Source organism: Rattus rattus, chromosome 10 (assembly GCF_011064425.1).
Source record: "Rattus rattus isolate New Zealand chromosome 10, Rrattus_CSIRO_v1, whole genome shotgun sequence".
NCBI lineage: Eukaryota > Metazoa > Chordata > Mammalia > Rodentia > Muridae > Rattus > Rattus rattus.
In genome coordinates, this window is record NC_046163.1 from 49295543 (window position 1) to 49439721 (window position 144179).

The 144179-nt window shown below is 42.8% G+C and overlaps 3 protein-coding genes and 1 long non-coding RNA gene across 6 annotated transcripts; 2 read left to right on the plus strand and 2 right to left on the minus strand.

The window, feature by feature from the left end:
* Positions 1 to 34846: 34846 nt before the first annotated feature.
* On the minus strand, positions 34847 to 67732 carry Uap1 (UDP-N-acetylglucosamine pyrophosphorylase 1). Of its 3 annotated transcripts, none has more exons than XM_032914797.1 (11): positions 67547 to 67732; positions 60147 to 60469; positions 54509 to 54713; positions 52027 to 52202; positions 49783 to 49955; positions 44435 to 44628; positions 43838 to 43978; positions 43048 to 43236; positions 41557 to 41607; positions 36401 to 36467; positions 34847 to 35473 (listed from the first exon to the last, which is right to left on the minus strand). In XM_032914797.1, the coding sequence occupies exons 2-11, from the start codon at positions 60424 to 60426 to the stop codon at positions 35381 to 35383; spliced, it is 1569 nt and encodes a 522-aa protein (XP_032770688.1). In that variant the 5' UTR covers positions 60427 to 60469; positions 67547 to 67732; the 3' UTR covers positions 34847 to 35380. The 3 variants fall into 3 exon arrangements, with proteins under 3 accessions (XP_032770688.1, XP_032770691.1, XP_032770689.1); XM_032914798.1 differs by having other exon boundaries at positions 34915 to 35473; positions 41557 to 41604; positions 67547 to 67710; XM_032914800.1 differs by lacking the exon at positions 41557 to 41607 and having other exon boundaries at positions 67547 to 67710.
* A 162-nt stretch (positions 67733 to 67894) lies between these two features.
* Positions 67895 to 69136, plus strand: LOC116911049. The gene is made up of 2 exons (XR_004389308.1): positions 67895 to 68053; positions 68172 to 69136. It is a non-coding gene; the product is annotated as an uncharacterized LOC116911049 (long non-coding RNA).
* Positions 69137 to 87177: 18041 nt separating this feature from the next.
* On the minus strand, positions 87178 to 106630 carry Uhmk1 (U2AF homology motif kinase 1). The gene is made up of 8 exons (XM_032914619.1): positions 106202 to 106630; positions 103788 to 104080; positions 102960 to 103151; positions 100658 to 100752; positions 99178 to 99254; positions 98934 to 99032; positions 96978 to 97066; positions 87178 to 93661 (listed from the first exon to the last, which is right to left on the minus strand). Exons 1-8 carry the CDS (start codon positions 106467 to 106469, stop codon positions 93515 to 93517), a joined length of 1260 nt encoding a protein of 419 aa, XP_032770510.1. The 5' UTR covers positions 106470 to 106630; the 3' UTR covers positions 87178 to 93514.
* Positions 106631 to 122377: 15747 nt separating this feature from the next.
* LOC116910906 (SH2 domain-containing protein 1B2-like) lies at positions 122378 to 143781 on the plus strand. The gene is made up of 4 exons (XM_032914668.1): positions 122378 to 122537; positions 139016 to 139079; positions 141699 to 141858; positions 143744 to 143781. The coding sequence occupies exons 1-4, from the start codon at positions 122404 to 122406 to the stop codon at positions 143779 to 143781; spliced, it is 396 nt and encodes a 131-aa protein (XP_032770559.1). The 5' UTR covers positions 122378 to 122403.
* The last annotated feature ends 398 nt before the right edge of the window (positions 143782 to 144179 follow it).

Sequence of the window (144179 nt, forward strand, 5' to 3'; positions counted from 1 at the left end):
GTTTAAGTAATAGTTGTCATGTGACAAGAAGATTTTTATCTTATCAAATATCCCCTGGGGTGCTTGAATACCTGCGATGAACCTTTATTGGTAATTTTTAAAATTTCTGCTTGACATAGCTTTATTAAGTAAAGCAATAATATTCAATTTTAAAATATAATTGTTACAATGATGCCATCAGAGACACCTAGTCCTTTTGAAACAACTCACAGCTATTAATATAATAATATTATATTATATTATTATAGTATAATGCTTTCCTTCAGATAAGAAAGAGCTAAACATAGAATCATAATGTTAGTTCTTACAGGCTTGGAGGAGAAATGTTTTCTTAATTACACTTTTTTTTAAAGAGCAGTTCTAGGTTCCAAAGAAACTGAACAAAAACTAGGGACGTTTCCCATCTGCTGCCTGCCCTCACAGGAGTTTAACCTCCGGTGCCATCAGAGCTGTTCCCCACAGAGGTAGATGTCACTTCTGTTTCTTGTCTACTCCAGACTCAAACAATTATGAATAAAACTGCTGTGCAGATTCCTGTGCAGTTTTTTTTAATTTTGTAGAGAAGAGATTTACTCTGTAAACATTATTATTATTATGTGATTTCTTTCAAAACTCTGCTTAACCGTGTGAGGTTTTGTGTTGCTACAGTCAACTCATTTAAGCAAATATTAGAGTGTGTGCATGCTACAAGCTATGTGAAAGTATATGTAGCTCTACAGGCATTGTGTGTGTGTATGTCTATGTGTGTGTCTGTGTCTGTGTGTGTCTGTGTTTGTGTGTGTCTGTGTGTGTCTGTGTGTGTGTGTTCTGTGTGTGTGTGTCTGTGTGTGTGTCTGTGTGTGTGTCTGTGTGTATGTCTGTGTGTATGTGTGTGTCTGTATGTGTGTCTGTGTGTGTGAGTGTCTGTGTGTATGTGTGTGTGTGTGTCTGTGTGTATGTGTGTGTATGTCTGTGTGTGTGTCTATGTGTCTGTGTGTGTGTGTGTGTGTGTCTGTGTGTGTGTGTGTGTGTGTGTGTGTGTGTTGTGTGTGTGTGTGTGTGTCTGTGTGTATGTCTGTGTGTGTCTGTGTGTGTGTCTATGTGTGTCTGTGTGTGTGTCTGTGTGTGTGTGTGTGTGTGTGTGTGTGTGTGTGTGTGTGTGTGTGTGTGTGTGTGTGTGTGTGTGTGTGTGTGTGTGTGTGTGTGTGTGTGTGTGTGTGTGTGTGTGTGTGTGTGTGTCTGTCTGTGTGTGTGTCTGTGTGTGTGTGTGTGTGTGTGTCTGTGTGTGTGTGTCTGTGTGTGTCTGTGTGTGTGTGTGTATGTGTGTGTGTGTGTGTGTGTGTCTGTGTGTGTGTCTGTGTGTATGTCTGTGTGTGTGTGTATGTGTCTGTGTGTGTCTGTGTGTGTGTCTGTGTGTGTGTCTGTGTGTGTGTCTGTGTGTGTGCATGTGTGTGTGCATGTGTGTGTGTGTGCGTGTGTGTGTGTGCGTGTGTGTATGTCTGTGTGTTTGTCTGTGTGTGTATGTCTGTGTGTGTGTCTGTGTGTGTGTGTGTGTGTGTGGTGTGTGTCTGTGTGTGTGTGTGCATGTGTGTGTGTATGTCTGTGTGTGTGTCTGTGTGTATGTCTGTGTGTATGTCTGTGTGTGTGTCTATGTGTCTGTGTGTGTCTGTGTGTGTGTGAAGTGTGTGTGTGTCTGTGTGTGTGTCTGTGTGTCTGTGTGTGTGTCTGTGTGTGTGTGTGTGTGTGCATGTGTGTGTGTGTGTGTGTGTGTGTCTGTGTCTGTGTGTGTGTGTCTGTGTGTGTGTGTGTGACCGTAACCTAACTTGCAGCTCCTTAGTGGTCTGTGCAGTTGGACACCTTCTCACCTGCTCACCTGCCGTCTGATCTCTTAAGTGTACTTCAACTATTTCATCGTTTTTTTAAGCCTCTGTCTGTTTGCTTCTCAGTTGGATGTTTCCTTTCTTTGTGTTTCTTAGACCACGTCTTTTGCAAATATTTCCCCCAATCTGTGGCTGATATCCCCATTTATCTTGACATTGTCTTTAACAAGAAGGAAGGTATTATCGACTATCTCCTTCGTGTAGTTTCAAATGTACCGTTGGGGCTGGGATAGCCTTTGAGTTAACTTTTGTGAGGGACGGCAGTGATCGTCTAGATTCATTGTGCTTCCTAAGAGAAAAGACTTCCTTGTCTTTGCCATACGTCTCTTACTCCTTTGTCCAAGACTCTCTGAATATATTTGTGTTGGCCTATTTAGGGCTCTCCATGCTATTACACACAACTGTTTATCTGTCCTTTGACAGAGCTGTACGGCCTAGATTACTGTAGCTTCACAGAGAACCCTAAAGTCATGCGGTACCAGCCCTCCAATTGGAATTCTTTATCAGTACAGTCAGCTATGCTGGCTATTTTGACTCTCCATATAAACATTTTTTAATGAAGCAGGATATCACTATATGTTGACCCTGAACAGAATCCTTCTGCCTCAGCCTTCCTAGTGCCAGGATACAGGTATGCACCACCACACACACTCAGAACTCCGCATAAGCTTCGCCACCAGTTTGTTGATATCCACAAAATAACTTACTAGGGCTTGGGTTGGGAATTGGATTTTTTTAACTTGGAAAGGCAATTGTTTCTGGGTACATCACGATTCAACCAGGCTAGCAAGCAGCAATGTGTGTTTCTCTTTAATTTCCTCTCACGCTACTTTTACATTATCATCAACCTCTTCATTTTAAAGCTATCGAATCCACACATTCTAAGATCAGAAAAGTGTCAGCTCCAGGTACGGCAGTGCACACTGGCCAAGTCTAGCACTTGAGAAGGTGAGGCAGAAGTATCATTCTGGGTTCATGCCAACCTGAGCTATACAGTTAAGTTCCAGGCTAGCCTGGGCTACAGAGTCAAAGCCTGACTCAACAATGAACAAGCAAGCACAGCCGCAGCTGGTCACCAGTAAGAGTCGACACTTCTTGAGAGACCGTAACTCCCACCCCCTCTCCGTTAGACTGGTTGTTGCCCTGTAAGGATCTTTGTAACACTGACCTACCTTCTCAGCTTTATTAGCCTCTGTGAAGCTACAGGATGGCAAAGCTTTTAGAAGCAGCTCCCATGAGGACTGCCAGGGTGGGAGTTCCTTTTACAGACCAAAATCTTAATTCATTTTCCCCCCAGTAAGCAATGTGAGGGGTGTGTATTGGAGTGATAGTTCTTTAAATCTGGCAAAATCACACACACAATCACATTCACAATCATACACAAACACACAATCATACACACACAATCATACATACACATAACCACACACACACAACACATACATAGTCACACACAATCATATACACACATAAACATACACAATCGCACACATACACAATCACACACATAATTACACATACATATGCACACACAATCTTACACATACACACAAAATCACACACACACAAAATCATATATACAATCACACACACTCATACATATACAATCACACATATACACAATCACACACACAAAATCACCCGAACACAGTCACACACAATCATATACACAAACACATACATTCACACACACAGAATCACCCACACAGTCACAGACAATCAGACACACAAAAGCACACAATCACACACACAATCACACATATACACAATTACACACACAGAATCACCCACACATAGTCACATACAATCATACACACAAACACAATCACACAATCATATACACAAACACAATCACACAAACACACACAATCACACACAATCACACAATCATACACACAAACACACACAATCACACAATCATACACACAATCACACAATCATACACACAAACACACACAATCACACAATCATACACACAGGCAATCACACACACAATCACACATGTATACACTTACACACACAGAATCACCCACACACAGTCACATACAATCATACACACAAACACAATCACACAATCATATACACAAACACACACAATCACAATCACACACACACAATCACTCAATCATACACACACACACACACACACACACATCCCACCTTGCCATGAGCTGGGAGAGTTTGTTTTTAGTCTTTGATGTAGATGTGGAGGATGAGCATGACTTGTTGCTGATGGAGAGGACACAAACAACAGAGATAATAAGAAGCACAGCACTTGCCCTTGGTCCTCCCCAGCCAAGGCGCTGGCCCCGTGGGTGTGGTTTGTTTGCCTGTGCTGACACCTGACCCCTCCCCCCAGCTTAGGAACTACTTTGTGTTGATTTTGAGATTTTCTTCTGCCACTGCTGGGTGTGTCTGTGTCTCCTAAGTCCTAAAGACACAGATAATGTTTGACTTCCAGATCCTTCTTTACCTGTTGCCATAGTCATCGTGCATTAGTGGACAGATGCCTACAGTGTCCCAACCCTAGCACTGCTAGACATGTATCGAGGGCACAGCAGCTGTTTAAATAAACAGGACTTTAAACTACGAACACGTATCATTATACATGGTTGGAAAGAAATCAATGTGATTTATTTCTTTTATACTTCTATAATAACTAACAGAGAATGTGAAATGTTTAATAAGTGCATAATGAATGATTGATAAAAATAAAAAATTACCAGTGCAAGACGGGGCCGGCAGGGCAACCATGTGAAGAATAGAGGGATAGGAGAACTTGCTATTCTGTTCTCAATTACTCTGTAGAGCCAAGGTTGCTATAAAATATAAAACCTATTAATTTTTAAAGGAAACTGTGAATAATAAAACACAAACTTTTCAGTCTTCTTGTAAAACATCTGGCTCTCCTATCACGTGCGGGACCCATTTCTGAATTCCCATTGCTGAGCTATTTAACCAAACTTCTGCAAACCCGAAAGCACAAACATGTATTACCTAACCCTGGATAACAATTTTCCAAATCAGCTTCTGTCCAAATACGTGAGCTATGCCCCAGAACCTAAAGCAAAGACTGTCAAAAGACATGGAGGACCAAGCAGTGGTGATGGCCCCATTCGTTGGTGTGTGCTGAACAAGCATAAGGACCAAGGTTGGAGGCCCAGAGTCCATGTTTTATAACAGAAACTGGCATGGTTGTACATGCTTACAATTCTCGGTCCTGGGGAGGAAGAGACAGGCAGACTTCTAGGGCTCACTGGATGACCAGGCTAGACTACTTGAGGAGAGAGAGATTTACCCACACATGAGTATGGACATACACATGCAAAGAAAGAAAGAAGTGATAAAATTATTCTAATCACTAAAATGTAGGACTTAGCGGATAGATATGGAATAAATATTTTTGCTGAAGAATTACTAAATCAATAGAGAAAACCAGAATTAGGGTAGATGGTGCCAGAATGCTATACAATTTATGATAGATAGAAACATGCTTTTATACATCAATTAACATTTTCATAAAATACACCCATGGCTTTTAAAGAATAACACTATTTGGGAAGAAAAGTTAATGAGAAACTTTTTGCCTTAGGGGAGATAATTCAGAGATTATCTGTTTCTTGTTTTATAAATTCCTAATGTACTAAATTTAAAAAGAAAAATTTTTTTAAAAAGCAGTAGATTACTCCATCTCCCATCTCAATTTATCCAAGTTTCCTATGCCGTTAAGAAGACCCTAAACACAGAGGTTGGAGAGGTGGCTCAGTGGTTAATAACACGGGCTGTTCTTACAGAGGATCTGAGTTCAGTTCCCAGAACATCCATCAGGCAGCTCATCACTGCCTGTAACTCCAGCTCCAGGGGATTCAACGACCATCTCTGACCTCAGTGTTTACATACAGACATGTACACACACACACACACACACACACACACACATACCACACATACACACACACACACACACACACACACATACACACACACACACACACACACACACACATACACACACACACACACACACACACACACACACACACACACACACACACACATTGTGATTAGGTCTTTACAAAAGACCCTAAACAAATCTTCAGCAAATTTTACTGGACAGCTTCCTATGAAAGAAACCAAAGGGCATCCCCACCTACCATCTATGTGTAAGCAATGCTTTCCAGCTTTTCATTCATTACCTTATCTGACCCACCCACCCCCACCAAAGGGAGAGAACAAAAGTGGATGAGTAAGACAAGTGAGGGTGTACCTCAGTGAAGATAAGGCTTCCCAAGTAATACACGTGAAAACAATGGTGTTGAGACCAAAATCTCATAATATGAGAGACGGTCACCTGGCAAGCTCTTCTCATTGCATGCCTCCCTCCTGTCTCTCACGGTAGAGCACCAAGCAGCATTAGCCTCGGAGAGGCAAGTCTAAAGGGCTCACCAAAGGTTTAAGGCAGGCCTGAAACCCAGTGACAAGAATGTACCATCCACAAAGCTTAGTTTCTAGAAGAACAATGGGAGCTCAGCCTTGTGGCAACAGTCTAACCTTATCTTTGCAATCTCTTTATTTGTGCATTCATCTTCCAGACCAGGACACTACTCAAAGCTGACCTTCCCCTGTGTTTACATGATGAAGTCAGAGTCCGGCTAGCAAGTACACAATACGTCAAATGACAGGATTCGCCGTCTCTTAAGAATTACAGAAAGTTGGAAACATTCGATGGTTCTGTGTAAGGCACTAAGAACAGAATACAAAATTTAGAATGACCATCAATACAACAGAATTGTTTATAGCCAAAATTATTTATAAAGCATACAGCCTTGGTTATAATATAGTCAGATGTATGCAAATACAAGGAATGAAAGAAACAGCTTAGAGTCCATCGGTTTCACCATCAGGTCATTGGCGTTCCAGTGGCTATCACTGGACAGTTATCTAGATGTCTTTGTTGAGTTGTTACTTTGGGGAAAGAAAAAAAAACAGAATTGAATTGAAATGCCTTAGACTCACGCCAGCACGAATCCTTATCTCTGCTTTGCGTTGGAATCACCTGAGTAACAAACTGTCCACTCTTGCTTTCCACCTTTGGGTGTTTTGATTTAACTGATCTAGAGGTCCTCAGGGCCTACCTGAGGTTCAGAATTCCTGCTGAGCAAGTCTATTAAAACATCGTCTTCTCAGCTGTAAGAACACACTGTGAGGATTTTAATACAGTTGCTGAATTAAGAGCAGCTCTAGGATGCCTGGGAAGATTGGGCACATTCATGGCCTTGTGGGGAAAGAGTCAACCAATTCATATGCTACACAGCTGTCAGCAGGCCAAGCACATAAAGAATCTAGTGTGCTCGCATTGCAGACAAGTCCGCATTGACGTGAGCCAGCACACCTAGCATGTCGTGGTAGTCTATTTTTAGCTGGGCCTTAGCTTGATGTTTGAGGTGATATAGAATACCAGAAGGTGCATCTTCCAAAGGAACTTGAGCTGGATGTCTGAATTGAAGGTAAATGTATGTGACGTGACATTGATAGGCCGGAGGCATTCTGTCTTTATTAGAACATCTGTTAAAAAAAATGCTATCATGTGGAAAGGTTAGAACTAAATCTCCTGTGGGGAATACAGATCCAAATGGCTTCTACTCCCGGAAGTGACTGTGTAAGACAGGAAGAAAGTGATATAGGAAGGCTACGGAGGAGAGACAATGAAGGACTTTCTCTGGATGGCGCTTCTACTTGGCCCTTGGACAGGAAGACTGTTGACCCTAAGATTCTAAAAACACCTTCTCAACTTCTCTGATTTGTGACATTTATACAAGCAATTCTATCTTAAGCAGAAACAGAGGAGGAAGCTTCCACATGCTAGCCTTCAACTCCTACTTCGGGAAACACAGCAACTTTTCTGATTACAGGCTCAGAACAGGCCGTGTGAAGTAGAAGACGAAGGGAGATGCACTTGCCAGTGAGAAAATGTTCCTGAGCTCAGGACCTGTCCTCAGCTGGCTACGAAGCTCCTGCTGACTAAACCTTTCTCACCCAGAGACAGTGCAGATCCAGAGATGCTTAAAGTAATCTATGGACCTTCATCCTACTCCACTTGGGGTGAGGAAACATAGACAAACCAGACCTAAAAGCGAATTTTCAGAGAGTAAATCCAAGAGTATTTCCCCATGAGGCAGGATTGTTTCTATTAGAAGATGGGCATGAAGGCCCGGGGAGATACCTCAATTTGTAAAGTACTTATCACGTAAGCAGAAGAACCCGAGTTCAGTCTCCTGAAACACACATTCAAGTGCCGGGTGAAGGCACATACTCGGAATCCAACAGTGCAGAGGCCGAGACAGGAGGATCCCCAGGGCCCAGGGGCCAGTTAGCCTAGCCTACTCAGTGAGACTGGGCCAACAAGGGATCCTATCTCAAAAACAACAACATTCCTGAGGATTGACACCCGAGGCTGACCTCTGGTCTCCACATAACACAAACACACATGCACACGTGCACATGTAGACACACACGTGCGCGTATGGACACACAGAAAGATAGGAATGAAGATAGAGCCCCTCGCCATTTCAAAGCTTTGCCTATAGTCCCACAGGTCTGCAGCAACTGTCAAAGGATGACTTCCAGTGCATTCAGTCGCATTTCAACCGTAAGAGCTGGCCTAATGAAGCCCTTCATAGAATGTGTTCATGTCTGAGTCTAACAGTAGCACCCAAGAGTATTCTTATTTCCATGTAGTGAACACAGAGGCTGAAGTGCAGAACACACTAAACGGTAGAGACAGAACCTAGCCTGGGTCTACCAACTCTAAAAGTCCCCGGCTCTCTGCCTCACCAAGCGAAAAGGATATCCAGTACCTGGAATTTAACCTACATTGGATACCCAGGTAAGTGTTTCTCTGAATGCGGGTCCAAACTGTTCCCTTAGCCTGGCACGGGTACCTCCTGGTCACCCAGTGACTCCAAATGTAAGCGAGTCCACATGTGGAGTGGGAGATAGGAGAGCTGCCCACAGTGAGTCGGAGTCCAGGACTCCAGATGTAACAACGTTTTAGCACAATTTATTTCACTTCTCTGTCTTAAAGTCCTTTCCTCTAAGACAGGAATGATGCCTTTACAGAACCATGGGCAATCAATCAAATACCAGGTAAATATCTGGAGGCTGGTCAGAGCGAGGACGGAAATGTTAAAAAAAAATTTTTTTTGTTTCGTTTTGCATACACACGTGCACACACATGTGCACACACGCACACCAATATAGACACACACACACAGAGACACACACACAGAGACACAGACACACACACAGAGACACAGACACACACACATGCACAGACACACACACACACACACACGCACACATACACACACACACACACGCACACACACACACACACACACACACACACACACACACACACACGGACCACTAGCTGATGAACCACCTCTACCATCATTTTATTGCTGATAAACGTCCTTGAGATGACTTGCCCCCATTGTCTCTTCTACATCTTAAAAATAAGCCTGAGGGCAGAGGCGTGGAGGGCAGCAGGCACTCGGGCCCCGCTATCGATTCTGAAATCTGTGCCATGGAAGGGTCAGAAGTGACGGCGGCGGTTGCAAAGACCCTTTTCCAGACTCCGAGGCAAGAAGGATGAGAGAAGCTGAATAGTTAAAATGGTGCTAGAGGCGCCGCTGCCTTGAGTACTCACGACTCTCCTCAAATGGCTGACCTGAGTACATCTGCCACTCTCAGAAAACTTGTCCCTCAGATGGGTAGGCCAGAACTCTGGGTCCCAACTGCAAGCAGCCCGGCCCTCTGATAACAAAAAGAAAAGCCCCCAGCGCCAGGAAGAAGAGTCTGGGAAGTGATTGATCGGTGTCACCCACTACAAACCCTCCAGGCGGCTGGACTTCCTGCCCAGCCACCCAAGACCAAAGGTGAAGCCACCCCTCATCCCAAGCCCTCCTCCACAGTCGCCCTTCCCACAATTAAATCACAAAAGGTGCTAGGCCGTGTTCTCACCCAAAGTCAGGTCCCTCAAACACCACCAACTCGAAGCCTGAAAACACGGCTCCTGGCTTGCCTCTCTCCAGCAGCCCGACTCTGCGATCGGCCTGTCTTGCCTGCCAACATTTCCAACTCTGTTAAAACTGTTTATTGTACCTTGCAGCTGCTATGGAGTCCTGGACTTCGCTTCGGCCTTCTTTGGATATTGGCGCCTATTCTTCCCTCCCTGACACGAATCCAGACCCAAAACATGGGATCTGCCTTAGTCCTGAGCCTTGTAGAGCCCAGCTCCCTGCCCTTCCGCCCCGATTCAAATTGTCCTCCGGCCGCTTTTTAAAACTTTTCCTGACACACCAAGAGAAGTACACTTAGAACTTTCGTTTTTTTAGAAAAGAAAATGAAGGTCGGGGGAGGGGGAAGGAGCCACATCACTTACTTCCAGTCCAGGGACGCCCAGTTTTGAAAGGAAGAAAACGGTTATAATCCAGTACGTTCCCCCAACGCAAAAGAAGAATTTCTCCTGAACCACGTCTTTTTCCACTTTGCCGGTGAAGGAGCCCCGGGGTAGGCATACATCCACAGGCTGATGCAAGATGCCTTTGAGAGAAACCTCACATTCTGAGGATTCCTGGGCCCGAGCCAAGGATCCCAGCATCCAATATATTGCACATTTGCTTTCAATTAGGAAGGGGGCTGGGGAGGGAAGAAGGCGAGTCACCAATCAGAGCTGTTTTCTGTTTTAAAGACTATTTCTTTTGACCCAAGGGACCACGAGCAAAGCTATAATTTACAGCGAAACCCATTCATAGAAGAAAAATATGTATAACCATAGGACAGACTTAAAGATGCAGTTCCCTTCTGTCTCCTTGCCGCCCCCCCCGGGGGGGGGTGGCTTCTCCATGCCTTTCCCCTGCACCCAAGACCGTGGAATACTCCCCTCACCTCATTCTTCTTACTTGAGCTGAAGCTATAAGCACAACTTCAGGTTTGGAGTCGCTTGCGTTTCTCATTTCCTGGACAGTTGAGTCACGCACATGGAGCTGATCTTTCGTATTTTGGCCATGAGAGCTGAGCCCTCCTCCAAAAAGTGTGTTTTAATCTCTTCCCCTCACTGCCTTCTCTACGAAAGAAAGAAAGAAAGGAAGGAAGAAAGAAAGAAAGAAAGAAAGAAAGAAAGAAAGAAAGAAAGAAAGAAAGAAAGGAAGGAAGGAAGGAAGGAAGGAAGGAAGGAAAAGAAAGAAAGGAACCTAGATGCTTCTATCATCCAGAATTTCTACTTTAAAAAAAAAAAATTCAACCCTCAACTGGCTACTGCCGAGAGTCTGTTTCTACCCTAGATTCCTGCTGCTAAATAAAAACATAAGGACTCTCTAAATATTTTGTAAAAGGAAAGAGAAATTCTCTTCTAATCCCCCTGCCTCCCCCCACCCTCCTTTCTGTGGCCAGAGCGAAAGAGACATCATGTGAAAGTAATATGTGGCCAACGGGGGAGGAACCCCTGCCGGGCTCTCCAAATGATAAGTAATAACCCTGTCCATCCACCCAGGTTCTGCTCTTAACTCTTCAGAGCCCGGATCAGTCTGGACGAAGCCTGGGCCCTGGAAACCCAGATTCCCTATGTGGATGGTGACCACAGGGTGAGAGGAGCGGGAGAGGGAGGCAGATGGCACAGGTTCCTTAGGAAGACGGCCTCCTTTTGAGAGCTAGCCTCCTCATAACGGCACCTCTGCCTGTGGGCTTCTGAGCCATCGCCAACTCTTCCCAGTCCGCATTTGAGTAGACAGCATCCCAGAAGACCAGCAGGAGAGGTGGAGCTCCTGGGAACGAGTCCTACATACCTCAGTGAGTGTGGCACTTGGCACACTTTCCTCAGGAGGCTGGTGACACATGGAAAGCCCTGGTTGGGCTGGCCATGACATTAAGATCTCTATTGTCATCGGTGAGTCACCAAGGGTCCTAAGCCCACCACAGGTCAGAGAATTAGAAAGCAGCTATGAAAGTCGTGCTCCACTGAGGAGAGGACATCGGGGATGAGGCGGCTGTGCCGCGGCCAGCCGCACAGACAAGGGTGGACAGCAAACCCAAGCAGGGAGAAGGAAACTAGAATGAAGGTTAATTTACAAAGACAATGGTAGAACAGACAACGACTCTCCTGAGAGGATCCTTCAAACAACGGAGGGCCTACAGCGTCACGCGTGAGGATGACCATAGTCAAGATGTTTCGCTCAGCTTGATAAATACCCATAAACCATTGGCCAGACGCTTCACTGCGTGCTTGCCCATGACATCCACGGACATCTGGACAAAGACACATGCTTAGCCACCCCGTGTGGATGGACCGTGCGTGGTGAGGTCACAAGTTAAAGCCAAGAAGCAAGGGAGTAGCTTTGCAAAGACTGAGCCTAACAAAAGACAAGGTACCTGTGGATGCGTGTCCCCCAACATCCATCCACCTGACGCTGCTCCCCGGGCTGGGGTGTTTGCTTAGAGATGTATATAATTATTCCTGAGCCAACATCATGGCCTTCGAACCCCAAATTCCCTGGATCTGCCTGAGGATGGATGGACTGCCCCATGAGGAGTTCATTTGTGTACAGACCAAGAGGACTTCTGGGGAAGTGTGGGCAGACTAGGAAGAACCAAGAGGCTTTGTAAAGTGCAAGTCCAGTACCAGAAGAACTGGCCCTGGCCACACAAGCATGAAGATCGAATTTACAGTCTATCCCCACACTGAGAGAGGGAGACAGACAGACAGACAGACAGACAGACAAAGAGAGAGACAGAGAGAGAGAGAGAGAGAGAGAGAGAGAGAGAGAGAGAGAGCACTGAACCTGCCTGTACATATTACAGGAAGGCCTGTGTAGAAAGAAAGATCCCCAGGGCTTAGTGGCAAGCCAGTCTAGCTGAATCAGCAAGTTCCCGGTTCAGTGAAAGACCCTATCTCGGGGGGAGGGGGGGAAGAATCGTTATTGAGAACAAAACTAGACATCAACCTGTGGTCTCCATACCAGCATTCACACATTATTCCATGCATAGGCGTGAACACCCTCGCACACCACACACACACACACACACACACACACACACACACACACACACACACACACATGCACACCATCAGGAAACGTAAGCTCAGCCAAGCTTTGCTGAAGGTAAGAAGTAGCTCAGAGAAATAAACAACATGACTGCCGTTCTAATACCATGCCTCCCCAAATTCCCTGTTGTTCAGGCTAATTTGAGCCACAGTGCAGGTCCAGTCGTGAATTCTAAAAATTGGATGCTATCAAAACAAAAGCAAGGAAAAGTTAAAAGTAAGATTTCACTGAAATACTTAAGTGCCATTTACGGCACATGGGGGGAATTGTTTTTAAGTTTTTTTTATGCATATGAATGTTTTGCCTGCTGTTTGCCTGTGAACCACATGTGTTCCTGGTACCCCCAGGCATCAGAAGACAGTGGTTGAGCCCCTGGGACTATGCTGGGGATTGAACCTGAGTCCTCTGGAAGAACAAGTTCTCTGAACACAGAACCAGCTCTCCGGTCACAAAAGGAATGGTCTTTGGGCCTCACTTTCCCAAGAGCTCTCAGGTGGAGCAGTGAGAGCCGGACCTCTCTGGCATTTGGATAGTCCTTGCTGGATGCGGAAGAAAAAGAGATAGCGACTGTTATGTAAAGCTTCGAGCACCAACTCAACAGAACGTGAAAGAAGCTGGCGAATTGTTAGACAGTTTTGAGCAAGACTGGAATTCCTAATGCTGTGGGAACAGATGTGGAGAAATAATGTTTTATTACTCTTTTGTGTGCAGATTTTACCCCCCTGGTTTGTTTGGCCCGGGCAACATGAGTCACTGAAATCAGAATTATTTATATTCCATAGAAGGTAATATATCTTAGTTATGAGTACTTTTTTTACACTGAAAAATGAATTAACTGAGAAGCAATACGGAATTCCACTCGTAGGGTCTTACTAAAAATAGAATCTATGTGGGAAGGTGAGGATGCAGTGTTCCAGGTGGGGGGCGTAAGTCGGTGTAGAGCACTTGTCTAAGTGTAGGCAAGACCCTGGGCTCAATCCCTCACCAACTCCCCCAAAAAAAGAGCACCAATTAAGGAAACAGGCAAATGACAAATGACTTTTCAAGAACTTGTCGATTTAGCCTGAACTTGAGATCCCAGTAAACACAAGTGCTGAGACTGAAGTAACTATGGCAACTGGCATTTCACCTGGCAATATGGTCGGACACTGTGAGGCTGCAAAAAGAGCGAAGGATGCTTGAGATATCCTTAAAAGGATGTGAGTTTTCACGGAAATTCTGCCAGTGACCGAGTCCACGTTTGCTCGCTGCCTTCCTTTCCTTTCTTTTCTGTACGTCCATTTCTTCCCCTCTCCTGCAGCAAACCAACGGGGTTGTTTTCCATGCATATTTAAAGGTGCAAACCCTCAAATGGTGCCTTAGTTGTAAAATGTGTGCCTCTCCACATTAACGTGGCCGGCGGAGTAGTCAAAGCCGGATTCCGGAACCTAGGTGTGAAGAATCTGTGAGGAAAGTCAGGGATGCTTCATGTGTTCATTTTCTATATCTGAAGTCAGAGGTGAGGGCTATGTGCTAGGGATCCTGCTCCAAGGGTCCACATTCACAAGTAAATCAGTTAGCAGAAAATACTAGAGTAAGCAGACCTCCAAACGGTTACTATACCAATAATTAGTAAAGACCGACAATGCCTAGCTTGTGAAAACATTACACCCTGCCAACGTGAAAACAGAGAACACTGCATACAGCAGAGCCAGGTGAGAAAGACCTAAGGAAACATAGGTTTTCCTAAAGCCAGGATGGTCTAACCATCCAAGCATCGACAGAGACTGCTTTCAGTTTCCTTGGGAACAGTTTGCTCATGATTAGCAAATCTTTACAGACTTAAAGATTATCTATAGACCTGCATGCAGCAAAGCACGGGTACTGTCTGCCTAAGTTAAAGTCCTTCAAAGACTGAGCTAGCTTTCGGGCCTGAGTCTTAACTCTGTGCACTAACAAACAGATGTTCTTCTCCTTACTGGGAAATGATTTGAGTTCAGACAACTTGGAGGGAAGCGTCACCTTGTGCAAGCCCTTAACTGCTCATAAAATGGGGAACACTCTGAGGAGACAAGTTACTGGGCTGTGAGGATCTGATAAGATAATAAATTAGGTATTGTGTATTATGTATAGAATTATATGTAATATAATACAGATATAGTAGTGTATAGTATATAATATTTTATATACCATTATATAATATATAATACATATTTTATATAGCATTGTATATAAAATATATATTACATATATAATATGTATATATTACATATATAATACATATAACAAAATCTATTAGGTGCTCACAATGTGCCAAGCAACCCTTTAAAAACCTTACTTTTATCCCTTCTTATGATGCACACAGGATTTTGTTGGGGAGTACTCAGACAATAGGAGCAACTAAGGTACCAGATACTGATTTGCCCAACTCTGTGCCTTATGGAGCTAGTGTGTGTGTGTGTGTGTGTGTGTGTGTGTGTGTGTGTGAGTGTGTGTGTGTGTGTGTGTGTGTGTGTGAGTGTGCATGTATGTGTGTGTGTGCATGCAACATGAGCACATATGCTGTGCTAACAGTAAAGTGTGCCTACACGGTGAGTAGAAAAGATTGGCAAACCCTTGGAAAATCTTTTTTTAGCTTTTCAGAGAGACGTGTTATCCGTGTGGTAACTCATTTCCTTTCCCATCCTTCCACCCCTGGAACCCATCACTGACTGTCTCTTTTCCCAAGCACTTCTTCCAGAGAATGGGATGAGAAGTAGGAAAGATTTTCAAATTGGCCTGTCTGCTGACTGGTCTGTGGAGTTGAGTGCAGAACAAGTCAGGGTTAATGGTGAGAGTGAGATCCCTTTTTGCCTTTGTTTAGAACAATGCCACAAAGAGTATGTGACAGTTTAAAGAGTGCCTTCGCAGACATGACTTCATCCGATCCTCAGACAGCCCCAATATATACTCAATGCAGATATTAATATTCTCGTGTTACAAATAAGGGAAGGGGAGTCTGGGAAGGGTGGTTCGTGGGAAGCAGTGGTTCGTGGGAAGCAGTGGCTCATGGGAAACAGTGGTTCGTGGGAAGCAGTGGCTCAGGGGAAGCAGTGGCTCAGGGGAAGCAGTGGCTCAGGGGAAGCAGTGGCTGGGAAGCAGTGGCTCAGGGGAAGCAGTGGCTCGTGGGAAGCAGTGGCTCAGGGGAAGCAGTGGCTCAGGGGAAGCAGTGGCTCATGGGAAACAGTGGCTCATGGGATGCAGGAGTTAGTTTGAAGGTTTTGGCCAGAGAACGGCAGCATCTGAGCTTATGTCCAGCCCTTATGACGTTCAATACTCCCTCTGCCCGTTGGGTGTCAACAGCAAACCTTCCCAGAGCCTCTAGGCCAGACGATCACCTGGTTCTAGTAGACACACCAGTTGTTTTCCCTGCCTTCTGCTCTTTCTTTCCTCTCCTACCTCACCTCCAGACTCGAAGGGTGAAAAAACAAAACCAGGAAACTCAGAACCTCAACTTGGCTGTAGATTCCTGAACAAAATGATGGCTACAAAAGTGTTGAAACCATGTGCTTTATAGCATTATCCTAAAGAATATGACCTTCCTTCTGGTTATAAGGCTGGAGCACGGCACTGTCCTTGGCTAAGAGACCAGCCTATTTTAAACATCTTCAGGGAACATTTTTCAACAGCGTGGTTGTTTATCAACACTCTCTGTCTGCTTTAGAGATATCCTGATTCGCTTCCCTTCCGACATTCGTACCTTATCCTGCCCTCAGCGACATCTACCTCCCAGCACCTCACACATTCGTCTGTCACAGCAAAATAGAGTCTGAGGAACAGCAGCGTCTTCCTGACTCCGTCACAGTTTGGAGCCCTCCTTGCTCACACAACCATAACCCTCTTTATGAGTATAAAGACCCTTAGCTGCCTCTCCTCCGGGATGGGGTTTTTCCAGTGTGTTGGGGAGGAACGGTGGTCTCCACTGTTTTACTTGGATTCAATGTTGTAAGATCCAATTATTTTTACTTTTTGGAGGCTTACCTTTAGAGATTTTCATGACTCTCCTCATCTACGTCCAAAGGGCACTGGGATGCATGCAGGGATAATATCTGTGATTATCATTTGGGTGACAGAGCTTCTAAATAAGTATTAAAAGTCATCTCAAGCCATCTAAATAAGTATTAAGCATCTCAATTCAAGGACTTCATACCACCCTCCTCTTTCACAGGGCAGTCCATCCATCCCGTGGCCCACAGTTACGCCAGAACAGCACCTCCTGGCTTCTAATATAAAAGTACTTCACAGCAGGAAAGAATTTATAGCATCGACGCTAATTTTCTGTGTGCAGGTCCAGTGTGGAACGCTCAGCAGCACTCAAATTCCCAGTCAGTTCCTGGCCCCAGGCTTCCAGGAAGGCTCAGACGTTACCCTTCCAAATGGAATCTATATTCTCCAAGGCCCTTCATGTCCAAGACAGAACCTAGTAGCAGAGAATGCTTTCTTTTAAACCACTGAAGAAATTTGCTGCTAACAAAAGAAAAATAAAAAAAGAAAAACCAGCAAAATATCCCTGGACCAGTAAGAAATTGTGGGAGTGGCTTGAGGAGGGGTTTGATCTTGGGCATTTTATTGCCAACTTGACTACATCTGGAATCAACTTAAACCATCACAGCTGAGCACACCGGCTAAGGATTTTTCCTGATTGCATTATTAGAGGTCAGACGACCCATCCTAAATCTGGGCCACACCTTCTGGTGGCCGACTACACAGGGACAGGGAAAAAGGAAGCTTTTGCTGTTTGCCTCCTGACAACTTCCCCAATCCTGATGGTGAGGTATTCCTTCACGGTTATTAGAACCGACTTCTTTGAGGTCCCAACAATGACCAGCTGAGAATCCAGTCTTGTGGACTGAAGAAGGAATGGATTCTTGGCCTGGACCACAGCCTGTGAGCCACTCTCACTAATCCTCATTTAATCCAGAGTCAGTATATCCGTTCTCTTTCTCTAGAGAAGCCTGACTAATATAGGAGGAACAGAGTCTGGGGAACGTTATCTCACGGGGTGTCAGCAGCATGGGTGAGCTCTGAAAGCTCGTATTGTTGCTAAGTCAATGGGAGGCCTTCATCTCTTCAATGGATTGAAGATTAAAGGTAAAGTTAATTTTTTTCGTGAGAAATCTTGGATGTGCTTGAGAGGTCTAAGGGAGAGGAAGGGTAGGATGTGTCCTGAGTCTTCAGCTCCCCTGTGCTCACTGAAGCTGGAGCCCCTGGGTCCTTACCTGGAGGCTCAGTTCCCTTCCTCCCCCATTTCCTTTTAAGAATCAATCTGAAAAGAACACCGATGTCAAAATCTGGTCTTGACTCAAACTCCAGGTTTCATCGTCTTTACTAAGACCAAGCCTGACAGGTTGATGCCTGAATGTCCTCTCAGTGCACACTGATGCTGTCCTCACTCTCATGCAGGTTGGACCTCATGAATGTAGGCTTTCATTAGGGAATCTCTACTTCCAGGGCCATACCTGAAAAGACCGTGAATAGAAATCTAACTAAGCTGCTCTTGGGGTGCTGTTTTATAAAATTTAAAGCTGAAGCAGAGAAAAGTCCTACCCAGTGCTCATTTTCAAAGAGGAGATATCAACCCTAAAGCCACAGGCAGAAATACTCTCTGTATCAGACAGACTATGGGATCAGGCAGAGGAAGTAAATCCCCAGGAGAAGGAATGAAGGAACCCACATGAAAATGACCCTGGCCAAGATCATGGTGGTTTTCCAGTTTCCAATCTACACTCTTCCCAAGATAGAGCCACAATTCCTGCCCCGGGATCCACACCACCCTCTGAATCCTTAGAACATCAGTATACTTCTCTTTGCTACTTAGACGGTGACGTGTGAGCTTACGGAATGTGCAATCAGACTACTTCCAACTCTATCCTGGTGTGTTTCCTAACATTCCAATAAGAATAGAAGGGAGACATCACTACCCCACTGAAGGAAGATAGCTGGACGACTCCTGTTGCCGTTCCTGGTAAGGCTTTGGCTACCTGGTGCCTAGACTCCCAAGTGTTTTTCTTGTGACCTCACTCTACTTCTGGATTAGTCAAAAGGTCTAAAGGGATGAGTCCGAAGTTAAGGGTGATTGTTACTCACTCAGGGGATGAAAGTTCATCTCCAGAACCCACGTTGGGTGGGTCAGAACCACCTATAATACCTGCTCCAGGTGCTCCAAAGCCCTCTTCTGGCCTTCTTGGGCACTGCACACATATGGCATACATACAGAGAGAGAGAGAGAGAGAGAGAGAGAGAGAGAGAGAGAGAGAGAGAGAGAGAATAAAAATAACAAATACTTTAAATAAATTTAGTCAGAAGGGATGAGCTGGAGAGATGGCTCCATGTTTAAAAGTACTGCCTGCTCCTACAGAAGACCCAGGTGTGATTCCCAGTACTTCACACAGTGGCTCACACACATCTGTAACCCCAGTTTCTAGATTGTCCAATGCCCTCTGGTGACCTCTGTGGCCAACAGGCAAAGCAAATGCTACATACACATACATACAGGCAAAACACCCGTACACATTACACACCCCCATAAAAAAAATAATATTCAGAACAACAGTCACACCCTCCCCACCCTGAGTATTTCAACAGAAATTGAAGAGTGTTGTTATTGTTGTTGCACAGGTCTTGGAAGGCTAACTAGGAGAAATGAAAACCTCACATAGTAGTTACCTCCCTAAACCTCAGAGAACAAAAGTAGACAGGTCAGACTGAAGGCCTGGGAGGAGGGGACACCGAGAAATTAGAGCTTGACATTTGAGGCAGTTCACACTCGTTTCTTCTGGACCGAGAGATGCTACACTAGGATTCTGCTAATAGGAAAGGAGCTGGAGCAAACTGCCACCATGGTGTGGAATGCCACTGCTGGGGGAAGGTGTCACGTCTGGAGCAGTGACGCTAATATCAAGGGACAGAAAAATGACCTCTTTCTTGTCTTTTTCTGCCTTTTGGCTCTGCCTCTTGTTTCCTATGGTCAGAGCCCAAAAGGAAGCCCATAAAGGGAGAACTGAGTTTGGTTTGCAAACTTCCAGCTCTTTCATCAGAGAGCAGGGTACAGAAGGACAGATTTAAAGTTGAGACAATAGGCAAATTTTGGCAACTTGAGCACACCTTCTCCACCCCTTCCCCAGATTTCCACCATATAAGACCTTCCTTACAGGCTGTTTCTCTATGCTCACCAAGCCATCTGATGACTGTCTCTAATACAATGTTTCCAATACCAGGTCCCCTCACAGAGTATTCACAAGCCATAGCCCATCCAGGGAGCTCTATCTTGCTCCAACTAATCGGATTGAAGTGGCTGATTGTGTATGTCAACCTGACACAAGCTGGAGTCATCACAGAAAGGAGCCTCCCTTGAGGAAATGCCTCCATAAAATCCAGCTGTAAGGCATTTTCTCAATTAGTGATCAAGGGTGGAGGGCCCAGCCCATTGTGGGTGGTGCCATCCCTGGGCTGGTGGTCTTGGGTTCTATAAGAAAACAGGCTGAGTAAGGCATGGGAAGCAATCCAGTAACTAACATCCCTCCATGGCCTCTGCATCAGCTCCTGCCTCCAGGTTCCTGTCCTGTGTGAGTTCCAGTCCTGACTTTCTTTTGGTGATGAACAGCTATGTAGAAGTGTAAGCCGAATAAACCCTTTCCTCCCCAACTTGTTTTTTGGTTGAGGTGGTTTTGTTGCGGCAATAGAAACCCTAACGAAACCACGGATTATACCAAAGGCCAGGTGATGTTTCCCAAGCATTAAGTGCCCCAACCCAAAAAATACTAGAAGATATTTTCCAAAGCAATTACATGGCTCAAGTGGCTCCAGCTAAAAATGACCTAAAAAGAGAAAAAGGAGGACCCTTCTTACAGGTCAGAGGGTAGTAACTTCCCAGGATGCATTTCTTTCCCCATAACCCCCGACAGAGGCACATTTGCTCTGTCTGGTTCTCCCGTCTTCTATCACAGGCATGTTTCACATTCTCTTCCTCCCTCCACTTCATGTTGATTGTGCAAATGGGCCCGCCCTCGACCAGCCTCTAAGCTTTGTTTCCCCTAATGTTTTAATTGGCGTGATTGCATGATACTTATGGGATATGGTATAATGCTCCAGCATATGTATACACTGGGTTATCAAAGAGCAGCATTTGCCATCGCTACCACCTCAAACGCCTACCATTCCTTTGTGCTGAGAACACTAGCGTCCTCTTTTATTATTTTTTAAAGAATCATTCATTTATTTTAGTTATGAGTACACTGTCGCTGTCCTCAGGCACACCAGAAGAGGGCATCGGAGCCCATTCCAGATGGTTGTGAGCCACCATGTGGTTGCTGGGATTTGAACTCAGGACCTCTGGAAGAGCAGTCAGTGCTCTTAACCGCTGAGCCATCTCTCCAGCTGCTACTGCTATTTCTGAAATATACAGCTTGATGTGAGCTGTGGTTGGCCTGCCCACTGTCTGACCAGACCTTGTTCCTCCTATCTTACGGTTACTTCTTGTTAAGAACCTCTTCCCACTGTTCCCTCCCACCTCCTCCAATGACTGTTCTTCCACTCTGTACTCTTAATGCTACGTGGTTTTTTTTTTTTAAGATTACTTGTTGTTGTGTGTGTATGAATGATGTGTACACTCATGTCATGACTTTGTAGCGTCGGGTCTCTCCTCCAACCTTTACATAGTTTCCAGAAATAGAACTCAGTTGGTCAGGCTTGTATCATAAGCACCTTTACCCACTGGGCCATCTTACCAGCCTCGTGTAACTCTTTTTTTTAAGACAGCACAAGTTAATGGAAGCATCCAATCTTGGTCTTTCTATGTCCGGATTGTCTCGCTCAACATGGTGCTCTCCAGATTCACCCATATTGATGTAAATGGCCGGCTCCTGTTCTGTTTATGGCTGCGTAGTATTCCGATGTGTGTACATAGTCAAGCATTAGGTTTATGCTCCACCTGTCTATCCCACTATTTTGGCAGCTCATAGTAGATGTCCAATCATAAGCATAGCCTTGAGCACACATGGGAGAGAGCAGGTGCCCTCACTGAGCCTTTGGTCCAGGATTTTAATGAAAGGCGAGAGGACTTCCTGTTGGATGAGTCACAAAGCCTTCATGGGGAAATATAATTTTTCCTGGTCTTGAATAACAAATGTAGGTCTGGAGAGGTGGCTCAGTGGTTAAGAGCACGGGCTGCTCTTCCAGGAGACTTGGGTCCAATCTCTAGCACTCACATGGCCAATTGCAGCTGTCTGTAACTCCAGTTCTAGGAGATCTGACATCTCACGCAGGCAAAGCACTAATGCAAGGGAAGTGAAATAGATAAAATTGAAAAAAATGAATGTAGTTTGAAATTCAAGTCAGAAGGAGCCAAGCAAAGCCCTCAAGGCTGGGAGGGCAAACCAAGACATGAACAAATGTCCCAAAGACAGGGAAGAGGAACACAGGAGGAACTTTTGGGTTGGAACAAAGAACAACAGTGTTTTATTCATGCTCTGGTTTTGGCATATAGAAAGGCACAGAAAAGACATGAATGAAAGCCAGGAACAGTGAACAAAGATGAGTATTTTATTCAGTTTTACATAGAAAGGCAAAGAATAGAAAGCCAGCAGTGCGAGTCTCTGTTAAGAAGAAGGAAGCATAACACTAGCTCTTGGATGACATGGTGCAGTGGTCGCCATCACGATTCCTAGTGAGTTTGGATCTTCGTTCAGCTCTGTGCTGTCACCTGAGGGTGAGCACAGCGTTCTGTCTCTTTGTGCCTCATATCCGTGATGCACACACCCTGGATGATTGCTCTGAGAGATAACCGGACTCATCAATATTTGGAAGTAGCTGCAACAGCGTCAGTATCATACTGATCACTAAATAAATGTTAATAAGGAAGAATGTTAGAAATGGAAGATACATGTTATGCGCATGTGCATTCATACGTATTTAAATTAATGAATATTAATTATCTATAAAAAGGCACAGAATAGGCATAATCAGGAAATTCAGAAAATTTAAACACTGGGTACTTTAGGTTTCTATTACATAATCAGAAAGATGTCTTCATGGAGCTACAGAAAAACATAAATAAGAGCTTGAAGAGGTTTTCAGGCTCATTGAGTCCAACTCCTCCTCCTCTGTCCTCCCTCCTCCCTCCCTCACTGTCTCGTCCATACGGTAGAAGAGGAAACTGAAGCTTGAGCCAGCATGGCCCATCCCTGTGACCCCAGCACTTGGAACCCTGGGGCAAGAGGGTTGAGACCAGACTGGCTACAATCTCAATCTCAAAGCCCAATCTCAAAAGGAAAAAGAGGGAAAAGAAGGAGGAGAATGAGAAGGAGGAGGAAGAGGAAGAAGTAAGGGAGGACAAGACGGAGAAAGAGGATGAGAAGAAAAGAAGGAGGAGGAGAAGAAAAGAAAAAGAAGAGGAAGAAGAATGCCTTTCATGTGAAGTACACACACACACACACACACACACACACACACACACACACACACACTCAGCCTCTCAGAATGGCCATTCAGAATCCAGATATCTTGATTTCCAATCTAGAATACCGCATCTATCTCAGAGAACGTGCCATAAGGGGGACCTGGTCAGTTGACCCAACTCTGAAACGGCTTACCAAGGGAAAATAAGGGGAGATGGGGGAGACCGCTGACGCCATGCGAACAGGCTGCCGAAACACAGCTACGCCTCACAGGCGCCCGTCTCTCAACCCCGCTTCGCCAGCCATTTTATTTCTGTTCTGGAATCAGTTTAAAAGACTGTTGCTAGAAGAAACCCACAGAGTATTTGATTCTGAAACATGATATTATATAATCAGAATGGTCTCCAAAATGTATATTCAAGGATAATGAAAAAAACTGAGCTTCAAAAAACATTTTTTAGAAGTAGAAAAAAAGCAACCACAGCAAAAAAAAAAAAAAATCTGTGGAATGATAAAAATACAACACAGATATGGGCTACACTTTTAATTTTCCACTTTGGGACTTTATCAAATGATATAATTTTGGTGTGTCCTAAAATGGTCCCTATCGTATACAGGAAGCCAGATGAGGTTTCCACAGGGGCTGGCTGTACTTGCTCTCAGATATGTTAAACAAAAATTGGTTACCCAGTAGGTCAGATTGTGTTTCTGAATAAACAGCTTGCCGGTTAAATATAGGACTTGAAGAGCATCACAGATGACCGCTAGTTTGCTATTGTTTGGTTCTTCACAAAGGAGCCATTATTTTGGGGGAGGAATGGTGAAAGGACTAAAGGAAGCCTGGGTTTTGGAATAATATAAAAGGACTTGATTTGCACTTTTCAGGGAGGGAGCAGAAAGAATTGAATGGAAATAAAATTGGTGGTCTGGGCTTGGAGACCTGAGCAGAGCCATTATTGATGAAAGAAACAAAGACTTTATAGGAACGTGAGACTGTCATCAAAACGTCAAGTTAACATCTGATAAAAACAGTAGGAGAGAAAGTACCTCAGACAGGCGCTTTCTCTCCTCACTGACTGGAAATTGAGAGTTGCTTTATGTTTAGTTTGCTGGTCCTATGGTGGACTTCCGCTCTGTATGCTGAACAACTTCCCCTTTGGGAATCTGTTGCACATAAGGAAGAACAGACTATGCTGGGAGGGTCTCTCTCTCTCTCTCTCTCTCTTTTCTTTTTCTTTCTTGGAAGCAGCAGAAACTGCAATCTCTGGGATATATCTCCCATAGTCTTACAAGGATGTTGGGAAGCCCTGGCTCCCACTTAACCATTCATTATCCCCCTCTTGCTATACTCTGCAAAATCAAGTGTTCTGCACCAAACCTCAAACAATCACATTGCTTAGATAAGCATAGGCTATATGACTTGGGTCTAAACTGTGAAATTCGATGCCTGAGTTTACCCACCAATAAATACAAAAGGCCTGTGTGATTCTGCCCTGTGTATGTCTAAGGGGATCGCCAAGGGAAAACAGTGTTTGTATCGTTTAAGTTGTTTAAGCAATCGCTATAAAAATAAAATAAAATAAAATCACTGGATCGGCCACAAGATGTGCTCTGTTGTAACTAAGACACAGGCTTGCAAGCCTTGGAACATGTCTAAAATAACTTTTCTGTGCTCTGTGTATTGTAGATAGCATTTTGGATTAAAAGATGTGAAGTCTTTAAGACAAAAATTTAACCGTGTTCAGGACGGCCAACATCCATGAGTTTGTGCCTTCATCACCTGAGACCACAAGTGAGAAGCATCTGCAGCCTGGCAAAGGTAAAGACTTGTAAAACTCTGCTCCGTAAAACCAGAGCACTGAAGAACTCATTACAATCAACCTTTTTTCAGACACTTGCAACAACTGAAGGGACGTTAAGGAGAAGCCTCTAAAATGAGGTTAAAAAAAAAAAACAAAAAACAAAAACAAGCATTGTGGGTTCTAACCTGCCCCGGTTTTGCCCTCCAATGCTCCGCTCAGCAGTAGCCTTATAAACCAGACGGAGAAACACATCATCATAATCTCGGCTTGCAGGAAGACAAGGCAGGAGGATCAGAAGGTCAAGGTGATCCTTGGCTACGTGGCAAGTTTGAGGTTAGCCTGGGCTACATGAGACCCTGTATCAGAATAGATGTTGGAAGGCGGTGGATTTTGCTGAAGAAGTGGCTTGGTTGGAAAAGTGCTTGCCATTTAAGAAGGAGGAGCTGAATTCAGATCCCCAGCATCTGTATGAAAGCTGGGAATGGTAGTGTGCACCTATAATCTAGAGAATCCTGGCCCTTGCTGGCCGGACAGTCCAGCCATTTGACTATTGACTAGTCTCTGCTCTCAGCACACATCTGCATGCACACACACACACACACACACACACACACACACACACACACACACACAGAGAGAGAGAGAGAGAGAGAGAGAGAGAGAGGAGAGGGGGATAGTCTGAGAATACTGTTCAGAGTACAGCATTTGCTTAGCATGCATAATGCCTCGAGTTCCCAAACCACTAAAATAAAAGATTCATACTAGCAGCCTCAGAACTATATCTGTGAAAAATAGCTACCCATTCACCTCTAGAGAGAGCAGACGGTTTGGAAGTTTTTCAAAAGTTTTGCAAAAAGTTTTGCGATCCTTCTCTGCCTTTCCTCCCCATCTGGCAGCTGTTTGGAAACTCTATATTCTAGAGTTGTCTTTATTTGACCTGACTCAGATTTCACCCAGTAGGAAACTGTATCTTTAGGATGTTCAGTGGTAGTGGTATAACGTTGCAGGGACCTATGGCAGCCATACACACCGAAACAAGCAAGAAGCTGGTCAAAAATGCTTTAAAGGAAAAATGAGGTTTCTACATGAACTTTGAAAATGTCCCCAGTACTTTCTTAGGGATTGGAAAGACTCACAACTAAGCCCATAAGTCTGCCTAGAAATGCCTGGAAATGGTATTATCTTCATGACTAGGGCTAACAAGAAGATACCAGGCAAACAAGAATTGAAGAGAAAAGGAAGTGTTATAAGAAGCTAGCCAGTGCTTTGAGATTGTACCCTGGCACACAGGTAGAATCAGTCAGCAGAAAGCAGAGAAACATTTGGTTTAAAATAGCTAAAGAAAGTTCTTTTATAGCTGGCTACTAAGTTAACCTAACAGAAACATTAGTGTTCACCCATGCAAAGAATAAAGACTATTAAATCAGTAACAACAAGGAAAAGAGGAAAATATGATTTTCAGAGTTACTATGTGGTGCTATTTTATTCATCCAGTAGTTTTTTAAATGACATACACAAAACCAAGAAAAGGAGCCTATGTAAGAAAAAAAAAGGGGTTGGGGATTTGGCTCAGTGGTAGAGCGCTTGCCTAGGAAGCGCAAGGTCCTGGGTTCGATCCCCAGCCCCGGAAAGAAAAAAAAGAAAAAGAAAAAAAGGAAAAAAAAAGTATTTGATAGAAATATTTCCTGGGGAAGCCCTAATGTCAGGCTTACTCGTAAAAGACTTTAAAGCAGATATCATAAATATTTTCTAAGAAATAAAAAGAAAACTCGATGCGAATAGTTAAAGGCAAGTCTGAGAACAATGTCTTGGAAATATAAATAAGAAACTGCTATTTTCAAAAAACTAAACAAAACTCCTAGAGATGAAGGGCACTAAGAATAACCAAAATTAAAATCCCACAGATGAGAAAACTTGGTTAATAAAGTGTTTGTACAAAGCGTTAAGACTTGATATCGATTCCCAGAACCCATCTGAAGAGGTGCAAGGCATATATCTAACAGTAAAACACTGTTACTGAAGAAACCGCTCATGCTGGTTGCAGGACAAAGAGAAATCCAAGTGGGATTGACCAGGAAGCGTTTCCCCTGCTGGCTTGCTTTCAGAGTGCCAGAGGGGCTGTGCAGACAGCAGAGGGAAAAAAGACATCAATGGTCTTTCTCAGCATGGGACCTGCTGTACTGGCCTGCTTAGGTGGGATGTGTACACAGATGCAGCGGCAGCAGGACGGTTACAGAGTAACCAATCACTTTCTGATTGCAAGGCCTGATCCACAAGAAAGAAGAATCCATCCGCAGTACTGTAACCTGGTCCGAAACTCATGGCTGCAGAGACATTGGGACCTAGGTGTGGGGAGACTGCTACTGGGAAATGGTCATGATATCAAATGACCTTCTGAATACTCATTTTTATACCCACAGACCTGGGCTACTCTCCATCTTGGTCAGAGAGGGGTTTGACTTTTGTTGTCGTCGTTCATTTGTGGTAGCTGACAGCCGTAAAAGCAGAGATTTAAAACTAGTCCAGGTGCTAAGAAAGAAGGACTGTGAGTGCTCAGCTCTCAATGAGACATCTGTATCATGCGTGTGCCCAAGGCTCAGAGAACACTGCAGAAGAGAAGGTGGAATGGATGGGAGAACGGAAGAGTGGACAGGCGCGCTTTGACGTGGCTTTCGAACACGACATAGCAGTTGTACACATGAACTCCATTAGTGGTGGTTATCTGCACAAGATCAAGGCAGTCAAAACTCCACCATGGTTGGGGAAAACAAGGCCCTGCCCCTAGCCGAGAAGCTAATGGCTACTGCTGACTGCTGGTGAGGGAGAGAGTAGTTTTTCTTCCACTGGTAAGTTGTTCCAGTAGATGCCTCCTATCTATGTGTATATATACATGTTTCATATATATATACACATACACATATATATATACATATATCATATATATATATGTATATATGAAAAGGTCATAAAGTTGGGAATGGAACGTATTGAGGGAGGCCCACAGAGAGTCAGAGGGAGAAAATATCAGTGGCATGGTGCTTCCCAGTTCAGGGTGGGTCTTTTATGGTTAAACTTCTCTGGAAATGCCCTCCCTTGGTCAAGGTGTGTCTCCTAGGTAACTCTAAAATCCAGTCACGTTGACAATGAAGATGACCCATCACAAAATCTCTTTACATATTAAGTCTTTTAAGCCCACGAGCTGCCACAGAGAGACACCCCTGCCGACCAGACAACAATTCTCTGGGAAGGGTTAGGGCCAGGATGCCACCTATCCTAGCTTGTGCAGATGAGGCTCGGGGCTGCAAAGAGGAGAATGGTTGAGAAAATGTATAACACACACAAAAGTTAAACTCTCCTCTTTAACCCAAGCTGTCAATGCCACCAACTCTGCCCGCTCTGCCACAGGAGAACCAGGGCTCCTTCTAAGAAGGATGTCAGCCAATCCTGTCAGAACTCAGGAGAATCAAGCAGAGAGCTGAGCAGAAGAGAACACTAATCGGAAACACAGGGTTTGGTAGGGACAGGGTTTGGTAGGGAGGGTACATTGTTGCCCAAGGATATTGCCAGCCAGAATCCTCAAAATCCCATGGTGAAGTTCACCAGGACACACGCCCCGCTGCGCATACCTTCCCTTCTCCTCTTTGGAGCTATGTCACAAGTATAAATAATTATAGAAATTATATATATTTAATTATTATATATATATCTATAATTATTTATAATTATAGAAATTATATATATATAATCAACTAATACAAACAAATAGAAAAACAGATTTGGAGAAAAGTAATAACAAACTCAATAGAAGTGTAGAATAACTCAAACTTCCATTGTGAAGTATGCTATTGAATAAAGCTGGGGCTGTCACTACATACATGATTCAAAAATGATCTTGTATATAAGACTCATAATTAAGGAATGCTACTAGAAATTAAATCAATATTATTAGCAAGATTAAAAGCTCTCAAGGGGAGTGAAAGGGGCTTGGGACTAAAAATGAAATTCTTCAAAAGGAAGAAATAAATAAGAAAATGTTGAGAATGAGAGGGTAAGTTCTGCCGACTCAGCATCCTGCAGGCACTCCACAGAAAGGAAGGGGGACGGGCTGGAGAGATGGCTCAGCAGTTAAGAGCACTGACCGCTCTTCCAGAGGTCCTGAGTTCAATTCCCAGCAACCATATGGTGTCTCACAATCATCTGTAATGGGATCCAGTGCCCTCTTCTGGTGTGTCTGAAGACAGCTACAGTGTACTCATAGACATGAAAAAAAAAAAGAATGGAAGGAAAGAAGGAAGGAAGGAAGGAAGGAAGGAAGGAAGGAAGGAAGGAAGGAAGGAAGGAAGGAAGGTTAAATTAGCATAATCATAGTAAAGACCTGATTGTGGGACACCGCTATGTAATCATAATCATTTAAATGTTATTATTGTCTTAATAGAATTTCATGCTGTACCCACTTTAAGGAGATTCTAAGATAATAGAGGGGGCGTGACAAATAAGTAAAGGTGTAAGAAAAAGCTAATTCCTTATTTTTAAAAGGGGATTTTTAAAAGATCTAGCATCCAGTACATCCTTAAGGGGGTCGCTTCTTTTTGAACCTCAGTTACTTCTGTGCAAAATGAAGCACTGGAACCAAGTAATCTAGTCCTCTCCAAGTGGAAGAACAACAGAAAGACATACCCGTGGGGGTGGGGGGCAAGGGATAGGGGTAGGAAGTGAGCTCTGTGAGGATTTATGGTGACATCCATCCTACAAAGCCAGAGCTCCTGAACCAAGGCTGACACATTAATTCATCCCAGCGTGCGTTTGTACTGCCCTCTGCTGCTCAGATGTAAACCTTCCACAAAAGCCACAAAGAACCTAGGCCAGCCAAGACCCTAGACAAGCCTGCACTCTCTCCTCAGGGAGACAGCTGACTCACAGGAAATAGTCTATAACTCAGTCAGAAGATGTGAGGAAGCAACCCTGCCAAAAATATTCTGCTTCGGGGCTTCGAATATTACCTCATATTTTATGTTTGCTCACGACGGAGTTTCGTGTCTTTCAGCCTCGCTCCAAACTCACTATGAATTGAGATTCTCCTGCCTCCGTTTTTCAGGAGCTGTAATTACAGGTGTGTACCACCAGACCGGGTCTGATACCCTCATATTATCAGCCCAAGTTTTCTTTACACTAGTCCTTCTGACAGCTTGGCATATTAAAGCTAGGTTAAGTCATGGGGGTGAAAAGACCAGAGCTACTATATTGTAGAGGATTTCAGAAGGTACACAGATGTGTCCAATCTTTTGGACATTGTGACACAATGTTGTCCCCTACCAAGTTCGTACTTAAGAACTAAACAATAAAGCAACAACCCCTCCCCCAATAGCTTTTGACTAATCAATGCTGATTGTAATAGTACCCTGAGCCTTTAATTGATTCTCCATTTGAATATGCTCATCTTTGAGAATGAAACCTCAAGTGTCTTCTCTTCAAGGGTAGTCTGTTTTCCCTGCAACCCGAGACACAAATTGCAGGCTGATTGTTTTTTCTTCCCATCCCCTATATCTAAGTTATCAAGATTTCTATTCCATTTTCCGATTGCTCAATGAATGCAATTGGGTGGGATCTCGTGCTCTCAGGCCCTCTTCTACTATGCCGTTCTGACACGTGCCAAATTCAGGTGGCCAAATGCTCTACTCTTCAGTATGTCTTTTATGAGCAGATAAACATGTGCTAGGAATGTAGGAACCTTTCCCTTGAAACAATTAGATTTTCCTAAATATAGCCCAGTTCTCTCAAATGTTAATTATTCCCAGAAGTGCTCTGCTGTCACACATACATATGTACATACTCACACACACACACACACGTACATATACACATGTATATACACATACATACACATGTACACTTACACACATATGTCCACACATACATACATGCACAATCACACACACACACACACACACACACACACACACACACACACACCTACCTTCCCAATAACAAGAAAATGTCACCCAGACCCAGGAACAATTGATTGGCTCTCAGCTACATTGCATAACCTTGTCAAGTTGCCCATTATTTCACAGTAGCCCAAGTATGGCCCGGCCCACAGCTGGCCACGTCATCATCTGGCCCTCTCTCTTCTTGTGCTGTGATCCTTCCCAACTAAGATACTGAAGGCCAAAGCTTGCCCACTCCCCCCTTCCTTCAAATATTGGGGGTGATGTTCACAAAAAAAAAAAAAAAAAAAAAAAATTGATGTCCCTTCTTAGCTTTTCCATTTCCTCTTCAGCACAGAGAGCTTCAACCTTGTTAAAACACAACAGTTTCCATCTGCTCCTCTCTCAAATGCTTTAATTTGTGCTCAACATTTCCAGAATGCTGTCTGGATTGGATCGTGTGGCAAGATTTGAGAGCCAGGAGACTTGGATTTTAATCCCTACTCTTCCATATCCTAGTACTGAAATTTTAAGTTATTTAAACCCCATCTTTGACCAACGAATTCTCATACATTTTGAAACAAAACTGCGCACGGCATAAAATGTCTTTCTTCTTAATTGAGGCATAACTTCAAAGAATGACAAACCTTAGCTGTTCGGTTTTTAGGATTTTTTTCTTCTTTAAATGGCTCCATGAACCACTGCCCAAGTAGAGTGTTTCTAACCCTGGCAATCTTCCCTCACTCAGTTGACATCCCTTCTTTAGGACTTCGGTATTCTATTTTTCTACTGTAAATTTATTTTTGCCAATTCTTGATCACTACATATTTGGAATAATGTCATTGTGACAAAGTGAAAATTTCTCCTTGGTTCTCTTCTCAAATGAAAAAACTCAGCCAAAATTTTTAAACATAAATTTAGCCTAGCAGTAATTTAGCCTAGCACATCCCGGAGACTGGAGCAGGCTGACACAGCCATTAGCCTCCTGCTCGCTTCTGTGCTGTGAGCTTTTTAAAGTTCATAGGACTATTTTAGTGGGTGGCATACATTATGTTGTTAGAACTTAGTGATTCATTGAGCATCTATATTCCCACAGTGGTGAGATGTTAATTTTGTGCCAACTTCATTAGGCTAAGAAAAGCCTAGAGAACTGGTAAAACATTCTTTCCCGGTGGGTCTCTAAAGATGCTTGGGGAGAAAGGGGGAGGAAAGGGAGAGGGGGATGGAAGATATCAGCATATGAAACTCAGTCAGTATGCTGTAATGATCACCCTCTTCCATGTGGGAACTATGAGGGCCTGTGGAGACAAAAAGGCAGAGGAAGCATCCATCTGCTGTTTGAGCCTGGACAGTCATCTTCTTTGTTTCACGACCCCGGCATCCTCTGACTCGCTGGGATGTGTGCCATTAGTTCTCTACCTTGACTCTAGATTGGAATTACACCACTGGCTTTTTCAGACGTCACAGAACTTAGCTTCATCAACCCCATGAGCCAATCTGTTAGGAGAAATCTCTATGTAACTCTCCTACCTACCTGTCAGCCTCCTAGGAGCAGTTTTCCTGGAGAACCCCAACACAACAGAGTTCCCGAGAACTCTTGCTGCCAAACACCAGTTGATAGTGATCGCTGTTTGCTCTTTTTAGCACTAAATTGTCTTTCTGCATTATGATTTTTTCAATGAAATGAAAACTATTTTGGAAGGACTGCCATTTTTATACCGCAATAACACTGGATATGTGGCAGACATTTAGACCTCACTGGCTGCCGTAAGCATCACGTCTTAATGTGCACTTCCTAAAAATTGGGTTGCAGAGAGGCGATCAAGAATCCTCGAAAGGAAGTGTGCAGCAAAGGCCGACTGTCTCATTAGAACTTCAATGGTGTGAAAGGGTTGAAATGTTGCAGGTTCAGAACCTAATTACATTTTATCTTGGGCTATCTTTAGCTCCCTAGATGGCCATTTCTAGCCCTCCTGTTTCAGGCCTAACATCTGACTCACAAAACACACACACACACACACACACACACACACACACACACACACACACACACACACAAAGCAAAAACCCCAACCTTTTGGAATGTATTAACAAAACCCTAATCTGCCAACCAAGAGGCTAAGAGTTTAGACAGCATAAGGCTTATAATTGAGATGTCTCTGATTTATTTTAATCTTTCAGTATATTTGAAAAGTACCTTGATTTACAACATTTTTGTTTTACAATAGACTTGAAAAATGCTTCCACATTGGAATATGGAATGGGGCAACCTAAATCTGCATTCCTGAGCTATGATCATTCATATTTGACTCTATAATAAATTATCTCTTAGGACCTTTGAGGTAAAAACTGTGGTTTTGTGTCAACAGAGACTGAATTGCAGAACCACCTGTCTCAGGCAGTAGAAAAACAGACTGGAAAGCCAATGGAATGGCTGCAGGTCAGTTCCTTAGACTATGCCTGCTGTCTCTCACCTCCCCTCCACATCAGACTCTGCAGCCACGAGTCACCAAGAGGAAATGCTAAAATAATCTAGAGCTAGAAATAAAATCTCCATCACTAAAAGCCTCCAAGCCTGGGGATGGAGGTCAGGATTGACAAGTCGTTTGCTCACGGTCCAGTGAAAGCTGTGGAGCACACCTGTGGGCTTGCATGTGCACCGTTGCTACCGATCAAATACTCATAGTGTGATCTGAGTGGATGCTAACTATTTATTCTCTCATAAACTCTGCTGTTGCCAAATGATTTCGATTCCAATATTCAAAACATTTTATCCAGTTCTGCATCCGGACTTAAGAAGAACTGCCTGCAGTAAACTTTTCCTCAGTCACAGCTACCAGGCTCTTTCCTTACTTGAGATTCCCTGTGCTGTTCCTCTCTGATAAACACGCCACCCCTCCAGGTTCTATGCCTCCCTCCTTTTCCCTGGGATATCTGGGAACTGAAGACCCCAAAAGATAGATAACTAATAAATGTTCAGGGAATAAAATAAGAATGGATCCCACACTCAGGCGCTAAAAACTCAATCCATTTGGAGCTCATCCCAAAGAGAACTCGAGTTCCATAAACCTCTTGAATAGATAATAGCGAAACTGGGCTGTTGAAATAGAAAATGTGCAAGTTATAGGCCTTAATCCAAAACCAAACAAAGACCAAAGAGCAACGCTCTGTAAGAAGTGACATTTAAAGGGTCACACTTGGCCCATCTTACAGGAGCTTATTAATGGAAAGCAAAATGCAAATGTGCTAGTCTCTAATGTAGTTTCTATACTCTTGCATTTATCTAGATTTTGGGAGACAAAACATGTTATTTAGATGCATCCACAAGGCTCAGCACTTTCATGCGAAGTGAAGTTTTAGATGAATGGTTTATCAACACCCATGGCTTCCGGCCCACACTGGAGTCACATTTCCCTCTCCTTTTCAATCTTCTATTCTATGTCAGCACTACAGGGATTAACTTGCTAAGTTTTAAGTGCTACAAGATATTGAGGAACGATAAGGTAAATGACTGACTTAAACATGCTTCTCCATCTTGAGCCCATGCATTTGGTATGGTATTAGTACCACCCCACCTGCCCAGGCAGGCACCAAACATGTGTCCAGCTGAGCCAGTGCCCTCTGCAGCAGGGACATGCTTAGCAGAGAGAGACAGGAGAGTGACAGAAGACAAAGTCCAATGTCTGCTGCCTGCTGAAGAAAACTCTGACTACAATTATTTGTTTTTATGCATTGTCTCAAACGTCTCCCAAGATTTTTATTTTGTTAATAGAATTTCCTCAAGGTAGAAATAACACTGCAGAGACAAGAAGATAATTTTATTTTACTGTCCAGTTATTTTCTTAAAAAACTTTAATGCTTGATAAAATAAAACAAAATTTTAGTACCATAGAAACCTTCTGACATGTACGATGACTTATCAATATGTACAACTTCAAAACCAAATGCTTCCAGCACAAGCGAAGTCATGCTGAACGTCCCAACTAGAGGCAAGCTGATGAAGCTTCCTGTTTGCCGTGTGAGCCTTGGCTTGGAAGAACTTATACAGTTAGAAATATAAATAAGACCTTCAATGAGAATCACCAAAAAAAAAAAAAAAATGCTTTTAAAAATGAAATCCAGTCGTCTGGATCTGGGAAGTCTGTCTTGCTTATCAGATACTAGCAAGCAAATGAAACTCTATGAACGTCCAAACTTCAGCGGTCCAGGAGAGGTTGGTCCTGCAGGTTCACAGTTGATCTATCAAAAACCATGGCTTCCTAGGTGGCCCTTAAGGAATCATATGCCATTTTTCACCAGCTCATGAACTCCGTTCTCATCGATGATTAAGGGTGCATGGAAGTCTTTATCTGCCACATAGCCTTCAAGCCCCTGCAGGATTGAAACAAGAAGTCTCAGAAAAGTGGCAGCTCCTTGCCTACAACACTGGCCTGGTAGCTGCACTTGACATTTAAAGTGCTATGCCAAAAGCTACTTAGAAAGTAAGAATTTGGGTTGGGGATTTAGCTCAGTGGTAGAGCACTTGCCTAGCAAGTGAAAGGCCCTGGGTTCAGTCCCCAGCTCCGGAAAAAAAAAAAAAAAAAAGAAAGAAAGTAAGAATTTAGAAGTCAAATATTCACCTCACATGCTTACATGCTTTGTAGACTAGACTTAATGTCTGATTTATAGAATTATAAGACAAATGCCAAAAGAAATAAAAAAAATGTAAAATATTGAGTTCTTTCTTTTTGGTGTGTGTTATTTTCTAGTTGACTATCCCTGCTGTAGCTAAACAATGAGTAACTGAAGGAAGTTATATAAGCAGGACAGTGGGGACCGCAACTCCACAGGTCTGTAAGGTTCAGTGCCAAGCGTTTGAACAAAGCAGATAGATACCTAGAAAGAAAACTTAACATTGCATTAAAAAAGCAGCTTGCCAATTATAAAATACTTACTTTACTTTTAAAAGCAGTAATACACAGGCACTGATGGGATATAGACTTCTGTTAACAGCAGGCAGGTTCATTTATGGTATGGATGAAAGACAGCAGAAACCCTCAGGAATTCAGAAATACCCAGGTCCTCTGCTCACTCCCGGGAGGAGTGCCTTAGGAAGGCACCGAGCTTCTCTGAAACAACTCTGCTGGCCCCTACTTTGTAAAGTTTATTTCAAACTCGTAAGTAATAAATATATTCACAGGCTACTAGGTCCTGATCAAAGTGCATGTGCTGTGGCGTGATCCATGAGCTAATGAACAGACTGATGTCTTACAGTACTTATCCCTTCTTGGTGGTGAAGACAAAGTGAAGCCAACTTACTTCTCCAGCGTAAGAGATGAGGGGAGAGATCTCACACTGGATCGGCACATCATTGGCATCCTTCAAGCTAAGAGAAAACACATAGGCACATATGTCAAAAGATTCTGCTAACACGAACATACAGACCATAGTCTTCCTCTGAGAAGCTTGCAGGTAACAAAGTTCTAGTTAAAGAATGGAGCCTACCCTGGAGCCTATTCTCTGCTAAATGCCCTGAAAGCTAACACCATCAGATACAAACTACTTGAACAAGTCCCTGTAATTCCACCAGCTCTTTACGTACCACCCTCTTACGTCATCTCATTTCCGTCTCAGAGCGTTCATTAAAAGGGGACTTCTGGTTAGATATACACTGTGTGGCAGGCCCACTCATAGGTCTCTTGACTCTCTCCCAGCTGCTCTAATTCTCACAAAGCACAATCTCAAAAGTCACATCCTAACCCTGACAAACACTCCAGAGCTGCACTGTCCACACAGCAGCCAAAGCGCTACAGAAACCGAGCATTTCAAACTTCACAGCAACTACATTCCAGTGCTCAGGAACCACAGGTGGGTAATGACAACCACACTGGACAGCACAGACAGAGAACAGTTTGTTCCTTGTTCCATAATTTCCTAGTACAGGATTTTCTTACATAATCTAAGCCTCTTGTATTAGCTAACTTGTTAATATGTCTCAACACCGTGTTACCAAAGATGCCTGCTGAAAGCATTGGGGCAGAAAGTACCAAGACAAAGACAAGGTAAAGTCACTGTTTGCCAATTCTAGGTCACAATCTGATACTTTACAGGTATTTGGAATTCTGAATTTCTAGACAGTCTAACAATGTTTTCCTTACAGTCAGTCCTTGGAGAATCTTGCCAACAGGAGATCCAGAATGTAGATCAGTTTGTACACTGCTTGCCTACCAGGCATGAGGCTCTGGGTTCAATTCCCAGCACTGCATAAATCATGCACGGTGCTGGGTGTCTGTAGTCCCAGAACTCAGGAGGAAGAGGCAGGAGGATCAGAAGGTCCAGGCCTTCCTTGTCTACACGGTGAGTTCAAGGCCAGCCCTGACTGCATAACGGTACAATGGTAGAATGCTGGACTGACAGTCCACTTAGCAGGGGGTGAAGACTCAAACTCAGTCAGTCATCCAAGGCCAGTGAAGCCATGGACCTCAGAGGAGAAGCAACACTGACCATTTCACTAAAGCGGTGTGATTTCTAACTATATTCTAAATATCCATCCTAACACTAACAGATGAACATAACTCTCATCTTTCTCAAAACAAACGAACAAACAAAAACTCTCTTTGCAACAACTGTTAAGATACAGAGAAAAAGTGATTGTGGGTGCCCTGCCCATTAATACATCTACAACTCCTGCAGCAAAGGCTCGGGGAACATTTCAGAAGAGCAGGCTGAACGATTTTAAAACCCATGGGAAATCTGTGATACTGTCTGCTAGAAATGACAAGGACGCTTCACCCACAACACCTGGACAATATGGCGGCCTGAGCGAGGACAACATCAGTAGTCATGCTGACACGAAAGGAGAGATCTCACCTGCCCCACCCCAGACAAAGGACTGCAGGCAACAAAGGGACGCTAAGAGCAGGAGAAACAGTCTTTCCTGTGGATGAGCCCTCTAACTGATTATCCAAGACCAAGCGGTCAACCCTAAAATTATATACACACAAGTAACACTAAATGGACTAGGACAGAGAAGGCTGTATTTAAAGACTTAGGTGTTTACATGCATGTGTGTAAATTTACATAGATATGTACATATACAGATATATACATAAATACATACATACATATACATACATACATCAACAAGAGACTATGATTTTGAGAGGAACCAAAGGAGGATGGGGGGCGGGGGTGGAGTCAGGGTAGGGGATGGGGGAGGAGTTGAAGGGAGGAAAGGGAAGGGAAAGTGATGCAATATTTTTAAAAGATAAAATTTTTAAAAATAATTTTTTAAAAGAGAAAAAAAAGGAAGGAATCAAGGAAAGAAAGATAAAAAAGCAGGTAGGCAGATGGAACATGACTGTACGCCTAGCACTTGAGGAAGCTGAAGAAAACTGAACACTGAGAGTCTAAGGCCAACAAGAGCTACACAGCAAGAATTTCTCTTCTAAGAAAAAGAAACCGTCTTAGCAACAGAAGACAGCACACACAAAACCCAGCCTCTATAGCCTCAAGCTAAGATCTCTCCTCCTCCAAGAATGGCTCCTATGGCTAGTCAGAGGCCAGTGCTTCTCTAAGTAGGTCACCTGAGTCCACTCAAGGCGCTCCATGTCCTTCCTGTTCCAATGCCTCGACCGCCTACTTTCACTCATGAGTCACTGTAGAATAATGGAGCCCAGTGTTGGGAGTAGTCCAAGTTATCTCAATCACAGCCCCTCTGACTATAAAAACCATACCTACCCTCCAGGTTTAGCACCAGCCCCAACATTCTCCTCGCCCCCTCTTTTCATTTCTGAGTGACTGCTTCCGTTCACTGATGAAGGTTTTAGGTGACTGGAGATCCCCATCTCCAGGAGTAAACATTACTTATGCCGCATGTCAGAATACGTGCACTGCCTGACAACACCTCTGAACTTTTATGTTGATGTGGCCTGAACCCCAGTAGGCTGTGAGGAATGACTGGTCTCTCCTACATGAGAACACTAACTGTAGCTGCAGGCCTGGGAGCTTGCTGGAGAAATGACTAAACCAATTCCAAAGGGAAATGACGGTCTAGTGTCAAGAAAAGAGCCAAAGGTCTCCTCACATCTCTGCCATATTCTTATGACAAGGACCCTCTGACTTCCCAGAGAACCTCAACCAGAATAATATGAAAATGAGGGCCTATCACACTGGCAGGTCACACAGAGCCCATTTCAGTGAATCCGCTCAAGGATTCAGTCACTATGATACAATCTGGTTTTGAACCCAAGAAACAAATATTTAACTGGTCTAAATATGTGACTTCTGTTCTCACCCTGAAGTGACAGCCCTAGAATCCAAATGGGAAGGAACTAAGAAAACGGACTTCAATAGGCAAATTGAGAGGCCCTGAAGGAGGGAAGGCAGAAGTGGTCATCACCAAACCTAGACACTCAGCTTATACATGAAACAGCCCAAGAGCCAACTGGACCCTAATTTCCTCACCAAGCAAATTCTTAGTAGCAAACAGTAAGTTAAGATGAAAAATAAAAATGACTTTTGTCAAGACTCCACATCCGTGCTTTTATTCGTCAAAGTAACTCCAACCTATTTTGTCTCCATCTTACATAAAATATTCCCACTTCATCTTTCATTTTTAAATGTTTACTTATTATTGGTGTGCGTGCGTGCACGCGTGTGTGCGTGCGTGAAGCACATGAGTTGGCTTGCCATAGAGCACAGTGGTGATCCTGGATGGCACCCTTCATGTAGGTTTCAGGAGTCAAGCTCAGGACACCAGACCTGTGTGGCAAGTGCCTTTCCACTGAGCCACCCTGACGGCTTTCTCATTTCCGAGGAATCTTTCCAACTCTCTATGGACATCTTTTGATACCAAAGGTTTTAGTAGGAATTACTTACAGGCCCATGGTGCCATTTGGTTTGATTATCCTAACATAAAAGGCAGTAGGGAGAAACACCACAGAAAACAATCCAAGTAAGAGTAATGCTTCTGGATCTTAATAAAAATAGAATAATACTGCTTTTAGCTACACCATTAAGAAACGGTTTCATTTTTCAAAATGAAACAGCTATGGTTCAATAAGAAACTCAGAGTCAGAGCAATATTTCTTAAATTATAAAGGTACTTTGTCTACAGACTAAAAATAATGAATGAGACAGAAAATGACAAAAGGCTCTGTGCCCCAGCTCCCATGGTATAAGTGGCAACCGTTTTCTATGACTCCCAGAAGAAACTAGACAGACCTGTAGGATGAGGACCCTGGTCTGCAGTGCCACAGAGACACAATGCTCACAGGGCTTAGTCCCCTGGGCAAATAAGCAGCTTGACAAGAGGAGACACATGGATGGAACGTGTACTCAAGGGCAGCCCTACCTCTGAGACACTTTCTACCTTCAGATCCTTTTCCATTAACCTCATTCCCAAATTACCTGAAAACCTTAAAATTCAAACTAAACCTAGTAACTTTAACTTATTTTTAAGCTTGTCTTTCATGTGTTCAGGCGGTCTGTCTGCATGTATGTCTTTGTACCACAAGCACACCTGGTTCCCAGTGCCCGAGGAGGCCAGAAGAAGGAGTAAGCTCTCCTGGAACTGGAGTTATGGAGAGTCCTGTGCTGCCATGGAGGTGCTGAGAATTGAACCTGGGTCCGCTGCAAGGTCAGTCAGTGCTCTTAAGCACTGAACCATCTCTTCAGCCCCTAAATCTACTAACTAGTAAAGAGCAGCAAAACCATCAGCTGACCTTTTAGCCATAAAGATAATAGCAAAAAAAAATATTAAAAAACACAATAAAAAATCTTGTCACTGTCCAGGTGAGAGAGGCTGTGCTATTTCTAGCTATAAAATGGCCTGCTGATGAAGAAAAACAAAAATATATATACTTTAGAATCTAAATAACTCAATGAAAACAGTGACCTAGCCATATCTGGTATTATGTGGCTATAATCCCTACACTTGGAGACACACAGGAGAACAGAGTTCCAGGCCAGCCTTGGCTGAAAACCAAGATCCCTTCTCAAAATAAAAACAAAGCCAAAAAGTGTACAAATAAAATGAAAGAAGTGTTCTCCATATTCGAAGCTGTAGAATATCAGGAGTAGTCAAACTCCAGCCTGAGCGCACATATATTCAATTCAGTAAAGCACATTTGTAGAATGCTCTTTTCTTCTAGCTCATGCCACAGTGTACAGGGATCCGACTGTTCTCCCTGACTCTAGCCTGCCCGGGACCCCACACATCACTATGGGCTCAAACACCCTCGCTCAGATTCTTTAGTAAAGCATGCTCCCCACTTCCTGCATGCACAGAGATTCTGAGTTAGTGTTATCCAGATAGATACCTGCCACCAGGAAAGCAGTGCACCCACACACCAGAGCTTCAATCATCCTCCCTCCAGAACCCCAAAAGGCAGAACACTAAACTAAAATGCCAGTTAGTACGGAGAGAAGCACAGCCCCATCACCATGCACTGCAGGCAGGCTGGGATATTTACTTGTGATTGACATCAGCTGTGATGGTCTCTGACTTTCCATTTGTAGCACTGCTATGTAGGAATAAATAAGCATTAATGGGAATGGAGAAAATAAGAACAATGACGTGGAGCTGCAAAACATACTTAACCAATAAACAGTAAAAAAAAAAAATAATAACAACAAATCAAAAAGCCAAACTCAGTTGAAGATGAGCATGAGGATAGTGTGACACGTCACAGAGCAAGCTTGTTGTGAAGGCAGAGCCTGCCTAAGTGGCCTTGGACTAAAGACAAGCTAGCATTGTTCCTCCCAGCAGAGTCCGTCATGGAGACCGCACTCCATGGCCCAGTGGCCCAGTGTGTGAGGCTTTTTAGCACTTTGGTGCATGCAACCAGGATCTTACCTAAGAACAAAAACTAAGCCAGGTAAAGGTGGTGCACTCCTTTAGTCCCAGCACTCTAGAAGCAGAGGCAGGTGGTTCTCTATGAGTTCAAGGCCAGGCTGGTCTACAGAGTGGGTTCCAGGATTGCCAGGGATACATAGAGAAGACTTGACTCAAAAATAAAAAAAATTAAAAAAAAACCCAAAACAAACAAAAAGAACAAAAAATAAACAGCAAAATAATTCACCTAAGTACAAACAAAAAAGTTTAGGAAGGGACATTTCTAGGTGCCAGCAACTTGTACTATAAGATAAAGGACTTAGGTTAAAAGTGTCTTATTGAAATGTGAAAAGCTCCAAGTGTTTTCTTTTTTTCTTATCATCTAAAACCCAAAAAACCTGGGGCTGGAGAGATGGCTCAACAGTTAAGGGCACTGTCTGCTCTTCCAGAGCTCCTGAGTTCAATCCCCAGCAACCACATGGTGGCTCACAACCATCTGTAATGGGATCTGATGCCCTCTTGAAAGCTGTATGATGTATACATAATAAATATTCAAAGCAAAACAAAACCTATAAAACCCAAAAAAACCTTCTGAGGTCTGCATATCAGCGAATGTAACTGGTGTTCACTTTCCTTCAAGGCACCCTCTCTAGTGCCATGGTACGAGCAGGGGACAGATAGACTGCAGGTAAGGAAGCTCTTGGTGGGACTTGTAAACAGACATATGGCAGCAGAAACAAGTTCCGAGTTTAAGGACCTTGCCTACATAGTACAGTGTGTTGTTAACAGCATTGGTCACATGACACACTGAAACCATCTGACCATTAGTTAGTAGAAATTACTTCCCTGACACAGTAAGGATGTTTCCAAAACAAACAAACAAACAAACAAAAAAAACAAAAAAAAAAAAAAGAGAGCTCTTCAAGAGCTTTCTTTTAAAGAGAGAAAAGGCTGGCATTCTCTTTGTAATGAGCAAAGCCATGGTCACTTTACATCAGTAACTATCCGTAACTACTTACACACAGCTACTTTAAAAATAAACAAATGAGCACGATCTAGGGCTACGTCACACAGAAAAGGAAGAATCGCAAAGCAGCTCATACACACAGAAGCAAAGACAGTGACTTACCGGGGGATGGCTGGGAGGCGGGAGCCATTTTCATCTATGAAGTGTCCCCCAGCATTGAGGACCCAGCAATGGTGAAGGGACATCAAGGCATGCCTTGCAGTGGTCGGGTTATCCTTCCCATTCTGACTGTCTGCATTTTTGAGCGGGGAGAATTCGTCTTCCCGTAATACTTCGTACACCACAAACTTCCTAGAGTGGAGCCACAGAGACTTCATTTATAGGGAATAAAACTATCCACACAGTCCCTGACTCCTCCCAGCATGCCTCAGTCTTCTGGGACCCAGTGACAAGGTTTCTTCAGCCAATTTCAAGTGATCACAAATAATATTTATCACTAACCAAAGAGAAACAGAACTTTCTTCTCCATTGTAAAACATAAGCTCTTTTCCACAACTCTCATTTTAGATGAGAAAGAAAAAAGCTTTAACGCACAAAGATCACATGTTTTGAGAGAGGGATTAGTAAGGCATGTGGGAAGCAGACAGACTCATACCCATAGCCCAAACATTCATTTATCTTAATCTCTTCAGTGTCAGTACAAAGCAAATGACTTGGACAGTTCTGCAAAAGACCTAGATGACACCGGTTGACTTCCCTTTTCTAATTGTACTTTCAGGCAGCACAGGCCACAGCTCACAGTGGCGTTAGACTGGAGAAGGCTCTCGGGACTGAGATACCTGGCTGAGGCACACTATCACGTGATTGCTAGCACAGCTTCTTGGCTGACAGACAGTAAAAAGCAACATTTCACGGTACACATTTGATCTTACTGGTGCTATTCAAAGCATACTTTGCAAACTGGAAGATGTCAAAGACAAATTTTTCCATCTTTATTCCATTTGGCTTGTCTGGCTTAATTAAGTGGCCCTGGGAGTCCACATATGGAATCTTCTTCCGCGCCACATGGTGCTGCAGCTGAGGTTCGTAAACACTGAGGAATAAAGGGGGAAAGACAGAATCACTTTTCAATTCAAAATGTAAGGAAAAAACCGAAAACACGCAGGCACGTGTGTATCAAGAAGCAACGCTGAAATTTTCTGAGTAAAGAGTATTCATTAAGTCTCAGTTCATAACATCATATAACTAGAGTCCTCCTAGAAAATTTAAATAGTGATTTCTACACTAAGAAAAAGCTCTAACATGGCAGTGCCCGTCTGGCACTTGGAGGCAGGAAGAGCGTGCACCAGGGAGAGCCTGCCCCGCAGACCCAGCACCTGACAGAGCGACTCCGCTCAGGCACAGCAATCACGACCTGAGGAGCTTTCCCTTTGAGACACTGATCCTCAGGACAACACATGGGTTCTGTGGAGCAGGTTTGGGGCCTCTAGCCAGCTCCCCAAAAGGTTCAGTATAAATAAAAAGCATTAGGTTCCTATTTTGTTCATACTTGACAACATCTTTCAGGAATGGCACAGTGAAGAAGTGATTGGCGATGTTCCCCGCGTTGAACAGCAGCCGTCCGTCTGAGCTCCGCTTCTGAGCTGTGGCCAGAGAGATCTCACTGTACTCCACCACCTGGTACACCCCATCCACCCGGCAAACCACGCCGACTGGCTCCGTGGGGTTGGTTTTCTCTACCACCTGCCCATCAGACAGACAACAGCAATGGAAGACATTTAACTACTGGCTCTTTGGAAACATGCCGTATAAAGGCCACCTATACGTTTTACTCATGGCATCTTTAAACTCAACCCAAGAGAGGGCTTTAACTTAATTTTAACAACGAAGTAGATTAAAATGAGAGGAAACGTAGAGAAGATGATTTAAACCAGTCAGGGGCTGTTCATAATTCCTGCCAATCAAGCTCTCACTCCCTATTCTCTATAGTAGGTGCCTTCCTAGGCAGAGAATTTTCAGAGTTGTTAAAATGTACATGAGGCTTATTTTCCAGTCATCACTATGAACCCTCACAACCAACTAATCACAAGACATAAAAATAATCCTATCCATTGATATTATTCACATTTAATCTACAGGCAAAGGATTTGTTTCCATAATTATTGACATCTACATAGTATAAAAGTCTAAATTACAAGAAAGAATTTGCCAACTGCATAATTTTAGAAATCAGTTGTATTATAAAGAAAAAATTTACGGCATAAAATTAAGAGAGCTGATCAATAGTTTCTAGATTAATAGTTTCTAGATTCTTGCTTTTCTAAGCAAGAATCCAAGATAACACGATTAAGTATAATCGTTTCACAAAATGACATCCATTAACAATGGCTCCTAACTTTTTGTGTTTGTGCTTTTATAAACTAGCTCATTCTTCAAATCTGTCACTCCACAAAAGAGTATTTAATGCATCAAGGTAGAGCAGAAAGTTACAATGTATCACAAAGAAATTTACTACCATGCTATGAATCACCCCAATTAGAATGTGTCAAAATACAACTCCTACACCACTCACGGAACATGAAGATGCCAAGCTTATAGCTACATAGAGTCTTCACGCTCTACCATCTTTGGTACAGAATCCCTTCTCCAAATAGGAACATGAACACCGAGCCAGCTACAAGCCCTTTATTACAATGATGCTGTCTACAAGATGTGCTATGGCAACGGCGGCACAGAACTTGTGGAAGTAAGTCACCAGCTGATTTAACTTAAGGTCCCTCCATGAGATGGGACCCATGCAATACTGCTTGGTGAGCACGCACCTGAGATTAGACAGCTCAGGGACCTATGGTGAAACCAAGTAATAATGTTCTAAAAAAGGAAAAAATGTAGTGAAAAATAGAAAACGAATGGGGTTGGAGAGATGGCTCAGTGGCTAAGAGCACTGACTGCCCTTCTAGAAGTCCTGAGTTCAAATCCCAGCAACCACATGGTGGCTCACAAACATCTGTATGAAATCCAATGCCCTCTGCTGGTGTCTGAAGAGCGTGATCGTATACTTATATACATGAAATATATATATATATATATATATATATATATATATATATATATATATATGTGTGTGTGTGTATATATATATATATATAAATCTTTTTTTAAAAATTGACTCCTAATAACACTCTGTTATAATTATAGATCGGTTGCCTCGCTCAGCCATCATCAGAGAAGCTTCCTTCTGCAGCAGATGGGAACATTGCCAGACATTATGCAGAGACTGAGACCTTGGGACACTGAGCCCTAAATGGAATGTCTCCATCAAATCTCTCCCCTCAGCGCTCAGGGAACCTCATGGATGAAGAGGCAGAAAGAGTGTAAGAACAAGAGGGGATAGAGGACAACGAGAAAACAAGGTCCTCAGAAACCAATGTGAGCGAAGCTCGCATGTACTCAGAGACTGAAGCAGCATACACAGGGTCTGCCCCAGGCCCTCAGCACTTCTATTATGGCTTCCAGTTCACGGGATTGCTGGGGTTCTAAGGGCTTCTCTTGGGCTCTTTTCCCTCTGTTGGTCTGTCTTGTCTAACTTCAATGACAGCTTTTGTTTCATTTTATCTCGTTATATTTGTTAAAAAAAAAAAAAAGGAAGAAGGATGAGTTAACAGATGAATGAGTGAATAAAAGCCTAGCTACCAGAGGAAAGATGAACAAACGACCTGTCACTCAGACCTGCAGGCAGAGGGAAATCCGTTTCTCGATGGAGCCACACTGGGTACCTCAGCCACTACAGGGCGATGCTCACGTTCAGGAGCAGCTGACAAACACACAATGCTCCTCACAGGGGGTCTGTGTGTGCTTTTATTTGCTTAGAATTTGATGTTTTGTTTTGTTTCTTCTCTTTGGATATCGTTTTATTTTTTTCTTAATTTTAAGGGGCTGCATGGTTGTATTAGATTTTTATTTTATTTATTTTTATTTTTTTGAGAAAGAACTTAAAAGCTGGGTGAGGGAGATGAACTGAAGGACTTGGGGGAGAGGGGAAAATATGATCAAAATATACTTAAATTTAAAAATGTATTAAATAATAAAAATATAATTTTAAAATGTATCAATTATATTTTTAATATCTTAATTGGCTTAATTTAAAAAAAGAGCAGCTATAATCCTAGCATCTGGTAAACAGAGGTGAACTTAAGTCAAGTTCCAAAAAACAAAGCTCGGGAGAGAAATATTTAACTTACTTTTGTAAAAATTTTAACTATGTCAATCTAATCTTTGCTGGGTTCCATCTGAATTCTTATTGATTCAGAATAACTACAGTCTTCATGCCAGACCCAAGACTAGGTGGTGAGTCTGCAGAAGAAAACTACAGCTGGACTTCGGCTGCAGCTGGTGGAGAAATCAACACCCATGTGTCTGTGTGAACAGTGCACACAAGTCGCACACCAGCTTCCGGCAGACAGGACTATTCTCCAGATGGGCTTGTATAGTGGAAGTGAGAGAGGAAGAGTTGGGGAGCATGAATTCTAGCCCTGCCTCACAGACACAATTAACGACCCATAATCTGGGACTTACAACTATCTGAACGAAGAATGCTAATACCTTGGATCACATGGGGTGGCCATATCCTCTCTGACCTCGCAGTCTTTACATTGACTCTGAAGCTTACATCAATAAAGAGTTAGGTTGTGTCTCAGAAAGAAGAGACACCAAGTGGAACAGGTCAGAAATGCACTGCTGTGCTCTGGAGGGTCTTAAGCTCCCCAGCTACTCACAGTTCCATTCGCTGTTTCCACTACAGTTCAGTAGCAACTAAACACACGGCATGTGCTGTCAGCATCTGGTTAGACTGCTGCCTTAACCACATGAACTAATCGATGGCTCTCTTCAGAGTCAAAGAGTCTTATGTTCACATGGTGGTTCATGCCTATAATTCCAGCCCCTTGGGAAACTGAGGCAGGAAGGCTGTCATGAGTTTCAGCCTAGGCTAACAGCAACACCATGCCTCAAAGAAGATAAAGTCTTATTAGACCTAATACTTTATTCTCTCAAAACCTGATTTGCTAAATTTAGGGCTTAAGCTTCTGAATAATAACTATTTTTTAGACTAATGTGGTAAGAAATTAATTTATAATAGAAAATCTCTAACCGAGATTATGGTGTGTCTCTCAAGGTCTCATTTTTTAAAAAGATTTATTTATTTTATTTTTATGAGTACACTGCCACTGTCCTCAGACTCACCAGAAGAGGGCATCAGATCCCATTACAGATGGTTGTGAGCCACCATGTGGGTGCTGGGAATTGAACTCAGAACCTCCAGAAGAACAGCCAGTGCTCTTAACCTCTGAGCCATCTCCAGCCCTTGAGGTCTCATTTTTTTTTTTAAACAGACATTTTAAGTTTGTATATAACCCACTTTGTTTTTGTCAGCGCACACATGGTTTTGACTTTGACATCAAACACATACAAGCATTCTACATGTTAACATCTTTATGGTTTCATATATTTAAATATGTGTCCATTTTGGAGTGATTTTGTCATGAGCTTTGAAGAAGAGGTATGTTATACTTAGCCTGTTTCCTCATTCACTCTTACAATTTGAAATACTCGATTTTTCAGTTTATTATTTCATTTTTAAATTATTATAATTATGTTTATATGATTCTATATGATTTAATAAACATGTGATGATCAAATTGGGGTCATTAGCATTTCTACCTCTTTATTGTTACCTAACGGTCACCCCAGTTAGAATGAATATAATCAAAAAAAGAAAAAGTACCAGTGAAGAAATGTAGAAAAGGCAGCTTTTCTAAAATAGATTTTCTTAATCTTATGTTTAGAGACCTTTTGCCTGCATGTATGTATGCACTGCCCACAGAGACCAGAAGAGGGCATGGGATCCCCAGGAACTGGAGCCAGAGTTCCACGGGCCCTGAGGACTGGACCAGGTCCTCTGGAAGAACAGCAAGTGCTCCTAACTCCAGCCCTCAAAAAGGGGAACTCTCACACACGGTTGGTGGGATATCAGTCCTACAGAAGCTATACAAAACAATATGAAATTCCAAAATATGCATTTATCATGTGATCCAGCTATCCCCACTACTGAGTACAGGGCTGAAAGAACTGAAGTCAGCAAATCAAGGACTGTGTTCCTGTGCTGTTGCTGCACTGCTCACAAGACCTAAAATATGGGATCCACCTAGATACCTTTCAGGGCACAAAGAAAGCCAATGCGATACATAAGCACACCATGCTGTTAGTAAACCACGCGGAATAAACCTCCCATCACTTAGACCAAAACAGATGGCTCTGTTGGACATTAAGTGAACCTGTATTATTTCTTGACCATCTTCCCAGTTAATTCTAAACCTTGTAATCATTTCATTAGCTGTCTCCCCATTAGTCTCCATGGGATCTAACATGACTGTGTTATAATTTATTTGTTGAGACTAGAAGCCTTAAAAAACTTTCAGAAAAAATCAGTGTTTGTATTAATGTTTTTAAATCTTCTGAAATGTTAAGGTCTCTTCTGACTATTTTATTCTTAGCCTTATCTAACACACACACACACACACACACACAACTATTTAACTGTTCCTATGCACAGCATAACCTCCCTCAACCCTAGTATCAGTGTGCTTATAGTCATTCCAACAGTAATTTAATAACTTTAAATGTACCCATAATGATGACCAGCATTCACTGTCTCAAGTAGTCACAAACCATCCTCACATTGTTTAAATTCTTGTGACAAGTAATAACTTGTGACCTTCTAGAACCAAGTGAAATGGTTCAAATACTTTAGTCGGATGAATGATTCTAAGTTATTCAGATCACCTAAAAAAGACTGATCAAAAATCATTCAAAGCCTCAACAAAGCTGAGAAGGCTTTACCTTTGCCCCACAGTCTGCTCCTTTCTGAATGCAGAATCCAATGAACCGAGGGTCTGCCACTTTCACCAATATGTTATCCACACAATAGACATGAATACTCCAGATGCCTCTTTGCTCCATGTCCTCCACAATGTTTTGGGCTGCAAGAGCCCGGTAGAGACCACCATTGCCATCTGGAAAATAAACAACCCACTAGTGATATACCATGACCCACTGTGGAGACAACTAGAAGACTGTTTAACATTTAAAAACTGGCATGGCTTTCATCACAAAGTCAAAAATACTGAGTAAGCACAAAAAGTTCAGGTGTCAAAAGTTAATAGTGCATAGCTTTGAAGGGGTTTGCAACCCCAGAGGAAGAACAACAATATCAACCAGTCAGACACCCCAGGTTCCCAGGGACTAAACCACCAACCAAAGATGGCATTGTATGACATCATAGGAGGAGAAGCCCTGGGTCCTGTGAAGGCTCTTTTCCCCAGTGTACAGAAATGCCAGGGTGCTGAGGTGGGAGTGGGTGTATGGGAGTGGGAGCACCCTAATAGAAGGAGGGGCAGGGAGGATGGGAGAGGGGGAACTAGGAAAGGGGATAATATTTGAAATGTAAATACATAAAATATCCAAAAAAATTGTAAAAAACAGTGTATAGCTTGGGCATAATTATGTAAAGAATAACATCATTGACGTAAATCCCAAAACAATAATTTATCATATAACATAGGGTACTATATAGCTCTTATCGAGTCATGATTACTTCATTTTGCTTAGACCATTTTGAGTTTTCTTTTTTTTCTTTTTTTTTTTTTTTTTTTTTTTTCGAGCTGGGGACCGAACCAGGGGCCTTTGCGCCGAGGCAATTTCTATGATTCAAACCCCTCATTTTGAGTTTTCTTAATATTTATGATTCAAATCGGCTCTATATTCTTAGCCCAAAAGACTTACCTAGCTCAAAATAAATTTAAGCATTTTACACTAATCACTTATTAAGACAGATTTGAAAACCTATTGAGATTTAAACTAACTATAAATAAAAGTTTTTATCTTCATTGCTGTTTTAGTATATTTCTTCTATCTTAACCATTACTTAATAATGAAAAACTAGACAGCCCTCCAAAACAGAGCTAATAACAGTACTAAACTCTTCTTCAAGGAAGGAAGGAAGGGGAAGGAAGGAAGGAAGGAAGGAGGAGGGAGGGAGGGAGGAGGGGAGGGAGGGAGGAGAGAGGAGGAGGGAAATACAGGTACTGGGAATACACTTCAGTTGACAGAGTGCACGCCTAGCATGCATGATGCCCTGGGTCCAGCACTTCCTAAACACAGTGTGGTGGCACATACATGTAATCCCAGGACTTAGGAAGTACATACAGGAAGGCAGATCAGGGTTTAAAGTCCCTTCAGCTATACAGTGAGTTGCAAACCAGCCTGGGTTACATTAGCTCTTGCATCAAACAAACAAACAAACAAAGTCTTTTGCAAACAGGAATCCAGATGCAATACAGGCCCACACATGGTGAAGATCTAGCTTACTGTCTACTCCTCTCAGTCTTTCCTCTAAGTACAGACTCATAGAGAAACTCACGCAGGTTCCACAGCTGAGATCACTGTCTAGGTCACTCTGTGTGGTTATACAAGCACAACTGTCCAGTTCCGATAAATGCCATCAGCAACTGCAATGTGCATATACTAACTGCAGTCATACAAGCCAGTGTCCCTACTCACGTGTATACAGTTCTGCCTTGTGCTCTCTTAGTGTATGAAGATTTCTCTTTGCCATTTAATGTCCCTGAGCAATTATCTCTGTTTGATTTAAGATTTAAAGCCCCTTAGAAACTATCATTTAGCCTCTCACTACTTTGTTGTTTTGTTTTTTTCCAGTGGTGATATGTGAGCCCAGAGCCTTGTGCCTGCCAGGCAAGTAATCTAGCACTGACTTACATCACCAGCTAAGCCTCCTACCTACTAAATCGTGATGCTTCCCATACACATAAAATAGCACGAGAAGAGGGTGAACATCCAGAAAGCTCCCTAGGGCAATCACCCATAAGAAGTGTAAATTTTGATCCATCCATTTCACTAATGGACATTTTCAACTTTTTAAATCACTGACAATATAAAGGAAAAAAATTGAAGAAAAAAAAAAACTTGTGTCTAACATCCAAATCACCACCATTCAAAAGAAAAACAAGTTAATGAGTCATTCCATACTATCAAATAAGTCACCACCACAGGAGGATGATTACGAACCTGGAGCCATAGAGACTTTGTTTTTCTCTTCCAAGATAACTTTCCCATCAAAGCTCATAGCAGGCAGCATTCCCTGCTGGAAAAAGACCACGTTCTCCTTTTTTAAACCAAAGAACTTGTGCTTTGTAAAGAACTCCTTCGTCGATTCCATCGTTCTGCCGCTGGTCATTATATACCTGCAAAAAGAGTCCATTTTATAAGCAAGAATTAGGGCAAAAGACGGTGCTCTCGATACATTCCCAAGCTGCAGAGACTGTGAGAGCCCTGGCTTCATATCTGACTTACTTCATCATTTTTTTGGCTGAGACACACTGATTAGTTCTTTTATTTCTTCCAGGATTTGTACTGATCCTTATGCACAAAATAAGCCTATGAAAATATCAAACCTGTTTCCAGAAGCAAAGAACCCATATCGAGAGGCGTAAGCATTTATAACTCTGTAAAAGTGTACGCTAAAATTAAACCTCCGACTCTAAATAGAGGAAAAAAAGGTAACAACAATACAGGTTAATATTTTCTTGTGGTTCTTATTAAAATGAGAGAGATCCCAGACTCTGCTCACCATCCAGTTATAATCATGGAAGTAAAATTATACATTCTGTTGCCACAGAACTTTAATTGAGGATCTTGAGAGATCAATCAGCAGTTAAAGCCACTGTCTGCTCTTCCAAAGGACATCATTCAATTCCCAACATCCACATGGTGACTCACAGCTGTCTCTAACCCCAGCTCTAGGAATCCAGCACCTCTTCTGGTCTCCCTGAGCATCAGGCACACATAAGTGTGTTCAGACATAATGCAGGTAAAAGATTTATACACATAAAAAACTAAAACAAATCTTTCATTTTCCAAAAAACTGAATTCATGATGTAATGGCAAGAGAGAAAAAAGATCCTATCTAAAACTACAGTTAGAAACTAAACTAAAGTGATTCAGGGCCTTCCTAGAATTTAAGCTACATAAAAATTGGGATTTTTGTTTTAGTTAGTGATCAATACTTAGGACTTAGAAACAGCGACCCAACTAATAATCATTAAATAAATCAACTGCTGAAGTACAGAGCTGGAGAGATGGCTCTTTAGGAGCACTTGCTCTTACAGGAGAACTCAGGTTGGTTCCCATTTGGTAGTTAATGACCACTGAAAGTCCATTTCTAGGGGATCTGAGGCCCTCTTCTGGCCTCGCAGATACTGCATGCATGTAGTGCAGACATTCAGGCAGAAGATAAAACAAAAATAGTATTTAAATTGATGAAGAAGATAGCATGATTTCCTACCACAGTAAATATGTATGCCAAACAAATCACTTGGGGCATTTTAATCACCCCCGGACAGGATCAAGATAAAAAAAAAAAAAAAAAGTTCACAGCATCCCAGTACTTTTATATTGAAAAATAACTTGAATATCTTGGAAAATTATTCCAAAAATCATGTCTTCAAAGTAATCAGAGGACAGCATGGTTCAGACCTGAAGCCCCAGAGAGGGAGAATCTTCCGAAGGGAATTAAGGAAAGCAGCTGCTTCTTCCTGACAGTCTTTTCTGATGCTGGTACAGGCTAGGGAATCTGCACTGGGACTGGAGGCTGTTGCTGGGAGACAGAAAACCAGCAGTTTTGATTGGTCCTGTGGGACTGAAGTGATAAGATCAAGGCCCTGAGGGATGTCAGATACATAGCTGGTTCCCCTTAACTGCTCCGGGAAATTAATCAGAGAGCTAAAGAAAAGGGGAAAAAGTGAAAGGCAGTGCAGAACCACCTGAGTGTCACTCACAGTGCTTGGGAGGCAGTGACCTGAGTGTCACTCACAGTGCTTGGGAGGCAGTGACCTGAGTGTCACTCACAGTGCTTGGGAGGCAGTGACCAAGACTGAGACCCTGCACGCAGCACCCCAGTAGCTGCTGAGGAAACAAATGGGACCCATAGCAGAGAGGTCAACTCGGCTTTCATCTCTGGGGAAAGCCACCATGTGGAAGAGGTGGGGGATGGGGGAAGAGGGACGAACGACCTAACCTGGTACTTAGGACCTGATTTGCTAGACAGAAAAGGCCTAATGGGCCATACCACTTTATCACGAGGTGTAAGACACTATGAAGGAGAAACCCAAATGCTTGAGAGAGGAAACAAAATGATTAGGGATCAAAATGACACTGGACATGTGGCAGCAACACCTTCAGATTTCAGGAGGAAATTAATTTTCAACCAGAAGGCCTATTTTAGACACACTACTAGTCAGTAAGAAGTTTCCGAACTGAGGGTCTGCTGGGTACTGAAAGGTATTCATAAGGTGCTTATCTAAGGGTATAAAAGTGAGTATATACTCCCAGTAAAGCCACTGAGGGCAGCTAGCTATAACATATATTACTTTTAGCATATGTAGGGTTGCCTTTCATAGATCACTGGTAACAGAAGCATGTCCTCTTGTCAGTAAGCTCATACACATCTGAATGCTACAGAGCAGATGCTTCAGCAGGAGACTCCGCTTACCAGGGGATGGTGCACTTGTTGCCATACTGTTTCTCAGCTAACTGCTGCAGCTTCAGAATACGTTCTGCTTGTATCTGGAAAAGTGTCTTGTGGGACGGCAAGCCCACATCATACATGCCCTTGGGATACGTGACTCCAAGTCTTGTCCCCTGCCCACCAGCTAGAAGAAGAACTGCTACTTTGTTCTGAGAAATCTGGGAAAGTCCTGAAAAAGAAAACACTTGTATCACAAAACCTCCATAATTCAACTACAAACTTAAGTTTAGGCAACCCACTCAAACACCCAAAAACTAGTGGGAGACTTCAATGACACACACATTAACATGTTTTTGTAGGTCTGGAGCATTAGCTAAGCTGTTAGGAGCTACTCTTCCAGAGGGACCAAGTTCAGTTACCAGCTGGCTCTCCACTGCCCTGTAACACCAACTCCAACTCCAAAGGGGTTCCAATGCCTCTGGCCCCCATGGGCACTTACAAGGTAACACACATATGCGCTTGCACAAACACACACACACACACACACACGCACACATACACACATGCACGCACACACATGCACATACATGCATACACACGCACATGCACACGCACACATACATGTTTAAAAATAATTTTAAAGTATATCTTTTTTTAATTCAAAAGAATTAATATGCCTTGATTCCATTTAACAACCACTATTATGAGTTCTACTATCCATATAAATTGTGATTTAAAAGGTTTTTCCATGGACTAGAGAGATGACTCAGTGGTAAGTGACTTTGCTTGGTATGCAGAAGAGTCTAAATTCAAGTCTCTAATGTGTACATTAAAAGCTCAGCGTGGGGCTGGAGAGATGGCTCAGAGGTTAAGAGCACTGACTGCTCTTCCAGAGGTCCTGAGTTCAATTCCCAGCAACCACACGGTGGCTCACAACCATCTATAATCAGGTCTGGTGCCCTCTTCTGGCCTGCAGCAATACATGCAGGCAGAAAGCTGTATGATGTATACATAATAAATAAATAAATGTTAAAAAAAAAACTACAGATAAAGTTAAAAAAAAAAGACTGCTAAAAAGTGGTTATTGCTAAGTGACTATTAAAAATAAAATTTAAAAAAAAAAGCTCAGCATGACTGTATGCCTGTAACCCCAGCACTGGGGAAAGGAGACACACAGAGGCCAAGAGCTTACTGGCCAACCAGCCTCGCCAGCCAGCAGAGAGGAAAAGGTGAGCTTCAGAAAAGAACCATGTCTCAAGGAAATAAGGTGGAGAGCATTAGCAGAAGACACCTGGGTGTCCTAGGCTCTGCATGTGCATGCATGCATTTATATACTTGCATAAGCACACGCATATAAAAATACACGTGCACAAAGGGTTTCTGTGTTCTTCATGCTCTTGAATCTAGCTCATGAGTACACAGAAAAATGAAAGGAGGAAAAGCTGCCTTTGGAAAATCCAGTCCAGGACAACTCGAAATCTAATGCAGTTCACGTCGCTGTTTGCAGAACCCAATGGTGGGCTCACTGCTGAAGGAATGTGCCGCTCCGGCTGTGGGACTAGAGTGACGCTTCACTGCCTATCAAAAATGCGTAGCACTGAAGTTAGTATCTGTCTTACAATGACAAATAACATGCCGCTGGAAATCAAGTAGGCAAATAGTGCGTCCTCGGTATAAAAGCAAGGACACACTATTTTAAACTGGTATGGGATGTACGGAGTACGGGATGTATAGAGTACGGGATGTATAGAGTATGGGATGGCAGAATTTTTCTTTTTTTCTTTAACATTTTTAGTATTTAGTATTTTAGTATTTTCTTCTTTAAGATATGTATTACCTTTAAAATAAAACAAATCTATTAAAACATTACTATACTAGACCTAAGAAAAACTAGAGGAAATAATGTTGAGCACATTTCTTCTCCACAAGACAGTTATCTTCCCACCATGCTGCTATAGAAAGAGAAGAAACAGGTACAGTACTGGGATGCAGCCGAGTGCTTGGGCCTCTTACTACCCAGCCAGACGAGGCCCAGCACCCATCCCCAGCAACTCGATAAATGTTAGGCAGGTGTCTTATGGGAAAGAAAACGGGTAACACAGAATAGTTATTGGTATAAGTGGAGTACGCAACTAAATAAGCATTTTAAGTAAAAGATGGCATTTGTACCAACCAATCATATTTTCCAGTGTATATTTACTAAAATGGTATTCTTCTCAAAGCTTCTAATTGCTTCTCTTTCAAGATCTCAAGAGTTCCCAGTTGCTATTCTGTTACATTATTTCTGTGTAGCCAGAAAACTTTAAAACTCAAATTAAAGTAAGACCTCTCTTCAACAAGGAGGTTACTTACCCCTAAGAAATAACTTTCTACCCTCAGTTTCAAATGTCCATTATCATTTCCAAAACAGACACTTGGAAACTACTACACAATACTTTTTTCTACCATCATGAAGAAAACAAAATTGTCCTTGAAACAGTTATGAGGCTCCTCCCAGCACATAAAATACAATGCTATAATCTTCACCGCTGTGAACTCCTCCCTCTGATTAGTAACTGCAGAAACTTTCTATTGCTATGACTATGCAAACACACAGCAATTTCTGGCTAAGTGAGAAGGATATAAAATCAGTTACAAGATCCCCTCCACCCTACTGTTAAACCACAAATAAATATGGTTTCCTGATACTGAGCCAAAAGGAAGTTTGCTTTGTTCCTTCTTGGGCCACACTCGGTTCTAACAACTGTGGATTATACTTTAAATGAAAAATTATACATGTCGATTAGTTCTACAGAGCTAAAGACTCCAAAGGGGGCCTGCTTGTTGCTTAGAGCCTCTATACCAGATTCCTGAACCGTAAATGCTATGACTCCACCCTCCTTATCCCTAAGAAGAAACATGGCAGCTGGGATAGAGGAGTTCACTATATCCTGATTTGGAGCAGGAGTCTTTGAAACCCAGGGCAGGAAGGCAAGATTAATGATTCCAAAGTCAGTATAAGTCACCGTCTCACCAAAACTCTCCATTCATAAGGGTTCACCTGAAAGTCATTCTCTGATTCTGAGTGGCCTGCCCAATTCTCAGTAAGAAACTAGGTTAGCCACAGCCCTTGGTAAAAGGGTAGGTTGGCCATGGCTTCCTTCATAAGGGGCCAGGCTAGCCATACTCTCTTGGCAAGAGGCTAGGTCAGGCATATGTGTGCATTTCAGATCTCAAAGGCATCCTCTGAACGAATAACCAATCTTTCTCAAGCTGCTCTTTAACATCCTTTTGAATAAGTCCTTTTAACTCCTTCTGAATAAAGCCTCATATACCAATTGAATAACAGAACAGAAGGAAGTGGAACCATTGTGACAGATGTGAAAGGCTAGAGACCTGCCTAGTTAGAACCAGCTTCCTCTTCCCTGTATGAAATAAATGGCTTTCCCACAAGTGAGCTCTCTGGGGCTCTTTGGAACACAACTCAAAAACCAATAAACCTGTTGGCCTAGGGGACGGAGAGATACAGAGAACGACAATGTCACCAGTCTTCTTCTTATTTCATGGAGTGCGAGGTGGAATGTCAAAAGGCAAAAGAAAAAAATAGCCACCGAGATAATATTGTAGCTATGACATTATTTCCATCTATGAAAGCAAACATGTGCACAACTAGGTAATATAAGAAAAACAGATCTGATATAGGCAATTTCTGATATTTTGAAAGTAGTTTCTATATTAGTCTCACTTGTTCATTCAGCTAAGAAAGCAGGCAGAGACTTAATGAGAAGTGCAGGCAAACACTCAACGGCTGTGTTGTTCTGTCTTCATTGTCAACCTGACAGAGATCTAGGTTCACCGAGGAGACTGGTAGGGCACATTCCTGGGTGTATCTGTGAGGGTATTTCTAGGGAAGATTAAATAAAGGGAAAGAAACCCTCTGTCCAGGAGGATGACACCATTCCATGGGGAGGAGCCCTGACAGAGTCAAAGCGGGAAAGAAGGAGCCAGGGAAGGAGACGCAAGCTCAAAGCTTTCCTGGTCTTCATTGTTACTTCCAGGTCCACCATGATGTGAGCTGCTCGGCTCCACCAAGCCCTCATGATCAGGACGGAGGGAACTCTCTGAAACTAGGAATACACACACACACACACACACACACACACACACACACACACACACACATTTCTCTCTTTAAACTGGTTTGTTTCATTAGAGTTATGCAAAAGTAACTAATGCACAGGCTGAGGATATACTTTTAACAAACTTATTATTTAAAGGAGGACTAGATTACAAAAGCAAAGTTTTCAACTCTACCAAAAAGCTACTGTGGAACTATTCTGCCATTTTCCAAAGTGTAAGTTAGTATTAGACATAAGAATAAATTATATGTTTTGAACAAGAAATCTGTGGGCAAATTCAACACATAATATTGATCCGTGTATAACTGCAAATTTTCCTTCTAAATGATGTCTGACATACACAGACAACCAGGACATGTGCTGCTCTTCAAATGTCTATGACGCAATTAGGAAGACAAATGCAAACAGCTGTTACTAAAGGCAGCCTCAAATGCAAGCATACACAACTATTCCAACTTCGGACAGCGAGGAGAGCACTGACAATAGCAAATACGGAGACTCTTAAAGAATAAGTGTAAGGAAGCTGGAGTCACGGCTCAGCAGTTCAGAGCAGACTTAGAGGTCCTGAGTTCAATTCCCAGCACCTACATAATAACAACCTTCTCTAACTTCATTCTGAAGCGGTCTAACACCCTCTTCTGGCCTCCGTGGGCACTGCACACATGTGATCTACTGACAAACATGAGGGTAAAGGTAAGACACTCATACATATAAATTTCTTTAAAAAGAAAACAATTTTTGAAGAATGAGTGTAAGAATTGGGACTATAGTTCTCTGGCAACTGAGGAGGCCAAAGCAGAAGGGCTGCAGGTTCAAAGCTTTCCTGGCCTTTATGGTGAGCTCAAAACCAGCAGGCAACTCAGACCCTGTCTAGAGATGTGGTTGGTGGCAGAGTGCTTTCCTCACACGCAGAAGGCCCTGAGCTTGAGCTCTAGTACCTCCCTAACAAAAGAAAGAATGTCAGGCCACAGTAGCAGAACGTTGGCCTACCCAGCTCCATGACCTTCAACGTGCTACCCTAAGCAGAGAAAGGGCACAGCCCAGACCAAACTAAAGATAAATATAAACACAGGAGGAAATGCATAACAGAGCACCTAGGTGAGGTGGATTGCTTGCCTCGGCTACAGTATGTGCAGCAACAGGAATGAGATATAGTAACACAGAAGAAAACAGAGCTGGAAATGCAGGTGTGGAAAACCAGTTTAAGGCAGATTTTTCAGGTCAAAGCAGCTTAAATTGGAACATTTAACTCGTGAGACAAAATTTCGGGAAAAGTAACCTAGCAAGAGTATGGAATTTAAAGACAAAGAGACTGAGGCCAAATAAAGACTAGAGAAGAGCTTTGAAACCAGGCAGCGATAACTCAAGCAGGATGTAGACCAGCCACGGCAGACACTGCAGCTACCTTGGCGAGAATGTTTGCCACTTGCTAGTGGGTCACCTGATGTCGAGTATGACAGGCACAGTGCTACATGACCCAGCAACTTGAACAATTTCAGCACATCTCACAACCCTGGGCAAACAAGCATAAACAAGCCCAGTACCTTCGCTCTCCCAGGCCTGCAGCTGGTCTTGATCTCTGGTAGCACTGCCCAAAACCTGTCTGGGCACAGGCTCCATCCGTGCATCCACCTTTTCTTGGTGAGAAGATCGATCAAATTCGCCAACGGCCTTCTGGAAAAATGAGTTCAGCTCTTCAAAGTTCATGGCTTGGAGCTCCATATAAAGTTCTCCCTGCTGGGCTTCTGACAGCTCATTCCAGAACTGCAGCAGGTGCTGCTGCCCAGCCACGGACAACCTCTGTCTGAGGTCATTAACATTCATGGTGCTCTGGTAGTGAGGCTTTGTAAAAACAGAGGAGGGGGAGCTGTGAACCAAAAAGAAAAGGAATTAAGAAAGGGCAGACAGATGTCCTGACGTTTTAGCCAAGATCACTTATTTAACAGTGGTCCCATGAGATTATAATATGTATGATGTTTGCACAGTAATGAAACCACCTAATGACACATTTCTCAGAACATAGCCGCGTCTTTAAGCTATGTTAGACAATATGTTTTTAAAAACTCAATATTTAGAAATGAACTTCTGCCTTTCTGACAGTCAATATTTGTGAAAGCTCAACCTTAAACAGTAATTAGCACTATGTGCCGGCACTATGGGGAAGCACTCTACTTACAAGTCTCATCCACCTTTCTACCACTCTGCACCACTTGTAACTGTCATCAGTATTCACATGAAGGAGGCTCTAGCACAAAGCTCAGCAGCACAGACAACGGGGTGGCACCTGCCCCCATGATCTCACTCCCCTGCCACTGTCCACATCTGCTGCCGCTGCACCACTGTTGTCCTTTTGCCTCCAATGGAGATAACTACTGTTGTATCAGAGTACACCCACCGGTAACTGTGAGAGCTACATTTCAATAGCAGCCTCCACAGGGAAACAGGATCATTCCCATCATCTACTCACTAAGACCTGCGCCCCAACTACAAAGAAAGGTGATGCACACAACAATCAGGGAAGGAAGAGTGTGTTAGACACAAGCATGAGTATCGCAGGATCACAAAGCCAAATCTTAAACTGCATGGTGCTAAAAAGTAAGAGCATCAAGAAATATTTAGTCTACCACCCACCTAGTACTGATAAATGCAAGATCTGAACAGGCACCAGCTGGGAAATGTTCACAGTCTAGCTCTTTGACCCTGGAGGGGGTCAAACAGACTGCATAGATAAGAGCAGGAAACAAGGAAACCTTGATGGCCCTGGTGAATGAGCATGAAGAAGATAGGAATCAGTCAGAAAGTGAAGGCTTACACACGATGACAGGATATGGTGTAGGGCAGGGCTAGCCCATGAAAACCTGGCAACAGACTGTAGATCAAAGAGTAAGAGATGTGAAGCCAACAATGGAATGATAGACAAGGCACTATCAGCATATGCTTTAAAGAGATGAGAGAGAGAAGCCATGGTACAGAATATACTGTAAATTAGGACAGCTAGAAGGAAAGCAAGCTAAAACACAACTGTGGATATAAATACCCAAGGGGCCCAGTTAGAATGGGAATCATCAAAAAAGAAATCAAACACAGATAAGATGGCTCAAAGGCACTTGTCTCTACATCTGAGCACACGAGTCTATCCGCAGGACACACATGGTGAAAAGAGAGAACCAAGTTCCATAAGATGTTCACACACACACACACACACACACACACACACACACACACACACACACACACACACACTTGTAAAAAGTAAAACATTAAAAAACAGAGTGACAACACGCGTAGCTAAAGCTGTGGGGGGACAGGGACACTTGTATGAGGCTAACGAAACATGAAATAGTGTATCTGCTATAGACATCAGGATGGAAGTTACTCGAAATCTAAAAGTAGAACTACCACAGGACCTAGCTATAGCCAGTTCTGGCTATCTAAGTCAGCATGCGGGGACACCGACCAGCACGTCCACAGTTCTTGCTGCACTGTTCCTAATAGCCAAGGTATGGAGCCATCCTAGACACCATCAACACACAAACCGATAAAGAAAATATGATCTGTAGAGTAATGGGATTTTATTTAGTCATAAAGAATGAAATGTCATTTTCTGAAAAATATATGGAACTAGAAGGTCATCAGTGAAGATAACCAAATTCAGACAAATATTGCATTTTTCTCTCATATGCAGAATCTAGATTTAAAACATACACATGCACATATGCATGCACCATGAAAGCAAAAGAGGAACTAAAAAGGGGAAAAAGTCCAAGGGAGTAGAATGGAGAATGAACAGACCAAATATACATTCCTCTTTATATGTAGAATATAAACTTAACTACGAATACATACAGGTGACACTATTTAAGAAAAGGGGACTAAGAAAGCAGTAGGAAAACAATATGAACTATGTGTGATACATGCCTAAAAATGCCATAATGAGATCCATTATTTTGTATGCTAACTGAAAAAGAAAATGAATGGAAGAAAGCAAAACAGAAAAACCAAATGTATGGCCCAGACTGGTTGCCGGGTATGAATGAAAGGGATAACTTCGAGGCTCACTATAAAAAAAGTCACCACTGCGTTGCAATCCAACTGCTTAGCTGTGGCAGTTAAAGGGAAGAAGGTACAAAACAAGCAGCCTAACCTCCTGTCGAAGGACGGTGACCAGGGGTACAGAGCATTCAACAGTGCATATACATCATTCAACTGCCCCAGGCCTCCCGTCCCGCACCTATAAAATGAGATGCCCAGTTCCTACCTCATCAGGGCCCTTCAGCATCAACCTTTACAAACTGCAGAGGGAGTTCTACACCTTGTGTCCATCAAGGCAAGGGTAAGAATAGCACTATGGCTTTTGCAGCCAAAAGGGCAGCATGTGCAGGCTCGCCCACTGCAGCACCAGACACAAAAAGTCAAAAGTCTACCTCACAGAAAGTAGGTGGCAGACATCCTGGACACTCGGGTCACCTGCACTTCCTCGAGAAGTCTTGCTGTAACATGAAAACAGACCATGCTGCAACACCAGAGATGCCTCTTGTTCTCAGCATTCCTAGAGGCACGCCAGATGCCCATCACACTGCTGCCAGATGTGGGAACAGATGGGACATTCCTAACTTTATTGCCTATACCAAGTCATAAATACTTTCAACCCCAGTGTCTATAAAATGGGAATAATTTTCATCCAAGCCTGAGACCTAACAAATAATCGTTCACAACCAATGAGAAAATGAAGCTCAAAGTAAAGTTATGTAATTTGCCTTTGGCTGCATCACTACTAGAAAGATGGGAATTTTTAACTCAGATGTATGTGACTCCAAGTCTATCCTCCTCCTCTGTCCTCACAAAAGCAGGGGAAATACAAAGAACCCAATGAGAGAGGTCTCACTTCAACACAGGCATAATAACGGTGGCGACCAACACTGAGCTTTAGAATCAGACTGACTCAGGTTCCTACCTCAATTCCACCATGGTCCAACTTTGTGATTTTGGTCTAGTTATCTAACCTTTCAATGCCCTAATTTTTTGTCTATAAAATGGAGCAAAGACAGTTCTCGGCCAGGTGGGATGGTGAATGCCGCCATCTTAGCATTTGTATTGATGAAGCAAGATGAAGAATCTGAGGATCCTTTAGGCTACCGAATAAGACTATGTCTAAGCTACAGAGCACGGCCCTGCCTCAACGGCACACAAACAGACAGCAAAGGAGCACTTACCTCTAAAGTTAGAGGTATCCTCACTGTGATGAAAAGCAGTTTTGAAAGTGCCTAGGGCACTGAGAGGCCTCTATAAAATGCTAAGTCACAAACTTTTGGACATGGAAGAGCTACTGAGGACAAAGCCAAAAAGTTTATCAAAGATATAAGAAAAAGAAAATGTCCTCAATGGCAGCAATAAGGAAAATGCCTCCAGCGTCATATACTCAGAGATCAGGACATGGTGGCAGCAGGCCTGAAGGCTGCTGCAGCCCTGTACAAGGGAGACTCTGAGAATGGAATCCTTCGGTGACTTCATCAAGTGAGCATCATAGAGCTCAGTCAGTACAAACATGGGTGCGCTCATCACTCAGTGTGGCTTCTTGATGGAACCAAGACCCATAGGCAACACAGACAGAAAGGGCTGTTGCTGGAGTAACACCCAGCCCCACAGTAAACCTTCACAAGTTCACTAGCAGCCATTACCAAGGATGTAGTAAAGTATCTTGCTACATTACGCTGGAAACGACGCCATTAGGGACTTTTCATTTCCAGAATAACCTATGGGCCCAACATGGTTTGCTTTTTTGTGTCACAAAACTACAGTGAGTGGTGATTCATCCCCAGTCACCCTCCTCACGATGTGACTAGGTTACCCATAAAAGCTACCCTTTCATGAGCATGCGTGATGACTGAGAATTTAAGGAGGAAATGTAACTTTTATGTGAGTATTAACTCATCCACCAAATATTTAATGAGCACTTACTGCCCACCAGGGTCCGATGTGGATGGCAGGGGAGTAAGATGAAGAACAAGTACGCAATCACATTCCAGAGGAGGAGACGAGTGTAAAAGGACACGAGCTACGGCTATGAGGAGACACATAGCGGGCGGAAGGACTAAGTCCTCACGGCACAGTAGTGGGAAACTAGGTAAGAAGCAGCAGCATCCAGGGGTGGGGAGGGGGTGTCTATTTGGCTAATTCTTGAGAATATATAAGAAGACATAAAGCAAGCTTAGGTCCAAGTGTTCTTGAGGAAGTAGCACGTGAAACACCCAATACAGAAACATGATGCCATTCGCTAAATATGAAGAAAAGGTTGGCACAACAGATTTAGGGACGATTGGTGACTGGAGAGACTCTATCCTTTACTTCGGGTCATTTTCAACTCCATACACTTACCAAACATCCAAAGAGAAACTGCTGACTAGACAGCAGAACGCTAGTTGGTAACACTAGGGTTGTGTGATAAAACTCTCAAGGTCACCAGTACAAGAAAACAAATCACAGTCGGAATGAATTCCTCTGAGCAGAGGGAGACACAAAGGCCAGGAGGTCAGGAGGCCTAGCTTGGACACTTTCTAGGGTATTAAAAGGTATTTCAGCTGGGCGGTGGTGGTCTTGCCTTTAGTTCCAGCACTCAGGAGGCAGAGACAGACACATCTCTGTGAGATCAATGCCTGCCTGATCTACAGAGCGAGTTCCAGGGCTGCCAGGGCTACAGAGAGAAACCCTGACTCTAAATACCAAAAAAAAAAAAAAAAAAAGATTTCAGTTGACTTCTAAGTTTCAAGAGTTATATCACTTTTTTAAAAAACATTTAATAAGATAGCTGGGATATGTACAAAATTCTCAAAGATAATTTTCTATTAAATAAAAAATAAGACAGTAGGGAAAAGTAGATTTGTATTATTTCCCAAGGAATGATTCCTACTCATGTTCAGCCCTGTTTTTGTGAGGAACTGAGGGGGCATGTTATAGTCAGATCCCTGGGGACACGTGTAACCAAAGAAGCGCCCTGAGCTCTTGGCTCCTCACTCCAGTTGTCCCTTGCCCCATCATTTGACTCTGTGCAAATAATTTTACTTCCCTGGTGTATGTATTTCCTTATGAAGACGACCCAGCCTTTTTCATATATTCTTAAGATTAAAAAACAAAGAGGTCTCGTCTACTAAAAGTACATGCAAACATACTATGATAAATGTTAAGTAGAACTGTTCCTTTGAAGGTCATTCAAGGCTGGGCAGTGGAGGCTTACTCCTTTAATCCCAGCATTGAGGAAGCAGACAGATAGATCTCTGTGAGTTCCGGGTCAGTGTGGTCTGGTCAGAGGCAGAGGCTGGTATATTTCTGAGTTTGAGGCCTGGTTGATCTACAGAATGTGTTTTAGGACAGCCAGAGATACACAGAGAAACCTTGTCTCAGGGAAAAAAAAAAAAAAAAAAAAAAAAAAAAAAAAAAACCTCATTCAATAAGTACTATTCCCCTATAGGTGCTTAGAAAAAACATGTTCAGGCAAATAAAATAACTTATTGTAAACTTTGATATCTGGTCCCAGAACACCAGCAATCTATAAAACTTGTTACCAAATTCATATCTATCCATTTATGTGTTATATAACATTCATAATAAACATAACTTATATTTACCCGACACAACTATAACCATAGTATATCTCCTGATTTTTGTAAGAGGTGTGCGTGTGTAAGTAAATGGTATACAGCAACAGAGAAGAGACTTTAAAAGATATCGATTTTTATACTAAGAACAAAAGTCTACACTAGAAATTATGACTAAACTTGGTGTGTGCCTCCAACCTAACACACCTGGATCAACATAAACGACAAACCATTATCAAACATGCCTTTATTAGAATTTAAATGCCACATTAAAGAAGTCCAGTATTTCCCATTTCCTCCCCCCCCCCCACCTCTACTGCTATATGCCCTCAGAATAGGTTAGTAAATCACTTTTGAAAAAACAAAACAAAACATATGGAACTAGGCGGTGGTAGTACACGCCTTTAATCCAAGCACTCAGAAGCAAATGGATCAGCCTGGTCTACAGAGTGAGTTCCAGGACAACCCGGGCTACACAGAGAAACCCTGTCTCAAAAACAAAAACAAACAAACAAACAAAAACAGGAAAAAAAAAAAGAAAGGGGGGGGTAACTGAGACAAACTTGAGTCCTAACCGCTGACTAACAGCACAGACTATGAAGTCTTTTCCCTTAGCCAAGTGAGTCAACTAATAATGAAATAGACAAATGCCTTCAGTTCCCTGGAAACTCTTGGATCCAAGCCCAGTGAACTTCACCTCCAAGTCCCTAAACTTTTGCCTCACATAAATACATACGTATTAGCATGATCATTACCACCGGATTTCAGATTTCACAGTGTGCTGATGAAGACCAGCCAGTCTCAGACCAAACTTTTAGAAATCTTCAAGAGCATATGTGTGCTCTCAGCCCTCCAGCCTCATCGTTCATCTGAGGGGAGACCCTGAAATCTGGACCTCTCTAACTATCTGTATCAAGGGAAGCGAGTCCTATGGTAGCCACATCCCCCATTGGGATCCACTGTCCTTGTCGGAACTACCAATTCTTACCCTCGTGGATTCAAAACACCCCAACTCGCTTTCCCCTGACAGAACCAGCGACCACTTATTCCCACTGGGGATCCCCAGAAATGGCACAACTATGCCCGGGCCCTAGCCTGAGACCCTCCTGTTTCCTCTTCCCCATCTAGGTGAGGGCCCACTCAAAACAGCGCTGACACGCGCCGGGGACTCCATCACTACCCCAGCCTCCTCTCCCTGGTCTCGCACCAGACCCTCTGCGCATCCCCGACCCGCCGCGACACAGCCCACGCCCCTCCGGAGCTCCGAGCAGCCGGCGCCGAGCACCGTGTGGCAACCCGTAGCCGGGTCCACGCGTTTGGCATGGGAGCGCGCGCGTGAAGGGGGCTCCTACCTCCCTCGACACTCCCGCGGCTGGACTAGGCTCCGGCTTCTTCGCCTCGGCTACTTGCCGGCGTCCCGCGCCCGCCTGGAATATATACCGTCATCCGAGGGGCCGGGGCGGCGGGGCGGGCCGCGAGCAGCAGCCGAGGGGAGCGCGGGCCCCGGCCACCCCGCCCCTTTCGCCGCGGTGAGTGGCTGCGGCCCAGGGGCGGAGCGGAAGCCTGCCGGCTGGACACGTCAGCGACCGAGAGCGGCCAAAGGGGCGGGCGCCGGCGGCCGGAAGGCGGAGCCTCTTTACGTCGCTCAGACTCTTGACCAATAGGATGTTTAGGTGTCCTGTCAGTCTGCGGCACCGCCCCCTCACGCACTTGCGGGGCCGGAGCTGGCTACGCTCGCAGCCTGGGGGAGGTGAGGCCCGGCGCCACCTTAAGGACCTACTGTAGGGCGGGTCCTTAAGGTCACCCGGAGCGGATCTGCGCGCCCCGAACGGATCTCCGAGCAGGCAGTGATTCTTCAGGTGACGGATTTCCGAACGCCTATGGGTGTTGGGAAAGACCCGCCGGTTTCTGGGCAGAGATCCCTCCGGGGCAGGCCTGTGACCTTAAGCTAGCTGATTTTTGTCTCTTATTTTCCAGATAACTGCTTGCCAGTGACCCAGGCTTCCTCCATCATTGTCTTCTGAGTCTCTTGGGTATCAAGACAGCCAGATTACCTTTTGCACAGCACACAAGTGAAAGAAGGAATGCAAGCAAAAGGGATTAGATAACCCGAGGTCGCGCTAAGTGTGCCAGTCAGTGAGAACCAGTCCAGGGAGCGGGACTTAGCTGGGAGGGCAGAGCTCAACTGTCCTGTTACACCAGAGGTAGCCGGTGTGCACGTGCAGGCTATAATCTCAGTGTTATAAAGTTGCATTTATATTTAAAGTTATGTTGGGTTTTGCAGGTTCTGAAAGAGTCCAATTTGTTGAGATGTCAAAAGCAACTAAATTTAACATATCCTGGATCCTAGAGAAAGTCTGATGGTTTCCATCTGGTGGATAGACGTCCTCATTTACATTTTCAACGTTTTCTTACTCATCCTTGAGAATTCATTTTTCATTCAGACTTTACTATCAACTTATGTCGGTTAGGAATGTTATCACTTAACAAGGGGTATCATTCATAAATAAATAGTTTTCCATTTGATAAAGAACCTTTGTGGCTTTGAGAGGTTAGTTAGATGGAAAAAGAGCTTGGTGGAACAGGATCAAGGAAGGGTGTGATATATTATTAGCAGTATTTGCTTGGCCTTAGTCTTGAATGCCCTCTGAAATTCTATCAGAATGCCACGTCGACTGAGAAGCTGTAAATGCCACTCACAGTGCTGTTGATAGTGGCAGGTGTACCTTCCTGGTGCAAGAATAACAACACGGGTGTGTTCTCTGGTTTTCATACTTCCAGTTTTGAAAGTGTGAAGTCTTAAGTGAAGAACAGAGCCTGCACACAATGGGGATTGCCCAGAGTCCCTTGATCTTTACCTATGCAAGTCCCTGGGGCTGAAGTATTCTCTTAAGAAACTGGCAGTCACAGCTTTCAATAAAGAGCATATTGTTCAAAACGTATTTATTGAGTCATTCTACGCTAGACCGTATGATAGACTCTACAGGGGAATCGGGTCTATTTCTTCAAGCGACTTCTAGTACAATGAGAGAGGCAGGGGAGATGGATGCAGCAATAGCTCAGATGAGGACCCTAGAGCTCAGAGACAACAAAGGGATGACATTTTCCTCCAAAGTCAGCCCTTAGTTTTGGAAAGGAGTGAGGGGCCACCTCATACTTCTGAAGGCTGCCCATTAATATTCAGCCTTCATGACTGAGGCTTTGGTTTTCCTTCCCATTGGCAACCTCGCACCTTAGCTAACTGCAGTTACCTCACTGATACTAATAATATATATATATATATATATATATATATATATATATATTGAAGTGTCAAAAGGGAATACTTGCCAAAAGGTACATACTTTCAGCGCTGTGAGCTCAGCCCAGTTTAAAAAATAAATGGAATACTTTGGTCTGTGAGCTGGATAGGTGGGTAGGTGAATGGGCAGACAGATACTTGGATGGCTATTACAAGACCTGGAAAGGAAAGATCGCCAACACTGAGAAAATGGCATGATACAGCTGACAGAGGGGAGAGGGAAAGGAGAGGGCTAGCGTACAGGAGTTAGATAATAAATGTTAGCTGGAAACATACAGGGAAAATGAAGAGAAGTAGAATAGTCACATGATAAAGCTACAGATAAGGCTGGGGATACAGCTCAGTGATAAAAGCATTGATGTAGGATATATAAGCTCAACCCACAGAAATACACAGACACAAACAAGCTATATTGGGATATGAGATGCTTCCATTCTATCATTATTTTGTTAATGTACATTAGTTATACATATTAATGAGTTTCACTGATTTTCCATATATAGATGAAATGGTAATCTCCCTTCCCTACTTCCTTTTGAGAAAAGATGCTTTAAAGGAACCACTATTGCAAGATAATTTAAAATCTGAAAATGTCATATATTGATAATAGGTTTTATGGTAGTTTTTATATTACTTTGGGTAGACATATTTTGCTAAATTATTTTAACCTTGTGAAATGCGTCACTTAACACCTCGGCTTGACTGATTTTCTGAGTGACTTGTCAGAAATGCGCTGGTCTACCCACACTGCTTGTTTCTCCGTTAAATCCCACCTAGATTTTTTTTTTCCAAAAAGTGTGTGGGTCCTTGGGGCTGCCACACCCAAGGAGTCTTCTCTCCATTGTCCTGAACATGATGGCCTCAGCTGGTTCATGGAGCTATTTGCCAGCAAGAGGCACAAAGCACCAGGGCAGTCAGGCTCTGCTCAGCCTGGGTCAGGGCAAGGCCTGAGCACGTATGACATCACTGTTCCCGGGTGGGTGCAGACAAGTGGGTGGTGAACTGACTAGCGGTCTCCCTTTCTGCTGAGTGTTTCCTAGGATGTAAGGATTTTATGCTGTTGGGAAATGATACTGCCTTAGCTCACCACCCCTCCCAACATTTATCTCTCATTCAGGGTGTGTTTGGGAGAAATATTGTGAAATGAAGAAAACTCCCTCTTAAATGTCAGACATTTTTCACCCGATGTTCTCTACACTTTAACATTTACACAGTCCTTTGGGGGGCTATGAGACAGACAGGGGATCTAAAATGTATGAGATGCTGAGAGTGATCCACACCAAGGAGAAAATGCAACCAACTCTAACCTGAGAAGCACAGGAGTCACAGAATGAAGTAAACTAGGTTAGAAAGAACGCCAGTGTGTGTGGTCTCTGGGACTGCAAAGCTGGAGGTTGTGTATGGTGGAAGGGAAGACTTCGAATTCCATCCCTTTGGTGTTGGCTAAACATCATTTGGTCTGACCCTTAATAAAGACTTGGATTTGACAAAAGCGAAGTGATTCACTTAAGCACAAACTTGGAAGACAGGAAAGCAAGATTCAAAGTCAAGCCAAGTCCATCTGGCAGGTAGTTCTCTGCAGGTAATGAGTGTGAAAATGATGCAAGAATTGAAAAGCTCAATCCAGACAATAAATTACTCCCTTTTTTTCCCCTTAAAACTAAGTGGTTCATACTGTGATAGTTATTCTTCAGTATCAACCTGACAAGATTTAGAATCACCATGGAAACAAGTCTCTGAGTATTTTTGTGAGGGGATTTTTAGATTGGGTTTGAAGAGTCGCCCTAAAGGTAGGCAGCTGGGGTGCCACCTGACTGAAAAGGGACAAGGGAGTTGAAACAAAGCATTTACCTGGCTCTGCTTCCAGACTGTGGACACACAGTAAGACAGGCTGCCTGCTGCTCCTGCTGCCACACCCTCCCTGCCTTGACAGACTGCATCCCTCTCCAACTGTGAGGCATGATAGAGCCTTCTTTCTTGAAGCTGCTGGTATCGAATGTTTCATCTCAACAATGAGACAAGTAGCTAAGACCATTGTGGATTCTAGGTCAAATATTGAATGCTTGTGCCCGGGAAGCTACTTGTCTGGAATTTCTAATGCAGACAGCCTCACAGAGATATCTCTAGGGTGTGGCATTTGACATATGGATGAAACCAGAAGAGAGAAAAATGGGGTTCCTAACCTGCCCCTCTCCACGTATGTAGTGACGTTGGGCCACCCACTTTAGTATACAACTGTCCATAATACTGTCTCTCAGACGTAAATGTTTCTCGAAGTACAGTTTGGATTTATGGTGCCCTTTACCTCGGGTGCCTCTCAACTCAACATGAATGGTGTGCATCAGGTTAGGCCAAGTCATTTTTGCTGAAGACATCGCTTAGCCTTATATTTTGACTTTAAGAATCCCTATGAATTAAATTCACTTTCTGTTTTTTCAGGTAGTAAAATTTAGTATCCCTCTAAATTAACAATTTATTTTCTGCGCATGAGTGGCGTTTTTCTGCATGGATGTGTGTACCACTTTCATGCCTGGTACCTGCAGAGGCCAGAAGAGGGCATCAGGTGCCCTGGGATTGAAGTTACGAGCATATGTGAGCTATTGTTTGGGAGCTGGGAACCGAACTTGGGCCCTTTAGGAGGGTAGTCTATGATACCGCCGAGCCATTTCTAGCCCCTATAGGTATTATCTTTAAAGAAGGGAAGGACTTCTTAAAAATCTGTTCTACCCTCTACATACTTTTTTTTTTTTTTTTTTTTTTTTTTTTTTTTGTCCTAGGTCCATGTCTTCCCTTGGTCTGTCATTTACTAGAAGGAAGAAAGGACCCATGGCACAATGGCAGTCTCCAGCAATGCCAGTTGGCTTTGCATCAGTTAAACTGATCTTAGAGCTTATTGGAGGTAGCATGCTGTGTGTGAAGATAATCTCAGAGCTAGGCATGGTGGCACACACCTTTAACACCAACACTTGGGAGGCAGAGGCAGGTGGATCTCTTGAGTTTAAGACCTGAAAGCTCCAGGAAAACCAGGGCTACACAGAGAAACCCTGGGGGGCGGGGCGGGGTGGAAGGAGAGAAGAGAAAAGAGAAAGGAAAGAGAAACTCGGGAGGCACAGTCAGGAGTATCTCCAGTTCCATACCAGGCTGGCTACAGAAACAGAATCTACAAAAGTGGGAGGAGGGGAAGACTTCTTGGATTCTCAGATTCATCATCTAATTGGTTTCCATGTCCCCACAGCATTAGGTCACTCATTCCATTTATTCTAGACACCTCAGGATAACAGATGACAACATGAACTCCACACAACATGTGTTTGAACTGTGGCTGTCTGCAGTCGCTAGTTTAATGTCGTTAACACATTACTTGGTATCTTTGGGCCCCATCAGGGATAATAAGACCTACCTATTAGGGCTGCTGTATGTCTTTATACTACTGAATAATAATTTCTAACAGAATAAAAACCCTGCAGATCTTTGCTTGAAAAATAGTAGTTTCGGGGCTGGAGAGATGGCTCAGTGGTTAAGAACACTGACAGCTCTTCCAGAGGTCCTGAGTTCAATTTCCAGCAACCACATGGTGGCTCACAACCATCTGTAATGGGATCTGATGCCCTTTTCTGGTGTGTGTGAAGACAGCCACAGTGTACTTACATAATAAATAAATAAATCTTAAAAAAAAAAAAGAAAAATAGTAGTTTCTGAATTTAATTAAGTGTCATGGAATAGGATATGAGTTTGAAGAGTTTGTTTACTCCCCTGTCCTTGAGTTTGGGCAGAACTCTTCTAATTAGGACAGTTTGCAAAAGGTGATGAGCTATTACTAGGGTTTGAATGTTCATACCAAAACTCACTGAACTTTAATCCCCAGGGTAAAGTATTAAGAAACAGACTAAATGGGGCATTGATTAGATCATGAGGACTCTTGGATGGTTTCATGAACTAGTTTAATGGCTTAATGGATTAGTTTTAGAGCAGGTCTGCTACAAAAAGCTTGGCTCTGCTCCTGTGTATGTACTTCTTGCCGTATGATGCCTTGCCTAGGGACTCAGCAGTGTCCCCACTCATTTGTCCTTGGACCTCCTGGAACTGAGCAAAACAAATCTCTCTTTATATAAACAACCCAGTCTGTAGTATTCACTTGTAGCAATAGAAAATGAGGAGAATTTTATGTTCTATAGCAAAGAGGATGGGATGTCCCACATAAGACCATGTTCTAGTGGACTGACCATCATTATTCTGCTGGCTTGAAGAAACAAGGCTGAACTACAAGGCAAAGAATCACTTGTAGCCTCTAGGTGCTGAGAGTTGACTCCAGACAACAGACATAAAAATAAAGTGCAGGCATGCTGGCTCGTTCCTGTCGTCCCCGCACACAGGACTCAGTTCCAGCCTGCGGGACATCATGGGATGCTAACTCAAGCCAAACATACTTCCAGTGAAAATAGAAAACCACAGGCCTATAGTTTTCAATTCTGAAAACCAACAGTTTGGTGGTGCATTCGTCTCTGATGGAGCCCCAAGGCAAGGAAGCCTTGGTCTGATACCTCGATTGCAGCTTTTTGAGAAATCCTTAAACGTAAGAAGACCTGGCTACAAGAGTAGACTGAGGAAAATCAGGCAACCGTGCTGTCTGGTCTGACTTTCTGACTTTACATTCATAACTGAGGCAAACTCGATGTCTCGGCAGGTAAAGGTGCTTGCTACCAAACCTGACAACCTGAGTCCCCACATGATACCAGAAGGGAAGAAATGACTTCCACCATGTCCTCACAATGCATGCACAGGCTGTCATTTCGAATTAAATCCATAACCACTGCACGAACACTATTTCCTTCTCTAGTCCACTCATTCTGCCATTCTCATAGGTGACTCCTTTTTTCCAGAGACTTCTGTTACTTCCCCGACTCACTCTCAACAGATAACACACATACACACACACTCACACACACACAATAGCAAGCACCTTGCTCTTTCCTTTCTTTGAGACTTGATAAGAGAACTTTCACAGACCCTACCTCTATCATATCCACCCAACTACTGCGTGTGTGCCTACATTTTTCAATTCAATTGCTCGTGATAAACAGCTCATGGTCTACCCCACCACCCATCTATGCAAGTTCATGCAGGGGTCAGAAGACAACCTAAGGGCCACCTTCAACCAGGGTCTGTCATGGGCCTAGAATTCACCAATCAGGATAGACCGCCTGGCCAGTGAGCCCCAGGCATTCTCCTGTCTCCACTCTCTTGGTGCTAAGATTACAACATAACACTGGTTGGCCGCAGATCCTTTTCTTCTTATCCCCTTCTCTTCTTCCTCCTCCCTTCTTCACCTTACCTTCTTTTTTCTTAGGTTTATTTATTGCTGTTTTTATGTGTTTGAGTGTTTTGTCTACATATATGTGGATGTGTACCATGAATGTAGTTGGTACCCAATGAGTCCAGAAGAGGGTGTTACAAGTGAAATGCCATGTGGGTGCTGGGAATAATAGGATCCCGTCCCTCTGGAGGAGCATCACTGCTCGTAACTACTGAGCCAACCCTTCATCCCATGCCTGGCTTCTGGTCTGAATTCTGGGAAATGAACTCAGGTCCTCACACTTGCAAGGCAAGGATTTTATCATCTGAGTCATACCCCAGGCCCTAGTGTTGGTGGGGGGGTGTTTGGTTTGGGGGATTGGTTTTTGGGTTTTTGTTTTCCAAATTATTTTTGCAAGGACAGAGTACAGTTTGGGACATAGTCTCACTATGTAGTCCTGGCGGGTCTGGAACTCATCAGGTGGAACAAACTGACCTTGAATTTGGGACTATCCTCCTGCCTCTACCTCCCAAGTGCTGAGACTGCCGGTATGTACCACCATACCAGACCTTAGATATTTCTTTTTATTACATAAGCATTATAAACATGAAAATTTTATAAAAGAGAAAAAGGAGGAGAAAGAATAAGAGAAATACCCCCATGGGGCTGCCACAGATAAGAATTTGTATGAACACTTCAGTTTCCTTCCTTACGCACTAGAATTTTTAAGGACTTTAAAGTTTATTTGCAGATAATTTGCAGTGCTGTGGCCCCTCCCTCTGTCTTCCTCTGGGGCAGGAGAGGAACAGTGTGTGTTTGAAAACTTGATTTTGTATTTACAAACCACACCCTGCCCCAGCTGAGCTCCTGTCTAGCCAACAAACTTTTGAAGAGACAACTTGGGATTTCCTTGTCTGTGAGTCTAGAACTTTCCCAATACCTTACAGAAGTAATTTCTGACAAGGCTTTCTTAACTGTACGGCTGTTCCTATTCTTGTTTTGAAAGAGAAAGAAATATCATTGCACTATATTATTAACAAGTAAAGTAAGGATAAACTATAAGCAGAGTAGAGTGAATCCAACACAAAAGATTAAATCCTTTCATCGAAAAGGAAGCACAAAGCTGGGCTCTGTGGTGCTGAGCAGAAGCTGGCGGATCTCTGCGTTTGAAGCCAGAATATTACAAAGTGAGTTCCAGAATATCCAGGACTACACAGAAAAAACATGTCTTAAAGAACAACAGCAAAACCAAAAAAACAGAAAAACCCCAAAACAACAAAAAAGGAAGGAAGGAAGGAAGGAAGGAAAGAAGGAAGGAAAGATATAAGTCGTATACGATGTCACATGCCTTTAATCTTAGTAGGTGGGGGAAGGCTGAGGCAGGAGGATTCAAGTTTGAAGGCTATCCTGAGCTAGTCCCTGTTCCAAGAGAGAAAGGAAGATGAGTGGGGTGGGGTAGGGGAGGGGTGGGAGTGGAGTGGGATGGGGGAGGGGTGGGAGCGGGGTGGGCAGAGTGGGGGGTGCTTAACATATGAACTTTCCCCCCTTGACCCAAATCTTCATTAAATTACAACAAGAGAAATTTCACCCTTAATCTGTCTTTATAAATTCCAGTGTGGCTTTTCATTTTTCTTTTTCTTTTCTCACTAGAAACTCTGTTCTACTGTAACCACTAAAAAATGTTGTGACATGTTGTTTATAGATGATCGCTATAATTTAAATGTTTTTAAATTATTTGTAATTGACCATAAAAAAGCAAGTGGAGGCCACCACCTAACAAACTGAAGTAATAACTTCTTCGGAAGGTTATTCTTGGTTCTCAACTTGACTATATCTGGAATGAGCTACAATCCCTAAGTTCTATGACTCTAGAGAGAATCCTAATACAGTACTCATGAATTATTAATAAATACAAAGCCACAAACACTGCCGCATGGTGGTAACACACCACCCAGCACTCGGGAGGCAGAAGCAAGCAGATCTCTGTGAGTTTGAGCCCACCCTGGTCTACAGAATGAGTTCCAGGATAGCCAGGGCTGCACAGAGAAACCCTGCCTCGAAAAAACAAAACAAAACATCAGAACCACAAAATCCCCAAATGCAACTTCTCACATGGCAGTTGGTGGCTGGCACAGCATATACAAAGAAAGCAAGCCTGTGTTAGCGGTAGACAATGGAGAATGTGCTAAGCTTTTCCTCGCCATGGAAGTTGAAATCAAAGGGAAAAAAGAAAACGTTATTTTCTAACAACTAGTCGACAGTGTTTTTTCATCACTCATTCTGTACTCAATTCCTCTAGAAATGACCAGCAAGCTGAGTCTTAAAGATAATTTATTGCTGTGAGATTAATAGAGTTCCAGAGTGTCATCATTAATTAAATTGGTTTGCCATTTGTTAACCTCAGAAAAGTACTTTTTGGATTTAAAAAAGAAACAGGCTTATTTATTAAATTGGCTTAAATGGCCTATAGCCATTATTTCTTAGACACATATTATGAGACACTGGGTATAAAGCAAAGCTAAAGTGCCTTTTAAAGTCATTCTGAGGTGTCATGACTTCTCTCAGGAAGCACTGGTGTGGGTGCTGGGGAGGTGCCTCAGGTGGCTGAAGTAACTGCTAATTTAAGCATTCGTTCATGAACTTGGTCCAAGCAGCTGTGGTTAGAGACCAGGCATGGGGGTGCAGGTTTGTAATCCCGCCCCGAGGATGTAGAGACAGGCAGATCCTTTGGGGCTCATTGGTCAAGCAGCCCAGTCTAAACATCAAATTTCAGGTCACAGTGAGAGACCCTGCCTCAAAATCTCGAGTGGATAGCGCCTGAGGAAAGAAAACAATCACGCACGCACGCATGCACGCACAGTGTGGGAAGGGTCAAGGGAGGGCTACAGAGGAGATAAAGGAGGGAGGAGAAAGAAGAGGTAAGAGATGAGAAAAAAAAGAATTCTAAAATAAATCTACATCTAAAACAAAGACCTAGCATTTCAACATCCTATCAACAAGTAGTCATAATCGTTTAGAGACTATGGGATTTGACAAGGCCTGAGCGAACCAGTTTTAAGTGGAGTCTGAGTCTGGAGGAAGAACATTCTATTTGTACCATCTTCTATTCCTGTGCTTCAGAGAATCTTCTAAGATAATTGCACTGCACAAATTGAACATGGTGGTTCTCACTGTAATCTGAGTACCTAGACGGAAGACCCAAGAGGAGGATCAAAGCGCTCAAGGTCATCCACAGTTACATAGGGAGTCTTACAAGCCTAGATACATGTGACTGTCTCAAAAATAAACAACTGTAAGTGCAGACTAGAAAAAAAAATGAAAATGCATTTCTCCGTTGTGATGATTTGAATATGATTGGCCCATAGGGAGTGGCACTGTTGGGAGGTATGGCCTTGTTGGAAGAAGTGTGTCACTGTGGGGGTGAGCTTTGAGACCCTCCTCCTAGCTGTCTATAAGACAGTCTTCTCCTCTTTGCCTTCAAAACAAGATGTAGAACTCTCAGCTCCTCCAGTACCAGGCCTGTCTGGACACTGCCATGCTTCCCTGCCATGATGATAATGGACCGAACCTCAGAAATGTAAGCCAACCTCAATTAAATGTCCTTTTTAAGAGTTGTCTTGGTCATGGTGTCTCTTTGCAGCAGTAAAACCCTAAGACAGAACTCTTATTTATACACAGTTACCATTTCTGGTGCTCTGGGTTTTCTTCCTATTGATTCAAAATGCCATCTGGGCCGCTTCCTTCAGTGTTTCTTGAAAGCGAGCTTGCTGCAAAGAATTCTGTCATGCAGATCTAAACCCGGGAATATATTTAGCTTGCCTTCATTATTTAAAGCAAAGCTTTCCAGAACATAAAGGTCACCCATTTCTCTCTCAGAAATGTATACTTTTGCTGAAACACGTGTCTTGCTTCCCACCCAAATAAGCCAGCACCCTCCTGCAGGGAAGCTTGTGCTCCCCATTGTGAGCCCCACCCAGGAGGCGTCTCTTAGAAGCAGGGGAGGTGGGAGTACAGCAGGCAAGAACACTGTGGGCTCCATGAGTGTAGCAGTTTCTCGGGGTAAAGGCTCATTAATTTGTTGTTTGCGTTGAGTCTTTGTCTTAAGCTTATAAACAACTGCTTTTTCTTAAATGCATGTGTGATCCTATAAGCATCTGGGAGGAAGAACCCATCTTTCGAAGTGCTCTGATGTATACAGATTTAAGTGTGCTCAAGAGTTTAACCCTTAAAACAGCAGCCCCTGGTTAGTTATATGACTTGCTGGGGCCGATCGTAGAAGCCTAGCCCTCTGGAGTACCGCACGCTAACTTTTTCTTTTCTGCTGGAGATTAAAAACCTTATCCTTTCACCAGAGACATCTGCTGGGCTTCTAGTGTTACACGCTATCCATACACTCTGAAAAAAACAGGGATTTGGAACCCCCAAGTCATGGCTCATGATTGTAACCCTAGCACCTAGGAGGCTGAAGCAGGAGAATCACCGTGAGTTCCAGGCTTCCAGAGTAGGAGACCTGATCTCAAAAACCTAGATGATGACGATGACAACAAAAACAACCTGGGGCTTTTGCTTCACAAAGTTTGAAAAGCTCAGGGACCTTTGGGACTGTTCGAAATGGCTGCCACGCAGAGAAAGCTCACGTTTGACGTTTGAGTCTGGTTTTGATTGGTACCAGCAAAAAGAAAGTCCTACTCAACATGGATGAATACTGCCTGTTTTCTCTTCTCTCTATTCCTATTTCTCTCTGTGTTCCTCCCCACCCCACCTGTGTGTGTGGCTCTGAATGTGAGAAAGATGATATGTAGACTTACTTCCCTATAAGATCATAGCCTTTTTCAAGGCTTTAAGACTGTAAAAAGCCTTTTAGAAACCATTGGGCACACACAAGGAATCCTGAACCTGAGTGCAAAGATATATTTTTTTTGGTTATATAAACATTTTTTTTTTTTTTTTTGTTTTTTGGTTCTTTTTTTCGGAGCTGGGGACCGAACCCAGGGCCTTGCGCTTCCTAGGCAAGCGCTCTACCACTGAGCTAAATCCCCAACCCCTATATAAACATTTTTAATAACCCAAAAATGACATTTTTATTTGGTTTTAGACAATGCCTTGTATCTATATTGTTCTTTATATTAAATATTTTCATCCTAGGAGTAACATATGTATAATCATGAATTTTTACATGTAAATACAGCTTGAAACTATTTGCTATTTAAAAGTATTGATTTTAAGCTTGTGTGTGAGTGCAGACATGTTTGTGTGTGTGTGTGTGTGTGTGTGTGAGTGCAGACATGTTTGTGTGTGTGTGTGTGTTTGTGTGTGTGTTGTTGTTATTGTTGTTGTGTTGTTGTGTTGTTGTTTTTGAGACAGGATCTGCTATCTAACCATGGATGTCCTAGAACTTCCTATGTAGCCCAGGCTGGCCTCAAAATGAGGTTATCCTCCTGCCTCTGCTTCCCAAATGCAGAAGTTCATGATCTGTGAAAGATTATTGATGATAGTAGGATAGACTTCCATCCATCAGAACAAATGAAACAAAGAACAAAATAATTTTAATTTGAGGTTTATTTATTTCCCCGTTTTTATGGGAAGATTCAGAACACAACTTACAGAGCATGAGCCCAGAAAAGACCAAACTACACACACTTTGAAAGGAGCGACCACACCAACAGTGATATTTCCTGTCTGTTTTGTTGCTCTAACCTTTATGAGTAACGTCCCCAAGGGGTTTGGGGGTGGGTGGGGTAAGCATTCTTAGTGCAGACTTGTGATGATTTGACAGTGACATCAGCACAAAGTCATGTCAGACAGATGTCAGCAGGAGGGGTGCTGAACTGGGAATGGGGCACCCGCCCTCTCCGTCACTTTCACTCCAGGAAGGAGGTTCTCATTCCCTCAGGAGCTGAAAGAGACTGGGCAGAAGGGGCCATCACCGCCAAAGCCTGAGTCATTTCCCTCAACGCTTAGGCGAACCCTGAAGAGAAACATTTCCTTCTCCAGCATTTGGGACTGAAATGTCACAACAGCTAAGGAGCCTCTCTCGCGCGGGGATATTGCAGTCAGGGAAGGAAAAGAACAGAGTCCAGATGGCAGAAAGCTGACAGACAGATTAGTTAGTCAGACAGCCTGAATTCTGAAGCCCCTCTTGGTAGCCATGGGGAGGATCTGATCTTGATTTGGTCTTAGAAAGTTACCTTTCTCAAAAGTAATTACCTGTCCTGAGTTCAAAACTAGACACAAATCCAAACCCTGGCAGCAGGTTTTGTTATCCTGGAGTGCCTCATAGTTGTCTAGGCAACCGAAACAATCCTCTGCCATGACTTTGGGGTCCCCACAAGGAGAATAACCAGGAAATCACTTAACAGAATGGGGTGTGTGTGTGTGTGTGTGTGTGTGTGTGTGTGTGTGTGTGTGTGTGTTGCTACGGATAGAGGGAAAGAGCCCAAGGTTTCATGCATATTAGTCAAGCCCTACCACTGACCTACAGCCTCCACGAGTAGCTCTGTCCTTGTCATATCTATACACTCTCTGTCTGTGTGTCTGTGTGTGTCTACGTATCTGTGTGTGTCTATGTGTCTGTGTGTCTCTGTGTCTGTGTGTCTCTGTGTCTGTGTGTCTCTGTGTGTGTCTCTGTGTGTCTGTGTGTGTCTCTGTGTGTCTGTGTGTGTCTATGTGTCTGTGTGTGTCTGAGTGTCTGTGTCTCTGTGTCTGTGTGTCTGTGTGTGTCTGTGTCTCTGTGTCTGTGTGTGTCTCTGTGTCTGTGTGTGTCTCTGTGTCTGTGTGTCTCTGTGTCTGTGTGTCTGTGTCTGTGTCTGTGATTGTGTCTGTCTCTGTGTCTGTCTCTGTGTCTGTGTGTCTCTGTGTGTCTATGTGTCTGTGTTCTCATTCTCCAAAGGCCCATTGAATTGTTTCCCCCAAGTAAAAGCTAATTAGATCTCTCTAGAACTATAAAATATAGTTTGCAAAATTACAGTGGTTTTGCAATCTGTAGCTGCTATTTAAAACTTGTTTTAAAATGACTGAAATTTTCCTAGCTTCTTGTTCAAAGCTTCTCTTTGGTCTCTAGGGTCTTAATTATCCCACCAAGAATATTTTTTCTTTCTTTTTATTTTTGAGATAGGTTCTCATCTTAGCTTAGGTTACCACTGAACTCACTATGTAGCCCAGGCTGGCCTTGGATTTGAATGCATGGCCCTCTCCCTTCCTGTCTTAGCCTCTTCGGTACTAGGATTATAAACATAAGTGCTGTGCCCATCTGAGATTATCTTCTTTTAAAAAATTGGTATTTTTCATATTATGAACATGTCTTTGGATAGGAAAAACATCCATTCATTTATCATACAAATCCCTAGGTAAGAGTCACATGACCTGGCTCATCTCGGGTGGGCTTTCAGTTCTGCTGCCTACGCAGTGTGGTCAGACAAGTGCACCGTTTCCCACTCGTGGGCTTTCAGTTTGGAATGTTCCTACAGAAGTCACAACTGCTATACTTAGTATTTGATTAGAACTGTATTTTTATATAGAAGGTGTTGTTTCAAGCTATTTTTTTAAAGGCTTGTGAACTATGCTAGAAAACTGAGATGTGCTTGGGTCAGATGTGCTGGGAGGTCAGTCATTATTAGCTTTAATGTATGTCTTTTTTTTCCTCTTGCAAACCGAAAATTAACTTCTGGTTCTTGTGTTCATCAGTCTATAATTGCTATGGCCAAAATACCTGACAGAAATGGAGGAGGAAGGGTTTCTTTAGGGCACAGTGGACAGGCCCTGGTGGACAGGGCAAGGTGGGGTGGATGGAAAGGGCCTAGTGGACAGGGTGTAATTGAGCAACATGTCATGACAGGCCAAGAGGCAGAGAGGGAAGGAGATTGCTGATATACTCAGCTGGCTGTCTCCTCTCACCCTTCTAGTATATCTGGGCTCAGCTCATGGGATGGCGTTGCCCACCTTGTGATGGGTTTTTCCCATCAATTAATCGTCTCTGAAAATCCCCTTACAGACACACCTACCAATCTCCTGGATAAGTTTAAGTCCAGTCAAGTTGTCTGTAAAGATTAACCAGTTCACAGTCATGTTCCTGGAGTCACGAAACATGAGAAATGAATCTGAATGTGAAATGTGTCCAACAAATAGGGACTCTCTGCATAAAGCACATGTATACCAGGGCACACATACAAAGTCATGAAGCCAAGTGTGAAAGGCATAATTAAAGAGAGATTTAAGGTCTGAAATTCTGCCTACACAGAAGACAACCCTTCTGAAATAATCTTTAAAACTTTATTCCTGGCATTAAACAAACACACTGATAAGCAACTGACTCACATAGACCCATAAATACATTGATTATAAAATATCCTTTTTGAATTAATAATCACTCATTACCAAGATTTTCATCCAAGTAAAGGGTTCCCCTTGGCATATTCATATAGCTATTAGCTATGAGATATTGCTAAAATCCTCAACAAAACTCCTCACCCCTGTATTTAGACCTGACTTTGAAACTAGATTATTGAAGTTTACAGTGCTACTTTAAATAGAAATGGCCCCCATATAAGCTTATTTATTTGAATACTTAGTCACTAGGGAATGGCGCTACTTGACAGGAATTAGGCGTGGCCTTGTTGAAAGAGGTGTGTCACTGGGTGTGGGTTGGGGGTTTCAGAAGCTCAAGCCAGGCCCAGTGGCTCTTTCTCTTCTTGCTGCCTATGAATCCAGATGTAGAGCTATCGGTTACCCTCCAGCACCATGTTTGCCTGCAAGCCACCATGCTCCCTGCCACAATGACAACAGAGCCCAATTAAATGTTTTCTTTGATAACAGTTGCCACGGTAATGTGTCTCTTCACAGCAACAGAACAATGACTAAGACAAAAGTATGTAATAAGTATATGTGAAATTAAAATATCAATTATAGAAGCATCAAAAATTTCCCATAATATCAAAAGGCCTGGTGTAGTTCCTAGCTAATCATTTCTTGACAAAATCAAGAGAGAGAATAATTATAATAATAAACAAGAGAAAAAAAATCATGAACAACTATGTTTCTGAATCTATTGCAGATGACGTAGTACCCATACTTCTAATTAATAATGAGTTGTCTAGGGAGCTAGAGAGATGACTTAGCAATTGCAAGTATGTACTCCCCTGACAGAAGACTGATTTCAGTTCCTAGAGCCCACACTGAGCAAGCTCACAGTCGATCACTGTAACTCCAGAGCCATGGCAACATGACCCGGTGGCATCCATGGGGTGCATATACCCACAAGCAAACACACAGAATGAAAAATAAAGTAAGTCTTTGAAAGTGGAGTTTTCCAGATACAAGCTTTACGGAAACCACAGGAATGTTAACAAGTAATAAATCTGGTATTAGAGATGTCCCACATATCAGTCAGCATGAGCTGCCGGCTAAAGCAATGCTGTCACAAAGCACGGAGATGCCACTGAGGGAATTAAAAGCAGGTTTCAAAAGATGTGGTTTGAAAACTCAACCTAGGGAGTGGAGAGATGGCTCAACGGTTAAGAGCGCTGGTTTCTCTTCCAGAGGTCAGAGGTTAAATTCCCAGCACCCACCTGGTAGCTCTCAGGGGATCTGATGTCCTCTTTTGGCCTCTGAGGGCATCAGGCACACATGTGATGAACAGACATACATGTGGACAAAAGTCCCATACACATTAATTAACGAGCTAATTAATTTTTAAAAAGAAAGAAAGCTTAACCTGAAGCTTGACTAAGAGGGACAGTTGGTGCAGTGACAGGACACACAGGACATGAGACAACACCCCTGGGGTACTTCCTGTAAATCAGCTTGTGTTGTCTTCCCAATTTCATCAAGTAAATTTTATTATGAATGTATTATCCCCGTGTTACATAAGAGACCAAGAGGCTTGCTGAGGTCAGTTAATGTGTGACCAAAACTGTGAGGCAGAATTATACTACACTCTACCTTTCTCTCTCTATCCAAGCTACTTCTCCAACTTGACTTCAAACTCATTCTCTCTCTCTCTCTCTCTCCCTCCCTCTCTCCTCCCCCCTCCCTCCCTCCCTCCCTCTCTCTCCTCTCTCTCTCTCTCTCTCTCTCTCTCTCTTTCTCTGTGTGTATGTGTGTCAAACCAAACCAACCTGCCCCCCTGACAATGGGCAAAGAGACACCTTGGTGGTGGTGGCGTTTTTAATATCAGTCAAGAGCAGAGCAGATGGCAAACCTGTTCATCCTAGCTAGATGCCTGGCTTAGTGGGCAATGCTATCTTACGCCTAGGACTCACAAAAATCGAATCCAGGAAGCACAGGGGAGGAGCAAAAGAGACAGAGACCTGTGGATAGCCATGCCACTCACAGACCTGCCCTCCAGAACACGGGGATGGCTCTGGTAGGGCCAGCTGCCAGGGACCCCGTGGATGTCCAGGGGCTATTCATAACTGGTCTCATTCCTCACTGGATGCAGCACTGGAGAGCAGGCCCTGTGCCTCGCCAATCTAGCAGTGATACAAAGAACACAACATGAAAGCTGGGAAGACGACTCAGAGGTCAAAGCATTTATGCTGTAGGGTGAAAGGTTGTGGGCTTCCCAGAACCCACATAAACAGTGGGTGGGTGTGGCAGCTCACCTGTCATTCCAACCATAAAAGGCAGAGACAAGGGATTCCCCAGAGCAAAGCTGGCCAACCAGACCAGCTATGTTAGCAAGCTGTGGGACTGATTGGTCGAAAGACCCTTCTCAAAGACTAAGGGGGAAGGGTGGTTAACAAAGGATGCACACATGCATGCCACCTCTGCACAGCGCCCCTACACCCATACCCACTACCCATGAGCACACTCCTCAGAAGGTAAAGTGGGGGCAGATACTGCATTTTGAAGATGGTTTGAATAGTTGCTATTGTAGTTACCACTGTCAGAGGGGCCAGGTAGCCTGTGAAGTAAGTGTTCCTGCTTTTCTATCCCATAACCAGTGTTGCCTTTAGAACAAAAGCTCAATAGTTCTAAGTGTGGCTCCAGGCAAGCAGTTGTAACCAGGAATACATGAGAAATGCAGCTTCATATCTCCCACAGACCTAGTCAGAACCCAAGAGCAGGGCAAAGTAAATGTATTCTAGAAAGTTCTCGGAGCTGATTCTGATGTGTGGTCTGAGAACCGCCAATTTCAACACACAAAATCTCTAGTTGGAGCTCTTGATGTCCCTTTAAGATATATCTGCTTTTCCCTGAAATTTATCAATCAGATCATTGTCTTTATTATTTTTTTAAAGGTGCCAATGTCTCTCCTAAACTATAGAAAATTATAGCTCAGTTTCCTGAGCTGTTGAATCTCAGAACATTAAGTATCTGAACTCTGCAGCGTGTCTGCCACCTTACTGACAAGCTCTCACAAAGGGCTGTCACTATACTACCATGGCATTTCATTTGCTCCTCATAAACATACAACTATTGTCAAAATAACACCACTTGACTAAAGCTATCCAATCTGATCAAACACAGGGTTAGTAAATCAATCTCCCAACTATGGTTTCTGTTGAACTGGGATGTTGCTGCGTTATCATTAACATCTTTCTACAATTAAAATTAAAAACTTACATACCAGTACTGTCAATCTGGTTCACTATTTACCAAAGTTAAATATATACGTTCTTTTATTCCTTTGGTGCCATTTATTTATGGCACATGTATGCATGCCTGTGCATACATAGGCATCAAATGATAGCCTGTGGGGGTCAGATTTCCCTCCGTCATATGATTTCCAGGGAAAGTGTGTGTGTGTGTATATGAGTGTGTACATATATGTACATGTATCCCTGCTGCCCACAGAGGCCAGGAGAGGGCAGTACCAACCCTGGAACTGGAGTTACACAGTTATGAGAGTCTTGTGGGTGCTGGGAGCCAAGTCTGTGTCCTGTAAAAGAGCAGCAAACACAAGTCACTGACACACATGTCCATTCCTGGGAAATTCTAACGTGAATTAAACCTAGGGCCTCGGGCTGGGAAAAATTATTATTTTTTAATTTCTCAGCTCTTATTTGATGTGCACTGGTGTTTTCCCTATATCTATCTGTGTGAACTACCATGTGGTTGCTGGGAATTGAACCCAGGTCTTCTGGAAGAGCAGCCAGTGCTCTAAATCCCCGAGCCATCTCTCCAGCCTGGGAAAAATTATTAATGGTTGCTTGTAATAAAGATTAAAGCATAAAATACATTTGCTTGTTAGATGAGCTTGATATGTGTACTGTTAGAAACATGAAATAGAATTAGGGCAGTGGAGCACACCTGCAATCCCAGCACACGGGAGGTAGAGGCCGGACGATAGCCAGTTCAAGGCCAGCCTCAGCTACAGAGCGAGCTGAAGGCCAGCCGAGCTACACGGAATGCCTGCTCATTAAAAGAAGGAAAAGAAATAAAAGAACACGTCTTTTCTTTGTAAGCTTTATTTTATCACTCTTGTCCACCACACATCAGGAAGCTATCAACAGTGCATCGCATGGCGAGTCAGTTTACAACGAAACTCAACAAGGCAACTGTGTTTACAGAGAAGTTCTCAGCTAAAGCACACAATGCAGCTCGCTGAACACAGTGCTCACACTTTATAGGGAGGTGGAAATAAAGTCCTCTGCTCCTCAGCAATAAAATAGACATCTGAAGACTGATAATGAAATCAGAAATTTAGGGCTTTGAAAAAAGAACATCTTGGTACTAAAACACATCTATCTACATTTATAGTCCCACTTGGTTCAAACAAACAAACAACATTAAAAAAACAATAACCAATCACACACGAGCAGTAAAACACCACAAAACAGAATCTTAGCATCGGGGATTCGGGAAATGTGAAGAGTGACACGCTAGAGACCCCGGGTAGAGAAAGACACTACAGACAGCACTCACTGTGCACTGACACGGCCCTGTCCCAGCGATGGAGGTGATGGTGACCACCGGGAGTCGGCGCCCCTTACGGCAGGCTTTGGTTTAGGTGATCTGTCACATGTTGCTTAAACAGGACCTTCTGTGCCCAAAATGGCAATTCCACGTCTCCAAAGGAAAACAGTAGTAGGTTTTGATATTCACAACTGACCACTCCAGTGCTGACCAAGTCTAGAGAGCAGACTATTCAAATGTACTGATCATAAATTTCTAAGAATGACAAAAAGATCAAAAAGACGGAGGCCTTTTGAGGATGGGGGGGACCTTCTACCCTAGATTTGGCACTACTTAAGGAATGTTAGAGTATTTCAAGATATTTCAAAAATAATTAAGGGTGAAAAGTAAATCGTGTGGGGAAATGTGACAGCTTTATACTCCGGGGCTCACAGAAGTGCAGACGAAGTTTTACTGATAGACCCTGCCCCGCCCCTTTCCACAAGGTGCTCTAAGTGCATTAGTGTACACGAATGCCACACACACCCCACGTGCATTAGGAGGACGGGGTGGCTGACCCCAGTTTCTCTCAGAGACTGATCCCCAAGAAGAGTAGTGAACACCAAGTACACAAGGGCTGGAATTCAATAACTAGGAGAGACTGATCTGGGTATTTAACCTGGCCTCACAAACCCTGACAACAATCTTTTGGGGAAACAAGGATGAGGAATGCATAAGGAAGGCAATGTCTTTAGACTACAGGTTAAAAAGTTTAGATTCTTAGACCATGACCTCTACGTGGAAGATTGCTGACACCGGGAAGGGAGTCGTTTTTCCTCCTCTCTGCTCACATCAATCTTTGATAGCCTTCGGATGGCTACCTAATAGAGTAACACAGCTGAAAGTCATTCAAGTCACTAAGAGTCAACATACGCATGTTGCTTCTGGATGCTGTCTTAAGATTGTGAATATTAAGAGGCGCGATGGAGAGACGGGAAGAACCTGCTCACTGATAATCAGAAGCTGCTGCTTACACAGGCTCTCAGTAAGAAACAAACAACTCCAGTCTTCTGCCAAGAACGTAACCTGCTTTGCTTTAACAGAGAAGCAGAGCAGAATCAGCTGTGTTTTGTACAACAGAGATGAATGATCTGTAAGGCAAGTAAAAGCGTGGCTGCCTTTCCACTAAACACTAGAACTCAGTTCACCAAACACACACGCCTTCAAAAGAGCCACCAATTTTTCTTTGCATTACCACAGCTGCTACCCAGTTTCATACTCAGGCAATCATTTAGTGAGGTTCCCAGGAACTCCCGCATTTAGAATGGTGCCAGCAAAACACCTGCCATGATAGTGACTCTCTGAAAGGCACACATACAGCAGACTTAAAACAACCATTCCCATAAGCAGCACGAGAATCGGAAAGTGCTGAGTATGGAAAATGAAGTTTTTATCAGGACGACAAAATGTGTGTAAACTTCTGTGTTAAGTCTTACATCCTGAAAACTCACCTAAATAACCATCTATTAAACAGTTTCCTGACAGAACCAGGCAAGATGGTGCACATCTGTGACAAGCAGCACTTGGGAGGCCGAGACAGAAGATCCTGAGCTGGAGGCCTGTCTAGGCTACACGGCAAAACCCTGTCTCCAAAAACTTTCTATCCTAAATGCTCCCTGACTTGCACATATTTCTTTGACAGCTCATTTCTCCTATAAAGTCATAGCAAAAATACTCTAAATTGTTTACCTTCTTAAATACCTAGTACCTGCCAACTGCTTGTCATAGAATGAAGCACTAGTCACTGGTGAACACCATCTGGGGGAGGTGGCAAGGATAAAAATCATGAAATCCATTCTGTGGTATAAGGTAGAGAAAGGATCAAAATTCATTTTTAAAAAAATGGGGACACTCTAAAAACTAAAATATCCGAGTTTCTCCATGATTAAGAATCTAAAATCTAGTTCCAGGACAGACAAGGCTACACAGAGAACCCCTGTCTCGAATACCCAACCCCGCCAAAATCTAAAATGTAAACATACCAGATGAGCTCCACGTGACAGAGCCTTAACAAGAGCAGCGTGTACTTGGGGAGATGGGCGATGCCAAGTAGAGAGTGCCAAACCCTGTGGCAACGAAAGGTGACTTGCTGAGCACCTCAAGAAATCGGGATTCTGTTGAGCTAGCAGTGACCAAGGACTGGTGTGTAAGTGACCACGATTTATAAGAAATAGAGATCTGGAGCAATAAGAGTTGAGGAAGGGACCTGATAAATGAAACTAGATCCCAGAATTAGAGGTGACAGATAACTGGCCTTTCCATCAATATGCCAATTCTGAAATAAGTCAAACTGGAATCGTTTTATACTTTTTTTTTTAAAGTAAGCCAAGGGAATTCTGGACTCACATGAAATCAATCCAAGTTATTCCAAGAAGAAGGCGACCATGCAGTCAGTCATCCCTGGAGCTTTCAGCCAGATGAGTTTAGTTATCTGCCAGCAAACACATGGCGCTTGCCCAGAACCTTAGCTACACATCCAACAGATGGAAAGTCACAACCCGCACCCTAATGTCAACAGGCCAGCCTGTACCCCTTGGTGAGAGTCTACGTAAAGTGCATGGTTACCCGTGTGTCCCTCACCCACTGCGCTGTTACACTTCCCACCCGGTGGGCACGGTGACGCTCATTTTGGTCGACTGTTGAAAATAAAATCGCCTAACTGGAGTGAGAACTACCAAGAACAACGCCAGGTTGTCAGCCGCCTGCCTCTGTTCAATTCACAAAAGCCACGAAACACATGGCTCTAACCCTGCTCCTAAGGTACTCTAACTGAGGCCTCACCTGAGGAAAGCCTAGAGTATGAGAGAGAGAGAGAAACCTATGTCTCTGACACCCCACACCTTTCTCTCGGGGGCAGCAGCTGTTGGCGGGCTCACACACCTCGGCACTCTTCAGCAGCCACATGGCAACAAGGCCACACTGCTCTCATAAAACAGAGACAGAGGAGTAAAACTATGTTAGGCATTTGGTTCTAAAAGCAGCCATAAATTTAGCTCAAGGGATAGCAGAAAGGAAGAGGTCCCAAAGAGAAACGCTGTGCCAATGGTCACACAGGAAGAAGGGTATCCAGTCATAATAATAAACGCAGACTTATGGTGAAATGCAGGCAACAACGCCCTGGGGTGTCCATTCTCTTCTGACTACAGTATGGTAGTTTTGAGAATGGCTCCAAGTTGCTTCCTCCAAATACTTCTAAGAACCCAAAATTTCCCCGAGGGCAATCCACTCCTGTGCCCCCATATAGCAGCGCCTTGGAAGAGTAAAGAACCTAAGAAGGTAAGAGGGAAGGAAGCACAAACCTTAAGACAGGGAGAGAAAACTACCTGAGATAAAATTTGCCCCCAAAGAAAGGGACGAAGTAACATGAAATCTCACCTCTTTACATTACCCCTTAATAAGAGAATTCTAGGTTTTTCAATAACTTCAAAGAACTAAAATTCCTGTGCATATATTTATTGTGAAAATTGCATCTTTTGTAGTATTTATTTGGTCCCAGTTTAAGAAAGATATTAAAATGAAAGTCCTGATAGCATCAGAGGAGGAGGAATCTGCAGCTGTCCACTTTGGTAAAATGGGCTAAGAGCTATCAAACAATGTTTAAATCATAGTAGGTTATCTTTTGTTTTCAAGTCTGTGGCTTCAATATAAACGATTTAATTCAATGAATTCAATGTAATTACTTGGGCTTACCCACTTACTTCCTCAGCTCCCTTAAAATCTAGCTAGCATCGCCTGTAACAAGTCTACAGTGTCAAACACTACACACGCGTAAGCACGTCAGCAAGGATGAGGCTCACAGAATGCTGTGAGCACAGCAGTTAGCAGCACACTGCATGATAAGCCTGGACGCCTACCTGCAGTTTATTTGCAAGGATCTCTTTTTATGAGCTACGGGAACATGTTTGCCCTTTAAAAGAATTCACTTGTAGCCTGTGTTCATCAGTAGAGATGTAGAGACCTGCTACTGATGAACACGGAAGCGGCTCCTCATGTAAAGAGTTATGTTTTAGGAAAGCTTCGTTAGGACTTTACAGTCCTGATTCTATGTTCCTCAAGTCTGACTTGAAAACCAACCACCCAATGAACCCCTGGAAAAGCCTTCTTCCTAAGACACACGTCAGGGACCATGACATAAGAGCAGATGTAATTCATCATTAAATCCCCTTATACCAAATTTAACTTCATAAGAGGGAGCTCTGAAAAATTTGATTATGCTAACAAATGTTGGACAGTAAATGTCTAATCAGGGTAAAATAATTCATCCTGTAAAATGCAAGTTTTAATGGCGTTCTCAGGAACTTGAACAGTATGAACAAGAGACTACATAAGCAGGCCGCCAGCAGGAAAAGAAACACACTCTTCCCTAAGGGAAATAAATAAATAACCTTTCATCCAGGTCAGGAACAGGAAAATTCTGTAACAGATATACAGCTTGTGGGTTATCTGCATGACCAGTGCTTTACAAACGTTTCCTAAGTGTACGCCTTCCCAGGCGCTCTACTGCGGGAGAGGAAGACTGCACGCTCACACTCCTCAGCCCACATGACAGCAGGCGGCCTCTATCAAGGACACACTAGACTGCTATTATTCTCTTAGAAACTGCGTTTTCTTCTTTCCTACTTCCACCTTAAAACCCGTCGGCCTTTCTTCCCTCCCTTTCAGTCAAAAGCCCTCCAACTGCAGTGGCAAGAGCCAAGGGGAAGGACAAGGCAGGGCAGACAGGGAGAAGCGTCCGTGGTTAGCTGCCTTCTCCACAGCTTTCTCTTGTCCTATCTCTGTGCATCTACCTTTTTTTCTGACCCACTTCAATTTCATTATAGCAGAAAAGAATCACATCTGGAAAAATTTTACAATTATCACAAGAGGTTCAGTACAAAAGAGATGAGCCAGTCTTGGGTCTGAAGTAGAGAATGGGGTAGCTTGCACGTACCCACACTTTCTTTGTTCCAGTCACTTCGAAGAGTTGCGTGGAACCCTGGTCTAGACCACTTTGTTCTACATTTTACAGTAATGAACTCCTTTGTCATTTACATTCTATCTGTCACACCAACTTTCAAGAAACCCATAGCCCAAGTCTCTCAAGTGTGAACTGGAAGGAGGAAATGGTTACAGACTGTATTAGCACACAAGACTCACACTGTCAAGTACACTGACTCAGACTTCTCCAGTCTTCCACACCTGCACACCCACTCAAGCATACACACTAGACATAAAAATTGTGCAAGATCAAGCATCAGCTTTCTATTTTAAAAGCCTTAATAGTAATTTTAAAAACATTGATAGGCTCACTGCAGTTTCTTCAGAGGAATATTAAGTCCTACAGCACTCCTTTAGAAAAATTCACAACTCATTGTTAAGAACACGGTAGGTAACTGTTGCTTGACAATGACTTAACGTTATTAGAGCATCCAGTGCCAGCTAGAGTAACAAGGAGATACACCTGACAACACAACAAACATTCTGTGATGTCACCAGCCCTAACAGATTTGTTAATAATATTCACTATGACAAATGACTCGTCTTTGCTTCATCAGCACATGAAATGACATCTTTTTAGGTTACATAGTAAAGAGCAGCACCCGCCCTACTGCACAAATAAAGGGTGCCCACATGGGTGCTCTAACCCCCTCAATGTATAGCTGAGAGGTCTTGTCCTACTCAGTGCCGTGTTTGCAATGTGGTCACTGTTTGGGCAAAGGCTGCACATTGGTAGGATAATAAATGTACAAGTACCCTTTAAAATGGGGAGAGGGTGCTCCTGCATTCAGCTGTGGAATACAATAATCCAAGAAATGGAAGAGGAGAAACAGGAAATAGTCCTTAGGTTACTGATTAAAGCAAGGTTTGATAAAGATATCCCCTCTTGTAGGCACTCAGCGGGTAGAATGTAGCCACAACAAACTTCCCGTCAAACATCCTCCCAGTCAGCAATTTCTGAGCAGCTTTGGAATCTCCAGCATTTGCGTATTCAACAAAGACCTGAAGGAGGTTAGAGAAGACAATGTCATTTCACCACAGTGACTTTGGATTTAGATCAGTGCTTTTACCTATCCCTTTACTATATACCCAGCCACAGGCCACTAACATCTATGAAAGACCATGTAAGACACTGGTCCCCTAGGGTTATAATAGAGTTGAAACTTCATCTTGCCTGGGGTTTTTACTGTGCTCCAGTGTATTACAGCTGCCTACAGTACTCAGGGCAGTAGTACTCCAGGTTTGTAGCCCAGCAACATCAGAGTGCATCGTACAGCCTAGGCTTTATCATGTAAGCGTAAGTATGCTGTGTATCAGTTTGCAGAGCAACAGTACCACAGAGATACAGTTCTCACATATTTCCTGCTATTAAATGCATGACTGTGTATCATCTGGGGATTTTGTTAAAACGTGTGTGTGTGTGTGTGTGTGTGTGTGTGTAGGTCAGAGGACAACTCTCAGGCATCAGCTCTCTCCTGCCACCTTGTGGGATCCTGCAATTATACTGAGGCCGTCACTCAAATGCTGCAGTGACAGGCATGTAACCACTATGCCTAACTCGTATATACATTTTCTTTTGTATGTTTTCCTCAAATTAATCTACCTACAAATCCAGGTACATTTCAAGTTTTTTTTTTTTTTTAATGATGTGGACCTCAGACTCGCAATGTTGTGGTCATCATACATTCCAAGTTCTTACCTCTACTTTCACAAGAACCCATCTCTCATTTGAAAAAAAAGCTCAATTTTCTCCTTGAGATATAAAAGAAAAATTTCGAATAGTTTTCCGTGTGCCTGTGCCTGTCTGTGTGTACACACATAGATACACGTGCCTGTGTACAAGTACAGTTCAGGCTAGAGGTTGAGGACTGGTGTCTTCCTCAATCACTTCTCCACCTTATTTTTAAAAGACAGCATTTTTCAATGAACCAGAGCTCACCAACCAGCTAGACTGGATGGTCAACAAGGCCCAGGTCTGCTGACTCCAGTTCCTCAGTGCTGGACTGCAGGAGCATGACAGTGCTTTTTACATTGATACTGCTGATTTGAAAGGGTCTTCATGCTTGTACAGCAAGGGCTTTCCCATCTGTGCCAATCTCCAGCCCCTTCATTAATATACCAAGCCTCTTGTGACCTATGCCCTGGTCACTTCATCTTAAACAAGTATTCTGTTAAGCATGATGGGGAACATAAAACCTAAGGAATTTAGACCTCTGATGGGAAGAAAAATATATATATATAATATATATGAAAATGGAGAGATGGTACCAATTTTTCTCCTTCCATAAAACTATTTCTAAGCTATACACTATTCTTAAAGACAATGTAATTACCCAATGATAAAACATGCCTTAATTTTAATATATAAAAGAGGCTGGAGAGACATCTTACTGGTTAAAGTGCTTGCCCTACCAAAGTGAGGCCTAGAGACTAGATCCCAAGAACCCATGGGGAATGATAGGCTGGTATAGCAACTTGTGTGAATTCCAGTCTCTGAAAGCAGAGAGACGGGATTCCCAGAACAAGCCAGTCCAATAAGATTAGCCACACTGGAAAGCTCTGGGTTTAACTGAGACCCTGTCTCAGTAAGTATAAAGAGGAAGAGTGATTGGGAATGATTCCTAACATTGAAGGAACTCCTCAGGCCTCCACAGCACACAAACATGCACGCACACGCACGCACACGCACACACGCCATGGTATACAGACACGCACACAAACAATAAGAATGTAATGAAAACTTTTAATAAAAACTGGCTTTACCAACTAATAAATAGATTAGAAAAATTTCGTAGAGTTGGCAAATTTCCTCATACTAATAAAGATTTTTTTCATATCAACTCCGAACTGAATACTTCTCTCCTGAAAATGTTGCCGTTTTTCTGGTCTGAGTTTGTTTCACTCACACTGGGTTTGGTACTAAATCAGATGGCATGGATGCTGACTTCGAATGTTCTTTCCGTGCCCTAACCAGCTGCACCTTGATCTGTGACTAGTCTCCAGTGAGGGTCACATCTTACCAGTTCTCTTTCCTCTCTGCTGGCCAAACTACCTTCCTGAAGTGTGCCTGGAATACCAAGGGACTTCGGGACTGGCGGGATTTGCAGTTTGTTTTATCTGACTTCTCCTTATGCCCTTCATATCCTGGCTGGGATGCAGCCTTCCTAGAATGCCCTTTCCTACCACCCACTCCTAAGGGCCATCTACCTTGACCTAGCACTTCCAAAGCAACACACTTCCTCAACCTAGCTTTCTCTCTTGCACTTATCTCCATTTTGTTAAATTTGCTTTGATTTGATTACTTTTCTAAGCCAAGTGCTTAGAACGTAATAAGATACTGGCTAACAGACAAAACATCACGGCTATATTTAGCATGCTCCTGACAATGAATACGGCAAATGTTAATGCTAGTAGATTAGCAGTATTAGACTATCCTAAGAGCTCTCGCTGGTTTTTTAGTTGCCAGTAATCTTTGTGACATGAACACAATCAGCAGGCATGGTGGCACATGCTGGAATCCTAGTGCTCAGGAAGCTGGACCACGAGGATTCGGTAAGGTACATAACTAGAGTGACTGCAGCCCTCCAGTGGGAGCCCTGCGTCTCCAGGACAGCACCTCCGGTGGGAGACAGTCTGGGGTAAGGAGCACCATGGCGCAGGGATTCAGGCGCCTCTGCAGTGTACAGCCGCAGGGCAGCTCACTCAATGAAATGACATGGCTCAAATGGTAAAAGTGAGGACAAGAGAAACCTTAAAATGTAGTAAAATGATACTGTTTCTCCAAAAGTAAAAATAATCTAGATAAAGCATTTTCTTGTCCTCTTTGCCATGCAATCGATTAGAGAGAAAGTTTCTACCAAGAATGCTGTGAGTGGTCTTCACACAGACAACTGACAGAGGAGTCAGCACTGTCACAGGCTGGTCACAGAGACCCAACTCAGGCACGAGTCTCCATCCAGCATGCTTAAGTCTTTAAAGGATCACTAGTCATTCCTACTGCACTAGGACAGGACCCAGCTGGTTTTCTAAGTTTACTTAATCAGAACAAAGTGAACCAAAGAGTTTTTCTAACTGAAATTAACACACAATTCAGTTAGTATCACTGTTTACAATGGCTCGAAAGTAGACTAGTCTTTTTTATAATAAAATTTAAAAACTCATATAAATTGTGGAACTTTAAGGAAGGTATAAAGGTAAGAAAGTAATGATCACTTATACTGCAAAAGTCTTACGAACACCTTCCCACAGAGCCAGTTAATACAAGACTTTAATTTAATAATCTTCAAATAATTCTGCAATTGTAAACAAATTTGCTTACTTGTCCTCTGCCAGGATTTTCCTTTGGAACAAGCAGAGAAACCACTGGTCCATATTTCTGACACTCTTCTTTTACATCTTCTACAACATCTGGTCATAAAATAACACAGCAGGTAATTATGACTTGAGAATTCAGTGACACATAGCTAAGCAATGAAGTTATTTTCCTTACCTTAGGAAATGAAACATAAGATTATAAATTCAATGCATTAACAATTTTATTTAATAGTCTGTGTTTAACATATTAAACACATTACAGTTAAATAATTCAAAATTTAAAACAACTTCCCAACTTTATTCTGTTTCTCCTCTTGAAGGCAACCAGTACTGTGAAGTTCTTTCTGTCGCTTGCCAGGGTTATCAGTATCTACAAGCAAATGCGCTTTATGTATTTCAAGTAAAACTTTCAACTTTAATCTTTCTGGTTTTTTTATTTTATGTTTATGAGTGTTTTGCCAGAAGGCATAGGATACTTAGGAACTGGAGATACAAGAACATTATGAGCTGCCCTGTGGGTGACTGCCGACCCATCTCTCTGGACAATTTCCCATATTACTAAATGAAATCTTCTCATTTGTTTTATGGCTGTTTACTCTTGGACAGTTTACAATGTTCAAGAAGTTACCCAGCATCTCCAATCAGACGACTTCTAACTATTTCAAAACTTTTAGGTATTATACAATACTGTTTACATCTCATTTACCTTGAGTATTTCTCACAGCTGATGTGGACTTTTTCAAGCAATGTCATCCAAAATTTGTTTTCCTATTCCCCCACAGTATTCACTGTTTAAGTGCTAGGCAACAAAGACGCAGCATTCTGGTTTGAACTAATGTAGTTAGATTTCTTCTACCATAAATGTTTACTGGGTGCCACTAAGCATTCTTTCAAGGATGCTAGCAGTGTTAGCAGCTCATGAACAAGATCCAATTCTTCAGCAGAGAAAGCTAGCACATCAGATATGTGCACACTGGTCACTGTTAATAACTTTAACCAACTGTTTCCAACAAGAAAGATACGATCATTCCAAACTACGGTTCTCTGAAAGGTCAAACTTTCCTCTTGATATTCTTGCACCCATTTAACTTTTAGATAACTGATTGCTGAGCTCAGACGTGACCTCTGTTGTGAAAACCTGCACTCATCCTAGCCTAGGTGCAGGGATTCGGGGGCCTCTGCAGTTTACAGTCCCAGGGCAGCTCCCTCAATGAAATGACACGGCTCAAATGGTAAAAGTGAGGAATCTTGTATGTATGTCTCTCTTGCATTAAAAATAAGAAATAGTCCCACACGAACTGTGAATGTGTCCTGAATGAAAAAGTTGTTAAAAGCAAAAGGCAGAGGTAAAGAGGGGAAATGGCAGCACAGAGAAGGGACAGAGAAGACGGATCAGAGACAGAATCTTAGGGGTAAATCTCTGTGGATCTGTCACATCAGAGAGTCCAAATGGCTCACGAATCAAAAAGGGTGAATATTTTACACATCCCAGAGTTCAAAGTGTGGTGCTTTGATATGTTTTGCCCAGGAAGTGGCACTATTTGTTGGTGTGGCCTTGTTGGAGGTGTGTCACTGTGGGAGTAGGCTTTAAAACCCTCATGTTAGCTGCCTGGAAGCCAGTGGTCTCTTGTTTGCCTTCAGAACAAAATGTAACAAAATGTAGACAGACTCTCAGTTCCTCCTGCACCATGCCTGCCTGGGCACTGCCATGCTCCTGCCTTGATGATTATGGATTGAACCTCTGAACCTGTAAGCCAGTCTCAATTAAATGTTGTCCGTATAAGAGTTGCCTTGGTCATGCTATCTCTTCATAGCAGTAAAACCCTAACTAAAACAAATGGTCTTTTTAAATTTTTTGTTTAGAGAAAAAAAATGAGTCCTAGGAATAAAGTGTACATTGCACAAACATCAGTCTGTGTGTACCAGAGAAACACTACAGTATACTTTGGGAAGCACTAACCTTCATATTCATCTTCATTTTCAAGGTAGTCATCATCCAGCACATTGAGGAGTCTGAGCACTGGAGTTGGAAGCATCACCAGATCTTCAATATGAGGGGCTGTGGAAGTCGATGACAGTATGCTTCAGTAACCATTGCAAACTGATAAGCTGACTAAATAAGGAGCCTGAGAATATACACAGATGACTGCCAAAGACCGGGCTGGGTGGGGTGGGTGGGTGTGGGGATGACAGATACAACTTACCAAAAGGAATGCTAAAGAATGGGCTGCACAAGGCCATCTCAGCAGGGATCCTTCTGCTTGGGTCATCATGAAGCATGCTAAAACACAACAGATCGTTATGAACACTGCCAGGTCTTCTGAGAGGAAACGATCAGGAAAGAGGGCTCACTGTCACGTCGGTACTACCTCTATTAGCATGCACTGCCCAACCATCCCTGTGGAAGGCCAGCTGAGCCACAGTGCAATACACCACGAGGCCTTTCTGACACAGAGCAGCTCTGATGTGATGTCTCTAAGAGGTGAGGCAGGAACTGGGGCACACACGGCAGCAGTGCTTATGGGAGCACAACTCTGTTGTTGTTTCGAGACAGGGTTCCCCTGTGTCACCCTGGATGTCAGAGGACTCACTGTAGACCAGGTTGGTCTCAAACTCACAGAGATCCACCAGCCTCTGCCTCCTGACTGCTGGAATTAAAGGTAAGTGCCACTACCACCCAGATTATAGCAGCACAATTTAAAGACAGAAACAAACAAAAAACAAACATAAAAACCAAAAAAAGTGATGGGATAAATGAATCTTGCCAAATTCCCCTAATCTTAAAGCCATTTTATGCAAAATTCTCTAACATCAGAAACAGACTATTAATAATAATAATGCTCACATGATATGGGCATTCATTTATAAGAAGGTAGAGAATAAAAAACAAGTGTGTAGCTAACAAATGAGAGAAAATAAGGTAGGAAGCAAACAAACACCACAAAAGCCACACAGATAACTCACTGGGAAATAAAGCAAGCCAATTTTAAACAGCAGATGAAACTACAGGGGCCTACTGCACACACCAGGTAACTACAAACGAGCCTCTGGAAATCTTAAGCGCTAGAGTAACCCAGAAACTAAGACTAAAATAACCAATCACTTATCCATGGAAAATCCAGTGTAAAACAAATCAAATTTAAATGATCCAAATGGGAGAAGACCAGACAGACAGAAGGAGAGACGGAGACTGATGGGGCGAGGGGACAACAAAAGAAAACAAGGAAGAGGAGCCAGACGACAGGAAGGAAAAACGAAATACCTTCACCTTCATTTATTGCTCTGAGACAATGCCTCACATGTAGCTCAGTGTATCCTTCCACTATACAGTAGTTCTGCCTCAGCTCCAACACAGTGGGCATACAGACATGTGTCATTGTGCCTGGCTCTCTTTAACATCACATAAAAACAGTGAAAGATGACCCTAAATCTCACTATGATGTTCAGTTTGAAACAAGGTCTCTTTTTGTAGACCAGGTTGGCCTTGAACTCACAGAGATCCCTCTGCCCCTGCACTAGAGGGCTAGGATTAAAGTGTGTGCCACCTCACCTGGCTAAAATTCCTATCTCTGAGGGAATTGCAGCTATATAATTAGGCAATCAGTAATAGTAGTAGAAATAAACTAAAGAAAAAACCTTTAGCTGGCAAAGGTCTGCAAAGCAAGTTATACTTATCTAACATACCTTTTGATAAGGTCTCTGAGGTGATAGGCTGGAATTGCGGCATTCACCACTGCTTTACTGGCAAATATATGATCAATAATAGCAGAACTGTTTGCCTAAAAGGAGAAAAGTTTCCCTGAGGTTACTCGACTTAGCTTGCATTTACTAAGCAGCAGCCACAGGCAACACGAGCACCCATGAGTAACATGCAACACCTCTTTCAAGAGCTTAGATCTTAATTGGAGGAGACTGCATATCATGAATTTCTAGAGGCCCCAATACAGTGCCTGGCACTAAGAACACCTAAGTGAATGGGTAAAACTCTAAAGTCACACGAGACGCAGTTTTATGAACCAATGTGGGTTGCAGTGCCTGATGACAAGTTTGGTCTTCAGGTAAAATAAACTGTCACTGAGAAAAAGGAGGACGTATGAGAATGCTGCCTTTGTTACGTTATTCACAGCTCATTTATAAGCACTAGCACTCTGTCCTTAAGTACTGTGGGGTTAATCTTCACGGTCAATTCAGAATCACTGAGGACACTGGTAAGGTGCCTCTTTGGTTTGCCTGCTGGGACATTTCCAGAGAATAGTTACAGAAGAGGGAAGGCCTACATACCATGTCATGAGCTTGGGGACAGAATAAAGAGAAAAGGGTGACAGCCAAACAAGCACTAGAATGACCTCTCTGCTTCCTGGCCACGCCCTCCCTGCCATCATGGACCAATAGCTTTAACACTGTGATCCACAATAAGAATCAAAAATGCAACTAATACTACATGAGAAGGAACTGTGCTGACTCAGAATGCAGAACTTGTAAATAACTACAAAGATCAGAGACCCACAATCATCACAATCTACTGGTTACTTATCATGAACCACAAACTATGTTTAAAAACTGTGTGACATTTCTTCTTAGCCTTAGTTAGTAGTCTTATATTATATTACTAGTCTTCTAAGTAAATGCTTTGACAAACCCAAATAACTTTGAAGGAGGTGAAAGTAAGGCACTGTTGGACTTTAGAATCTACACTCATGCCCACTGGGCAATCTGCATAAGGTGATAAAACAGATTATGACAATTTATCTAGAGAGACATGCATTTGAGATGCCATTAGTATATGTCATACCTCCAAATTTCACACAAATTTGAGTGTGACCTACTTCTGATGTGCTCTGGGCCAAGCAGATACAATGCAAAGGGCCTAAATACACTCAAAGCTAATATAATGATTGATCCATATTCAGATTAACACTAAAGAAATAATACTAATAGAAAAAAGTGACACTGGTTTTATGCCCATAGCAACACTTTTTGGGCCAAAATAAACATAAGGCAATCCCACCAAAAAGGACAAATATTCCTTCCAAGGATTGCTAAACTGTAAATCAGTGACTGGAATTAAAACAAACCAAACTATAATGCTCACCTATTCTTTAGATGTTTATTATTAAAATATTTAATTTCAAATACTTACTGCTTTTAAAGCCAGATGCAGTGATAATGTCAAAGTCTTACATATATGTCAAGTCTAAAGAATACTGAGACCATCACAATAATAAACCCTCAGAATACATTTTAAAAACTAATTATGGTTAATCCCTAACATAGAGGCATATAAAGAGTTCACACCAATGTCAGGGGTTTGGAACTTAGGAGCCATGCTTCCCCAGAAACAACAAAAGCAGTAGCCACTACAGCACAGCCAACTGAGCTACCTAGCCAGTGCAGAATGTTTAACAGCTTATGAAATATTAATAAATGCAAAGTACAATGGAGCTCGGGAAAGCTTCTAAGCTTGAAGCAGAAGTGATCACCCAGCATGTGACCTGGAACAAGCTATATTATACAACTGTGCCTCTAGCTTTCACCTGTAAAACAACAGCAGCCAATATCCACTCTACCCTCATAGGAATTGTTCAGAAACTTTAGCAAGATTATGCATTAAAGTACTCTTTTTTAACTATAAGGCATTATTAAAGTATTATTTAACTTACCACCTATAATTCCACTCGTAACACTTCTAAAGTTAATACAACTAATTTAGTCAACAAAGGGAATTTCTTTTGCCTGTTTGGGAAAATGTGTGAGAACATTTCAGCAAACACTCACTACACCCCAAGACCTAGATTAACAGCTGGGAGGATACAATGTCATCAGTGTATCTGAAGGTATAGAATGGTAAGGTACTGAAGGCACTATAAAAACATACAGAAACATGAAGGAGAGACTCCCTGAACCCCGACCCCCCGAAATTATCATTATAAAGCAAATATTTCAGAACTGAGTCAAAGCCTCAAAGCAAAGCTGTCATGTAGGTCACCTTCCATTCCTGAGATCTGACTGTATGTTTCAGTTTCATTCCTGAGAACATTTCCAGTAAAATGATTCCAAGGCTCCAGAGATCAACAGCTGAGGTACACTCTGTATCACTCTGCAGGCCGGCCTGGGCCAAGCAATTCTGCAGTTCTGCTTCAGGAGCTCGATACCCGTCTGTCTGAATATACTTCACGTCCTACAGAAGATGAAGAAACATTATAGCCAATAAGTGCCTCACTTTCCATACGTCTCTACCATGAATTCTTCAATGGTATAGAAGGTCACTGACAAAAGGCCATGAATTTGAGTCCTTATCTACCATAATTCTTCAGTTCCTTAACTGGACAGTTAGCACAGGAAAACTGGACATGTTCCATACAGTTGCTCAAAAAGAAGTCTTTTTCAAAGATAATGTCTTCCTATTATACAGTGGTGAGAAAGACACCCTGCAAAAACCTAATAAAGCGTAGAGAAAGAAGGACATGGCTGGACAGTCACATCCATCATCAGCCATGAATAAGAGTTCCATCACCAAAGACACAGGAACAGCAACCCAGCGGCTCACCAGATGCTGACAGTCTTCAGAGCGTTATGTGGGCTAAGTATGCTTATTAATTTCTGAGCTTCCTTGAGCCTCACTAACTCTTACCTGACCTAAATTTATGTCCTTCTTTCACAAAGCATCACTGAAATGCTTTTAATTTGCTACATTAGGAACACGTGGATAGTTTGGATGTACACCTTCAGTCCCTGAATTACCATTGTCATTAAAAATATTTGGCTTGGACCATTAGATTTTTAAACCACAATGGCAAATAAAGGTATTTCTTACCTGATTGCCTTCTTTGAAGCTGAGTCCAAAGTCAATAAGCTTAAAGCACTCGTTCTCCGCACTCCACAGGATGTTTCGTGGTTTGAGGTCTGCATGGACATAGCCCTCATGGTGAAGAAAAGCAAGGGCCTCCAGAACATCTCTGGCACAGTGCTGTATCATCCACATGGAGCAACCCTGGTGACTGGAATATAAAAGCAATTCCGAAACGCTGACATCCAGGAGTTCAAGCAACAGACAGCGTGATGGCACATTTGGAGAGAAGTGTATGGTAAAGACTCCGTATAAAGTCACTAGAAGAAGAAAAAAAGTACAATACTTAAAAAGATCAAATTCATAGTAACTTACTACCCAAGTAGTTAACTCTTCTATAGAAATTTGAGATCGTCTAAAGAGAATTTTATCTTCATGTGTGCACACATACATGCACATGCAAGACTGCTGTGAGAGGTAGTGTTGCACTAAAAACCTGAAATTCCATCGACTTCCATGATTCTCAACCTTCTGAACGCTGCAACCCTTTAACATAGTTCTTCACGTGATCCCAACCATAAAATTATTCTTGTTGTTACTTTTTGTCTGTAATGCTAGTTATGAATCATAATGTAAATATCTGATATGCAGGATATCTGATATGGTTTCAACCACTATGAAAGGGTCACTCAACTCCATAAGGGGTCTTGACCCACAGGTTGAGAACCGTTGCTCTTGACAGACTTCACATTGTCCCCCCCCTTAAGAGTTAATCCTTCTCTCAAAAAAAAAAAAAAAAAAAAAAAAGAGTTAATCCAGTTGGGTGGGTCAATGACCTGTCTAAGGGCCTAACATGCTAAAGAGGTAAGCATTGTCTATGCGTTTCCCAAACACTTTCTGTAAGGCTCCTCTTCAGGCCTTTTGGTTGCCTGACCACTCCCCACGGCCCCTTCAAGTTGCTTACCACTAGCAGCACAGCATTTTCTTTATTTTATTTTTCCTCCCCAGAGCAGCTGCTGAGGTTTTTCTTTTAAAGTCTAATGAAAACTTCCTCAAGCATTTCCCCGGTGTCATTTGGCCACTGAGGCAGTATGCTCCCAAATCACCAGAAATACTGGGAACTCAACTCAGGTCTTCTGCAAGACCAGCAAAGGCTCTTGAATCAGAGACACATTCACACAACCCCACCCCACAGAGCAGAATCACAATGATAAGCAAGAAACCTCACTATTTTTCCAGTGAGCACTATCTTTGGACAGGTGGGTTATTTAAATAAAATAAGGCATGGCGATATATGGCACAAGGTGTTTCACCAAGAACTCAACACTCAGTGGTGGGTGAATATGCCCTTAAGGCATCAAAATAAAATTATTTTTAAAATGTATAATATTAAGTAACCCTGAAAAAGCGAATTGAAGGGGCTGGAGAGATAGCTCTGCTCTTCCAGAGGGCCTGAGTTCAATCTCCAGTAACCACATGGTGGCTCACAACCATCTCTAATGGGGTCTGATGCCCTCTTCTAGTGTGTCTGAAGACAGCTACAGTGTACTCACATACATTAAATAAATAAATCTTTAAATATTAAATAAATAAATATGCACACACATAGATTACAGATAAAATTCTAATGTAATCAAGTACTGAGGCTTGCAAAAAATGCCCGTCAAACACCAAAGTTACAGTGATATACCACTTAGTAAGATTAAGGAAAAAAAAGAAAAAAGAAAAACAACACTAGCGTTAGGACATTCTTCTGCCAATCAGTATTATTGAAAGAAAAAGAAAAGACTTTCTTCAAGCTACACATGGGTTCTATTTGCCAAGATCTATGGCGTTTCTTTACTAACCAAAGTTATAACCGCTTACAAGTTCTCCGTTTGTAAGGGGAATAACAACGAAGACTAGTTTCATCTATCAGTGGCCCAAACATGCTCACATTCTAAATCTCTGAGTCATGAAAATCTTACTGAACCAAATGTACTGCTCCTAAATATCACACTTCCAGAACTTCCACGTAATACCGGGGTCCCTCTCCCAAATTCACACGAAATATGTATCTTGTGAGTTGTTAGTATGTCATTAGATGACAATGATGCCATCGCCCTAGGAATATTTTCCATTTGGAAAAGATGCAGAATTTTCCACTCAAGACATAACAACCTAGCAGACTCATGCCTTTCACTGCAGAGGCATTTCTAACTCCTGGACGAAACATAAGCAAACCGTACTTGACGAAGCATTTGCTACGTAATAATCACCTCCACCGTATACCTCAGACAACTGCGGAGTAAAAGCAGGTTGAAAAGCGATCTGCATAGCCTGATAACTAGAGAGGCCCGATCCTCTCCTCCCACCTAAAGGACCAAAGACCCGGGGCCAGGCATATTCAGACCCTGCTTGGACAGGGTTTTGGGGAGGAGATGAGGGGTAGCCACTATTACCGATGTTCCTGTGACCCTGCAACTGCTCCAGCGCTGCCCTCTCTTTTCGGAAACCATACTCCGCAGCCGAGGCGGCAGCCCCGGTGGTTCCCGGAGGCAGGAACTGCTTGAGGGCGCCGGGGGGCGAGCCTGGAGTGCCGCAGCAGCGCACCCGGTACACCGAGGCCGAGGAGCCGCTGCCCAGGCGGCTCTGTACCTGCCACAGCCGCCCGAAGGCCTCCAGGAAGCGCGGCGGCTCGGCGCCCCACGCGCAGCCGGACCCGGCCATGGTGCGGGCTGGGGCGAGGACACGCGAGCGGACACGACGCGCCAGGCAGGCCCGCGGCGCCCGCCGTCACATCCCCGCCCGGACCCGCCGCTCCGCAGGGAGGGGCCTGCAGCGCCCGCACCGACTCCCGGGACCTCAGGCTGCCATGACACCGGAAGCGGGAGTGCTCAGACCAGCGACCGGAAGTGGGAGAAAGCCAATCCCACAGGCTGAAGGGGGAGGAGCAAATTGGGGCGGGACCTCCAGGGGGAAATTTTTGTTTAGCCGAAAAGGACTAAGAAATATTAAACTTAATTATTAGATATGGTAGTGTAGCACAGTAAGTGCTTGTCTTACATGCGCAAGGAAGGCCCTGGATCCAGCAACACATACGGTGATTATTGTTTGTTGTTGTTTTATTTATCTTATTTTTAAAAGATTTATTATATTTGTATTCATATGTTTAAGTCAGAAGAAGGATAATAGCCTCTGGTGCTGAAGTTAGAGGAGATTGTGAGCTGCCGGGTTTAATGATGGGAACCAAAGTCCTCTCAAGGGGAAGACACTTAGCCACTGAAATGTCTCTTCAGCAGCTATCTTATTTTTTATTACCTATTGTTACAAGCCCAAAGCTTTCACGTCTTCCTGATATCCATCATTACTCCTCCCTTTCTAATATAACCCTGACCTTCTTTGGGACAGTGATATACACAGAAGAAATACCTGATCTCTCTCTGAGGTGGTTGCAACCACTCCTACAGGTCTAGTCGATGAGACCTTCCTGCATAACTGACAAGGATGTGTTGGAAAATCTTGCTTGACTCACATAGATGCTGTGTTTTCTTTTCTGTTACTTTCTATCTCTTGCTTAAAAAAAAAAAAGCATAAAGCTAAAGACAGATTAGTCGGGGGCTGGAGAGATGGTTCAGCAGTTAAGAGCACTGGCTGCTCTTCGGGTCGGGGTTCAATTCCCAGCATCCACATGGTAGCTCACAAGTGTCTATAACTCAAGTTCCAGAGGATCTGACACTCTTACACAAACATGCAGGCAAAATATCAGTGTACATAGAAATAAGTAAATCTTACAAAACAAAAACAAAAAAATTAAATAAAGACAGATTAGTCACCTTGTGTCCACGAAGCAACTGAGAGAATAAAACCCAGATACTAATATTGGAATATAGACCTGTTGGATCAAAAAATCCAAAGTACATTGTCTTGGATATAGAAACATTCCTTTCTCCAATCAATAACACAGGGTTCTGCCAATTTCGATGGGGCTTTTATCGTTGTGATCTATGTGTTTTGCCTTTCAGCATTTCATAGTTTTCAGAATGGGGAAAGAGACCAAAGAAGCACAACTCTGATTCTGCTGAAATTAGACCCATAATCATACTCAGTTTCCTAGTCTTACCACATTAGCTAGTGCTTAGCTAGCCATTTGACCCTAGTTAGCCCCAGACAAGCTGGAAAATCCATGTAAAATTTGATTACTAATGGAAGATGAGGGAACAGTTGTTTAGGGACAAAAGCAAGTCTACCTCACTCATGACCCAGCAGAAATGCAGATGGCTTCTGGGTCCTTGACAGCTTGGTAGAAATCCACTGTGCTTCCTGGAACTGTTCTCCAGATGTCTTGCTGTGGGTGCAGGGAGGCAAGGAACCTATTTGATTTAAACATCTTAATGTTTTAAAAACAGAACAGTTTTTATGCAGATAAATATGCACAGTGTAGCATTCACCACATTAATCATGTTAAGTCTGTAGGTGAGTACTGTAAAGTGCATTGACCTTGTGCAAACATTATCAACAAACCTCTGTAGAACATGTCCCATCCACCTTGCAGAAACGAATCCCTCTGCCCATTAAACAAGCCACCAACCCCTTTTTCCTTCAGCCCCTGACAATCTACCATTTCATTTTGGTTCTTATAGCCATAGGCCTCTTTTAAGTCTACTTGTTATCCTGTGTCAACACAAGTGGTCATACAAATCACCATCCACATACCAACCACTCAGATTCACACAGATAACCTCTTGATGACTGAATACAAATGGCAACCCATAACCCAAGAATCACTACGTGACCAAATGATGTGAGATGAAGAGGGAGTGGGCCTTGACCTTAGCCTCCACTGTGTTCCAATTTCAGAAGGAAGTAGCGAGAATGGAAGTTGGCAACTGTGAATCACTAGGGCCCCATCTCCTTCTACTAGCTTTGCTATGGAGTCTTTTATTTAAGCAAGCAGTGTGTAATTTTATTTAGGCAAACAGTGTGGAATGTTAGATCACAGAAGCTAATTTGGTAAAGGGATTAGCCATGGCTGCTTAGATCCTATCTTGTACACAAACACAGACACACACACACACACACACACACACACACACACACACACACACACACAGCTGCTAAATTCTTAGCATGTAGAAAGCTAAAGATGAGGTGAGACTATTGAACTAACTTTCCGAACTATGAATTTATATCTTTCACTAATGTGTTAAACTCAGAGATTCCCTCCCCTATAAACGTAAGTTCAAATCTAGAGTGCCTATGTAAAGAAGCAGGCGTGGGAGGCACGCCTGTAACCTCAGTGCTCACAGTAGGACCTGCAGGGACAGGAAGACAGCAAGGTGGCTGGATGCCCACCTGACACCCTCCTTTGGCTTCTGCACAGAATGAACAATTTTGCTGAAACTTTTAGCAGTCAGAGCTTCTAAAAACAATTTTTAATCACAAAAAAACCCCTGGAACAAGAGATGGCAGTGGTTGTTAGAGATAACTTGGGACTACATGACTGTTTCATGAGACCAATCTCACAGGTTAAAAGCATAGTGGTGGCATTCAAATCAAGATGGACTTGAGAGTAACACTTTAGCTTCATTATCACTTGAAGGGGAAAAAAATCAAGTCTATCCTAATAAATCCTGCAGAGGAGCTCCCAAAAATAGTCCAAGAAAAGGCTCAGAAACAGAAGAGGGAAAGGTTTTCCCCTGTTCTCCACCTTAGTTTCTTGCTACTACATAACCCACAGCCCTCTGGCTCTGGTCCATACTGACTGAGCCCAGCTCTGGGATGCCCGGCACATGCTCAGCATCTCCTGACAAGATGAAATAGAAGAGATGGTGCACCATCACGGGTCCCAACAAGAAAGACAGGTTTGAGCCTCCTCAATCTGAACTCCCCCAGCATCTGAGGGTAGACTGTCACCATTACAAATAATCCAATCTCTAGTTATGCTTATTCTGTGATGGGAACATGGTATTTCTCTCAGTCTCCATAACAACCCATTAGTGTTTTACAGTTGGAGAAATGGATACTGAGTTGGAAGTCATTTGTCTAATGCCATGTGCCTGATGAAAAAGTCAAACACTTAAGGTTAAAAGCTGAGAAGTCCAACTCTGGAGCCTATGTTCTTGCCTAAGCTTTTGAATATAAATAATATTTTACCTAACGCTTTTTGGTTTCTTGGGGGCAAGTCCTAACAACTAAAAATTTTTGCTACTTACTAATGCTTCTACTGGAAGTTGGACAAGAGCGCATCAAGATTGAGAAGTCATTTCTCTTGACACCGCATAGACAGATGGTCGAAAGTTTTAAAAAAGAATAAGATTCCTCATAAGGTTCCTCATTCTGCTTTGCCGCATTTTAAAGGACTGAAAAAATACAGCTCTGCTCTTCTTTATGAGTGTTGCTACGTGGGGTTGAAAGACCCCAGCTTAGCAGCAGTAACGCCATTTTGCAAGGCTGTACTTAAGATGACTGGTTCAGGGAAAGGTTAGAACACTGAGTACACAGCGGCTGCCAAGCAAGATGTGTATGGTTGAAGGCATGGCAACAGGAGTGTTTGACAATGAGAAAAGCCTCGGGAGAGGTCCCACACCCTGGTTCCGTTATGTTCCAAGAAGGTAGCTAGGGAACTTGCCCGGCTAAACCCTTGCCACATTAGAATCCACCAATTATATCCCTGTAACCATGCATCTGCTTCTGTATGTTTGCTTCTGCTCCCCAAAATCCTATAAAAGCCCATCCTTGTTCAAGGCGCCAAGTGACTACAGTTGCCTGTGCCTGTGTATCCCGACAATAAACCAAATCCTCTTGCTGATTGCATCCGGTGGTCTCGGTCTGGTCATTGAGTTGGAGGACCTCCATCCCGAGGGGAAGTTCTCCCTGAGAACTTTTCAGGGTGAGTGGAATACAAGTTTATTAGTGCATATCAAATTATTGTCCTTAAAAGATCAATCATTACTCTCTACATTACAGTCTGCTCTGGCACAGTCAAAAGAAAACACTGCCAAACATCTCTCCATACTTAACCCTCCCCCATGAAACAAACACATCAGAAAAAATTGATACTAAAGCATACTCAGTACCAAACAGGCCAGGGTGCTGCTTGACTAATTGACCCAACACTAGGGGTTTTCCTTGCTTAATGGACCATCCTTCTCCTGTTTATTAACACATCGGCCAGAGGTGGAGACAAGAACAGGGAGGTTAAGAAGTCTACATTGCTCAAAAAGTACCCTGGGGAAAGTGGCTGCCCTAAGTCTGAGGGAAAGACTGGAAGGAAAGAGAACTACTGAAATGAATGTCCCGCTGTGTTTTCCTTGCCCTGGTTCCTCTGCCTCTTCCTCTCCTTAACTTGCCTTCTCCAAATCCTTCCCATGGTGCATCTGGTAGTATCCTAGTTAGGGTTACTGTTGTAATGATGAAACACCATGAATGCAGAAACTTGGGGAACGTGCTGAATAGTTTGTCAGCTCGAAGCAAACCAATCTGAGAGGAGGGAACTTTGATTAAGAAAATGTCTCCATAAGACTGGGCTCTAGGCGGGCCTTTAGGGCATTTTCTTAATTAGTGATTGATAGAGGGCCCATTCCATTGTGGGTGGTGCCATCCCTGGACTAGTAGTCCTGAGTTGTTTTAGAAGGCAGAGCGAGCAAGCCACGAGGACCAAACCAGTGAGCAGCATTCCTTCATGGCTCTATCAGCTCTTGCCTCCAGGTTTCTACTCAGCTTAACATCCAGTCCTGACTTTCTCTGCTGATGAACTGTGGTGTGCTAGTGTAAGCCGAATAAGCCCTTTCCTCCCCAACTTGCCTTTAGTCACGGTGTTTCATCACAGCAAAAGTAACTTCTAAGAAGACAAGGAGGAAAGCATTTATTTGGCTTACACTTCTGTAGCACTGTTCATCATCAAGAGCAATAAGGACAGGAACTCAAGTAGGGAAGGAACCTGCAGGCAGGAACTGATGTAGTAGCCACAGAGGAGTGCTACTGACTGGCTTGTACTTCTCAATTGTGGCTCCCTCCTCTGATTACTCCCTCTCTGTCAAGTTGACATAGAACTAGCCAACACAACTAATGTTGGCTTTACAAGAGAAATTTCCATTTTTTGGATTAGGGTGGTAGTTTGAAAGAAAATGCCCCCAAAGGCTGACAGAGGGCAGCACTATTAGGAGTTGTAGCTTTGTTGAAGGAAGTGTAGCCTTGTTCAGGAAATGTGTCTTAGTCACTTACTGCTGCCTTCCAATCTGGTTGTAGAACTAACTATCAGCTGCTTCTTTGGCATCGTGTCTGCCTATACACTACCATGCTTCTTACCATGACAATAATGGACTAAAACTCTAACTGTAAGCCAGCCCCAAGGAAATGTTTTCCTTTCTGAGGTGCTGGGGTCATGGTGTCTCTTCACAGCAATGGAAACCCTAACTAAGACAGAAGTTGGTACCAGGGGCTAGGGGATTGCTGGGATTGGCATGATCGTGCTTTTGTTTGGAGGAATGTGAACTTTGAGCCTTTGGATTAGAAAAGCCATTAAGTGGGGCTCAATGGATCATCCTATTAGGAACATGGAAGACACTGGCGCTGAGGGTGATTTGAACTATGGGGGAAATGGAATGGAGCTAAATTCTGTGTTCAAGGAGATAAATAGATTAAAGAAAAGTCTGACCTTAAATGGAATAAAGGGAGTGGCGACCTCAAGGCAAGATCTCACCCAGCTAAATTTACAACTTGTGAAGAAAGATTAAATGAAAGCTCAGAGTCAGGTGTTCAGACACACCTTTAATCCCAGGATTCCATAGACAGCGGCAGGTGGAGCTCTGTGTTCAAGGCCAGCCTGGTGTACAGAGTGAGTTCCAGGACAGACAAGCATAGGCAGTGGTGAAAACTAACAGAAAACGAAGGAAGATATAATTGGGTGCAATGTTCCAGCCCCAGCAAGCAGAGGAACTTGTCAGGGTAAGCTATGCCATTCTGGCATTAGAGTCAGTGATAGGAAAAGGGGGGAATATTTCTCTGAGACTAAGGAAAGTCACAGAGGCCAAGCCTGTATGTAGGCCTAGAGAGGCTATTGTGTGAAGCAATTAAAGTAAAGCTGGATTGCCTTGGAGAGCCCAAAATGTTAAAGATGCCAGAGCCACGGGATACCTACCTTGGAGAGCTGCTAAAAGAGAATGGAACCAGCCCAAGAGAAAAAAAGTGTGTTGCAGTCAAACAAGCTGAAAGGAGTTAGAAAGGTCTGAAGAGTGCTTTGACTTTAGAAGCAAAAATGCAGAGTTTAGACTTTACCTATCTGGTTTTTGATCTTTCTTTGATTAAGTGTTTCCTCACTATGGTTGATTTTCATTCTTTTGGAATAGTAATGTACATCCTGAGCCATTATATAAGGAAGTAAATGGTCTGCTTTTTGATTTTGTTTGTATAGGGGATTTCAGTTAAGAGATTGCATGAATTTCAAGAGACTTGGAACTTTTTATACAGTTGAGATTAACGTAGACTAAGGGGACTTTAAAATTGGACTAAATATATTTTGCATTTATGGCTACAAGCCTATTGGGGTCAGGGATGTGGTGATTTGAAAGAAATGACTCCCATAGGCTCACAGGTGTACTATTAGGAGGTGTGGCCTTGTTGGAGTGTGTCTCTAGTAACTTCCTGCTGCCTGCCTATCCAGTGGTAGAACTCTCAGCTCTTTTTCCAGCACCATGCCTGCCTGCATGCCACCATGTTTCCCACCACGAGAATAATGGATTAAACCTCCAAGCAGTATCCCAGCCCCAGTTAAATGTTTTCTTTTATGAGAATTGCTGTGTTCATGGTATCTCTTTCCATTAGTAAAGTCCTATGACAATTAGTATCTTTAAATACAATAAATATGTAAGAATTTCCCTTTTCCTGTAAGAGATTATGTTTCTACAACTAAGGAAATGAATTAAAGGTGTCTTTTGATTGGTTGTTTTTTTATTTTAAAAAGTCTTTTAAATCATTCAAGAAACAATCAGGGTCCAAGATTCAGGATCTGAAAAAAAGAGACAAAGAAAGAACTATAGACTTCCCTGCTTTAGTGAGAGCTTTGATCTCAGGCCCCTGTGATGAGCCTGGGTCATCCCTGTAGATGTAGAGATGACTCTGCTTGGTCTGGGAGAAAGAAATGGCCTAATCGGAACTGACACATTACGAATTATGGTTACTACCACATTGGTAATCTTTATTTTAATCCTGGTAGTCAAGATGGCTTCTTATGCCTTCCTAAGGAAAAGGGCTTTAGAGAGACAAGAAGAAGAGAAATTCAAAAAATAGAAACAAACCATAGAAGAGCAACTTGAAAAGTTTATAAATAAGAATGAAGACGATACTAAGATGATAGAGATACAAAAAAAAGGAAAATGATGAAAGTTGGAGATAATTTTTTTAAGAAGAAAAATTATAAAAAAAAGTATAAATAAAATTGAGGAAGATACTCAGAGACAGAGGAAGGAAGCCCAGAGTCTATAGCATCACCTTGTAATAAGACTTCGAAGGAAAGGCAGTCTATTATCTGTCTGCTAAAAAAAATTATTTTTCCAGCCTTGATAAAGGGATTAGAAGGAGATTAAAAAAAAAGATCCATGGGGTTATAAAGGAGTCGAATGGCTACCTATAGAGACACAAGATTTCAAAGAATTTAAGGAAGTAGTAATGACCTATGGTTATATTCACCTTATGTCAAACAGATACTTAATAACTGGACGAAACAAATAGTTTGACTCCAAGAGATTGGAGATAACAGAGCCATCACAGAAGTCCTTAATTACAGTGGCTAACATGGTGGAAAGATGAGGCTTCAATCATGGAGCAACAGAATAGGACTAAAGGCATTGAGATTATCAAGGATCACTTACTGGGTGGAAGGTCCCTCTTCTGAAAGTACAGATTGCCCTTGACCATGCTGCCCTAGAACAATGTCATACATATCCTTAAAAACTTTGGACAGGGATAAATGACAGGGGCAATCTGATTCATTTACAAAGATAGCCAAAGGGTCAAATGAACCTTTCACTGACTTTTTTTTTTTTTTTTTTTACAAAAATTAACTACAATTCTAAATAGAGCAATATCAGAGCCAACTGGTAGAAAAATTTTAATAGAAGCTTTAGCTTTTGAAAATGCTAATGATAAAGGCAAAAAGTCTTAGCTCTTTAAGGACCAGATCTTCACCTTGTTATGAGTGGATTAAAACTACCGTGGGTTTAGAATCTAATGCTCACAATCTAGTTGTGGTTGGACAATTACAAGAGCTATAAAAACTCAAAATGCCCATTGCCGTGGCTGTGAAACATCCAGTCATTCCCCAAAGAGCTGTAGGTGAACAGTTTCTAAGGATAAACTCTATAATAATAATTCAGGGAAAAGGTTTGCTATGAAATTTAGAAAACGTGGAAGGTATGAGCATGAGGCTCACGAAGTGCTGATCCTCCCACATGGCAACAGCTCTGAGACTGGCTGAGACATTAAAATAGCTCCAGTCAAAACTTCAGCCATGCATAGCTAGTAAACCTTGTTGAATATTCAGTCCTCATGCCATCCTTTCAAATGGCATAGATAGAAATTTATATTGCAGTTTGTTTATACAATCTAACTTATAACAAAAGACAGTTTGCCTTACCCGCTTGAACAGAGAGTAGACAATCATCTTTAACTGAACTGTGCACACTTCACATTCCTGTGAGAGTTATATGTTAACAGATGACCACTGAAGTCAATACAGCCCTGGTGAGAGTCACCCTTGGGGATGCTGAGACGCGAAGATATATTTATGCCAGCACCCTGCTTGATCCTGCCTACGACCACCTCAGTTATGTTTCATCAAAAACCTGCATCCAAGACAATTTCTAAATGGCTAGCTAGATTGTCCAGCACTCCAGACTATTCCAGTCAGGACTTCACTTAAGCCCTGAACTTTCTCAGCATGCAGAGACTGGACAGGAAGTGCTATGGCTAACTTTCTTCAGACTGACCAACATCCCAATTTGAGGGTGGGGCAAAATAAAAATGATGCTCCAAGTCAGCAGGAAGCAGTTTTAAGAGAATGATACCCCCATTTCCAAAAGGTAGGATGGATTTTTTTGTTGTTGTTGTTCATAGAATGATGGCTGTTTCTTGTTGTTAAAGGGGGTGGGGTGGGGTTTGCAAATTGTTAATGGTCTTGATCAGGGAGAAACAAAATACAGGACGTTAGATTCAGGGATTTCTCTTTCTTTTTATTTCCTCTATCCTTCTTTCTCTCCTATCTAATGTTAGGGGGAAAGGGTGAAACAAGAGATTAAAAGTAAAGGGGGAACATAGAAATAATGTGGGAATTGTAGGATAAATGGGTAGATTTTTGAATCTAGTTTTAGACCAGAAACATCAATAAGACAAATACAAATAGTTTTACATTGGTTAGGACTTTGTACATTGATACAAATTAGGACTATATATTTTTTACAACATATATAGTCCTAATTTGTATCAATGAAATGAATATATATATATATTATATATATATTCATAATTCTTGTTTAAGGTATTGTACCTAGATAATTCTTAAAAGTGAAATGTAAAGTTCTAGTCCTTTTAAAAAGCTGCTATTACAAACTGTATAGAATAATTAAGAAACACAAGTTAATAGTCAGACAATCTCATAGTCATGCTAGATACTAGTATAGTTAAATAAATGTTTCCAAGGTTGAGCAGATAGTAAATAGCTAAAATTAAGCAGCATTTGTTCAGATATCCTATAGATAGATAGTCTTCAAAAACCTCAGAGATCTATAGAATGTGGCATTCAAAGATGTTTTATTATTAAAAGGCTTTTTTGGCAGCGTGACAAGTCAGCTCCTGGCAGCACCCCCATTCTACTTCAAGAAGATGATGACCGTAGAAGAACCTAGCCAGTGGACAAAAAAACTGCCCTTGCTTCAACTGCACACAGAATGCTGTCCAAAATGACAAAGGGTGTGCAGCGAAGTTGACCGCTGAGCTTTGCCAAGACAAAGTAAGCAATTCTTCATCATTCCTGCTCCACAGAAAAGTCTGTCAGACATTCTTGGCCAGAAGACTAAAGATAGATGCTCCAACGTTATAGAGAATATTTGGGGGATTGTCTAGGCAGCCTGTGGGAAAACTCTGCTAATTAAGGTCGAACTCCACCATGACTGGATAGCCTCTGAGCTCAGCACAAAATGGAAGATTCTCTTTAGCAGGTTTTCTCCTCCTTTAACCTTATCCAGGGGACTCTAAGCCCCGACACTGGCCTCTACCAGAGGAATGTCACATAGCAATTCTCTTCCTCCTGACAAAGCTTGTTCAGCTAGCAACTGAGATTCCTGAAAATGCCTCTCCATGCTAATGAGGTATGCCAGGTACCCTAAGTCCCCAGCCAATGACCTACACCCATCCCAGATGTCGTTGCCCTAAGTCCCCCCAAAATTTAAACCTTTATTCACCCTAAATAAAGTTGATCTCCTGCCGACAAACAGTCCTGGTGTGGTCATTCACTGTACTCACAGGGCTTCCAAACCCCCATCCTCATTTGCCATTTACGTTCCCACTGTCCCTGTGGACTGTATTGGTCAACGGTCCACGAGAGTGGGGAGACCCACAGAGCCAACTATCCCTGTCATTTCTATAGTTTTGGAAGCTGCTTGCCTGAACTTCCTGCCTGTTTGGGTAATATTTATTCCTTCTCAAGTTTCAGATGGAGTTGGAGACTGGAGAGTGATAGTCTCACAATAAGCTGAAGTTGTTTAGATTTTAAAAAAAAGTTCTTAAGTCTAAGAAGATGTTTTAGGTTGGTAATGCATGTGATGATAGAACTTGATTTAGCTACAGAAGTCTGAACTCACCAAGATAGGAAAGCTAGAGGAATATCTTCTCCACGTTTGTTGAATACATAGGGACTGGACATTGTGAACATAAATCTTACCTGATAGTTTTCAGAATTATTATCATTGTATATCATTTATTATGGTAAAAGAGAGAATCTTTTATCAGAATAAAAGAAGGAATATAGAGAGAATCTTTACATACTCTGTGGAAACATCACCTGCCAATAAAAAGCCTACAGCCAATGAGCAGATGCAGGATTAGCAGGTGACAACAGACAGAGAGAGAAGGAGCCTGGAAAATAATCAGGTGAGGGAGATTTGCCCCAAGTGCGTGAAATGGTTGTATAGACCTGAGGAGAGGTGACCAACTAGGTGGCAGGACTTAAAATAGGTAATGAAGTTTGACCTGGCTATAGCTAGGAGATGTAAGAGAACTGGACACCTAAAAATGCTGTCCCAAATTCCTTCTCTAGGCTTAGGCAGGCTCTGATTGGTTGGGTATATTATATGAATGAGGCATAGAACGAGAACCAGTCAGGATAGTTTATCAGTCTGGGTAAAGGAAAACTTGCCTGAACTGAGGATGGTTCTCAATCATTGCAACTGTTCTGTCAATTTACTCTCTTCCCTAGATGTTGCAATGGAAGTAGGGAAAATGTATGGAAAGAGAAGGTGGGAGGGTTGGGAAATCTTCTTTCTTGAGGCTGATGCTGATACTGATATCCATAGGTTTGAATTTTCCAGCCCCTGCTGACAGGCTGAAGCATTGATCCATTCTGAAGCTCCAACCATCAGTGGAAGCTGCCTAGCTGCTGCCTCTTGCTCCACTTATCATAAGGGGTTGGGGGAGGTTGTTCCTACCTCTCATCAGTCCCAGAACCAGGAAATCTATCTGGAGACACATCTGGAGCTCTGTGGATGCCACTGCCTCTTCCATTGCCAGGAAGTCATTTTATGAGGAGGAATGCCCCCTTTAAAATCTGTGCTTTGAATCCCTTGTAGATGTGCTATAAGGGGACTAGAGTGGTCAGGAAATGACCCTTTTAAAAGTTGTACCTCGATGTCCTTTCAGCAACCACATGCCTGGGATGCTGATTCAAGCCTATAATCCCAGCACTCAGGGACAACAGGAATATTGCAGAGAGATGTCAGGGCAGTACTGGCCCATGCCTTTAGGCAGAGGCAGGAAGATCTCTTAAGTTTGAGACCAACTTGATCTACAGAGTGAGGTCCAGAACATCAAGGGCTACATAGAGAAAGCCTATCTCGAAAAAAAAAAAAAAGCCAAAAAAACACAGAACCAACCAATCAAACAAAGAAAACCTCTGCAAAAAATCATATTGATAAGAGTAAATTTTAATTTTCATATATGACCTTGAAACAAAACCATTTATTGAACATTTTAAAAAGAAATTAAAAGCGAAACTCAAAAATTCTCAGCAAGGAAACATCTATGGCAAGCTACCTGATTCCTAATATAAAACAACGTAAAGCTTAATACCAAAGAAAACCCCCGGACACTTGTAATTCTGACTTTCTCTGCTAAAAAGATCTCCAGTTAAATAGAAGGTTGAATTATCAATCCTGCAAGACACTAGACAGTAACAAAAACACAAAGATTCCATAACGAAATGTGGTAAAACCGTACTGAAAATATATTCTATTTCCTAAAAAGTTAAAAGTCACAAGTTGGTTAGGCACTCAGGTAATGCCTTCAGCATATGCAAGTATTTTCTGTGAGCTGAACAACACAATTCAGGTTACATCAGTGTTTCCTTTATTCATTGCAAAGTCCTTCATAATTGGTGACTGGAAAGGAACTGTAGCTCCTAATCCACTGGTCTGTCCAAGGCCACAGTGTTTACATATTACCATAGGCCCTACCTTTCAGTCTCCCCAACGCTACTGAGACATGTTGAGTGGTCACGTAGGAGGCACGGTAAAAAGCGCCCAAGGAGGGAACCTGAGGCTTGCTCGCAGCCCCATATGAGGAATCTTGCCATCATGCTTGCTGGAGACACACCTCATCTTTGTTGCAGCAGAAGAGTAAAGCATCATCTTCTGAGCTTTTTCAGAGCAGCTGAGAATCGTGTGGAGAGTTTGACAGAAGAACGAGAAGCTACAGAGGCAGCCAGCCTAGCAGAAGACAGCCTGACCAGAGAGCTGTGGCAACTGTGGACAGGAAACCATATCTGCTCCATTAACACATGTGTTCTAGAACAGATCGCTGTGTGAAATGCCATCTGTGTGGTGTCACTTCATGAGGATGAGTGACAGATGAGTCTGCTTTGTCCCTTGTGAGTCAAATGAGATATCAAGTGGTGGGGAGACGTCGGTTGTCCATGTGAAAGGAAAAAGATGATATGCGAAATAATGCCCCTTTATGCTCTGGGCCCTGTGCATAGGTTCAGTTATTTAACCAAAGGAAAAAATGCTTTGCACTACAAAGTGGACCACAAGACAGAGCTAAGAGGTGTGGAGGAAGAAGGTGGGGTTAGAACACATGTGCAATGGAAGCAGAAAGAAAGGGGAACAGAAGGGGGTAGGGTGCAAAGGGGAACAGAAGAATGAAAAAGAATTTTAAAAATGTCATTTGACATTTCCATGAGTAAACCCAATACTTTGTATAATTATTTTTTAAAGCTAGTTTTGAAATCTAAAAATAAAATAAGAAAACATGGTTTTCAGCTAGAATTGGGGTTTCCATTCTGACTTGTCACAGATATAGCCAGTGAAAAACAGGGATGTTCTTAAAAGTAGAGGAAGACAGCATGATTGTCATGGATACGCAGTCCAGAGAAAGGAAGAGCAAGCATTTGAGTGACAGTAAAAGAAGTCAATCACTACGCCTTACTCTGAGGATAGACAACACAGCTGATGAGCTAGGGAATCTTGAAAGAGCCAGGAAATTGATAATGGTCTCAACTGACAGCTAACAGTTCAGCTATTAGATCCTCTTAAGGTAACTACAAAGAAACTAGTTGTATGTGTGTGTGTGTGTGTGTGTGTGTGTGTGTGTGCGTGCGTGCGTGCGTGTGTGTGTGTGTGTTAGAAACAGGGTTTCCCTGTGCAGTGTTAGCTGTCCTAGAATTTGCTCTGTAGACCAGGCTGGCCTTGAAATTACAGACACCCATCTGCCTCTGCCTCTGCCTCTGTCTCTGTCTCTCTTTTTTTTTTTTTTTTTTTTTCGGAGGTGGGGACCGAACCCAGGGCCTTACACTTGCTAGGCAAGCGCTCTACCACTGAGCTAAATCCCCAACCCCTCTGCCTCTTAAGTCCTTGGATTAAAGGCATGAGCCTAGTGTTTTTTGTTTTTTGTTTTTTTGTTTTTTTGTTTTTAACATAGAATCTCAAAAAGGAACATTACTCCATGAACAGAAAAATATGTTAAACAATTATATTATTTTTAATTATGTGTATGTGTGGGGTCCTATATATTCTACTAGATAAGAAAAGGAATCATGACTCTTACCTAGCTGTGAACCTATGAGATAAAATGATGACCAACCCAGGACAATATACCCACTGGTGCAACAGTGGTACAAATGTCATTAAAGTAACCAACCCAACTGCTGATTGGAAGTCAGGCTCACTGCACTAGATGAAATTGTAACATGCCCCTAGACCTTAGTAGGCCACCAGGCCTCAGAACTGATGCCATGATGAAAATGCCATCCAGGAAATAAAACTCATAATATAGACACTACTGCGTGCTAAAACAGTGGTTCTCAACCTTTCTAATGCTATGACCCGCTAATACAGTTACTCACATTGTGGTAATCCCCAGCCATAAAATTTTTCTATTGCTACTACATGACCATGATTTTGCTACTCTTACGAATCATAATGTGAATATCTGTTGTGTGACCCACAACACACAGGTTGAGAACCACTGCTCCAAAAGAAATAAAGACCTAATCCATCAAAGTCTACAGAGCTGGTAAAGTCTCTAAAGGTATTAATCTTGCCTACTGTCCTCTGTGGTTCTTCAAGCTAACTGTTCTTGTTAAGGTGTGTTAACCCAGGATGTGGTTTTGTGCTTAAAATGTCACCCCCAAAACACTCAGAGATACACTGGGATCTCAAATACCCAGTGTAGTTGCTGGCCAACTAATAAATATGTCTATAAGTTTTAAACCATATCCAAGTAATTTTCTATTATGGATGCTCCAAAACAGAAATTCATTCTTGACAATGTTACTAGGGCCAAGAACTCATGGCTAGAGAGGTCCTTGTACTTAGAGAAGAAGCTATGACTATTACTTTGTTAAATGGACATGGTATTAAACCAAATCCTAACAGCTTATTATTATGATATCCACAGAGCAGTGAATTTCTCAACCTTCATTAGGGAAGATTAATTTTGAAACAGATGGCCACTAATGCAGAGCATGATCTGAGAAAATCCAAGAAGAAAATGGATACCTAGTACTGCAGGGTTAGTGGTATGGTCCCTAGGAAGCACACCAGTAGCCATAAGGCAGAAAACTGTGAGACACACTATAACCTGGACCTAGGGAGCTTGACTTTACTGTTGCTGCAGCAGCCACAAACGGCACTGACTGAGCTGGAAGGTACAACTCACCCGCTTGTGTGAGTCATACTTGAGCCACTAGAGTGTCATGGTCACTCTATCTCCATCCCTTCTCATTTCCTGTGTCTTGTAAAGCTCACTGAACCCCACAGAGCAACTTTATTTGTTCAGACCACACTGGAGGAAGGGACATTTCCCCTCCACTCGTCTCTCCACTTCCCCCTGCACGGCTCCTCCTTGGCCTGGAGCGGGATCTCAGGGTGACGGGACAGTTTAAGCATAACCACCCTCCATGGATCTTCCTTACTATCATGGCTGCCTGACCAAGCCAGAGTGTGAAGCCCTGCTCCTCAAGGGAGGAGCAGACGGCAACTTTCTGATAAGAGACAGCGAGTCTGTGCCTGGAGCCCTGTGCCTCTGTGTCTCGTGAGTACCCTCCTCTTCATGCAGGTGAACCCTGATGGCAGCCATACACTCAGGGACTTGTATCTCGTTCTACTTTGGAATTAGCAGTAATGACCAGGCACTGCCAGGAGAGGACAGAAGGATGTCCCTACCCAGATCTTCTGTCTGCCTTCCTCTCTCAATTGTCCATGCCACATGAGCAGGGTCTGAGACAACAGAAGAGGGTGGACAAGTAAGGAAAGAGAGAGGCTGATGGGGAGAAAGAACTGACAGAGCAGCATCTTCTCTACATGTCTCTGTCTGTGATGTGGAGAAGGCCAGGGAGACTTTATTATAGCATGAAGGGTTGGTTGACTTCGTTCACTTGTAGTATTTAAAGTACTAATATTCCTTACGTTTCCAGGTTGGTAAAGGGCTTTACCAAGCAGAATTTCTTCATTTCCTTTTATCCTTTTTGTGGTCTCTTGGAGGCAAGCACTGTCATTTTATAGAAATAGAGAAACTGAATCCTTTATCATGGCTGTAACTGGGGAGACTTTATTCAGGGCCCTCTTGACAGGTGTAGAGATTGATGAATTGGGGACTTCAGTGGGGGAAGAAGATTGACTTTAACTCTGAATGCAGCATGAACAAGTATAAATTCATAGCAAGGAGAAGGATGGGGGTCCGTGCATGGAAGAGAACTAAGGGGAGACTTTAGAGTCAAGGAGAGCTGCAGCAGCATGACTCTGGGATTCCAGCTGAGGAAAGGCCACGGTGATCAGATCTCATCTGGGAGGAGATGAAGAGGCTGAGGATAAGCTATGCTTTGGAGCTTTGAGAAAGCTGAACTTTGTAAGGAATGCACAGGCAGGCCTAGGAGGTTTGGGAGCTTAACTGAAGTCTGGGTGAACAAAGAATCAGTGTCACTGGAGGAGAGACATCTTGTGCTTCCTTGAGCCTGGAGAAAGGTCAGAGGGCAAAAGTGATTGGCATTACTGGCTGTTACGTAGGGAGGCATCTTTGTTTCCTTACATGGTGCCAAGAGACTCCCGAGAGAGAGACAACAATAGGTATATCTTAGCTTTCGAGCTGCAAGTGATATTCAGGTGATGGTCTGTCTGTCTGTCTGTCTGTCTGTCTGTCTGTTTATTTGTTTGTTTGTGGTTTGGGAGTGTATCTATTGATAGTATATGCCACAGTCATGGTCTCCATGTAGTGATGTTAAGAGGTGGTAGGATCTTCCAGAGATGGAGCCTACGGAGAGACCATAGGTCACTGGAACTATTACCTTTGGGAGGATCTTGGGGGACATTAACTTAGTTCTGTCTAAGAGTGTCAATATCAAATGAACAAGAACGGCCCTACTATCTCCCCATGTGGTCTCTCCCTCTGCACGATGACATCTGCCACCATATGATCCAGCCAAGTGGAGCCTCGCTTCACCTGGGGTCATACTGAGCTGATGAGTGGCAAGTGCTGGGATTTGGAACCTGAAGCTGATGAGGAGAAAGTACTGAAGCTGGGAGGTTAGAATGTTAAACCCTTGCAGCTCCAGATGGGAGATGGGAAAGAACTACTTATGGTGAGTTCAGGGCAACTGAAAAAAAATGCAAGGGGACCCCAGACACAGGGGACATCTTGGCCAGGATCTCAGGGACAAGGTCTACTTTGAGATGCTCTTTGATCTTGATACTTATTTCTAGCTTCCCTGAGTTGTGTCAGCCCAGCACATACATTCATCTAAAGCAACGTCACTTGGATTGTTTAAAAAATAAAATAAAAACAAGTCAAAGGAGAAAGGTATAAATATTTGCTGAGCACCTCACAGGACAAAGTTTCACCCTCCTCTCTGCCCACGTCATGGAAGGGCAGATGAAATGGCGTGCATGCTCAGACAGAAGCTGTAGGTCAGATGACCCCGGTGACCTCATTCCTGATTTGGCGATCACTTATTATTACCATTAAATATAATCTTCCATAGGCCACGTGCTAGATCCTCAGAGATGGATCTAATGTAGAGAAAAAGAGAAGCCAGAGCATAGTAGGGAAAATTGAGTCAGTGAACCCTGTGGTGCACACAGTTGCTGTGATGATTAGAACATCATGGCGTATGACGGGAGCGGACAGCAATGAGTGACAGATCCACTGAGGAACAGAAAGCATCAAACCAATGCTGAGACTCGGAGGATGAGCGGAGCCCTCCTTCATTTCATTCAATAAGCACATTCTCAGTTGCTTTAGGTTCCAGGTACGATCCTAAGCTTTGGACCACAGTGGCAGGTACTGGATGAAATATCACTTTGCATACATCCTTCTAGTAACTAATGCTTCCTTTAATTTATGAGGTTAAAATGTTGCTCATTTCTGTGATTGACTAACTGACTGGCTGATCGATTAATCGATCGATCGATTGATTGATTTTGAGTCAAAAACTCACAAAATCCTGGTAGGCCTTGAATTCACTATGTAGCTCAGACTGGTCTCAAAATCACAAAAATCTTTCTGTCTCTACCTCTTAAATGTTGTGATTACAAGTGTGTACCATTCCCAGGCCTGGCAGGCTTGACTTCATGGCATATACATGACCAAACTCTTCATATATTATCATATACTTTCACTTTAATTATGTCCCCAGGGCTACTGAAATATGTTCTGGGTAATCACCTGGGTATGTCATAAAGTGCCCAAGCAGGGAACCTGAGCTGTGACTTTTCCCTTATACCCAGAGTCTTCCCATCCTCCTTGGCAGAGACAAGCTTTCTTTGCTGCAGTATTTAGATTTCTGAGCTGTCTCAGAGCCAATGAATAAAGAATGAGAATTTAGATAAATGAGGGAAGCCAGGAGTGGTGGTTCATGTTCATAAATCCTTAAGTTTGGATTGCTAACCTAGGCTACAGAGTAAGGTTCTGTCTCAAAGTTACAAAAGTGGAGGCAAGGAAGGGAGGACTGGAGGGAGGGAGGGAAGGAAGAACCTTTCAGTCAGGCACGATAATACATTCCTGTAATTAATCCCAGCCCTTGAGAGGCAAAGTCAAGAAGACCAGGAGTTCAAGGTCAGATTTGACTCCATAGTAAGTTTGAGTCTAACCTAAGCTACATTATGTCGTGAATGACTGACTGACTGAATGAATGAATGAATAAATAAATAAATGGAGGAATCTGAGGTCAGGAGAAGGAACTGATGAAAAGGGAGGGAAGCTTTAGAGAACGTCTACCCTGCAGCCTGACGAGACAGCTCCGCTCACACGGACAGGAAAGCACATCTGACCTCTCGGCAGGTGGAGCTAGAAAACCTCAATGCGTGGAGGTTGTGTGTGGTGTGACTTTGTGAAAATGAGGAACCCAAAACTGGGTCTGCCTTTGCAACCAGATAGGATAGATGTTAGCGGGTGGAAAGGGGTCATCCCTGGAAAGAGTCCATTAAGGGAAGGGTAGACTTTCTGTAGCCAAAGAGAGGCTGCAGTTTCTGTGTGCAATGGGAGGAATTGAGGCAATGCCTTTCTGTCACCAGAGACTCATTTGCAACTCCCGAATTCTGAGGAAGACTGGCAAAGAGTTCAGAGAGAAAAGCAATAACGCAAACAATATACATTAATCAGGACATATGCACACTGCTTTAAAGTATGCGTAAGAAATATGCAAACTCCTTTTAGAAAAATCATAGGGTTGAGTGTAGCTCAGTGGTTAGGAATGGGACTAGCATGTACCCTGAGGTCAACCACAGCGTCACAGTTTAACTACTACTGCTAATATAATTCCAAATAAAAATTTAAAGGTGGGCACGGTGATTCTTGCCTGTGTCCTCAGCATGTACCAGGCTTGGATAGGAGTATGGTCATGAACATGAGGCCAGTGTGGACTACACAGTGAGTTTCAGATCCTCCTGGGATATGGCGTGAGAGCCTGTCCTAATGGCAAGAAAAAAAAAAAGACAGTGTTAAGGACGGTGGGTTGAGGGAGGAGGAAGAAAAAGAAAAAATGATCAACGACAAAAGCAGAACGCACTTCCTCTACCTTCAGAAGCCACACATATTTAAGTACACACATTGGCAAGCTTTCTACCATGCAATTGTATGTATAACAAATGGCTCTCTGCACGTGATAGGTTTTAAACTGTCTTTCTCTGTACATGGTGTGTGTGTGTGTGTGTGTGTGTGTGTGTGTGTGTGTGTGTGTGTGTGTGTCTGTACATGTTAGCATGGAGGTACTATACGCATACACATACACATAACTATGTGTGCGTGGAAGTCAGAAGTTAATGCCAAGCATCTTCCTCAATTGCTGTCCACCTTATTTTTTGAGACAAGGTATCTCATTGATCCTGGAGCTTCCTGAGTTGGCCAGACTAGCTTGTCATCCATCCTCTACAGTCCTCCCCTTCCCTCTTCCTTGGTGCTAGGAGTACAGGCACACAACACCAGGCTCAGCACTCATACGGGTGCTGGGGATCTGAACTCAGTCCTTCATGCTCACACAGAAGCACTTCACTGACTGAGCCATTTCCCCAGGCCAACACAGCTGCCGCTATCATCTCTTCATGACCGAGTGGCGGATTGTAATTCTTATAATTTATATACAGTCAAGCACCCAGGTGCTTTCCAATTTCTACTTTGCATTTTTATGTGATGGGTCAAATATAAGTTGGAACAGTTAACATTTTTATACTTACATCCTTTAAATTTTGCCTCTTTAAAAATCTAGACATCTGAATTTTGTCGTGCGCATTGACAAATACAACACCAGCTTTCATTGACCTACCTTCTAAGCAAGGGCAGGAAAAGGATGGGATGTCAACAGACTCAAATATTGCAAGTTTTCCAGGGTCCTCTTGTGGTTTAATAAGAAGGACATGGAGACAACTGTATAGTATAAGGCTGTTGGCCTGTTTGCTGGGGCATCTCTCAGCTAGCCCAAAATGACTTACTCTGCTCTACCTCCCTGCCCTGCTCCCTCTGCTTCCAACCAGTTCACTGGTTTTTGTCTGCCTCATTGCTCTGCGCCATCTCCAACAACCAGGTGTTTACTATGCAAAAAGGCGCACTCCTTACTCAGCCAGCCTGAACCAACCAGCAGCAGGATAACCACTGGCCAAACTGTGTGTTCCCTCTCCTTTCTACCCTGCTGAGTGATCTCACCCAAGGCAGCTTGCCTTTTTTGTGGGCAGGTGAGGAAGTTATAATCATTTATATCTCCTGCTAGCCTGGCACTGCAGGCACAGCCATAACAATTGACAACACAAGGATACATTGTCATAGCCAGTTGATAGAATATGTGAAATGTCTGTCAAGAGAAACCAGCGTCGTAAGGTTCATATCATTCCTTCCCCTCTTCCCCACCTCACCTGAGACGTCTGCTGTTCAATGGCTGCAATTTCATGTATCTTTTCCATTTTTCTCAGGCCTTTTGGAGAAGGGATAATAAATGTGGTCCTATTATACTATCTTGGCTGGAAGCAGAAGTTGTACTTGGTGCCCTTTTAGAATTTATCATAAATACCTATATCAAATATTAGGCTGACTTGCTTCTCCAATCCGGCTGAGTGTCAGATCCCAGATGCTCAGAGATACCCTCCAAACTACCAGCAGCTCTCAGTTCTCTATATTCTCTTCCTTTTCTGCTTTTATTTCAAATACACCTTTAACAATCTTTCTTTCTTCCTTCCTTCCTTCCTTCCTTCCTTCCTTCCTTCCTTTCTTCCGTTGATACAGAATCTTATTATGTGACTCTGGATGACCTGTAACTTCCTAAATAAACTAGGCTGTCCTCAAACTCAAAAGATCCACCTGCCTCTGCCTCCCAAGTTCTGGGGTTAAAGGCATGCACCCAGAAACTTCAACATTTATTTCTCTGTCTACTCCTGACCTAGGAAATTGGGATAAAGCATATTTATTTAAGGTCCTTCTGGCATGCAATCTCCATTCTGATGCTGTCTAGGAGTCATTTTGTTAACATATAAAAGCTATTCATTACCCCAAGACCCATATGTATATGTATATACACATATATGTATTCATTTTCATATATGTCTGTGTATAAATGATCATTAAAAAAATCAAAATAGAGCCCCTGTCTCTAATTCTCTATTTTGTCTGCTAAGCACATTACTAAGCTTGTTATTAAAATAGTAGTACAGAGTGATGAGCCTGCTGCCTGGTTCATTTGAATGCTCAATACATGGGGGCTATTATTTTTACTATGATGGTTTGCTATCTGTCTGTCTGTCAGTCTGTCCATCTGCCCATCCGTCCGTCCATCCATCCATCCATCCATCCATCCATCCATCCATCCATCTGTTGCAGTAAAAATAAAAATTTGGTGGAACCAGTTCCCACGCATACTCTGGCGGTCTCTAGTTCCAGCTCCAACAGGTCATTTGAACTAGCGCTAATTCATCTCAGATTAGAATCTGTCCCTGTGGCTCTCTGGTAGCCACGAACTCTCTGGTTCCAGCCTTCAGGTAAAATCAAGACTCAACACATGGTAACCCAACAATCAGATTTACATGTTAAATCCTCAATCCACAATACATCCACACAATAAACTTACAACCAATGGATAAGGATATAAACCACCTATATAGATGAGATACAATTTGTCCATCTAAACAACACAAAATCCTGTACACATCCATCCCTTAAGAATAGTCATAACAACCGTAAATGCAAAGAGGAATCTTAACATCTGCCGCCATGTTCTCTCAGCTGCCCCTCCTCACCCCCATCTCCTCTGCTCTCTAAATCTTTTCTCCTGCCCATCCTTCCTTCTTATCCAATGATAGGCCTTCTTCTATCTTGTACCTGCCTTCACCTGCATAATGACATCAAACTACATCTATCTATCTATCTATCTATCTATCTATCATCTCTCCATTTCTCTATGCCTACTTATATACCTAGTTAGCTACCTATACTCTGGGTATATGCTGTGTCTCAGAATATCAAGTGTGTGTGTGTGTGTGTGTGTGTTGTCTGTGTGTGTGTGTGTGTGTGTGTGTGCACGAACATGTGTACATGTGCAATGAGTATGTACTCATGGTCTTTATTTATTTGCCATTTATTCAGAGAGCCTCACGCTGTAGCTCAGGTTAACCTCAAACTCACAATAATCTTCCTTGGCCTTCCGAGAACCAGGATTATATATAGGTATACCGTCACACCAGGTTTATGTTATATTGGCACATAACATAGGGCCTCACGAAAGCACTCTACTCATTGAGCTGGGTTTCTCCTGTCTTTCTTACTAATACTTTAACTCTCTTGCCCTGGATTTTACCTCTCCATACTTGGCATTTGTCACAATACTCATTCTGGCCCTTCCTGTCGCTCCTCTTCTTTGAACTTATTCCTTCTCCCAGCTCAGAGTTTTCAAATCTATATCTGATTTATTCATTTAAAATATTATTCAGAATGTTCTTTGTGGAATAGTCTGTTAACATAGCAAAGCCAGGGGAGATCACTGAAAGTATCTAAGACATCAGAACTTAAGGAAAAGATAACGGAAGTGATGTGATGTGGTCCAATCAACAGATGACATTATGGTACTCATCCAACAACATATACTGTCGGACATGGAGATGACTACGGTTCACCACTTTATTATGAGTGAGAAAACTGGCGTAATACTTGAGGCAAAATCAAGGCTACTTCCCAATATTCATACCAGATAAAAGCAAACAAGTTTTGACTATGTTAATGTAAAGAATTAAAAGGATACAAATACGCATACATATATTTAAGGAAACATTTTGCTTGGTTGTCTGTGATTTTTTTTTTTTTTTGGTTCTTTTTTTTTCGGAGCTGGGGACCGAACCCAGGGCCTTGCGCTTCCTAGGCAAGCGCTCTACCACTGAGCTAAATCCCCAACCCCGTCTGTGATTATTTAATCTAGAAAAGAATATTCAGGCATAAAACTATAAATATAAAACAATTGTTGGGCTGAGAGATGGCTCAGTGGTTAAGAGCACTGACTGCTCTTCCAGAGGTCCTGAGTTCAATTCCCAGCATCCACATGGTGGCTCACAACCATCTGTAAAGAGATCTGATGCCCTCTTCTGGTGTATCTGAAGACAGCTACAGTGTACTTATATATAATAAATGAATAAATCTTTAAAAAAAAATAAAAAATAAAAACAATTGTTAATAAACAATAATTCACCCACACTCTAAGATATATTTAGGCTTTGTACTGGTCAAAGACCCAAGTAAATGAGGATGTGGGAATTAACACTACACACAGATCATTCCTTTCTGGGATTTAGTACAGACAGGCACTTCTTCCAGAGATGGGATATTGGGTTTGGATTATGGTCTTGGAAGAGGAAATAGGTGCTTCTGGTGGGACTAAGCCCAAGAGAGACATGTATTCAAGCAGCATCCCCAGAAATAGAAAAAGGGTGTTCAACAAAGAAGGATGAACTAAATGCATAGCTGGAGTTCATAGACGTCAGAACACAGTACAGCCTGGAGAAGGTTTGAAAGAGGATGGGGGACACAGAGTACCCAACACAGGGGTGATGCTGGGGTATTTATCACATCAGGTCCAAGATAACTCACAAGTATATAAAAGGAGATGTGAAGAGACAGGTGGATAAATGAATCTGGGATTCAGGGGCAAGCTGGAGCTAGGAACACAAATTAAAATATAGTTCAATAAACATATCTTACCAGTAGTCTTTCTGTTAAAAAACAATGCAGCATCATTTGATGAACTGTTCTTTCAAAGTCTCCTGGCAAGATTTTTTTTTTCATGTAGGCTCAGCACATTCGATGTAAAGTCAAGAACTGTAGAGTGGGTCTGTATTAAGAGTCAGGCATTGTGCTAGATGAGTAAATCAGACAGTGTGATTCTGGCCTTGAGGAACTTATACTCTAGTGTAAACTACAAATGGTGAGTGGATAATTGAAGTTCGATGTTAAGTGCTAGATTTAGATAGTGGTAGTGGGCAATATTTTTCCAGAAGTCTGCCTCCTTTGATCTATTCCAGGGCCCAGAATTATCAACTCACCTATTTCGTATCACCAGCTGTTTGTGCCTAGTCCTGGGAGACAAAGATGGTGATGTAGACCAGTTGTTTTGGCATGTTGGTTGTCACCATACTGTGACTTCATTTATTGTCTTAATCATTGTCATACTGTGATAGTTGGTTTTAATTGCCAATTTGACACAACCTAGAATCACTTCGGAAGAGTCAAAGAATTAACTAGATTAGGTTCATCTGTGGCCAGTTATCTTGATTATGTGAATTGGAGTGGGAAAGCTCATCCACTGTGGTGGCAGCTTTCCCTAGACAGAGTCTTGAACTTTGTAAGAGGGGAGAAACTACACTAAGTACTACACGCATGTATAATTTTTTACTCTTTCCTTCTCGGCTATGGATGCAGTACCGTCTTATGCTCCTGTCATTGTGACTTCCCTACAATGATGGACTATAAACTGGAACCATGTGCTATGTATAACAAATCCTTTCTCCCTCAGTTGCTTTTCTAATACTTACTCCAAGCAGTAGAAATGAAGGTAGGTCACACAGCTTTATAAGACCCAGAATTGTTAAGACAGCAAAGAACTAAGCACTCACCGGCATGTTTCCCCACAAGAAATGACCACTGATGATAACGTCCCTGTCTCTCCCTTTCAAACACATGGGGAAATCAGAAGACAAAATCCCTTTGATTGATATTGAAGGTCAGCTTCATAAAAGGTATAAAGTTTTTTTAATGTTGAATAAGAACCTTCCCACCCTTGAAAGAATTACCCTTGCTGTCTGAATATTGAATGTCAAGAAGCAGATGTCAAACTAATAGTAGTTAGGGTGTAGCTTCTTTTCACATATTTGTCTTGTTTTTGATCTAGAAGGTTCCTATCAAGATCACTACAGGCTTATGTAACAAAACCTGTAACTCGTTCATTTGTTCTTTCTTCCCTTCCTTTCCTCTTCCTCTTTCTGTTGTTCTCTTTCTCCTTCTACATGGTCACGGTTATGTGAAAAATCATTCTGTAAAACCATGTTAGCCTCAAACTCAAGAGAGATCTGCCTGCCTCCTGAGTGCTGGGGTTAAACACAAGCACTGTCATTCCTGGCTTCTGTAACCTGCTTTTGATACAAAAATAACAATCCTTTTAAAATTCAAAATGTTTGTGAATTGTCTTCTCAAAGTTGCATAAATATGACCAGATTATTAAAGATGGAGAGTCCCTGTGGGACAAAGGATTAAACACATATCACACCCAGACACAAATTTCCAACACAAAGAGCTCCTTTATTAAGCAAGGGAGAGACAGAGTGGCTGAATCTGAACGGGGCAGAAATAGCAGCAAGTGTCTCTGCAGAAGTTTTTAAGGAGAAAACGGGGAAGTCTGTGTTAGGGTGAACTGACGAGCCCTGGTTGGATGTGTTGGTCAGTGTAGTCAAATAAGGAATGCTGATAGCTAGACCTTGGTAGTCAGCCTCAGGAATGAGGAAGTGACCAAATATGGGAGTCTAGCGGCTTCTTATAGGAGAGCAGGAAAAGGCACTCTGCCAGCACCTTGTTTGGTCTTGTCAGAGTTCTTCACTTACCAGAAAGCTTGGTCTGGGGATGTCCTTTCTCTACCTATTCCTTCTGAGGCTGGAGTTACAGGACGGAAGCCACACCCACTTGGAATTCTGTGGATTTCTGGGGAATCCAAACTCCAGTCCTCATACTTGGCATGCATGGTTTAGTCAATGACCTATCTTCCTAGACCCCATTTTGTAATCATTTTAATGATTTTTTAAAAAATTATATTAAAATAATTAAGTTTTTATTTGTTTTATATATTAATGATTTATATATTCATGGATTATTAGTATTTTATCTTAAAGATATATTTAATGTTTGAGTTTTTGCCTGCATGTGTGTATGTGCACCACGAGTGTGCCTGTGCACCCAGAGGACAGAAGAGAGAGTTAAACCCCTGGAACTGAAATAAAGACAGTTATGAACTGCCATGTGGGTGCTGGGAACTGAACCCGGGTCCTCTGTAACGGCTCTGAAGTGTTGAGCCATTTCTCCAGACCCCTTTGAAATATCTTAAATGAATTAAATGTTTAGGTTCACCAATCTTTACTTTTTAATAAACGATCGAATGTTGGCATTATCTGCTTTGTTTCAATATTGCTGTCTCATAAGATACATTTTCTAATTTTACTAAAGTTTATCAAACTGTTCTCATGGACATTACACTGCAAAGTATATTAAACTTTTTTTTTTTTTTTTTTTTTTATTAACTTGAATATTTCTTATATACATTTCGAAAGTGTTATTCCCTTTCCGGTTTCTGGGCAAACATCCCTTCCCCCCCCCCCCTTCCTTATGAGTGTTCCCTCCCCACCCTCCCCCATTGCCGCCTCCCCCAACAGTCTGGTTCACTGGGGTTCAGTCTTAGCAGGACCCAGGGCTTCCCTTCCACTGGTGCTCTTACTAGGATATTCATTGCTACCTATGAGGTCAGAGTCCAGGGTCAGTCCATGTATAGTCTTTAGGTAGTGGCTTAGTCCCTGGAAGCTCTGGTTGCTTGGCATTGTTGTACATGTGGGGTCTAGAGCCCCTTCAAGCTCTTCCAGTTCTTTCTCTGATTCCTTCAACGGGGGTCCTATTCTCAGTTCAGTGGTTTGCTGCTGGCATTCGCCTCTGTATTTGCTGTATTCTGGCTGTGTGTCTCTCAGGAGCGATCTACACTTCTGCACTTCTTTGCTTCATCCATCTTGTCTAATTGGGTGACTGTATATGTATGGGCCACATGTGGGGCAGGCTCTGAACGGGTGTCCCTTCAGTCTCTGTTTTAATCTTTGCCTCTCTCTTCCCTGCCAAGGGTATTCTTGTTCCCCTTTTAAAGAAGGAGTGAAGCATTCACATTTTGATCATCCGTCTTGAGTTTCATTTGTTCTAGGCATCTAGGGTAATTCAAGCATTTGGGCTAATAGCCACTTATCAATGAGTGCATACCATGTATGTCTTTCTGTGATTGGGTTAGCTCACTCAGGATGATATTTTCCAGTTCCAACCATTTGCCTACGAATTTCATAAAGTCATTGTTTTTGATAGCTGAGTAATATTCCATTGTGTAGATGTACCACATTTTCTGTATCCATTCCTCTGTTGAAGGGCATCTGGGTTCTTTCCAGCTTCTGGCTAATATAAATAAGGCTGCGATGAACATAGTGGAGCACGTGTCTTTTTTATATGTTGGGGCATCTTTTGGGTATATGCCCAAGAGAGGTATAGCTGGATCCTCAGGCAGTTCAATGTCCAATTTTCTGAGGAACCTCCAGACTGATTTCCAGAATGGTTGTATCAGTCTGCAACCCCACCAACAATGGAGGAGTGTTCCTCTTTCTCCGCATCCTCGCCAGCATTTGCTGTCACCTGAGTTTTTGATCTTAGCCATTCTCACTGGTGTGAGGTGAAATCTCAGGGTTGTTTTGATTTGCATTTCCCTGATGACTAAAGATGTTGAACATTTCTTTAGGTGTTTCTCAGCCATTCGGCATTCCTCAGCTGTGAATTCTTTGTTTAGCTCTGAACCCCATTTTTTAATAGGGTTATTTGTCTCCCTGCGGTCTAACTTCTTGAGTTCTTTGTATATTTTGGATATAAGGCCTCTATCTGTTGTAGGATTGGTAAAGATCTTTTCCCAATCTGTTGGTTGCCGTTTTGTCCTAACCACAGTGTCCTTTGCCTTACAGAAGCTTTGTAGTTTTATGAGATCCCATTTGTCGATTCTTGATCTTAGAGCATAAGCCATTGGTGTTTTGTTCAGGAAATTTTTTCCAGTGCCCATGTGTTCCAGATGCTTCCCTAGTTTTTTCTAAGGCTTCCTCAACACCCATTGTTTTACTTTTGTCTCTCCTAGTCTGGTATGAGATGAGACCTCAGTGTTATTTAATGTGCATTTCGCTGGATGGTAGCAAAAAAAGCATCTTTCCTGTGTTTACAGACACTCAGTTTGCCTTCGTATTCTCCTACACATTAGGGCTGTGATTGACTTCTCCCAATCTCTGAACAGTTTCAGGTCATTAATAGCATATTTTGATGAATTGAAGCTTTAATTAATTAAACAAACACACAAGCACAGCACTCTGCTTCCACTTTTTACAATTGAAAGTAAGTCTTTCTTACCTCAAGGTCACGTTTGCGTACACTTAATCTCTCAAAATTTAATGTGGTTTTCCCCCATCATCTTTAGAGTATGGAGCAGAGACCCAAGTTTACGTGTTTCCACATGAAAATGATGCTGCTTGTGGGCTCTCCCCTCAACCAATCTGTGTTGGCAGAGCTGTCAACTATCAAACCACCACACACAGGCATATACCTGAGCTAGCCTATGCTGGTAACACCTTTCTCCTCAGGACGGGCTCCTCACTGGCTTTGTAAGAAGCTTTATGATCTATGATCTATCAGGTGGGGGACCTGTATAAGCACTTTCACGTGCAGGTGTGTGTGCAGTCTCTCCCTCTCCCTCTCCCTCTCCCTCTCCCTCTCCCTCTCCAGTTTTTTGCTTCTTTAAAGTTGTACTAACACTTCTAAGCCTGGATCCTGTGTGTGCAGAGGAGTTCTGATTCAGTTTATGGCAAGACCATGCAGGCTGTTGTGTAGAGACTGATGAAGTCAGGGAGAGTGAGAAGGAATGGCTGGAGCTGCATCCTTGAATGAACGAAAGGGGAAATAGGAGGAACCTGCTTTGGAGAGCCACATACACAGCCTGTCTACAGTGACAATGGCAGGGAATTTGAGTGCAGGCTTTGAAGGTGCAAGCATGGCAATGACAGGTGTGGCAGTGCATCTGAAGGGATCCTGATGACAGCTGGGCAGTAGACGGCTGGGATTCTCTCTTGATCGCTCTCATCTTCTCAGTCCCTGTTGCTCCTGATGACTTCTCTGAGAGGATGAAAGCAATCAGAGGAGATTGAGACTCCATCTCTCTCCCTCCGCTCAACAACTAAGAGCACCGGCCAACGTTGGCACCAGACAAGCATATGGTACACAAGCACACGTGCAAATACCCACATATGTTTGTTTTTAAAAAGCAGATGATGGATTTAAGGAGAAAAAACAAGGTAGAAAATTGTTTCTGAGGAGCACAGGAAAATAACTGATTCCCGGGAACCACGAAGAGTTTGAGTGATATCAGGTGGTGGAGCACATCGGGAATCCCAGCATTTGGGAGGAACAGGTAGGCAGATCATGAGTTTGAGACCATCCTGGTCTACAAAGCTAGTTCCAGGACAGCCAGGGATGCACAGAGATATTCTGTTTGGTAAAACAGAGACAGCAGCAGCAACAAGACAACACAAAACCCAAAAGTAAAAAGTGTGAGTGAATATGGTCATGGTGGCTCAGAATTTGAGAAGCAGACTCAGGCCATCTACGTGTTCTAGGCCAGCCTGGTCTATCCAGTGATTCCAGTTTAATAGAGTTACATGTTGAGAGACCCTGTCTTAGAGAGGAGGGGGAGAGTAAGGGGAGAGTGAGAGTGGAGAAAGAGAGTCTTGACTTAAAGCTAGTCCACAGTCTGTTGTGTAGCTGTGCAGATGAGGGGAGTTGTGTTTAACCAAGGTTCTGGTTTATTAATCTGATTAAAGTAACAGATGACAAAAAATTCCAAATATCAATGATCCTTGATTCACAATAAAGTTATGTCTCAATAACCACGTGTAAGTTGAGTATACTATTCAAACCACAACCACTATGCCGTACATACCAAACAATGCATCTTCACAGCACAGAAAACTGGTTATGTCCTTTCATGGTTGCAGGTCTCATGGGTCCCTGTGGCTTAGTCCCTTGAGAGATGGCTATAGCATATTGATCAAAATCTCAAGATCTGAAGTATAATTGTTACTGAACAGATGTTATATTCATAAACATAAATCATAAAACTGAAGTTTATAAGTCAATCCATTATGTTAGCCTATACTTCCTTTTTTTTTTCTTTTTTCCGGAGCTGGGGACCAAACCCAGGGCCTTGCACGTGCTAGGCAAGTGCTCTACCGCTGAGTTAAATCCCCAACCCCTAGCCTATACTTCCTTATACATTTATATAAACTGTGTGTATGTATGTATATATATATATATATATATGATAATGTGATGATGGGTAAGTAATTTAAATGTATTAGCTTGTTTTCTACTGCTTTGATAAACACTATGACTGTTAGGATTAAGTGGTAGAGGTACCTTGGTGGGTGTGAGCCAAGGTGTGCCAGTTAGAAATCACACCATGCCATAGATCTAATGGATGAGATTACTCAGAGGCAGGAGGCAAAAGGCATTCTCAGTGTGGGCATGAGAGGTGGGCAGGGCACGAGAGCGTAGGAAACAGGAAGATCAAGAAAGGGTCATGATGTAGAGAGACCTTTCAAAGAGTGGGCACACATAACAAACAAAACTACCCAAAACTTACAGCTTCAGTGGAAATGCACTGAACCTGGCAGAGGAGTAGAGGGGCGTGGTAATGTAATCTGCTGGTGCTGAGACACTGACGGCAGGAGGTGAGAATGCCAGATTGATAGCAATGACCGAAATCAATTTCAGAAGAAAATAGTTTATGTGGTTTACATGTCCAGATCTTGGTCTATCAGTTAGCAAAGTCAGGTAAGGAACCTACGAGGGAGCACAGGCAGGAATCATGGACAACGCTGTTTATGGACCTGCTCCTCAGGCTCATGTTCAGCTCCCCTTCCCTGCACTGCTGCTTTCTACATCATCACATCTGGTGTATTTATTCCTGTGTAGAACAATGAATTCACATGGGATATCAAAGACAAGTTACTATTAGAAATGAGCAGGAAAAGGTCATTGGTGACTAGAAGGATGTTGCACCTGACTATCAACATTCAGAGTATTTCATACTGTCTTGATAATGGTGCATGCATGACTCTGAAATAGCTCACCTTTTTCCTCAAGGGAGTCACAGTGAAATGACCTTCTCCTACAGTGGTGACACTAAAAGAAGTTATTTTGTAATGGTATTGTAAGCATTGAGACAAAATGATTTCTGTTGTAATAAAAGAATATGCTCTTGGAAATTGAATGAATTCTTATTAAAATATATATTAGAATAAAAAGCCAGTGAAATAAGAGTTACAGAGTTTGAGACACTTGGGAAAGACCACAGACTCAATCCAGATTATAATTAAATTGATGAAAACCGGTAGCAGGACAACAATCTCTGAGCCAAATTTGAGATTACCTTGAGCAGTGGGTGAGGGAAAGACTCTTAAAGGCTGCACTTCCTGACAAAGGTCAGGTTGTAACAAGGATCTCAATTCTTTCTCCTCTTCTTCTTTGCTAGATGTCACACTCTATCATCTCTAAGGGGCTCCGTGTTTCAAAACCAAACCCTTCTGTCTTCCAAATTTAGAGGAGAGGGTCTAGGAACCTCCCATTTCTTCTTGGGATTTAAGACTGGAAAACACATTGTGTTTAAAGTATAAAGACAGCCATCATGGAGAATTGTATTTAAGAACCTTATGATTCACAGAGACATTTTCCCACAGGTTTAAAAAGCGTGTTTATAACTACCGAATCTTGAGAGAGAAACATGGATATTACATTATGGAGGTAAGACTACCTAATGACCACCATAGCAACAGTGTGGTAATTAGGGAAAACCTGAGGTGATCTTGTCAGGCTCGAAGTGAGTCTTAACTACTGGGAGACTCCCCCAAGTGAGACACAAGAATGGAGTTCAATGCAAACACAAGAGGTTTAATTTCTGGCACGTCAGGGTCAAACTTCAATCAGCCCCTCATGGCAAATGACTGGAAGGTGATCCAGAATGGCAATAACAAGCAGTTTTTATACTTTTTAGGGGTACAGGTTACATCAGCAAGATAACAGTTTAAACTTATTGGCTAAGCATATTGACCTTTGAATCTATTGGCTAGCAAGCATATGACATGCGTTTGAACTCTCACTGAAAGCAGAGGGTGAGGTGACTATGTCAGTACATTCTGTGGTTTTCCAAGAATGTCCTTGCTCCTCTAGAGAACTGTGGGTAGAGAATGGAACTTGGCCTAGCCTTGACCTGAGGTGGGAAGCTGGTACTTGGCCTAATCTTGTCCTGAGACAGTGGGTTAAAAGCTGGTGAAAGCCCTTAGGGTCCTTCACAGGAACCCCATAACCTACCTACTTTCTACCAGGCCAAGCCTCTTAATAGTTCTTACACTTCAGTAAGAACTAGGGTCCTTCAATCTCTTGAATCTTTGATGTAACCACATGGAAGCTTTCAAGAACAGGAGTGTCATCCTGTTGATAAGCAGTGAGCTTTGTCTCTGAGAGAAACAGGCCAGGGCTGGATTTGTGTTCCATGTTTTAATAACCATGGCTGTTCCTCCAGACCATGGAGGTAGCCACGCCCACTTCTGTACAGGTAAAACAAATGGACCTGAACTGCATTTAAAACTTTGTGGTTTTAAACCATGTGGTGTTGCTAAGGACCAGCCTCAGCTTGCAGAGGGGTTCTGAGGAAGGGGCGTTCGGAAGCAGTGAAATGAGTGACTTGCTGTCAAAGTGTGGTACAGGCTGACAGCCTGCACTCTGCTTGAGAGCTTTCTCTGGAGACCACCAGACAGCTCAACTCGCCCAGAACAAAGCCCAGTCTTTTATTTACATATCAATTCAATCTTCTACCCCAGTTTCCCCTTTGATTATCCCACCAATCAGCACTTTTTGAACTTAGCCCCTTGACTCCAAGGAAAAGGTAGCAAGCACATTCTTTTAAAGTTGCAAACTAATTCAGAGATCTGCCTGCCTTTGTAAGCACAAACAATAAGCTTAGCTGGGTGTGGTTCCATCCTGAGATTAGCCTTAAGACCCTGTCTGGACTTAAACTCATTCTGGCCCAAGATGATTACTGACGTCCTTGAAGTCAGTAATCTGTCTGCCTTTGTATCTGAAGCTCTAAGATAAATATCTTTTTACAATAAGCTGTTCTCATATATATATATATATATATATATATATATATATATATATATATATATATATATATATATATAGAACAAGCCCGTCACACATCTTCTGTCAATAATCATTGAGGCCCACACTCTGCTGCTGGCTCTGTTCCAGGGGTGAGAACAATGTCACACAGATTCTTCCACCCTTCCATGACCATGCATGACTTAGTATGGTGTGGCACACGCCTTAAATCCCAGCAATAGGGAGGGAGGCAGAGGCATGCAGTTCTCTGAGTTCCAGGTCTACACAGTGACTTCCAGGACAGTCAGGGTTACACAGAGAAACCGTGTCTTGAAGAAAAAGAACAAAAACAAAACAAAGCCCCACCAAAACATAACACTGTTGTTGAATTAGAAAACTAAACCATATCCCAGGATGGGAGAGGACAAGGCAAGTGGGAAGGGGCTCAAATGTTCAAAAGTCAAGCATATCCACAGCTGTCTGAAAACAGAGAAGGAAACATGAAACAGCTGTGTGTGGTAGGGACTCCTTTAGTTTTTCTGATTTACTGTGAAGTCAACAGGGAAATGTCTTTGCTTCTTTTGAATTTAGTTATCTGCTCTAGAGAGTATAACAAATGTAATGGAATTCTTAATTACCAACATAAGATCTGAAAATACATTCTGAAAAAGATCTCCAATATGCCTTTGTTCACTGGGAATATCAGAAAGATTAAAACACACGACAATCTCTAAAATACGTAGGCATCTATTGTTTCTTTTGCTGTATAGGACATCCTTGAGGCAACTGCTAAAACTTAATTTTAAAATTCAAACAAGATTAGTAATTAGTACTTAGCTGTCTCATTTGAATCATTAAAATATGGTGGTACAATGTCTTTGCCTTTTGGACCACTGACGTACTGTAGAATTAATCAAATACCATGCCTTCAACTTGACTCAAAGTTTTGACAATTTTTTGAGATTATAATATAAAATTACATAATATGGTAGACTGTAGTATTGCCTATGCCCTTTCTTCCCTTCAGACACTTACGAACTCTTCCTTTTACTCTTTCAATTCATGATCTCTTTCTCTCAATTTGAAGTGCGAAGATTCATACTTTTTGTTTTGTTTTGTTCTGTTTTTGAGACCGGGTTCCACTGGCCTCTTATTTTCTGCTTGTCAACTCTTAGAAGTAGCCATGAAACCCTCTGTTGCAAGAAGTGTTATATTTTACCCATGGTTTCACAAGGAAGTGACCTTCTTATACCTTTGCAGGCTAAGCCCAGTACTTCAAAAGAGGTCTTTCCAACCCTAGAGGAAATAATCTTCAAATTTAAAACACCAGGTCAAGGAATGGTGGTTCATCTTTCAAACCCAATAATGAGGAGCTTCTGCCCAAGAGAGAGAAGATTGAAGCTAGAGCTGAATGTTTATGGTAAGAGCCCTGACACTGGGTCAGAGGGATCCCTAATCCCATAGCCATGCATTGCCTACTTTGCAGAGTCTAGGGAAATTGATAACTTGTTCTATGACATCAGTCTAAAGACCTCGCCCAATGCAGTGCAACTTCTACTATGCCAAGAAACAGCATCTTCTAGGCACTGAACATGAACAAGACAACCAGGTATCTGTGCTAAGATACCAAAGAAGGAGATGGGGAAGGTACAGGAAAAAAAAGATATCTTTGAATTCATCCTGTATATGCAGTCCTCTAAAGTTTGGGAATTCACACGTGGACAGGTTTTCACTGAGAAAGTCAGGTCAAATCCCTTAGCAAGGTTTGTTCTGTTACATTTCCCTCCATTTTTGCTAAGCACTCATTTATAAAATGATCAGAGACAAATTGTTTCACATATATCCTTAAAGTATGAAGCCCTAGAGAATCATGGGGGGTGGTCAGTATTGGTGAAGCAAGTCTGTTCACAGAACTCTCAGGTCATATTACAGGCTTGCCCTCACCTTCCTCATCTACCCATTGCACTGCACTTTGAAAGGATCTAGCATCTGCACATGGAGGTAAATTTTGAATTAAACGCAGACACCAAGAGACATTTCTCTGTGTAAGGTTTCATGCTGCATGAGAGGGATTACAGTCGCCTGTGGGCAGCATCTGTGCTGACAGCACATCTGCTAACTGGGAAGAAAGGTGAGGGCAGGGTTCTCAGGAAGCCTGCAAGCATCCATATCCATTGTATTCTGTCTGAGCAAAGTCATTCTGCAGGCTGCCAAGGTAAGCTTCTCATGTCTCCAAAAAGATTAAGGTGTAATTTTAATGATTAAAATAAAGCCTGGCCTTTACCCTCCTTCCTGTTGACTCACCACCATTCAGGACTGTGTGGTCATTATGATCTGATCATTTTCTGTAGGCCCAGCCACAGAATTAGTACCACTGCCTTTTGTCAACAAAATTTGTAGAATTAGGAAACATTAAAAGGGCTCAGGAAATAGCCCAGTTTGTAAAGTGTCTGTCTTGCAAGTGTGAGGACCTAAATTTGGTCCTTAGAAGTCATGTTTTTTAAGACTGGACATGTTGGCACACGGTTATAATCCCAATGTTGCAGAGGCAACAACAGGTAGATGTTGGGGGTTCCTTGACCACGAAACCAGGTGAGCTCCAGGCTAAAGGGAGACCCTGTTTCAAAAAAATAATAGATGAAACCTGAAGAAAAACATACGAGGTTAACCTCTGGTCTCCACACACAAAGGTACCCCTGTGCACATACACCTGTACACACATGACTAGACACACACAAAAGCATTAAGGGAAATAAAGCATAAATGTGTCAAAGTCAGATGCTTATGCAAATCAAGATGAGTTGGTGATAGTGGTTGTTATGGAGATGTTGTTGTCTGCGCGTTAATAAAATGCTATAAAATCCCTGGAAGAGAAATCCAAATTCCTAGAGAGAGTTTTCCCAAGACCTGGACATAGGTCTGAGCACATCAATTTTGCAAGCATGGTCATACATGGTAGAGTATGTCCCAGGTACCCAGTTAAAAAATGGGAAGTGCCTTTCCATGACTAAATTCCTCCTTCCCTTCCTCTTTTCTCCTTGGAACAAGCTTCAAATAGTGGTACTCTGAGGAAGGCATGGGATTTCCATTGGTGAAGGTAGATACTGAGATGTAGAAACTAAGGTTCCACTTGTCATAGAACCCCTCTTTGGCCATGAAAGCTCCTAGTGGCACTGTAGCCTTGGAGATGTCTCTCTAATGTGGCATGGGCACTGCTCTCTGCCTGGCCCTCTTTCCTTCAGTGGGGCTGGCTGATGGGACTTCTCGGTCTGAAATGTCATGGCGGTCTTTTGCTTCTTCCCCAGAGAACACTGAGGAGGAGTATGTAAATGTCCTACCTTGAAGACAAGGATATTGAACAAGGCAAGCTACAAAAGAGACGGCTCTGCTCTCAGCTGACACATCGTCAAGTGTGAATCTAAAACACCAATTTCTAGTGGGCCACTGCGACCCTCTGATTCGGATAGCAAGATCTGTTCTGCAGCCTTGGAGGAGCCATTTCCCAGATGCCCGCCTTCTGGCACAATCCTCAAGAGGCCCTAAAGCCACTACTTACTGACCTCTTACTTCCCTATCTTGAAATTGGACAGCCATAACCCAGTCTCCTGTCTGGTTAGAGGCGGCTGGCCTGCTTCATGGTTGACAACTTTCAACAGGACAACGGGAAGTGAAGTTTCACACAGCAAGCAGAAAGAGTACTCAACAGTGACGTCAGAGCTCCCATCCTGTGACTGTGACTTT

What these genes read in the sequence shown, in the direction of transcription:
- Uap1 (XM_032914797.1), bottom strand. Translation starts at nt 60,426, where the DNA reads ATGAATGTTAATGACCTCAGACAGAGGTTGTCCGTGGCTGGGCAGCAG. An exon ending in AACAAGTGCACCATCCCCTG is followed by an intron (nt 52,203 to 54,508) that starts GTAAGCGGAGTC and finishes CTCTTTTTGCAG; the next exon opens with GTATATAATGACCAGCGGCA. An exon ending in TTCCTGAAAGATGTTGTCAA is followed by an intron (nt 43,979 to 44,434) that starts GTATGAACAAAA and finishes TTTATTCCTCAG; the next exon opens with TGTTTACGAACCTCAGCTGC.
- Uhmk1 (XM_032914619.1), bottom strand. Translation starts at nt 106,469, where the DNA reads ATGGCCGGGTCCGGCTGCGCGTGGGGCGCCGAGCCGCCGCGCTTCCTG. An exon ending in TCAGATCTCAGGAATGGAAG is followed by an intron (nt 100,753 to 102,959) that starts GTGACCTACATG and finishes TTCTCCTTTTAG; the next exon opens with GCAAACAGTTCTGCTATTAT. An exon ending in ATTCTTTAGCATTCCTTTTG is followed by an intron (nt 99,033 to 99,177) that starts GTAAGTTGTATC and finishes CGACTTCCACAG; the next exon opens with CCCCTCATATTGAAGATCTG.
- LOC116910906 (XM_032914668.1), top strand. Translation starts at nt 122,404, where the DNA reads ATGGATCTTCCTTACTATCATGGCTGCCTGACCAAGCCAGAGTGTGAA. An exon ending in ATGGATATTACATTATGGAG is followed by an intron (nt 139,080 to 141,698) that starts GTAAGACTACCT and finishes ATACCTTTGCAG; the next exon opens with GCTAAGCCCAGTACTTCAAA. An exon ending in GCTAGAGCTGAATGTTTATG is followed by an intron (nt 141,859 to 143,743) that starts GTAAGAGCCCTG and finishes CTTCTTCCCCAG; the next exon opens with AGAACACTGAGGAGGAGTAT.